Genomic DNA, 144179 nt, shown 5'->3' on the forward strand with positions numbered 1-144179 from the left:
TAATGACAGCAACCTTACATCTTGACCGAAAAAACGAGAACTCCACAGGACACCTGCAAGCGGTGGCCTTTCTCAAGCAAAAGAGAAGCCCTACCACACCAGCCAGCCCTGCTTTCTGTGGAATTATGAATATGAGAACAAAATGGGAAAAAGAAGAGGACATTCTTGTGCGATGAATTTCAATATGTTATCAGTCACTCCAAGCCAGTTGCCCAGAGTCCACAAGTCCCAAACCCAGAAACTCACACTCAGTTCAGAGCAACTTCCCCCCAGGTTTCTCACATTGAAAGGTGGGGTACAGAATACTCCTGCCTTCCTGCAAAAATTAGAATTTTCTATGGTGGCATCTCTAGCACTGTCTTTCCTGAGATACGCTTCCCCCTTTCCATCCTTAAAATCTCTTGATCCCCTCCCTTGTACTTCTGAAAAATTTACTAAGAAAATCTTAAACACACAAGAGTATAGTGTAACAAACTCTCAGGGTGTCCATCACCTAATTCAGTATCCTCCCCATCCTGTTTTCTCTATACACACATCAACCTGCCTGACCCCCATGAACCATTTTAAAGAGAACCCCAAATATATCATTGCATCAGTAAGTATTTATGAACTTCTAAAAGACACAGATCTTTTAGAAATATTTACAGATAAGAAATAGAATGAATGCATCTTATATAAAAATAAGAAATAGAAAACAAAAAAGGAAAATTATAGAGAGATTTAGGAACTTCCATGAAGTCATGAGTCAGGCAAGAATTAGTCTATCTCTAAACTGCACCTTCTGTTGCTTGGAATTCTGCCCTTTTGCAGTTATACTTTGTGACCTCTTAGGCAACCCTATCTCTGATGGCTCTGCCGAGTAAGGCTCTAAACTTAATGTTTAAGGGCAAAGCTCTCCCAAGTAAATAACCCACCCAAAGCCCTGAGAAAGGTCTCCTGGTGAATTGGAATGTTTCCTGGATGGAGTTTTGTTTCTGTGGCCCTCTCCAGCACCTTCATTCCAGGGTCCTGTTATTTCTCAGGGATCTGGGATCCAGGTTCTACGGGAAATAGTCATCGGCTAAAATAAAAACTTTTTTTTTAAAAGAGCTATAATACCATTATCACAGCTGGAAAAGAAATCAACAATATAGGAAGAAAATCTAAAAAAGAGAGGATATATGTATACATGTGGCTGATTCACTTTGCTGCTCAGCAGAAACTAATACAACATTGTAAAGCAACTGTACTCTAATAAAAAATTTTAAAAAGGAAAACAAAATTAACAATAATCCTTTAATATCAACTATCCAGGGGGTGTTCGATCCACTTCTCCTTTGATCTAGGTGGCCTTGGGCGGCTGTGATGGCCGAGTGGTTAAGGTGTAGGTGGCCTTGGTCTCTTGGGTGCTCTACTGGAAGTGGAGAGAGGAGGCCTCTTTGTTTCTCCGAGCCCAGTTCCCTCTACCCCCTCAAAACCAAACAGATGAATGGGGTACCAAACAATGTTCATAGGCTTCCCTTCACTCCAATCTGAACCAACACCCCCAACCCCAACCCCACTTCTCTGCTCTCACATTCCCAACAACTCTCCAAGGATTTTTAGCAGCTGCAAACGACCACTGCTCTGGAATTTCTTGTCATTAGGAATGATACACCCACTCAATTACCACATTTCTTTTCCATCAAATGGTGAAGATTGCATGCTCTGGAGCCAGGTGGTCCGGCCTTGCCACTTACTGTGTGATTCTGGGCAAGTTATTCATTTTTAAAAATTTTTATTTATTTATTTTTGGCTGTGCTGAGTCTTCACTGCTTGTCTCTAGTTGCCGTGAGCAAGGCAGTGCTTGGTCTCTTTGTTGCAGTGCTTGGTCTTCTCATGGCAGTGCCTTCTCTTATTGCAGAGCATGGATCAAACCCATGTCTTCTGCACTGGCAGGAAGATTCTTTATCACGGAGCCATCAGGGAAGCCCTGGGCAAGTTATTTAACTTTTACGTGTGGTGCTCAGTTTATAGTCTGACCGAGACAGAGAGGAACAGGACAAGGGGAGGCCAGTCTTCAGTACAGCCGAGGGACACCCCATACCCCCTACAGAGCTCCTCAGCACCTCTGGTAACATCCCTGCTTCTGCAGAACGAAGTTCCAACCTCCTGTCCCTGTTGAAACTTAGGATGGTGGGGAGGGAAGGTAAAGGCAGAGAGCAGAGAAAACTGACTGCAGAGACTGTGCCACCTGAGTGTGACTGAGGCCAGTGTGCCTGGGCCTAATCTTGGGATCTTTCCCACAAGGGCAGCTGCCTTAAGATCCCAAAGGGAGTCTCACCCTCAACCTTTTGTCCTCTGCCAAGTCCAGATCCAGCTTTGCTTGGGGCTTGCACCTGTGCTTGGGGTTTGAGAGCCCCCAAATAAATCATCTCCTCTTCCATCACCCCTTGCAATGGGACTTGTAAATATGAGAGGCCTCTGATACAGGAGCTTCCTTTGACCTTTGGCCCAGAGGTATCATAGAGCAAGCTCAAAAGTCTCAAGAGAGTTGACTGTTAAACGGCCAGGAATTTTGTGAGCTGGTGGTTAACCACAGACACTATTATAATAAAATTATTTAAGATAATTTAAAAGATTGTATTAAAAACACAGGTTACGGGACTTCCCTGTGGTCCAGTACTTAGGACTCCGTGTTCCCACTGCAGAGGGCATGGATTCAATCCCTGGTGGGGGAACTAAGGTGCCCTATGACCCCCCAAACCACAAAATTCATAGGTTAAAAAAAACACATAGGTAACAAATACTTAAACCACCCCACTTGCTAATTATTTTACTCTATGTCACTATTTGTTGTTGTTCAGTTGCTAAGTCATGTCCAACTCTGTGACCCCATGGACTGCAGCACGCCAGGCTTCTGGGTCCTTCATTCTCTCCCAGAGTTTGCTCAAACTCATGTCCCTTGACCCAGTAATGCCATCCAGCCCTCTCATCCTCTGTCGCCCCCTTCTCCTCCTCCTATCCTCAACCTTTCCCAGCATCAGGGTCTTTTCCAAGGAGTCGGCTCTTGGCATCAGGTGGCCAAAGTGGCCAGGTGGCTTCAGCTTCAGCATAATTTTACTATTATTATGTATTTTGGGTTAGTTACCCCTAATATATCTGTACAATAGAAATACCATAAAATGGTGTTACTATTGTACCTCTCTCTCCAAGTTTAGTGAGTTCATATTGCTGACTTGAAATCAGCCACGGTGGGGACAATTTACACGATGACCATTGGTAAGCAATACAAACCAAGGCTTATTCTCCCAGAAGGCAGACAGTTATACTTCTCAATGTCCCTTTCTGACTCATCTTCTCTACAGTTCTCCATCCATGGGCACATCCTCCTCCTCAGCCTGCTGAAACCATGCTGTCTGTTGTATTTGGAGAGAGCAAGGGGCAAATTAGATGGCACCACAACTAACAGAATCCAGGAATACTTCCATATCTTCTCAAATCCTGGCCAACCTTCCCTATGAGGCTCAAAAGAAAGACTGACTTCCTAAGACTTCCTTGTTGGCCCAGTGGTAGAGAATCCACTTTCCAATGTAGGGGACATGGATTCGATCCCTGGTCAGGGAACAAAGATCCCACATATTACAGGGTAACATGCCTGCCTGCTCCAACTACTGAGTCCATGCACTGCAACTAGAGAGCTTGCACACCACGACGAAGACCCAGTGCAGCCAAAAATACATAAATAAATAAATAAAAGACTAATTTTCTGAAGTCCACTGTGCATCTACAAACCACCTTCTTATTAGTTGGACTTCTGCTGGGAGCTTCTGGTGTAAGCCTCTCTCCAAACAGGGCTTCAATTTTCACTTTTCATTCACTCTCCTACTCTTCCCCCTCCTTTCTTTCTCATGCACACACACAAGCTCTAACCTTCATTCCTCGAGGACCCTATGCCAGGGGCTCAGAAACTCAAAGCCTGCAGGGCCCCCCATGGCTCTGAAGGGGCAGATGTTCTCTGCACCCTGGGCATAGCTTCTGCTCAGCCAGGCTGACTGAGCAATGGAGGGGCGAGGGCCTGCTGAGCTCTTATTTTTTTGAGTAATTAGAAATCTGAATTTTTTTTAAAAGAAAAATCTCCCTTATTGTAAATCCAAAGGTATTCCAAATTTCATAAACTGTAAGTAACTATGTAAGGTAACAGATGTGTTCACCAACCTTATTGTGGTCATCATTACACAATACATATTAAACTTACACCATGTAATGGGTCAGTTATTTTTCGTATATGTGCTGCTGAAGCGAGCACAAGGGTCAGTTATTTTTCAATGAAGCTGCGGAGAAAGAGAAAAAAGGAAAATAAAACATATTACAGGGACTTCCCTGTTGGCTCAGTGGCTAAGACTCCACGCTCCCAATGCAGGGGTCCTGGGTTTCCTGCTTGCCACACCTAAAACCTGGGGCCACCAAATAAATATTTTTTAAAAAACACATTACATCTCTCCACTTCGGGGGGGAAAAATGTTTTTCTTGTGTGCTTGGGCCAAATCAAATGATTTTTGTTGCTGTTCATTCTCTAAGTCATGTCCAACTAACTCTTTGTGACCCCATGAACTGCAGCACACCAGACTCCTCTGTTCTGTACTTCATTATCTCCTGGAATTTCCTCAAACTTATGTATACTGAGTCAGTGATGCCATCCAACCATATCATCCTCTGTCATTCCCCTTCTCCTCTTGCCTTCAATCTTTCCCAGCATCAGGGTCTTTTCCAATGAGTCTGCTTTTTGCATCAGGTGGCCAAAGTATTGGAGCTTCAGCTTCAGTATCAGTCCTTTCAATGAATATTCAGGACTGATTTCTTTTATGATTGACTGGTTTGATCTCCTTGCAGTCCAAGGGACTCTAAAGAGTCTTCTCTAGCACAATTCAAAAGCATCAGTTCTCCAGTGCTCAGCCTTCTTTATGGTCCAACTCTCACATCTGTGCATGACTACTGGAAAAACCATAGTTTTGACTATTTGGACCTTTGTCGGCAAAGTGATGTCTCTGCTTTTTAATACTCTGTCTAGGTTTGCCATAGCTTTCCTTCCAAGGGGTAAGCATCGTCTAATTTTGTGGCTACAGTCACTGTCCCCAGTGATTTTGGAGCCCAAGAAAATAAAATTGGTCACTGTTTTCACTTTTCCCCCATCTATTTGCCATGAAGTGGTGGGACCAGGTGGTTAGAGGTATTTAGCCCCCAGGCCACCTGTAGCAGACCTGATGCAATGCGTCACAATCCCTGGCCCACCTCATTTTACTGAGGTCCGCCACACATTTTTCCAGCACCCCTCATCAAACATGGGGTGGCCGTCATAGGGACACAAAACAGATCAGTAGCTGCCCAGTGGTGGTGGAAGGAGGTGACTAGATATAAAAGGGAAGAAGGAAACTTCCGGGTAGATCATGAAAATGATCTACTGATTAAAGAGAAAACTGCTGCTGGGTCTTGGGAGATGGTGTGAAGAGAGACAAAGGACATTCTAGGAAGGTTATTCCAACATAGATTACAGTTCTGTTGTCTTGAGAAATAGGGTCATCTGCTGAGGCTTTAGCACATGGCACAAATTTCATTCCTATGTTCTTTAGAACATCAGTGAGGAGCTGGAAACACAAGACTCTGTGGAAGACTGAAAATACCCTGTCAGCTGAACCCTAGTTTTATCTTCAAAAGGCCTTAAATGGATTAAATTATGGTTCAACTTTTTTTTTTCCCCTTTGACTGCACCATGCGGCATGCAGGATCTTAGTTTCCAGACCAGGGATTGAAACCCAGGCCCCCCTGCAGTGGAAGTGCAGAGCCCTAACCGCTGGACCACCAGAGAAGGACAGGAAAGCCTGGCATGCTACAGTCCCTGGGGTCACAAAGATTCGGACAGGACTGAGTGACTGAACAACTACAAGAATGAATGAAATACTAGAAACAGTTAAGAAGTGACAACATGAAGACTCATATTCTCCCAAGTTTTAACAATGTTCACTGGACCCCAACAATTTCATCTGTAACAGAGAACAAATCTGACTCTACATTGAGTCTATTCCTTTAGCTCAAACCCTTGGGCTCTGTTGCCTATGCTTACTCAAGCTGGTTCTCCATCTTCTGTAAAAATAATGTCATCTACAGCCTGAAATATATAGGAAAGCCCATTCTCAAGGCTCTGACCTTTAAAGGTATAACACTTTTCTCATCATATAGAGATAAAAAGTTGCAGAATAGAGAAGAATATTTGTGTTGTTGGAGGTTTACAGGAACAGAGTGACCTGACCTACATGGACAGCTACAAGAACAAAGGATTCTGACACCAAATAGTTTGCAACAACCAACCAACCCCCCTCCCCATATCCATCCCTTTCTATCTCGGGTAAAATGGTTGTTTGGGACATGAGTCCACCATCTTCTCAGTTTTCTGGCTTTCCAGATAAAGTCGCTGTTCCTTGCCCCAACACCTTGTCTCTTGATTCACTGGTAAGAAGTATGAGCTTGGGTTTGGTAATACATTCTCATTCTTATTTTACAGGTGAGGAAGCCAAAACCCAGAAAACTGAATTTAGACCAGATCTGAACTCACAGGACACTTTTTACTCCACCTAGCTATGGTAAATCTGAGGTTTCATGCCCAGCATTAAAGTGATGAACAGCAGTAGTCAGGTAGTTCCCAAGGTTAATAATTTCCCCAAAGCATTTAACCAGCACCCAGACAAAGCCATCCCAGGGGAGAGGGGTGGAAGAAAAGTAGGTTAACTGGACTTAACTTGAATTTCAGCAGTTGCCTCTCAAAGGAACATTTAAAGAGCACAAACACGACCCCACAAAAGAGTTAAGACAAGTTTTTGTTGCTTTACGTATTTCAGATACTGTATTTTTTTTCTCTAGAAGTTCAATTGGAATCTTTTTTATATGTTTCATTTTCTTCATCAGGCTCATGTAATCCTCCTTCCAGAACATGTGAAGAATGTTTATAATGGCTGTTTTCATTCACATCCTTGTCTACTAATTCTATCATCTGTTTCACTTCTGAGTCTGTTTTTTTCTTTCTTGATTTTTAATATGAAAAATCTTCAGATTAACGACTAAGATATCTTTTTGGGCTAATTGAAAGTGAGTCACTCAGTCATGTTCAACTCTTTGCAACCCCATGAATTATATAGTCCATGGCATTCTCCAGGTCAGAATACTGGAGTGGATAGCTGTTTCCTTTTCCAGGGGATCTTCCCAACTCAGGGATTGAACCCAGGTCTCCCTCATTGTAGGCAGATTCTTTACCAGCTGAGTCATTGGGGAAGCCCAAGAATACTGGAGTGGGTAGCCTATCCATTCTCCAGCGGATCTTCTAGACCCAGGAATCAAACCAGGGTCTCATGCATTGCAGGCAGATTCTTTACCGGTTGAGCTACTAGGGAATTCCTTAGGATAATTAGTAGTCTTTCAAAGTTGCACTCAATCATTAGTAGGGTATCAGAAAATAAGATCTTTAGAAAAACAGCTAAATACATTTAGTTCAAAAGAATTCAATGTAATATGGAATTAGGGTAGATATGAAAGACAGGTTAAGTTTTAAAGGACAGAAACTCAATGTTTCATGTTGACATAAACATTTGACACAAACCATACCTTCAGAGTCCTTTGGACAGCAAACTAGTCAATCGTAAAGGAAATCAGTCCTGAATATTCATTGGAAAGAGTGATGCTGAAGCTGACGCTCCAATACTTTGGCCACCTGATGTGAAGAGCCGACTCATTGGGAAAGACCCTAATGCTGGGAAACACTGAGGGCAGTAGGAGAAGGGAGTGGCAGAGGATGAGGTGGTTGGATGGTATCACCGACTCAACAGACATGAGTTTGAGCAAATTCCGGGAGAGTGTAGGACAGGGAAACCTGGTATGCTGCAGTCCACAGGGTCATGAACAGTCGGACACGACTTAGCCACTGAACAATAAATATTTACCAAGCTCTGACTTCTTCCTCTAGTTCTAAGGAAAATGTTTAAAAGTTTGGGTCTGAATTGTATTAATACATTAGTCACTGAAAACAACTGTATTTCCCCAAGTATTTTTTTTTTCTTTTAAAGCCATTCTATAATTTTTATTCATATATTTTTGTGGAGTTCACATATCTTTTTCTTACAGCAAACATAACACTGTAGGCCATGAGAAGCTGCAGTACTATTGTTTAATTAGCAGCAAATGAATATTTTATAACTGGGTAACTGGACAATAAATTATTTCCCCAAGTATTTTTTAATTCAAATAGCTTATACATTAAAGGGCCCAGATTTACCTATAGACTTTTACATAAACACCAAAAAAGTTTCTAAACCAACTATTTCGATTTTAGAAGCCCCATGTGAAAAAAAGAAGTGCACTTACAGCTTAAACTTTATAACTTACATGTTGTTAAAGTACTCTGCTTGAAATCCCATTTTCTTCAAATTCTGTCTGAAATAAGAATGGCTATTTCCAACATGCAGATTAGAAAACTGAAGCTGGCAATTGAAGCCAAGTCCTGAATTCAGAGGTCTTGAGTAATTTCTTGGTCAATATTTTCAAGTTACGACTAAAACTTCGCTTCCACAAGAAGATTTTTGTTAACTCATCAAATGACGAATCAAATAAAAAACTCTTATCATTTTTGCTTAGTCACTCAGTCGTGTCTTGACTCTTTGCAACCCCGTGGACTATAGGCCCCCAGGCAAGAATACTGGAGTGGGTAGCCATTTCCTTCTTTAGGGGATCTTCCCAACCCAGGGATTGAACTTGAGTCTCCTGTATTGCAGGCAGATTCTTTATCATCTGAGCCAGTGAAGGAACTGGTACTCAAACATAGAACTGATCCTAAAGTTATGCTTCCTACAACTAGGAAGAGAAAACCCTACAGATGGATTTAAGAATATATACCAAATGTATTTTCCCAATCCTGACTATATATGTGTGTGTACATGTATATGGGATTCCCAGGTGGTGCTAGTGGTAAAGAACCTGCCTGCTAACCTTATATGCAGATTTAAGAGACACGGGTTCAATCCCTGGATTGGGAAAATCCCCTGGAGGAGGGCATGGCAACCACTCCAGTATTCTTGCCAGGAAAATACTATGGACAGAGGAGACTGGAGGGCTATCGTCCACGGGGTTGCAAAGAGTTGGACACGACTGAAGGGACTGAGTACATATATTGTGTGTGTGTGTGTGTGTGTGTGTGTGTGTGTGTGTGTGTGTGTGTGTGTGTGCAGTGAAATTACAGAACGAGGTTATGTGCTCATAGTGCTGCAAAGGTTCCCTAACAGAGTAGACTGCTTGGACTCAGGACACCCATTTCTCCACTTACAATGCAGGGAGCCGAAAATGTAGATTCCTCATTCCTCACTCTTGCTGAGATCAGAAATTTTATCTTCCTGAGGAAGAGAAAGGTACTATGGAGCCACACCCACTCAAATCCTTGCTTGCAAGTATACTGATCACCTTTGTAGGCTATAGTCCATAGGGTCGAAAAGAGTCGGACACAACTGAAGCTACTTAGCACGTGTGTGTATATACATGTATCTAATTGTTTATAGGTAACATTTTGAGAATGAGTGTGGTTTTCCTTTCCTTTTCATAATCTCCAGGTTTATGGTTTTCAAGTGAAATACAACATGTATATGGTACAGTGCACAGATCATAAACTCACAGTTCAATGTACTTTCAAAACCGCAGTACATTCAGATAACCAGCCTCCTGATTAAGAAACAGAGTAGTACCAGTCTCTTTTGTTTCCTCTTCTTAAGCTCACTTTCTAAGGTAGCCTTCAGTATTCAGAATCCAAGACGAATGTCTATCAGGAGCCACAGGGAGACAATATTCATGTTCTGACTCAAAGACCAGAAAGAAAGAGATAGGGTATGAGGCTCAAGAGATTCATTTTAAAAAATTATCTTTATTTAGGTTTCTGATTCAGCACATGTATCAAAGGCTAATCAACATAAAGAAGTAAATAAGACATTAATTGGAAGTCTTACATCTCTCTAAATTCTGACCAAGAAATGTCAAGATTGCCACTATTAGCAGAACTCCAACCTAGTCAAGTTGTAGACAAGCTATTATGAACGACATACAGTGTGCACAGATACGCAGAGGCCAAAGACATGCTAGCACTTGGCTCTCTTCTCTTCCTTGTTGATGTCTTTCCTTAAGACAGTCCACTTTTGCTTTCCATGCCTAGTTCCAAATAAAGTCCAAAGAAGGCTCAGGGTCAACCTGATCCAACACTCTGCTGGAAGAATGCATTCTCAAACTGTTGTGCCTGCAACTTTGTTTTTGCCAGGATGAAGTTCAGATCGAGATGTACAATACAATCTAGATGACAGTGCAGACTAGGTCAAGAACTAAAGTTGAGCAGTAACCCGAATTAAGGCATGAATGCACACACACACGCTTGCACACACACATCATCCACACTATCATGAACAGAAGGTTCCTTCCATTGCCTAGCAAGAGGCAACCAGGGCTTGGCAGTTAACCACAACTGCTGAGCACTCTGGAACATGCTCCCTATAATTTTATACTAACAGCTGTGTGTGTTTTATCCAAAAAAGAAAAAAGAAAGAGAGAGAGAAAGAAAAAGGAAAGAAACTAAAAAAAAAAAAAAAAAAACACCTAACAACAACAAAAATGCAAAACCAAAACAAAACCCCAAAACCTAAAACCCCTTAATCTCTTACAATGGCTCTTGAGCATGGAACTCACATAGCAGCGTCAATGGCTGGCTCTTTTGTAATTTGGAAATAAAAGGTTGTTTTACTATGCATTTCTTTGGTAGTCATCACTACAAAGTTATCAGTGTTGGTTACCTATAATACAAGTACTAGATAGAAGAATCAAGTTATGCAGAAATTATTTCTTCTGTATTGATAAGATAAAAATAGTGAGCTCTCCAAGCACAAATTACTATGCTTTTTCTTGCCTTATTGTAAGGGCATCCTCTACAAGCAAGGCTTCGTGCAGGAAAAGTTCATGTCTACCTAACAAAGGGCGATAACATATTCTATCTTTCTACAATTGAACAGTTAACAAAAATTCACATTATCCATTATTTCTGGTCAAATCAGTGAGAAGCCAATCACAAAGGGGCAGCAGCAGCACTTGGTGTCAAAGCCACATTCTGGTCACACATTCATTCCATGGTTGTGGTCAGGCTCTCAGGAGCTCAAAATTTCAGACTCCTTTCAATGAACAAAGGAGTGAGTTAAATCAAATCTTAAATTACTTCCACCATCTGCCACATCACTATAAGTCTGTCTAGAATGCCAGCATGCTGGATGACAGAGAGCAGTTCAGAGCCCAGAGAGGCATCAGGTGTGAGGGAAAGTAATTTGGTTTTGTATAAAAGGCATGGTCATCTGGCGACAAGTACTTATTCTATTAGCAGCACAGTGATAGCCAAGGGTCTCTGTCAGTGAGACAGGAAAACGAAGCTATTGAACCTGCTGTGGCTCCCACCTGCCTTCCAAGGCTTCTGAGAGTCAGTCCAGGGTTGTGGGTGGGCAACAGGAATAGCAGAAACTGCATTCAGCCCCCAAAAGACATGCCCCAGGTATGTCAGCTTCCTGCGGGCAAGGAGGCTTTTGCCTCTGTGGGCTTGAGGTGGAAATCTTTGGGGTCCTTGGGGATTAAACAACTGCCAAGGAGCTGCCCTAGCAGGTACTGCCCAAGTGTGACAGGCTCCCCACAGGGTTATAAAACACTCAAACAGGACCCGAAACGGCATCAGTTCAAAAGAGTAGTGTTTGTTCTATCAATCCAGAATGTCCACTGGGAGAGGCAACAGATTCATAGTGAAAAAGTGCTGTTTGAAGGAGCTGTGTATTATTTTGCAATGAAATGACTAGTCTAGGGAAACTGGCATCACCTTCCTACAGAAATCTGAATGTTAAGAACCTGTCTCTAGAAGGCATTTATCAGGACTGTTTGCTCCTCCAAGTGCTTTTTCAGTCACCATAGGACAATGCTTTAACTTTTGTGCTTTCAGGAGATCACTAAATTGCTAGCAAGCAGAGGGAAGATCATTACAGTTTAGACTCTCTCTCTTGTTTGGGTGCAAGACCCTCTATCCAACAGCACTGAAACCTACAGTCTTGTAGGAAATTCTTGTAAACATAGACCATATTTCTCCTGTAAGAAAAACTGAGAACTGTACCACGCAGGCAACACCCGTTTGCCTGCTCTCAGAATTCCTCAAAATGGCCAGGTGTCAGGAGGGACAGTGAGCCATTGGTGAAATCCCCAGGTTAGACAGGACCCCAGCGGACTGAATTAAAAACCTCAAGCCTCAATAATCAAATGCCAAACTTCTTCCCCATATTTGAGAACTGTACTATGATTATGTATATTACACATTATAAATAAAATTTATATAGACTTATGATTTCTTTCAAACAATTGAGGAGCAATGCTCTCAGTTTGGGGGTGGAAACTGAAAGAGCTGAAAAAAAAAATCCTATTGTTGCTTTTACTCTCAAGTTCTTAAGATGCTAGTCAAACACTATTAGCCAACAAGACTTTTTCTCATTCTGTAACTCTTAAATATGCATTTGAAGGCAAAAAATGGACGTTTCTCTACTGTACAATATTAAGTATCTACAATGTTACGGTTCCTTATACTTAGGAGTGTGTTCAGTAAAGAGCTAGCTATGAGAGGTGGTAGTCACAAAACAGGGACTCTTAAAAATTACGGATAAATTAATTTTCAGTTCTCTGATTATATCCAACAGATACACATTCTCATCATAAAATATACATTCTCTAGTAAGTTATTTCCATCCACAGCATATATAAATATGCAAACACAGGTGGTAAAAATCACTTTACTACCAAAGTACAAAACAGTAACTGCTGAAAAGTCAAAATAAAGGTGTTCCAAGTGTTAAGAAAAGAGTGACTCACAGTGTTCCACTTTAAGTGAAACCAAACAATTTATTTGTGCTGAATGAATGAAAATAACGCATTCAGGATATACTTCTTTGAACACTGCACTTGTTTTTACTGGGTAAAATAAGCAGTCCTCAAGGCTAATGTGCTACTTGCCTCTACAGCTCTTTCCTGCTAAGAGATAAAGTATTTTGTGGCCATTATGCCAAGGTATTCCTATAATGTTCATTTCAAATAGTATTTTCTAATAGTATTTTTGCACCTTTAAAATATCTGTTCAAACTCTATTTTAGGGGAACACAAGTAAAGAATGGAAAGGCAAAATAGCTGTTTTTGTTACAGTCACACTGCCTTTGGCAGCAGAAATCACACGGCACGTTCTTATCAGCCATCGCAACCACTGGTGGGTAGTTAGCAACTCACAGGAGAGGGGGGCCAGTGTGGGTAGGTTAACATCAAGGATAAAGACAGAATCACACCTAGATACACAATAATTATCCATCCCATGTATATGGAAAAGATACAGCCATGTGAGCCAATACTTTAGGTGACCTTTTTTACAAGAGATGTGGGTGTTGAGATATACTGAACATACCCCATACAAAGTGTATCTGCTAGAAGGCTATATTAAACATGATCTTGGGCACTGATCCAGCTAACTTTCTGTTCTATACTGAGAGCTAGATTTTCAAAGGTCTGAACTGTAGTGCTGAATTATTGGTATGCTTGGTAAACACCATTATAGTTGGGGGTGGGGAAGAGTAACAACAGCTCAGTAATTTTCTGCAAATTCATGGAAAAAAATATAAAAAAGAGATCCCTTTTTATTTTACAAACCTAAAAGCCAGGAAAATGAAGCTCTGGGGGCCAAGCGAAAAATTGCACACTGCTGCTTAACTACCAAAGAGTCGAAAAGCCGAGGTCCCAGCCAGGGAATGGACGCACATGTAGATTCAAGTAGAACACCGATGGAAAAAAGTCGTCTGTTTAGTGTTGTAGACCCACAACACTGGCTGCGTTTCCGACACACGTTTACAACACAATGAATAGTGAAGCCTAGATAACCTCAGTGCAAATAAGTCAGATCCGAATATGCCAGGGAAGGAAGCCTTTGGCGGCGAGTCGACGGCTCCACTGTATGAACGAGTCCCCAGGTGGGGTCTGGACTAAGCACATGCGTTAAGGCTGGGAGGAGGGGTGCACCGAATGTTGCGAGGGGGCAGGCTGCGAGGTGGCTGCCGAGGGGACCGCGGGCTGCATGGGTGGCGGAGGTGGAGGTGGCGGCGGCTGGACGGGGGTCTGTGTGTTGGGAGACGGAGGCGGCGTGGGCCGTTTGAATTTGTCAGGACTGTTGCTTCTCCGCGGTGAAGGCCTCTGTAGAGAGGACAGGAACAGCAGGTCAGACCAGGCATACAGGCTCACCCCTAACCCAGCCTGACTTGGGGCTAAGGCTGTCCAGAAGCGGATCCATGGAGACAAAAACACTGGCCATGTCCTTGTCTGTCCCCAGTGGTTTTCAAACTCATCATGAAAACTTCAACAAGGTAGAGTGTGCATTGACACCTATGAAAAGGCTACACAGAATCACTATGAAATGTGCACTGACCAAACGACTGCACTTGGGTCCTTCAATGAGACTGTCCGAAAATGAAAAAAACAGCTGTCACATCCTTCTCTTAAATTTTTTCTCTCTGTTGTGTGTCTCCAGTTCCTTCCATCCCTCAAACAAGTTTTCGATATCCTGAAAGCTATGGCTCAACCAAATATGTTCCTGCTTTTATGTAAAGCTCATCAAACCAGCAAAACAGCTTCAGAAATATCTTACACACTTTTTTTTTGTAGAACAGGTTTCTTCTTTTCAAGATTCCCTCACTGGGAACATCCTCCATTCTACCCTGTTCTCAAACCTCTATTAGTGACATTTCCAACAAGCCTCTTATTCAACTACATAACCAGCTCTAAAGAAAACACTTGGCTGAGTAGGGCCCGAACCAGATACACATAAGGTTACTTCTAATTTCAGGAAAGAAAATTCTGGATGAAACTAGAAATGAATTTAATTTCAGGAAGAATATTGAGGGTCAGCGAACTGTGAAGATGCAGACAATAAATACTTTTAGTTGTGATGGCAACCAACAAAAATTCACTATGGCAAGGAGCTGGCTAGAGTTCAATCACAGCATTGGCCAGAGTGCAAACTACATTTCATGAAGGGCAATTCTTCAAAGAAAGTGAAGGTCAAGATTTTGCCTCCTGAGAAGGATTTTAGTTTCAACACCACAATGCGGCATTGAATTGTTGGGAGATATCTAGAAGTTTAAGATGAACTGAAAGAATAAGAAAGGTAAAGTTCCAAGGGCATCAATACCAGCTCCCATGTCGCTGTGTCAGTCGCTGCCACCATCAGACATAAAGTGCTGCTTCCTGCATGGATACTTACTGTGATACCATGGGATGCTCCCATATGCTGCACATGAAGACCTGGGGAATTGTAATAAGACATTCCGGCTCGTGTCAGTGAAGTTGGTGGCGTGAAACCAACTGTGTGACTTGCATATGACAGACCTGAAATATAACAACAACTTGTGAGTATTACTCTGGACTCAACTCTCTAGTGTCTTAAGCATCTAGGAGGCTTAAAAATAGGGAAGTTCCTGGTGGTCTAGTGGTCAAGACTCCATGCTGCTAATGCAGGGGGCACAGGTTCAATCCCTGGTTAGGGAACTAAGATCCCACATGCCTTGAGGCCAAAAAAAAAAAAAATGTAGAAGTTCTTATTCATCTACAAAAATGCAAACGAATAAGAGGAGTGATGGGCTCACCAAGTGGCCTGATGGATGGATAACAAAGGAAATAAAAGTGAAGCCCTATAACAGACAGGACAGTCCAGATATAAGTCCACGCATAAATGGTCAGATGATTTCAACAAAGGTGCCAGGAATATGCAACGGTAAAAGGGTGGTCTCTTCAACAAATGGTGCTGGGAAATTGGACATTCATGTGCAAAAAGAATGAAACTGGAGCCCTAACTTACATCACACACAGAAATCAACTCAAAATGAATGAAAGACTCACACATACAACCCGAAACCATAAAACTCCTATAAGGAAACACAGGGGAAAGCTTTATGACATTGGTCTTGGCAATGATTTCTTAGATATGACACCAAAAACACAGCCACAAAAGCAAAAATAGCCAAGTGGGACTAGAGCATACTAAAAAGCTTCTGCTCAGCAAAGGAAATAATCGACACAAAGGTAACCTATGGAATGGGAGAAAATATTTATAAATCATGTATCAGATAAGGGAATAATATCCAAAATATGTAAGGAACTCATCCAGTGCAAAAGCAAATAAACAAATAACCTGATAAAAAATGGGCAGAGAACCTCAGCGGACCCTTTTCCAAAAAAGGCAAACAGATGGCCAATAGACACATGAAAAGATGCTCAACATCATTAATCATCAGTGAAAAGCAAATCAAAACCACAACAGGACATGATCTTACATCTGTTAGGATAGCTATTATAAAAAATAAAAATAAACATTTCTAAAGGTTGGCAAGGATGTGGAGAAAAGGGAACCCCATGCACTGCTGATGGGAATGTAAATTGGTGCAAACGCTATGGAAAGCATTATGGAGCTTCCTCAAAAATTAGAAATAGAACTACCATAAATGATCTAGCAATCCCACTTCAGGGCATTTATCCAAAAGAATTGAAAACAGGATCTTGAAAAGAAATTTGCACCAACAGGTTCATTGCAACACTATTCACAGTAGCCAAGACATAGAAACAACCTAAAAGTTCATCAACAGATGAGTGGATAAAGAGAACATGGTATAAACATACAATGGAATATTATTCAGCCTTCAAAAAGAAGAAAATGCTTTTTTTTTTTTTTTAAAAGAACATGGATGAACCTGGAGGACATTATGTTAACTAATATAAGCCGGTCACAGAAGGATGGATACTGCATGACAACACATACATAAAGGATCTAGGTCAAACTCACAGAAGCAGAGAGCAGGATGGTGGTTGACAGTGGGTGGGGATAGAGGAAATGGGGAATTATTATTTGATGGGTAAAACGTTTCAATTTTATAAGAAGAGTAAGTTACAGAGATATGCTGTACAACATTGTACCTATTTAACAACACTGTACAGAACAGTTAGAAAGGTGTTAAGAGGGTAGATCTCATGCTAAGTGTTCTTATCTCCACTGGAAAAAAAAAAGTCAAGGCTTGAGAGGAGTACAACTGAGACAATACAAAAGTAGAAGACAGGAGAAGAAATAAGAGTAAAGTGGAAAAAATAGAATGAAGGGGTAAAGACCAGGTGCAAGAAAAGGGAAAGTGTCAAAAGATACACCAATAATAATGAGACAAAACCACCGTGTTTGTTGTAGCCACAAAGGCAAACAAAAAGCCATCACTGAAAACTTGGCAACTTCAGGATATTAAATGAAGAAAACAAAAAGCCCTATATATCCCAATGTTCCTCTCCAAAGAAATAGATATTTAACCATTTCCTGAATTGATGTTTTCAAACTGTGGTGCTGGAGAAGGCTCTTAAGAATCCCTGGGACAGCAAGGAGATCAAACTAGTCAATCCTAAAGGAAATCAATCCTGAATATTCATTGGAAGGACATATGCTGAAGCTCCAATACTTTGGTCACCTGCGATAAAGAGCCGACTCATTGGAAAAAACCCTGATGCTGGAAAAGATTGAAGACAGGAGAAGGGGATGACAGAGGACAAGATGGTTGGAGGGTATCACCAACTCAATGGACATGAGTTTGAGCAAACTCCGGGACATAGTGAAGGATAGGGAAGCCTGGGCTGCAGTCCACAGGGTCACAAAGAGTTGGGCACAACTTAGCAACTGAACAACAACCACCTCTCCTTCTAGGCTCATCTCAAAAGCTCTCTAAGCTGGTAGCTCTCTCTCCTTTGAAATTAGTTTATTTTATATTATACCTTCTAATTTTATCATAAATTCTTAGTTTGAAATAGTTTATGATTCACTAGAAGTTGCAAAAATACTACAGGATCTCTGTCTACACTTCACCCAGCTTCCCTCAATGATATCTTACATAACCACAGCACATTGTCAAAAACAGAAAATTGACATTGGCCCAAAACAAGTGACTAAGATACAAACTCACTGTGTGTGTGTGTGTACACATACAGGTGTAATTTTATCACTTGTGCTGATCCAAGTAATTATCACCACAATCAGCATACAGAATCATTGCAAAACCACAAGCAAACTTCTTTGTGTTGTCCCTTTAACTGTTATGCCCTCTCTCTAATCCTAACCCCTGGCAAGGACTGATCTGTTTTCCATCACTGTAATTTTCTCACTTTGAGCATGCTATATTAATAGATACAAAATTATACAGTATACAATCCTTTGAGATTAGTTTTTCATTCATCACAATGCCCCTATGATCCTTCCGAGTTATTGTGTATATCAAGTTAATTTCTTTTTAGTGCTGGGTAATATGTCATTGAGTATGGATGCACCACAGCTTAACATTTTAGGGGATATAAAATACATAAAACTCATTATATTTGGCCTTGCATTAATAGTATCTTATTTCTTATGTTTCCTTAGGCCCTGTTGTTCATAAGCATTAGAGGCCAGAGACCAAGTCTTACACATTTTCTTTTTCTCCTAAGTTATAATCATCATACATCTGACCCTCAGGCCCAGAAATACAATAAAGGATAAAAATCCCCCAAAAATCCTAAATAGAAAATGCCTCCTAAACAGAATACTGTGGCTTTATGAAGTTATTGTTGGAATAAATTGCTCTTGCTCTACTACAGAAATGCATTGCCTAGAGTAAAAATTTTAAGATTTATTTCATTGTCCACTAGCTCAAGATTGTGAATTTTAAAAAAATGATTCATTAAAAGCAATTCATGACAAAATACCACTAAGCAAAATCGACACTTGAAAACACTAAAATATTAACACTGACTTTGGATATAAGGATTCTGGATGGTTTTATGAACATTTCTGCTTCTTCCAACTGCCCCCAAATTCCCTCTAATACACCTCTGCTAAAGGAAAAAAAAAACAACAAAACCAGCCACCATAGAACCAAACAAAAGGCAGAAGTTTGAAGATTCTGTTCCTTTGGAGATTATTTTAGTTCTACAAGTCATTCATGAAAACACTGTCTCTGTGAACATTCAGGCACTAGAGATATGATTTCTTCTTCAGCTCTCCCTGACCTGGCTCTGTCCTCGTCACTCCATCAAGGCTGCTCTTGCCAAGGTAGGCAGCGTTTCTGTGCTGCCAGCTGCATTGCTCCTCTCTGCTCTTTATTGCAACTGACCCCGGGGCAATGAGGGACAGAGCTGACCCCTCCCTTCTTGCTGAAAGGCTTTTGTCTTCACCTCAGTGATATCAGATACTGGTTATCCTTCCTCTCCTCTGGGAGCAACTTCCCAATCTCCTTCGCCAAGTTTCCTTCTGCACATGACCTCTAAATATTACAGTCACTTCTGGATCAGAAGGGAGGCCTTTTCTCTTCTCCCTCTATCGTCCATGAGTAGGTGATCTTATCTATTTAGTAGCTTTAAAATAGAGTTCTTATTTTAGAATAGTTTTTGGTTTACAGAAGAGTGGCAAAAATAAGTATAGAGAGTTCCTGCACTTCACAGACTTGGATTCCGTATTATCATTATTTGATCACACCACATGATTTGTAGGATCTTAGCACCCCACTCCAGTACTCTTGCCTGGAAAATCCCATGGACGGAGGAGCCTGGTAGGCTATAGTCCATGGGGTCACTAAGAGTCGGACACGACTGAGCAACTTCACTTTCACTTTTCACTTTCGTGCATTGGAGAAGGAAATGGCAACCCACTCCAGTTTTCTTGCCTGGAAAATCCCAGGGATGGGGGAGGCCTGGTGGGCTGCCATCTATGGGGTCGCACAGATTCAGACACGACTGAAGCAACTTAGCAGCAGCAGCAGTTCCTCAACCAGGGACTGAACCCATGACCTTGGAATTGAAAGCGTGCAGTCGTAACCACTGGATTGCTGGGGAATTCCAACAGATTCCCTATTATTAACTTTTTATGCCACTGTGGTACTTTTGTCACAACTAATAAACCATCATTGATACATTACTACTAACTCAGGTTCATACATTATCTGGATTTCCTGAGGTTTTCCCTACTGTCCTCTTCCTGTTTCAGGAATCCATTTAGGATACCATGTTCTATGCATAGTTGTCATGTCTCATTAGGCACCTCTTGGCTGAGATAGTTCCTCAAATTTCCTTGTTTGTTATGACCTCATCAGTATTAAGGTGTACTGATCAGGTATTTTACAGACAGAGTGTCCCTCTACTGTCTGACATTTTCTACGTGGGGTGATGGGCTTTGGGGAGGAAGACCGCAGAGGTAAAGGGCTCTTCTCATCACATCATATCAAGGGTGTGTGTGTGCTAAGTCGCTTCAGTTGTGTCTGATTCTCTGCGACCCTATGGACTGTAGCCCACCAGACTCCTTTGTCCATGGGATTCTCCAGGCAAGAATACTGGAGTGGGTTGCCATGCCCTCCTCCAGGGGATCTTCCTGATCCAAGGATTGAACCTGCATCTCTTATGTTTCCTGCATTGGCAGCCGGGTTCTTTATCGCTAGTGCCATCTGGGAAGCCCTCATATCAAGGGTACATACTACAAACATGACTGACCACTGTTGATGTTGACCTTGATCTCCTGGCTGAGGCAGTACCTGTGAAGTTTCTCCATATAAAGGTACTCTTTCCCCTTCCTCTCACATCGTATTCTCTGCAAATCCTCATCTGCAGTCCACATTTAGAGATCAGGGAGCTATTTCCACTTCCATGAGGATAAAGTATCTACATCAATTATTTGGAATTCCTCTGTAATGAGAGATTTATCTCTTCTCCCTGTTTATTTACTTAGTTATTTATTTAGATCAGTGTGAGCTGATGATTATTTGTTTTCTGTTTGGGTTACAATCTACTATTACACTATTTATCGTTCAAATGTTCCAGCTTTGGGCTTTGGGAACCCTTTCAGCTAGCTCCTGCGTCTCTCGGAACTATCCTCATCTTTGTGTTTTTTGTGCTTCTCCTTACTTTGTTGGCATTACCAGAATGTCCACATTCATCTCATATATTCCCTACCCCAGGCTCCAGAAACATACATTTCTCCAAAGAGCCTCAGTTCTTTTAACTGGAGAATGGAATTAGAAACCAAGATAGGAGCAGCAGTTATGCTTGTTGCTAGTGTGGTATAGGTCCTTTAAAAAACTTCATTATTTCTCATGCCTGATGTAGGCACATGAAAACGTGCTAATTGGGAATGGCTTTTTCTTAGGCTATATAAAATAGTGAACAACTTCAAAAAATTTGCTGGAAAAAATAATACTCTGTATAATCCACATGTATAAGTCCACATATAAGCAAGAATTTTTTGTAAGTTCTGGGAAACGTTCCTTTCAATCAAGTTGTGAGACAGCCCTCAAAATATTCCAACAAGTTAGTGAAAATACAAGACTGCCAATGTTAACCAGAAATGGTAAGGGAAGAAGAGCCAAAATACTTAAAATGGAAATGAAAACTATACAAACAGCACAGTTCCACTAAAGAAGTGATTAGATATTCATAATATTGAGAATCACAAATTGTTTCAATAAAAAATAAAGTGAAAAGAAAACTCGAAAATTTAGATATTGCTCATATATTATGCATGCAATGGACTAGAGAGAATAGGAGTAATTCCACTGCCAAAAGGAGTTTATAATCTACTTTGATGATATTCTAGAATTTCAAAGATGGTACAAATGTTCTCACTAAAGCTGGCTGAAATTTAAAAAGAAAAAATCTCTAGTTGTTACTTACTATGATGTAGTATTAATGGATAACCAACTAGCTTGTCTATACAAGGAAGCCCCACATTATAGCAACAGGGGCAGCAAAAGCCAAAATTCTGTGCATGCAATAAATCTTCTTGCAGAGTATTTGTTACCATAGAAGTTAATATTCCCAACCAAGGTCTCACTCTTGTTTTTGATTTCTTCAGTGGCCACAAAACTACATTTAATGAATTAAAAATCACATGCATTTAGGTTTAAATCAATCAAAGAGAACATTAAATTATACTTAACATGAATCAGCATCACTATGAGATATAAGAGCCTTCCTCTTTCTTGCTTCTTCCTAACTCACGACTTTCTTCCCCATCAATAAATCAGAAAGCAAAGAAAACCTTTATCCTCCTGGTAGTGAAACCCAAATGCTCTTTGGGGAAACCTGAGAGGCAGCTCAGGAGAGAAGCTTCTGGAAAGATCTCAAGGCCACTGCAGAGCAGGAGAAACAGACTCAGGAACATCCTTTGGGGCAAGGACAAGTGATGATTGTGCTGAAGGTCCATAACAGAAAGTCCTTTTGATTTGCAAACAGCCCCTCTTCACCCTGTCAGATGCCGGAGAGAGCGTGCCAGCCCCAAGTGGACAAAAGCTGCCACACTTTGTGTTGGGCTTTTAAAAAATGACCCTTCTAGAGATGTCCTTGGTGGGCCAATGGTTAAGACTCTGCAGTTCCACTGCAGGCGACATGAGTTCAATCCCTAGTCAGAGAACTAAGATTCTGCATGCCACGTGGCTTGGGCAAAAACAGACAGACAAAAACCAAAAAGTGTGACCCGTCTTACAAAAAGTCATAGCAGCATAGTGCTGGGCTGGATCCTAAACTCACAGAACCAAGCCGTTTCTGCCTCCTGCTATCCTCAGCCACTTGCATGGCTGCGGCACTTCTCCTCTGTCAACCTGAAGGGCATCCATCCTTGGTGTCCCGTTATTACAGCAGACAAAATGAGATGACACCCTAACGTGAAGCTGTTTCACTGTCCCAGACCACAAAACCTTTCATGCTGCCACCCTTTTAAGCTATCACCATACTTTATTCTGCTGTGAAGCTGCCCCTCCAGCCCCCCACCCCCCCACTTTTCTCCCAGCTCTGTTGAAAACCTGTTTACCAGCGAGCACAGAAGAGCAGCCTGGCCACTTCAGTCATAAGACACAAGCCCTTGGCCGGCGACCTTCTCTTTCCTCCCTCCACTCATTGCCCTCCCTCCCACCTTCCTCTTTCTTCCCTGCTGGGTCATTAATTTGCCCTCCTGCCCTGAGAGTCCCATGCTGTGCGGGTGTGGAGCCAGGGACCCCGGGGAGAGAGGTTTTTGGGGTCAGATGAAGACAAATCTGCCTTTGAGGGGAAGGCTTCTGAGGAGCAAAGCCAGAGACAGGAGCAAAGCCAGAGACAGAAGCAAAGCCAGTTCCTTCTTGCCCGGTCTGTGTCTCAGGGCCGAGGCCCACTCACCACCACTGCAAAGAGCAGGAGGCAGCCTGTGCTCGGAAGGACACAGGCCTTGGAAATAAGATATGCCCTGCCTCGCCACTTCTTGGCCATCTGACCAGTAGCTACGGAACCTCCGCATCACTTCTCCCTCAATTTCAATATGACACCTGCATTAATTATTTTGAGGATAAAAAAGGAGACGGTGAATATAAAACATAACAAGAGAACCCATAATAAACTATGATGCATCTCAGAAAAATCTATCCAAGCTTCTTGTCAATTCATTGGCACCTAAAATCATAGTCAAAGGTAGTCTTTTCACAAAGGTTTTTTAGAGTTAAATTACATTTTTTAGTTCCAGAAAAACAAGAAAACCAGCAGCTGGTATTACAATATTTGTGCTTAAAAATCTGAAGCAAAGACTCTGTTGTGATGGTATTGATCATTTTTTTTTAATGTTTCTGGACAACACTTGACCCCTCTCTGTTTACAAGACTTTTTATATGCTGGGAGGGAACGTATTCAGGGGTACCTAATAAATACAGCAGAAATGAGTCGCAGAGGCAGCTGAGAACACACACTCACCGGGTGATATTGGCCGGCTTGAACTGGGAGAAGGTGTGTAAGGGATCGGGCTGGACACAGTGCGAGGTCTTAATCCTTGTGCAGACATCTCGTTAAAATACCTAAGAGGCAGGATGACATGGTTAGCACCGCCTGCATCCCAGCGGTTCCTCAGAAAGCTCCCCTGAGAAAATGTCAGATGTTCGCATTGTGAGGTAGAACTCCTGAATGTTCAGAAAGTGTCGCTGTAGCGATGCACGTGTATAATACAGCCGCCAGAGCCACGCTGCTGCACTGCCTGGCACAGCTCTCTCTGCAGGGGCATGGGTGAGGGAATCCAGGGTGTCTTTACTCAGGATGGAGGCCTGATGTCACCAGCATCACAGAGAGGACCAGGCTTTTCTCCATCACAGAACAGTTACGTAGGCGTTCACTCCCCCAGTCCCAAGAATGAGACACAACCATGTTGTAACTGTGTGCTGTGTGTGCGTACGTTAGCTGCTCAGTCATGTCGGACTCTTTGCGACTCCATGGACTTACAACACTCCATGTTGTAAGCGTGTGTTGTGTGTGTGTGTGTGGTTAGTTGCTCAGTTGTGTTGGACTCTTTGCGACTCCTGCCAGGCTCCTCTGTCCATGGGATTCTCCAGGCAAGAATACTAGAGTGAGTTGCCATTTCCTTCTCCAGGGGGACCTTCCCGATCCAGGGATCAAATCCAGGTCTCCCACATTGTAGGCAGATTCTTTAAGGTCTGAGCTACCAATGGGGCTCAGTGGCTACATGTAAATGCTATAATGGCTACATGTAAATTGTTACTTGAAAGACCAAGCCAAGCAAGCCCTCTGAGATGTATGTCATCAAATTAAAGGTACGTGGTTCCCTGAAGTGGATGTTAATTCTTTACAAGGCAGGCCTTGCTTAACAGTCACGTGTTTGAACGCGGGATGTAATAAAAAACACTCGGGTGAGCACCTCAGCAGGTCGCACAGTGCACGTCAGCCTTCTCCCTGGATTCAGAAATCACATTAGACCTCACTTGGTGAATGAGCACAGAGAGCTGACAAGGGCGAATTTCTGCTTGAGGAACTCTCTAATAAGTGACCCTTCCTAGGCTTTCCAGCCAAAGGAAGGAACACGTGCAGACATGTCTACCCTAGAGGCGATCTCAGCCCTGACGTTTAATCAGTTCACACAAGGAACTTGAACACAGTTACTTCTATGCAGGTTTAGTCAACTCGAAGAAAACAAGGCTCCCAAGTTTGGCGTGCACCTGTCAGTGAGCTACCCACCACCAGTTCTCCCTGCTCTCTTAGTGTAGCCCACCATGGCGCTGCTAGACCAGACACCTGTGATTCTGCAGCCAGCAAGGCTACTAAGACCACTTCTTGGTCTTTAAGGAATTCAACATATGTAAGTCTCAAGTGTCTATTTTCCTTCTCCCAAATGTGATACTATCCCCAGTAGGGACAGCAGACGTCTTTATTGGGCAGCTGTACTTGACTCCTGATAATCAACCTAAAAAAGGTAACAAGGACCTACTGCATAGCACAGGGAACTACATTCAATATTCTACATTAACCTATATGGGAAAAGAATATGGAAAAGAATAGATAGATGAATATGTGTTAGCCGCTCAATCATGCCTGACTCTGCAATCCCATGGACTGTAGCCCACCAGGCTCTGCTGTCCATGAAATTCTCCAGGTAAGAATACTGGAATGAGTAGCCATTCCCTTCTCCAGGAAAATCTTCCTAATCCAGGGACTGAACCCAGGTCTCCTGCATTGCAGGCAGATTCTTTAACATCTGAGTCACCAGGGAAGCCCAGATATCTGGATTTGTATAACTAAAGCACTTTGCTGTATACCTGAAACAAATACAACATTGTAAATCAACTATCCTCCAACATTAAATAAAAGAAGAGTGGGAGAGTGGGGCTAGGAGTCAAACCTTGTTCCTGATGCTACCATGTACACTGGAAAAGTCAAAATAAAAGAAAGTAAGCAAGGCAAACCTTCTGCAGTAAATACCAATTCTGGGGAAAAACGATTTTTGTCCAGAAGACTGAAGTATCCTTAGTGTTGTCACCGTAGTCAGAGAACTTGTCCTTCAGTGCGTCATATTCAAAATTCAAAAAAGAAGGGATATATGTATACAAACAGCTGATTCACTTAGCTGTACAGTAGAAACTAACAATATAAAGCAACTATACCCCAATTAAAAAAAACAATCAAGCACAGGGCCCTGTGTTGTGTATATTAACACACGCTCTGCTCCATTTCTTCAGGTAGTTGATAAAGTAGTAAGTTAACTAATATTCTAGCTGATGTTCTTGGTCAAAAAGGTTTTCAGAGGATAAGAATTTCAGGAAGAATGAGACACTGTCAGAAACAGATCAGTGAAATTCAGAGTTAAGGATGACAATTTTAGAATATAAACTTCTGAGGAAAAAAGACTCACTTTCATTCTTCTCAAACAAGGAAGATAGTTTTAAAAACAGATTTAAGTCTATTCTTATTAAAATGTTTTAAATGATAAAAGTAGATCTTCATTATAAAAAACCATACATTTTTTATGAAATGATAATACTATCACTGCCCACAGTGAATTAATCAGAAGGCCTGTTAGCTCTCTGGATCTGTTCAGTAAGAGAAGTGGAGTGCTGATCTGCTAGAACTGCCCACATGTGTTCAAACAACGTGCTGTTGTCAACAGCAACTGTAAGTCATCACAGCCATTGGCAGACCCTGGTCAGAGACTGGCCGCCCAGTCCTGTCAGATGGTGGTTGTCTTAACAATCACCTCTCTTCAAAGTACAGAACAGGAGGGCGGGTAGGGAAGGAAAGGAAAAATCTGTCTAGCTAACCAAAGCATGACTCTCTTATTCCAACCCATTTCTCAGTGGGACAATGAGGGTCTTGATATTGAGGCCTGGGCAGATAAATGTATTTGTTTTGTTTTTGAAAAGTAGCTGCAAAAAGGCTGAAAAGTCACCAAGTGTGTTAAAGCAAAACCTCTGGCTTTCAAAAACTTTCGCCTATCTCTGGCAGATTCTTTCACCTCCTGGACACATTTGCTTTCTCAGGCTGTACCATGCATGGCCTGCTCATCTTTTCTGTGAACTAAGATGTTCCCACCCATACTCTAAGGGCTTCCCCGGTGGCTCAGTAGTAGCAAAAGGAGACGCAGGTTCAATCCCTGGGTCAGGAAGGTTCCCAGGAGAAGGAAATGGCAACCCACTCCAGAATCCTTGCCTGGGAAATCCCATGAACAGAGAACCCTGGCAGGCTAGTCCATGGGGTCGCTAAAGAGTCAGACATGACTTAGCAACTAAATAACAATCACCCATGCTCTAAAGAGACATGACATAGGATCAGATGAATTCAACAACACATGTCGATGCTGCCTCTCTACACATGACCTGCCCCACTTCTCTCCTATCAGTAATTTGGCAGAGGTCATTTCCTTTATCTTTCTGTGTTTAAGGAGGATGGTCAATCTTCTTCATTTATCTCATTCTCGGCATCCACTTTGAGGTGACAACATTCATCATGACAATAAATAAACGTTCCAGCCATCTCCTACCACATCTCATAGGAGGTGAAGCGGGGCTGGAGGCTGGTTTTCGTTGCTGTTGTTCTCAGGAGGTTTGTGGGACACACACGCACCTTTCATCATCCATCTCTAAGCTCGACTCGCTCTCCGAGAGCTGTCGACAGAGGGCCTCTCTTCTCTCCATTTCCCTCTGCAGCTTCCTCTGCAGCCTCAGGTTCTCCTCTCTCATGTGACGTTCCTCCTCCAAATACTGCGCCATTTTCTCGGAATCTGAAAAGCCAGAGTTCTCGATTAAACCAAGATCCATGCAGTCATAGTCCACTCTTAAAAAGACAGGGCTGGTCCAGCCTCTGTGCCACAGACCAAGAACAAGACAGCCGTTCTCACTCCCCACACACAGATGACACCTGGATTTCAAGTTTATCCCAAGTACCAAGGTTGACCAATGATCTGCACTTAGGAAAAAAAACGTGAAAAGCAGTGAAGGATTAGGCAGCATCAATCCCACTTCCTCGCCTTCTAAAGTGCTCTATGCAGAGGAAGACACGCTGGAGCACGTCTGGCCTGAGTGGTTACCAGAGCGCTCACTACCTTGCTGGAGTGGAGAGGGGAAGGGGTCCAGATAGGGAAATAAATTCAGCCCATGGGCTCCCCGCAGGGCACCACTTCTGCTGCTTGTCAACACCAGACACAGTGGGGCAGGTCGTCTATGCGAACACACCCAGAGACCACACTTGTTAGCACACCCCCAGTGCAAGTGGTGGTGGTGGGGGTGGCGGGGAGGGGGTTGCACATGGAGAACCAGTGTACTCAATGAGCTAGGTGACAGTTATAAATCTTTTTACAAAACCAGAAACTGACGTAGTAAGCACTATGTGATCAACATTTCCAACATTAGATCAACATTTCCAATCAGTCTAATTTTTGGTGTATGTGTTACTGTCTCCTAACTGATGCACAGTGTTTTGGAGGCAGACAGCATATCAAGACCTACGTGCAGCCAGGTACTTGGGATGGCTCTTGCTTATGACAAGTACCCCCTTCCTCGGGAGCTGCTCCATATGTGGGGCAGTCAGAACTAATTGGCTGCAGGGCTAGACACTATAGACTCAGGCTGAACCAGCCAGATCATCTCTTGGAGGAATCTGAAATGTGGAACCAACATCTTCCTGGGGCTTTGGAATCCCCTTCTGCTGAGCTGTCTGCCCTCCGGAGTACCTCTGCAGGATTCTGTGACATCCCTGCAACCAAAGGTAAAACATGACCCTCTGCCCTTTCCTGGTTTACCCTAGACAGACCTCCCCCCTTTCCTGGTTTACCCCAGACAGAATATGTTGTTACTAAGTAACAAAAATAACCTTCATACAAACCTCAGTGTCTACCCATTTTCTTGGCTCCTTCATTTCCCCCTATCTCAGGCAAGGAACTTGGGAAAAGTACAATCTCCATCTACTTCTCTTTTCCGAAAAGTACTTACAAGTTTAGAGCGGCCGTGACCACATCTAAGAGATAGCCCGACAGGATACTACCCCATATTATCAGTCTGGTCCAAATTTAAGAAGGAAGGAAGGTGGTAACTGCTGCACTGACAATTTCTCTCCTATAAACTGACCCTATTTCGACTTCCAAGTCTACCAAATGAGTTCCAGTTTTATATAACTCAATGGAGGTCTGGCATTTTTAGCAAATAATGACTTTTGATGAGTACTCAATGACTTCCAAGAGACCACCATGACAGAATGCATCCAAGTTTTTGAAAATCCTTATTTTAGAAATTCAAATGAAAACACCCAAATTATTACACACTATTATGCACATTAAACGCTAAATCTCTCGGCTGTTTTCAATCTAACCAGAAACCCTGCTGTCTAATCCAGATGCAAAAATCTCCTTAATTGAAGGCATGCTGGGAAAATATTTACAAAGTACACTTTTAATATAAATGATTAAAGGTATTTCATCCCAAATATGTTTGGGGGCAGAATTTTTCACTTGCTCTACAAGAAGTACTCTATCAGCCTCTTGGAATCTTTAGTGTTTCTAGAAGGAGATGGGCAGCTGTCAGGGCAAGTTGCCTTTCTTTTCCATAAATAGGCGAGAACTGAGGATTCATGAGGCTTTGAGAATAATTATTTAAGAGGAAACCCTATCTTTCAAAGAAAAACGGCAATCCTTTAGCATCTGGGGAAACCAGCAGGGGGATCCTTAAACAATAAGCTATAGACAAGAACATCAGTCACCAGGAGCAATGGTTGAAAAGACTGCCTGGCAGTTTGGCAATTAACCCAGAAGCCAGAGGCACAGAGAAGGCAGAGGCCCAGAGCCTCCGGGTGTGACAGACCCAGGCACAGATGGCTGAGACCGTGGCATTGCTTGGCTGCCCTCTGCCGGCAGGTCACTACACCTGATTTCACAGGGCTGGATTTACTCTCGGGGCTTCCCTGGTGGCTCAGGTGGTAAAGAATCTACCTGCAATGTAGGAGATCTGGGTTCAGTCCCTGGGTCAGGAAGATCCCTTGGAGAAGGAAATGGCAACCCACTCCAGTATTCTTGCCTGGGAAATTCCATGGACAGAGGAGCCTGGCTGACTACAGTTCATGGGGTTGCAAAGAGTCAGACATGACTGAGCAACTAACACTTCGTTTACTCTCAGGAGTCATCCTCTTTCTCCTACACTGAGCTCCCTAAGGCTCTGAAGTCACAGCTTATACTTCCGCCATCTTCAGCCACCTCACAAATCCAGTCAAAAATAGTGTCAGCTGAAGGTGATTTCCAGTCTCCCAAAAGATGGTTCCTATATGATCCTAAGGTGGCTTGTACCTGGCTTTTTTTTTTTTTTTGGCTGGTGTGTGGGATCTTAATTCCTGGACGAGGGACTGAGCCCATGTCCCCAGTACTGGCAGCACCCTAAACACTGGACCACCAGGGAAGTCCCAAAGCCTGCACTTCTGCATTCCCTTTCAAGTTTACGGTAAGAAAATACTTCTGCCCAGATCTCATCCAAACCAGTGAAATTAAAATCCACAAGGATGAAGCTTCTCCACTGGTCTACGAAAACTCCCCCGAGGCTTCTAACATTCAACCAGAGTTGAGAGACATCTGGAGAGAGGTTCAAGCTCAGACTCAGCTTGACTTACGGGAAAAGGCCCAAGTGCCCGAGGAGCTTTCAAAGGGGACTAGATTATACAACCTAAGGAGGCAGATGCAGGTGGATGAGGAAAGTCTCATGAACTCATCCTCTAAACCCAACCTAAACCAACTGTGAGCAGCTAGGAGCCACACGCAGCTACTTCAGCTCAGTCTTCCCTGTCCTCACGAAATCCAAACAGCATTTACAGATGCCTCTGTTGATATCCACAGTGTCTCCAGGGACCAAACATTGCAGTAGGAAGGAAGTAGAGGAAATAAGATACCCTTCCCAAATTTCTTCCAAAAACATTGTCTGGGGAACAACAAGGCAAGTACACACAGGAAAGAAAACTAGCACTGGAAAGATTTCAGAAAGGGGACAGACCTTTGTCTGTTCAACACAGCAAAAACTCAAAAAACACCCAAACCTAAAACAACTAATACTTGAGAACTCTTTGACTTGTTTTCACGGAATACACATCCATGGTGATTCTCAAACTGGGATACATGATCAGAATGGCCTTTATTTAAAAAAAATACAGGGGACAAGGCTCCACCCCTAGCGTAAGCCCAGAAGCCTATATGGGGTTAGCCAGGATGGTGGCCTTCTACAGATGTCCACACCCTAATCTCTGAAGCCTGTGGCCATGGTGAGGTTAAGGACCCTGAAATGGGAACTCATCCTGGATTACCTGGGTGGGTCCGATGCAGCCCCAGGGTGCTTAAGGGGAAGGCAGGAGGGTCAGAGTGAAAAGATGTGACCTGGGTGGCAGAGGTGGGAGTGGTACCCATGCAGAGGAGGAGTCATGAGCCAAAGAATGCAGACGCCTTCAAAAGCTGAAGAAAGCAAGCAAACAGTTTCTCCTTTCAAGCCTCTTATGAGGGAACGACCCCTGTTGACACCTTGATTTTAGCCCAGTGAACCTATTTTGAACCCAGACCTCCAAAAACTGCAACATAATAAATTGGTATTGTTTTATTCTTTGTTCTCTTTTTAATATAATATATTGGTATTGTTTTAAATCAGTGAGTCTGTCTCTTTCTTTTTCTTCACCATCCTAAGTGTGGTTGAATTTGCTCCTTGCCACGTCTTTCTTCTCACAAGACTTTCTGGGTCAAGTGATTCCTGCCCCTCTCCCCAATGGATTTGAATGAAAACTGGTAATAAAACCAGGTACAATTCCAAGAGAAGACATACGAGAAGAAATCAGGTACAATTCTAAGAGAAGACATAGGAGAAGAACCAAGCTGGGTCTAAGGAGCCTCACACATGAATCGCACATATTTATACTGTGTCAAGGTCACTTTCATCCTACCACATCGCTTGCATCTTAACCACACAACTGCTGTCTGAACAGGCCACATGTGTTCTATAGAAGAGATGGAATGGCTGGTTCTCCTGTTGTGTTTCTCAGCTAGTACTTTATCTTACTAATAAATATGTGAGATCTTTTGTTGGAAATAAAATAAAATAAATGACTAAGTTTGTGCTCATTTGTTAACAGCACTGTATTTCTTAAAGGTTCCCAAGATGACCTTGATGTCCCATCCCAGACACAGTACTGAATTAGAGCTTGCAATACACTTCAGAGAAGAAAACATAAAGATAAGAATCACTGAAATTTTAAATGTGCATTTCATCTGACTCAGCAAATCCATGCCCTGGAGTTTACCCTGAAGGTATTCTTACACAGGTATCAAAATATGTGTATAGAGATGGTCTCTATGGTAGCGCATGGCAGCTCAAATGGGTCTGTTGATAAGGGATGAGTTAAATAAGCTACAGCATATCCATACAATCAAACCCTGCACAGACTTTAAAAGGGAGAGTAAGGCAGTTCTGTATGTATCGGCAGGGGAAAAATTGCAAGAGACAGTAAGTGAAAACAGAAAAATGCAAAAAAGGTATGTTCACTGTGCTACTATTTATATAAAAGAAGTCTACACACACACACATCTGAGGACTATATTAAAAATGTGCTAATTGTAAAAACTGGGGGGCTGGGGGTCAGGGGTGAAAGAGACTTATTTTTTCCCTGCATACTTTGTACTGCATTATCTATTCAAATAAATTTGAACAGTCTAAAAACTGAAATAGGAGAAATGCAAGCAAATACACCGTGACCAATCACGTATCCAGAAATTAGTTCCTTAGCTTTCCAAAAATAAAAAGAATATACTTCAAAAGCATTAATTCATCAAGTACCATGAACAACTATTAGCTGAGACCCAATTCTGGTAGTAAAGAAGATAAATACTCTTCTTTGCATTAATGCTCCCAAAGTACACTGAGGTCTCCAGCATCCCTTCTGTTAGCCCCATCTAAGAGATGACACCAGGGAGCTGGTGAGAAGTAGTCCTACCTCTGACATAAAATAGATAACTAATGGGGACCCACTGTATAGCACAGGAAACTCTCTATTCAATATTCTATAATGACCAATATGGGAAAAGAATCCAAAAACAGAGTGGATATAGATAACTGATAACGATATGAATAGATATCTGATAACTCATTCACTCTGCTTGCTGAATAACAGAAACTAACGTACTGTTCATCAACTATATTCCAATTAAAATTAATTAAAAGAAAATAAAATTAATTAAAAGAAAATAAAATTAATCAAAAGAAAAGAAATAGTGCCTCTGATCCTGGACCCTCCTGAAATTATGTGATTTTCTAGTATTCTTAACTATTTGCCCTGCCTTGTTATATTTTTTTTTAAATAAACTATTCCAGGATGACAGACAGATAATTATGTACTGGAAAGGAAACACAATATGAATTTAATTTATACAAATTCAGTGGGAAATACATGCATTTAATAAAGCTCTCTCCTTGGTAAGTGGATTACTTCTGTGGACAGATGGCCACATCTGTTCTTGCTAGGCTACGTACGCTGTAACTGGGCAGCTCTCAGTTGCTTCTTGAGCCTCTCCACTTCATTCTTTAAAAACCTGATGTGTCGCATCATGTTTTCTGGAGAGTCGATCTCCATGGAGATGTCTCTAGGCGATGGGGGAGCAGACACCGGCTGGTCTAATTTCTCCTGCAGGATTCTTCATTGAAAAGAAAAATCCAACAATGAAAAACAGTTTGTCTTTAAAAGATAAAACACTGATTTGATGCTCACCATAATTTATTTTAAAAATACACAAACAAATTCTTAGTAATTGAAAAATAAAGACAAAACAACACATTCTAGTTGGGAGGTTTGTTTTAAAAGCATGCTCATATTAATCACCAAAATTCACTAAATTGTTTAACTCCTCTGCCCATCTTCCAGCAATTTTTCAATCGCCCTTACTTGACAGCCAAGTCAAAGGACAAAGCTGAAGAATCCACCTTCCCTTTCTTCCTGTTAAATGGCCGCTGGCAATTAAGCTTTACATAAAAAATCTCTAACACTGGCTTCTGATTACCATGCCGGGCATACCCTGGGCAGTCAGGATGATTTGCTGACTAAATGGTCCACATGTTGGGCTTGAGGCAATGAGACCCTGGAGGAGTTTCCCCTCAGTGCTTTTAGTTGAAACTTAAGAACTATAGATCATGAATCTCTTTGGAGGGTTGTGTCAAATAGACAGATATATTTCTCAACTCCCCTCCTGAAAAACCAATCCTGAGATTTCCCTGGTACAGTGGCTAAGACTCTGCACTCCCAATGCAGGGGGCCCAGGTCCGATCCCTGGTCAGGGAACTAGATCCCACATGCAACTAAAGATCCTGCTTGCTGCAACTAAGACTTGGTACAGTCAAATAAATTAAAAAGTAAATATTTTGAAAAAGAAAAAACACTTTTGAGGGCAAGGCTAACTGGATGGAAGGCCCTTTGCTTCTGGCCACAGCAAAAGTAAAAAGAGTTAAAGACAAGACAAAAAAAAAATGTACTGGGTTAATAAGTGGTGGTGCCACCTTCTCTACCAATTATTTTTAGTCTGAAGTATGTAAAGCTCTAATATTTGACAAAATGACAATTTCATAAAGTTCCATGCAATAATCTGATATTTATATATATAAAACCTTCTACTGCTTTCTTCAAAGAAAGATTGACTGGCAATAGACTTCTCTGCCTCCTTTTTATAAACTGCTGGGAAGTTTTTGGTTTAGATTGGTTTTTACCTTTGGGTTTATCCCTTGCTGAGAAAACTAGTTGGTTAAATATTGTAATGGTCTCTCCATCTATTAGATGAAGTAACTTTTCATGATTCAATTTGTTAGTACTACTATAATAAGACAAAACATAACTGATTCAACTACTGCTTGAATAATTCCATATAGGTACACCTTGGATCTGCATTTTTTTAAAGCCTGTGGAAGATTCCCTGGAGAAGGGCATGGCAACTCACTCTAGTATTCTTGCCTAGAGAACTGGATGAACAGAGGAGCCTGGCGGGCTACAGTCCATGGGCCGCAAAGAGTCAGACACAACTGAGCGACTAACATACAACCCACACATGAATCTGTTTCGCAGATCTTGAGATGAATTCAATCTATGGTTATTCATCCGAACGAAATATTTATGGCAAATATTTCTGATCAGTAAACAAAAGTTCCTGGTGAAGTAGGTGAATGAATATTTTCAACAAGTTTCCTTTCTATACTCAAACATACATTGCATCTACAGAACTTCCCTGCCATTAGCCCTGTTCCACCCACCCCAAAGAAGACAGTGCTTAAATCTAAGGGCCCCACCAGACCTTTTTTTGGTGGGGGATTGTGTGGTACAACATGTAGGATCTTAGTTCCCCAACCAGGGATTGAACCCATGCATGCTGCATTGAGAGCTCAGAGTCTTAACCACTGGACCACCAGGGAAGCACTCCCACCCCAGTTCTTGCACAAAGAGATTCAAGATTACATGTGTTGCTGAGTTTTTCATATCCATGTACATACATTTAACAGTAAAAACACTAGCCTTAAATATGTACAAGTAAGTCTATTAAAAAACAAAGTTTTATACACTTTATCTATAGTAAGTCTTAAAACACAAAGATGATCACTTGCTATTAAAATCTCAGGCTTCCTAATGAAGTACGCTCTAGAGATATGTGATCAGTCATGGAACACAGCACACCTCCTAAGCACTTCAGAAAATAACTAGGGAAGACAGTTCAATAAGGTAAAAAGTTGCAACTGTAGTTATCCTTCAGAACAATTCAGGGGTGGACAATAGCTCCTTAACTAATTTCTTCATAGCCTCCAACATCAAATGAAAAGAAATTCTACCAGGACAGTAAGAGGGGAGTATAAAGATGGACCAACAGGAGGATAGTTCAGTTTTGTTGCTCAGTCATGTCCAACTCTTTGTGACCCCATGGACTGTGGCACACCAGGCTTCCCTGTCCATCACCAACTCCCAGTGCTTGTTCAAACTCATGTCCGTCGAGTTGGTGATGCCATCCAACAATCTCATCCTCTGTCACCCTCGTCTCCACCTGCCTTCAATCTTGCCCAGCATCAGGGTCTTTTCCAATCAGTCAGTTCTTCCCATCAGGTGGCCAAAGTACTGGAGTTTCAGCTTCAGCATCAGTCCTTTCAATGAATATTCAGGACTGACTTCCTTTACAATTGACTGGATTGATCTCCTTGCAGTCCAAGGGACTCTCAAGGATCTTCTCTAACACCACAGTTCAAAAGCATCAATTCTTTGGCCCTCAGTTTTCTTTATACTCCAACTCTCACATCCATCCATGACCACTGGAAAAACCAGAGCTTTGACTAGACAGACCTTTGTTGGCAAAGTAACGTCTCTGCTTTTTAATATGCTGTCTAGGTTGGTCATAGCTTTTCTTCCAATTCCAAGGAGTAAGCATCTTTTTAATTCCATGGCTGCAGTCACCATCTGCAGTGACTTTGGAGCTCCCAAAAATAAAGATTCTCACTGTTTCCATTGTTCCCCCATCTATTTGCCATGAAGTGGGACCCATGAAGATGGGACCAGATACCACGATCTTAGTTTTTTGAATGTTGACTTTTAAGCCAACTTTTCCACTCTCCTCTTTCACTTTCAATAAGAGGCTCTTTAGTTGTTCTTCACTTTCTGCCATAAGTGTAGTGTCATCTGTGTATCTGAGGTTATTGATATTTCTCCCAGCAATCTTGATTCCAGCTTGTGCTTCATCCAGCCCAGCATTTCGCATGATGTACTCTGCCTAGAAGTTAAATAAGCAGGGTGACAATATACAGCCTTGACATATTCCTTTCCCAATTTGGAACAAGTCTCTTGCCCCATGTCCAGTTCTAACTGCCGCCTCTTGACCTGCAAACAGATTTCTCAGGAGGCAGATCAGGTGGTCTTGTATTCCCATCTCTTTAAGAATTTTCCAGTTTGCTGTGATCCACACAGTCAAAGGCTTTGGCATAGTCAATAAAGCAGAAGTAGATGTTTTTCTGGGACTCTCTTGCTTTCTAATTTGATCTCTGGTTCCTCTGCCTTTTCCAAATCCAGCTTGAACATCTGGAAGTTCATGGTTCACGTACTGTTGAAGCCTCACTTGGAGAATTTTGAGCATTATTTTGCGTGTGAGATGAATGCAACTGCACAGCAGTTTGAACATTCTTTGGCATTGCCTTTCCTTGGGATTGGAATGAAAACTGACCTTTTCCAGTCCTTTGGACACTGCTGAGTTTTCCAAATTTGCTGGCATATTGAGTACAGCACTTTCACAGCATCATGTTTCAAGATTTGAAAGAGCTCAGTGGGAATTCCATTACCTCCAGTAGCTTTGTTCATAGTGATGCTTCCTAAGGCCCCCTTGACTTCACATTCTAGGATGTCTGGCTCAAGGTGAGTGATCACACCATTGTGGTTATCTGGGTCATGAAGATCTTTTTTGTACAGCTCTTCTGTGTATTCTTGCCACCTCTTCTTAATATCTTCTGCTTCTGTTAGGTTCATACCATTTCTATCTTTTATTGTGCCCATCTTTGCATGAAATGTTCCCTTGGTATCTCTAATTTTCTTGAAGAGATCTCTAGTCTTTCCCATTCTATTGTTTTCGTCTATTTCTTTGCATTGATCACTGAGGAAGGCTTTCTTATCTCTCCTTGCTATTCTTTGGAACTCTGCATTCTGATGGGTATATCTTTCCTTTTCTCCTTTGCCTTTCACTTCTCTTCTTTTCTCAGTTATTTGTAAGGCCTCCTCAGACAACCATTTTGCCTTTTTGCATTCCTTTTTCTTAGGGATGGTCTTGATCACTGCCTCCTGCACAACATCACAAACTTCTGTCCATAGTTCTTCAGGTACTCTGTCTATCAGATCTAATCCCTTGAATCTATTTGTCACTTCTACTGTATAATTGTAAGGGATTTTATTTAGGTCATACCTGAATGGTCTAATGGTTTCCCCTACTTACAGGAGGATAGGCTATCAACATTTTCCCCATTTGTCAAATTAAAACAGCGTGCATCCACCAAGGCATTAAAATGTCCCACTGTTACTCCCTGGTCACATTCAGCACGGTCCCCCAACCCCACTCCCAACACACACACATTTACATACACTACACTGAACAGCAAGACTCAACAAACCGCTTTTCAGCTTCAAGTTTATCCATCCTCTTCCAGAGACGGTTCACTAGTGCTTCCTGTTCTTGTTCCAAAGTATTTTCAAGGTCAATCTTCTCCCGTCTCAACTGAAGGAAAAGAAAGAAGTTTTACTGAGAATTGTAGGCCACTTAAACTTTGTTAATTAGATTTTTTTATTGGAACACTATGATCCCTTTCCATGGAGAAAACTGCAAAGAAATGGTCAATTTTCTGGCACAGACATGTTAAGTGCATTTAATTCTTAAACTTTAATTGAGAAAACTGAGATACGTTCATTCTTTGATGTTAAAGCTTAATTGTGGATCACAGTGGTTGCTTCAGCAGTTACTCCAGGCACATGGAAAGTTTTCCTTAAAGAGGGTTTGAGGAGAGTTTGTTGCCAGTTGTCCCAGGACATATGTGGGTTTGTCTCCCTAGTCCTGCATGCATCACAACATTAAACCAGAAAGGTTACACTTCCATTTACGGAAGTAACTCCCAACACTGAAGACCATTCTGCCAAGTGGTTAATGGGTACATAGAAATACGGCCTAAGATATAAAAACATGTGCGAAAAGGATAAACACCACATTCACAATACTGGTTACTTCTGGGGAGGTGGGGCAGAAGGTAAATGTGATTCAGGGGAAGGCAAATGATTGCAGAGGGAACCCAACATTGCATTCTACTTCATAAAAAGAAGCAATTGGGGAAGCAATTAATTTAATTTATTAACATAGAAAGTGAAAGTGTTAAGTCGTTCAGTCCTGTCTGACTCTTTGCGACCCCATGGACTACAGCCCGCCAGTCTGTCCATGGGACTCTCCAGGCAAGAATATTGGAATGGGTTGCCATTTCCTTCTACAGGGGATCTTCCTGACCTAGGGATCAAAACTGGGTCTCCCACATTGCAGGCGGATTCTATACTGTTTGAGCCAACACAGAGCAACATGCAAATACTGAGACCAACACCAGACACAGGTTAATAGGGATGTAGCAGAGAACTGAGGAATCAGAAAGGTCTGCCCTCTGGAGACCTTGTTCAGGTTTTTCCATTACAGCTTGTGGGAAACCCAAATGAACTTATTGGCCAGCCCAATACATTCTAGTAGTAGTGAAGACATTAAAAGGAACCATTTATATGTTTTAGTAGAGAGAGAGAGATGAAGAAAAAGAGGGCTGGTGATGGGGACAGAAAGTGCCATGATAAACAGAGTTCACAGCACCAGGAAGAAGGAAATGTATGGTATCATTTTTTGTATACTTGTCTATTTGCTTGGGATATTAACTAATTTTAACAGAAATCATTTTTTAAAAGGTGGGGAATATTATGTTACTGCCCCCATGCTGTCTCTTCACCCAACTGGAATTTACCTTTTTAACCACTGACTTAACAGATTATTTTTGATTGCACAGCTACACAGCTGTCCAGGTATTAATATCAGAGTTCACACTTCTTTAGCAGGTGAGAGGCAAGCTCCTCACTGAGCAAAGACCCCTATGTAGACATAAGGTGAGACCAATTCCATGGACAAAATGTAGCCTTTTACAGCAACCGAGGCAGACATACCTTACTTCACCAGTCAATAAGCCAAGATCACAGAGTCAACAGAAAACATAGCCTCACTGAATTTTCTTTGCATGGGCAAAGGGACAGGAATCAGACTATGCTGGAAGAATCCTGTGCAGTGAAGCCAGAGCTGACTAATGCACAAAAGCTCAAAATATTAAACAGCTCCTTTCCCTGCAAGGAGGAGAAACCCAGGAACACCTCACAGATCTCCTATGTGACCCTCTGACCACATTTTGGGCCAAGGTTTGAAGCAATGATACAATTCAGTTGTTTATTTAAAGAAACAAAATGCCAAGTCATTTACCCTTTAAGGACCCTATTGCCATGTTTAACTAAAACATGACAAGGGGTACTTGGTAGAGAAGAAAAAATTCAAGCAAGGCATCGTTTTGTAGTAGAGATGACTAGTAGAGAAAATAATGCCCAATGGCTTATTTTTAGAGTAATCATGCATCATGCAGATATATAACTCCAAAAAACGAAATCAAGACAAAGCTGTCTTTACCCACATATGACTGACTGGGCATGTGGTTTTGAGGAGGTACTAACCTGTCCTCAGGCTTCCCAGGTGGTGCTAGTGGTAAAGAACCCACCTGCCAATGCAGGAGACATAAGAGAGCCAGGTTTGATCCCTGGTTGGGGAAGATCCCCTGGAAGAGAGCACGGCAACCCACTCCAAGTATTCTTGCCTGGAGGATCCCATAGACAGAGGAGCCTGGAGGGCTATGGTCTATGGGATCACAGAGTTGGACACGACTGAAGCGACTTAGAATGCACGCACGCAACCTACCCTCATCTATGAAATGAGAAGGCTGGCCTTGAAGACATCTGAGGTCCCCTCCAGGGCCACCCATTCTATCATTCTCTGTCAATCTCAAGATGGCACTTGTCTCAGTCTGCACTAGTTCAGTTGAGATTTTTAGAAACAGAAGCAGCAAAAGAAATCATCTAAATCCACTCTTTCATTTGAGAGCTGAGGAACCACTGATTCAGGAAAAGTGATGCTGCCAGCATAGGAATGGGGATCAGTCACCATGGTGACCAAAGAAGCTGGGTCCCATCTAACCAGCAAGTTCAGAGAATCTGGAGGGGCAAATAGGATTTGGCGTAAATTATCCAGTGTATTCTTGGAAGTAGTGGAGCAGGGGGTACCTTAGTGAGTCCGAGAGTATGCAGGAACAGATAAGGAAGCAGGAAAAACAGAAGTTGAAACATGAATCTCAGCTTCTTTTTGGTACCAGTTAGTAGAGCTACGTGTGACTGTGTGTGTGTGTGAAGTCACTTCAGTTGTGTCCAACTCTTTGCGACCCTATGGACTATAGCCGGCCAGGCTCCTCTGTCCATGGGATTCTCCAGGCAAGAATACTGGAGTGGGTTGCTATGTCCTCCTCCAGGGGATCTTCCAGACCCAGAGACTGAATCCATGTCTCTTACATCTCCTCATTGGCAGGCAGGTTCCTTATCACTAGGGCCACCTGGGAAGCCTGTTAGTAGAAACCCAAGTTTCACCCTCTGGAGGCCTTGGTTCACTGAAGTGGGCAGTAAATTGATGGCTGGTAGTCACCTGAAGAACTTCAGAACCTCCCGAAGTCCTTTATCAGCACTGCCCTTCCATCTCCTGTCCATATAATCCCACAGCCTATTTATTTATAGCCAGAGAGTATAAACCAGTACTGCTGTTTCAGACCTAAGTAGATTTTCAGTGCTTGCATTGCCCTGATATCAAACAACCCTCAAATCTGACAGCGTGTGTTAAACTGACAGGGTACTGAGTCAGAAATTCTTGCTGGAATAGAAACAACAGCTCAGTGCTGCATTCATTGCTTTTGCAATGCTGATCCCATCTGTAATAGTCTTCCCTATCTCCTTTTAAATTCAGTGTTCCTGCCACAGGTACCCACTCTTCCATTACCAAACATCAAATTCTCAGGCAAACCCAAGCCCCTGCTGACTACACTGTCTATAAGCACTCAGCACCAGTGGATACAGCTTATTTGTAGAATATTCATTTGAAGAGTTGCTTTGTAATTAAGTCAAGTCAATGGACTGTCAGCCGAACTCCTTACTCGTTTCAGTAGCTCTTCCTCCCGTTGCAAGTTAATTAACATTGCACCAAGAGTTCTTATTGTGTTTCCCAAATAAATAACTTCTTTAATGGATAAACTTAGTGTATAAAAGTAGTGCTGGCTCATTTGAATTCACAGCCCATTCTGGCTGTGTCTTCTCAGTGGGCAGACACTCACTACCCAAAAAGCAGAGAAAGCAGGGGGCAGCCAAGAGACAGCTCCAACATTACCACACTTCTCTCTCAATGGAGCATTTTCTCACTTACAGGGAACCAGGATGCTCACAGAGGTCAGGGAAAGGGATACTTGACAAAAAAGCCTGATGAGAACTTTAGCATGACCATGTGCTCAACTACAGAATTTTGAAAGGTTTTAGTGTATCATTTCAATCTACTTTGAAAAGTTTTAGTCTGACCACCAAATTACCATCATTCCTATATGAAAATATATTTTGAGCTCCAAACATTTGTCTTAAAAACCCAATTTTGGAAGGCAGCCCATGACAGCTCTTCCCAGAACAGGCAGCCAATGACAACTGCCTGTTCTATGTGCACCAGAAATATACAGAGAAGGGAATTCCCTTGTGGTCCGGTGGTTAGGACTCCACTATGTTGCTGAGGGCCCAGGTATGGTCCCTGGTCAGGGGATCCTACATGTTGTGCAGTATGGCCAAAAAAATAAAGAACAGAAAAAATATACATACTGATAAAAAGACACACAAAAAAATCACAAAGAATAGCAAGATAAATAGGGTTGGCCCTTGGGTCAAAGTATTAATAATACTGGTGGTAATTTATCTTCATATGTTTTCCTGCTCCCACACAATTTTTAAAAATATTTATGTATTTTGGCTGTTTTGGGCTTCCTAGTTGCAACTCACAGGCTTGGCTGCCTTATGGCACGTTCCTTAGTTCCCCACCCAGGGATCAAATCCGCATCCCCTGTGTTGGCAGATAGATTCTTAACCACTGGACCACTAGGGAAGTCCGCCCCACACAATTTTTTAATGAACATTTACTATGCTTATAACAAAAAAACGGGAAGACAGTCCATCTTAAAAATTAACAATTTCCTAATTTTGGATATTAATTCACATACCTAAAACAGAATGAATTCATACACTCTAAGAGGAGAAATTATACTGAAGGCTCAACTAGTTATCTGGAAGACTGAGAATCTTCCAGAGAGCCTTGAGTTATTAACCTTCTTTACCTATAGCTTGTAAGTTTTTTCTTCTCAAAAACGGTATCTATACTTTTTGAAATGGGTAGAACTTCAGGACAGTAGTAATACCTTATTAATATTTAATGTATGAAAAGTGACACTTTCATAGTTTACCAGCTCAATAAATCTCGCTTTTGTTCAATGATATTGCAAAATGAAGGGCTTTTATGAAACAGATACACATATAATTAGTCATATTTATATGGTTTCCAGACTTAAGATTTCATCACTTTGACATCAGTGCAATATTATACAAATTTGCATAATGGGTTCATAATTCTAGGGGACTCTTTTACCAAATAATTACCATCAGTGGAAAGCAAGCAAGTTTCAAAGTCTTGGGTATACAGGTTTTTTTTCCTACATCAAGAGCACAGTGGAGGAATCTTTGGGAAAGAACACATACCACCATGCATGCTGCAAATACACTGTCACATCAGGGGCTACCTTCAGCTCATTGTCTAAAATAAGCCTCTGTGAGAGACAAATATCAAGTATCATGTGGAATTCAAAAAGGATACAAATCAACTTATTTATAAAAACAGACTCACAGACATAGAAAACTTATCCTTACTAAAGAGGGAAGGTGGGGGGAGGGATAAATTAGGAACTGGTGGGTAACATGCAGATACAGGATTTAGCCATTCACTCATTTGCCACATATGTTTAGCTAAGGAAAATACCTTTTCTAAGTTACCCACCAAATTCTTGTTGTTTTGTTTTTTTTTTTCAATGGACTTCATGAAATGAACTTATGGTTGCCGGAGGGAAGGAATAGTTAGGGACTTTGGGAAGGTCATGCACACACTGCTATATCTAAGATGGATAACCAACAAAGACCCATTGTATAGCTCTGCTCAATGTCATGTGCCATCCTGGATGGGAGGAGGGTTTGGGGGAGAATGAATATATGTATATATATGGTTGAATCCCTTCACTGTTCACCTGAAAGTACCACAACATTATTCATTGGCTATACCCCAATCAAAATAAAAAGTTTAAAGTTTAAAAGAACTGACTTTATACATTCTAATTACAAGCAACTAGAAAGTCTCAGTACAGTATCTCTGGATTCTGTTGCCCTTACTCTACGTAGCACACCCATGCCCTACAATTTCACAGGCAAAGTCTTCACCACCAGTGCGTGACCAGGAACATACATGGTTGGATCATGGTGAGGTACCTCTTTCTTCATAAAGAAAACTCATTTTTAATTTTGTCCCTGCCATCATCTGTTCAAACTGAGGCACAAGGCAAATGTTATCTTGGTGCTTCAAAATAATACCTGAGAAGATGGAACACAGTCTTGGTACTTAGTTGAAACAAGGCCTAACGAAGGACTTCTTTCATTTCATATCCTGCAGAGGGACTTAATCTGTGTTCCTGACAGAGCTCAGTGTCTGCTCTCACAGGTGTGGAGGGGAGGCCCCTCAGCTGGCTTCATCCCACTCTGACAGCTCCTCAATTACACATCAACTGAAAAGGGCCTGCTGAAGCTCCTTGAGTACCACCTACTACTGCCCCCGGTTTGTTTACTACCAAGGCACAAACTCTCACTTACATTCCAGTATGCTCTGAGGCTTTTCTCCACCTCTCCCTGAAAAGCAGTAGGTAGGGCTTCCCTGGTGGCTCAGACAGTAAAGAATCTGCCTGCAATGTGGGAGACCTGGGTTTGATCCCTGGGTTGGGAAGATCCCCTGGAGGAGGGCATGGCAATCCATTCCACTATACTTACCTGGAGAATCCCATGGACAGAAAGAAGAGCCTGGCAGGCTACAGTCCATAGGGTCACAAGAGTCTGACATGACTGAAATGACTAAGCAAAACACAGCAAAGGATGTCTGTACTTGAGCTTCAGGTGACCCACACATCTTCAAGGATTTGCTACAAATTCCCATCAAGCTGACTTCAGGGTTTACTGTGATTATGTCTGGCTGTGTACCTTGTCTAAAATGTGCAGACACAGGTTGTAACATTTTACTTTACAAAATTAAAAGAAGGGCAGCAAATTACAATACAGTATTATTCAGTTCAGTTGCTTAGTTATGTCGGACTCTTTGTCACCCCATGGACTCCACGCCAGGCCTCCCTGTCCATCACCAACTCTGGAGTTTGCTCAAATTCATGTCCATCTAGTTGGTGATGCCATCTCACCCTCTGTCGTCCCCTTCTCCTCCTGCCTTCAATCGTTCCCAGCATCAGGGTCTTTTCCAATCAGTCAGTTCTTCCCATCAGGTGGCCAAAGTATTGGAGCTTCAGCAGCAGTCCTTTCAATGAATATTCAGGACTGACTTCCTTTACGATTGACTGGATTGATCTCCTTGCAGTCTAAGGGACTCTCAAGGATCTTCTCCAACACCACAGTTCAAAAGCATCATTTCTTCAGTGCTCCACTTTCTTTATAGTTCAACTCTCACATCCATACATGACCACTGGAAAAACCATAGCTTTGACTAGATGGACCTTTGTTGGCAAAGTAATGTCTCTACTTTTTAATATGTTGTCTAGGTTGGTGATAGATTTTCTTCCAAAGAGCAAGCGTCTTTTAATTTCATGGCTGCAGTCACTAATGCAGTGATTCTGGATCCCCATAAATAAAATCTCTCACTGTTTCCATTGTTACCCCATCTATTTGCCATGAAGTGATGGGACCGGATGCCATGATCTTAGTTTTTTGAATGTTCACTTTTAAGCCAACTTTTTCATTCTCCTCTTTCACTTTCATCAAGAGGCTCTTCAGTTCCTCTTCGCTTTCTGCCGTAAGGGTGGAGTCATCTGCGTATCTGAAGTTGTTGATATTTCTCTCGGCGATCTTGATTCCTGCTTGTGCTTCATCCAGTCCAGCATTCCACATGATGCACTTTGCACAGAAGTTAAATAAGCAGGGTGAAAATACACAGCCTTGACATACTTCTTTCCCAATTTGGAGCCAGTATGTTGTTCCACATCCAGTTCTAACTGTTGCTTCTTGACCTGCATACAGATTTCTCAGGAGGCAGATCAGGTGGTCTGGTATTCCCATCTCTTTAAGAACTTTTCACAGTTTGCTGTGATCCACACAGTCCAAGCCTTTGGTGTAGTCAATAAAGCAGAAGCAGATGTTTTTCTGGAAATCTCCTGCTTTTTTGATGACCCAATGGATGTTGACAATTTGATCTCTGGTTCCTCTGCCTTTTTAAAATCCAGCTTGAACATCTGGAAAGTTCACGGTTCACATACTGTTGAAGCCTGGCTTGGAGAATTTTGAGCATAACTTTGCTAGTATGTGAGATGAGGGCAATTGTGCAGTAGTTTGATCATTCTTTGGCATTGCCTTTCTTTGGGATTGGAATGAAAACTGACCTTTTCCAGTCCTTTGGCCTCTGTTGAGTTTTCCAAATTTGCTGGCATGTTGCATGCAGCACTTTAACAGCATCATCTTTTAGGATTTGAAAGAGCTCAGCTGGAATTCCATCACCTCCACTAGCTTTGTTCATAGTGATGCTTCCTAAGGCCCACTTGACTTCACATTCCAGGATGTCTGGCTCTAGGTAAGTGATCACACCATCGTGACTATCTGGGTTGTGAAGATCTTTTTTATACAGTTCTTCTGTGTATCCTTGCCTTCTTAATATCTTCTGCTTCTGTTAGGTTCATACCACTTCTGTACTTTACTGTGCCCATCTTTGCATGAAATGTTTGTTCCCTTGGTATCTCTAATTTTCTTTACTATTGTTAGACAACACTTATTAGTGTTATTACTAGTGTTAGACAACACTATATATTGTTAACAACAGTATCCCTTGGTATCTCTAATTTTCTCTACTATTGTTAGACACATTATTATTAGTGTTATTACCAGTGTCAGACAACTGTATATATTGTTCACAACACTATTGTTGGAGCAAAAAGACAAAGGTCAGGAAGATGATGAAAAAATATGAAGAGCAGTTGTTGGAGTGGGGGACTGTAGTCTAGGTGATGTTTTTTCATGTTTGTACTTCCATGTTTAGGTTTTCCACATCTTCTTGAAAGCACAATGGATAAGTCTTATCATTAAAAAAGTTTAAGACTTCCATAATTTGAGATGAGTCTGTGAAATCAAACTTCAAATGATGCATAGGGGTCACTACATTTCCTCTGTGCACACACACGTGTGTGTGTGCTAAGTCGCTTCAGTTGTGTCCGACTCTGGGACCCCGTGGACCGTAGCCTGTCAGGTTTCTGTGTCCATGGGATTCTCCAGGCAAGAATACTGGAGTGGGTTGCCATTCCCTTCTGCAGGGGATTTTCCCCAACCAGGGATCGAACCTGCGTCTCCTGTATTGGTGGCAGAAGCCCCCGTTTCCTCTCCTTAATGCAAATGAAGGCTCATGGAACATGGCTGTTCTCTGAAGCCAGTCAGAGCTCCTCAGAGCTACTGCAACAGAGCCTTCCAGGGTAGCCGCCAGGATGCATGGAATTCTAACAAAAGCCAGTATGCCCACTTTACCCATGAACTGAGGAGCTATCTTATTCCAACGTAAAAAAAAAAAAAAATCAACCAATCAATAACGCAGACCTGAACACAAGCTACTAGCCACTCAATTAGCTGCTAAGTCACAAGGACAACAGATGATCTGTATAACTCACTAGAATTAGTCACTGCAGCTACTAAAAATAAGCATCAGAATTGTATGTGGACTGATTGTGACGTCAGTTGGCTTGTATTACCTGCTAGACAAGTAAGGCAGATAGGCCATCTTCTATTCTTAACCCAGAACCATTGTACTCAGAGCTAGAAAGCAACAATGTTCCTTTCCTCTTTGTAGAACTTCAAATACGCTAAATGTTTCCTTATAACCTTTTTTAAAAATTGAACAAAGAAAAACTGGACTTCCCTGATAGTCTAGTAATTAAGAATCCACCTGCCAATGCAGGGGACACAGGTTCAACCCATGGTTCGGGAAGATTCTACATGCTGTGAAGTAACTAATCCACAACTACTGAACCCAAGTGCTACAACAAGAAAAGCCACTGCAATGAGAAGCCTGCATACTGCTAGAGAAAGCCCACGCAGCAAGAAGACCCTCTGCAGCCATCAACAGATAAATAAATAGGACAACAAAAAATTTCGTGCTGAGGATTGAAATTTGTTCTAAAGCCTTGCTTCTAGGATAAAATTATATATGGTGTTGGACACTGGGAGAAGGGGGTGTTGGCCCTGGAAGCCGGGGTCTTCTCAAACCTCTGCAGTCACCTGATGTTGGCTAGTGGCTGAAGGAACCTCTGGGCACCTCCCAACACTGAGGCCTGCAAGAGTCGCAGTACGGCTACGTGGCTGCCTCTGCAAGACACGCACCTCAAAGACACCACACATGCAGACTGCCGAAACCATCTCTCCCCCTGCCCGGTAACTAAGAAGAGGGATTCAACTTTACGTCTTCACCATCTTTTCTGTATTCTCAGCACCCCTACCCCATGCAGAACCTCTATCCACTTTTTACTGCGTAGCTTTCCCATGTCTGTCTCCTCACACATCCTTGCTCCTGCAGCAAGGCTGGGCTTGGGTCTATCCAAGTCCATTACCCGTGCCCTGAACCAGCCCGACCCTATGCTGCCTTTTGAAGGACAAATGACAGCTCTCCAGTAACCTGTCCAAATCCACACTTTATTTAAACTCTTCCAACAAAGCAGTGCTAAGGCACCAGACCCAAAGGATAAATGCCTTCAAATAGCTTTCAGTTCTAAAAATGTGTTGTCAGAGAGAAGAGCAAAGGCATGTACCACATACATATCCTCAAAATGAGTAATATAATACCTGTGTTGGCTCTTCTTATAATAACTTTAATACAAGATATATTATATTATACAGATTATGACATATATAGTAAATATTATAATACAGATGACAATCCCAAAAGATGGCCACAAAAGAGGGTCAGAGCATATCCATGGAAACAGAGAAGAGGTTTGTTTCTACCGTAGAACATAATCATTCTCTCCAAACACAGACTAACATTACTTGTAGCTAAACAAAATATAGTGAAATCCCCAACATTTAATCATCCTAGACATACCCAGAAGAAAGGGGGCAATGTTTTATGATGATGTTACATTTCTCCATCTTAATTAAAACAAGGACTTGATGTAATGATCTCTATGGGAAAACAATCTAAAGAAGAGTGGATATATGTGTATGTATAACTTTGCTGTATACCTGAAACGCAACATTGTAAATCAACACTCCAATAAAAAAAAATTTTTAATTAAAAAAATAAAATGCAGACTTGATACCCCACAAACACTTTCACTTTTTTTCACTTCATCCCACATCTGAAGTTAAGTTTCCAGTTTAGGACTTTAATTGTAAAGTAAAGTTTTACTTTAAAGTTTACATGTAAGTACATGTAAACATGTACATTGCACATGTTCCATTGTGGAAATCCATTTCTTTAGTGTTGAGGTCTGACATAAGTCTTACAGTGGACTAAGTCATTAACTGGGGAGAAGGTATACCTCGTGCCTAGTTTTAAAAGCATTTAGTCAATAAAGTTTCCAATGAGCCTTAACACCGGGAAGCCATCCATCCTCTCTCCCTTCTCTTTCTGACTCTAGGCCACTACCTCCACCTTGTGGCCAGAGCTAAACTTTGGGGGTCACGGTTCCAAAGTCTCCTCTGGAATCTAATAGCAAATACAAGGTAGAAGCTGCTTCCATTACTGAGAGCCATCACAGAGAAGGTATTGACCAAGTAAAGTTCTCACAATACCAACCAGGGTGAGAATTCCACTTGGTCACTTGGTTACATCTTGATCAACAATTACCAATAACAAGTTTGTGGGATGTTAGGGGCTTACACAAGAATTTTCAAAACTAATGTGAATGGAACTGGCTACTGTCTATCCTGGAAATTAAACAGGAGAACTTTGGAACAAGATGTTTTTAAGCTGTGAGAGGTGGAGGAGTCTTCTAAATTTGGAAACTGCACCTGAATTCCAAAGAGGAACAGTAGGACTAGATTACTCTGGGTTTTTTTAAAATAGCCAGCCTGTGGAAATGGAACTTGTTTGTTCTTTAACCTAGAAGGAATTGAAAAAAAATTTCAAGGCCATTATTCAAAGTCTTGGAAAACACCATAACCCATCCTTTGATATAGGTAGATAGAAGAATAATAGAAAAAAATAAAAGTCAGTTCAATTAGTTTAAAATAAACCCTCACTTTCTCTTACACCTGATAATTCCACAACGATTCAGTCTCAAGTACAGTGATGAAATGAGAATGGTCCTGAGGGTGATTCAAAAACCAGTTAGCATGGACTAAGATCCACATATGAAAGACGTTAAAGTTGGGATAAATCAGACAACTTTGCACAGAAGCCTCGGCCAAATCATCAAAATGATGATTGGGATCAAAATCACGAACAGCTAGAAAATGTCAATATACTGAATTCTACATGGAAACCAGGTAGCAGTACACTATGGTTGGTCTCTTCCAACTTCAGGAAAATAAATTAGCATGGGAACAGCATCAGGAGCACTTAGGCCAGAGACAACAGGAACTTCTGTCTGACACACCCACCCATCAGGACAGATAACGGTGGGCAGATTCTGGGTTGGCAGATAAGGACCAGCCTGGCCTCCTAAGGCAAATACTAATGTCTACCAAGGGTGATGGACAAAGGGATTGTGACTGTTACCTTCCACCCTTCCTTTCTAAGCTTCCCACTCCTGATTGGAGCTTGTGCTTCTCTTGTTTACAAATGGAAAACTTGGACCCCGGTGAAGTTAATGAAATTAATGCAAGCTCACAAAACTAATTTAGTGACCAAACCAGGATGAGTGGCTGAGTCTAGGACTCCATACCTGTATCAACACATCTAGGTGGGAAAAGACAAGGTTCATACAAGGTTGCTAATAATTCAAAGACAAAAATGCTAATTGTTCTGAAGAATGCTTGAAAGAGAACTTTTTGCTCCACAGTCCCACTGTCTCAGGAACTTTCACAGAAGTGATCCTGTGGTTCAAAACATATTCTTCCCTCTTTTGCAAAAGGAACCTAACATTTCCTGCCTATAAATCAGTACATCACAACATATCTCTTGAAACCTTATTAGTTGTGGTTTAAAAGAACAAAACAGCATCAGAGAGTAAGGAGGTGCTATGCAGAACTGTCAATGCATACTTCAGATAGGAAGTCCCCACTGTGTGAAGAAAAAGTTGAAAAATGTTTTTCACTGATATTCCACAGGACCTTTTAAAATTTGAAAGAATAGTTGATGATATGAGAAAAAAAAAAAAAGAACTATCCTAATTAAGGATACAGAGAGAGAACCATATATTTTTACCTGTTCTAAGGTAAGCTGTTTAGAAATGGTATCATTCTCCAGTTTTTTAATTTTCTTCATCAGTTTGTTGACCTGGAATTCCTGCTCCTGCTCAAGATGCTGTTCTAGTTCAGCTTTCTCATGCTGCAACTGGAAAATGAAAAAAAAAAAAAAACACAGATGTAGAAATCAAGACACTCAAAAGCCATGACAATGCTGGCTCTAAAAGCTGGTTAAACCAAGTATAGGAGGTCATCATAAAAGTTACCTTACTCATTTCTGCTCGTATATCCAAATGTACACCTAGTAACCTGCTTCTGATTCCTCTAACTTATAACCAAAAATTATAGTGCATAATCAGAGGCACTTGTCTGTATGTATGTATACATATATATGTGTGTGTGCATATATAATGTGTATGTATATATATGTATATCAGAGCATCAAACCATGATTAAACACCAATTTCAATTTTGAAGAACATGTAAGTGGTTGTCTCTATAGGGAAGAACTGGGGATGAGGAAAGGAAGGAAACATACTTTTCAGAATATATATAACCCTTAGAGACTTGAAAATTTTTATACCTTGGCCACAGAAATTATTTAAAAAATAGAAATTTTGCAACTGTGTTTTTATTAAATGAATTACAGTTACTTGCATTCATATAATGTGTGTAGAGAGGGAAGAGAAGTTACAATCACAAAAAATACCAGGTAAAGTATTCTGAATGCTGTTTACAAGTGTACTAGTAAGCATACTTGGCAAAAAAAACAAACAAAAAATTAACTTCTTATAATGAGACCAACCTCACACCTTCTACACCTTTCCTGAAAACCAAGAGGGAAAGCCTCTTATTAATGCAATTAAAAGATAAGGTTATGGTGCCACTGCAAAAGAAATCTTAAAAAAATGTACTCCAAACTTCAAAACCAAAAGAGAATAAAAGAAATTCAGTGGACACACAACAACTGGGGTTCTCATCAATCACTGTGCCTTATTTCCAATGTTCTCAGCTGGGAGGGGCTATTGATTCATAGTAGGGGTTAACAGGAATGAGCCACAGGGCCTGATATTTTCAGAACCACAGGCAAATTAAGCAAAAGTTATTAAAAACAATGAAGCACACAGTTTGATTTTGAGGTCTAAGATGATCAATGCTCCCTAATTCTAGCTCCAAAACCATTTCTTCAGGCAGGCACTCCGTACCAGGCTCGTGTTAGGCGGGCATGACAACCCCCATATCTCATGTGATAAAACAGGTTACCAGACCAAGGTAATTCAGCTGGAACGTGGCAGAGCCTGGGGCCCAAACCATGCTCTAAACACTAAACCAGAGTTCTCCTACCAGAGCCTGAGCAAACCTCTGAGGGGCGGGCTAGACACTCTTCCATACACAAGTGCCTAGTGCTCGCCTGGCGTTCAGAAGGTTAAATGACTAAATACAGAGAACAGTGAGTCATGGATGCTTGCCCAGGAAAAGCTGTCTCTTTGTGAACCCACAGAGGGTGCACTGCACGAGAGAGCGCTCAGTGTGCCTAAAAACCTCAAAAGTTATACTTAATCATCTCCTCACTTGAAACGATTTCCATTGCTATGAAAGTACCATGCTTGGTGTTTAAGAAGAAAACAAAAATGTTCAAAACCTGACATCGTCTTTCAACACGGGAAATATTGACTAAACAGATGCTGGTTTTCCTCCAGCTGCTTTTTACATGCAACTCCTAAAAAGCTGGTCAACCTTGCAGGGACTCAGAAAGCAAGCAGATGTGAAGAGGTGCTTACAGTGACAAGTCTATTTTTAGCTAGCCCATTAAAATTCAGGTTCTGGAAGATCAAGCAGTAATTAAAAGAACTAAGAGGAATGGTCAGAGGCTGAGAACAGTTCTCAGCATTTCAGACACAAAGACCCCCAATGGAACAAGCATCAGTTATAAGGGAAAAAAATAGCACAAGTACATCTTCTTCTGACTCTTGCATTCTATAAAAATTACCTGTATGGTGTGTCTTCCACCCGCACAGTTGAGGCAGAAGGGAGTGAAATCTATAGTTAAGACATTATCTTTGCCCTAAAATAGTTTATGAATGCTAAGCTTAAATGATATCTACTGGTTTTAGAAAAATGAACTTTTGTCTTAAAACTTTTAAACCTTTTGCATCGTTTTCTTTAAATATTAGATGTGTTTTCTTCCAATATGTTTTTAAAAATATTTTATCCATTTACTTGGCTGCATCATTCTTACCTGTGGCACGCAGGATCTTTGCTGCATCATGCATGATTCTTCACTGCACAAGGATTCTCTAGTTGCGGCACATGGGCTTAGTAGCTCCACAGCTTGTGGAATCTTAGTCACCCTGACCATGGATCGAACCTGTGTCCCCTGCATTGCAGGGTGGATTTTTAACCACTGGACTACCAGGGAAGTCTCTCCAATATGTTTTCAACTGCTGCCACTTTTATTTCAAAGAGCCTCCTTCTTTCCTTTTTTTTAGTGTTATACTTGTGCTCTTAAGTAAATTAAAACAATAAAGAGAAAGTGTTCATTGCTTAGTTGTGTCTGACTCTTTGCGACCCCATGGACCACAGCCTGCCAGTCTCCTCTGTCCATGGAATTCTCCAGGCAAGAATACTGGCCAGGGGATCTTCCCAACCCAGGGATCAAGCCTGGGTCTCCTGCATTGCAGGTGGATTCTTTACCGTCTGAGCTGCCAGGGAAGCCCAAAACAACAAAGGATGCAATCTAATGTCAAAAATTCTCTCCCCCAGACCCAGGCAGCAATTTGTCACAGAATATTAATCTGAGCAAAGGTAAGATTCTCATTGTCCTAGAGGAAAAGACTCATATACGGACAGATGGTCTAACACCGTCAATAACTGATAAGGTATTTCCTTTAAGAATACTGATTCAGCTAGTAATAAAATCTATAAAAGCCCTCAATTTTAAAAGGCTTTTTCCTTTCAAGAGCTATACCCAAAGGAAAATGTGATGGTGAAGCTGTCGTTACCAGAACTCAAGCGAGGTCCCTGGGTTATACAAACCATTTGGAAAATATCAAGCCATCCTGAGATATAACTCAGCCAAAGACTCACAGTTTTCAACATCCCCCAAAGGCAGACCTGGAACAAACAGCTTTGCTGCCTGTTTTGTTCTGCCATCTCTCGGGTGACAGGCAATTTAAGGGCAGGGCACAGAGTTAGCGTTCCAAACAGAACACTAGAAACAGAAAATCTGGTTCTCCCTTGGAACCAAGAAACCACCAATAAAAAGAGAAATACAGCAAGAAATACACAAACAACTCCCCAGAACAATCATGAAGAGAGTTAAGATGGGCAAGAAGAGAGGGCAGAGAAAGAAATATTGAGCAATTAATAGCCACAGAGTTTTCCTCATAACAGTGCACCTGAGAAAATTTTAGAAATTATTTGTTTCAAACAGATACGAAGTTAAATTCAAGCTATTTGGCCCCAACAGGACTTGAACCAACACCCTGAATCCATCTATTTTTTTTTTAGTTTTTTTTATTTGGCTGCACCTCACAGCATACAGGATTTTAGTTCCCCAACCAAGGACAGAACCCATGCCCCATGCAGTGGAAGCATGAAGCCCTAACCACTGGACTGCTAGGGAATTCCCTCCACCTGCCTGTAGATGATTTCCTGGTGGCTCAGTGGTAAAGAATCTGCCTTCAGTGGAGGAGACCCAGGTTGGATCCTTTGGTTGGGAAGATTCCCTGGAGAAGGGAATGGCTACCCACTCCAGTATTCTTGCCTGAAGAATCCCATGGACAGAGGAGCCTGGTGGGCTATGGTCCATGGGCTCACAAAGAGTCAGACACGACTGAGCGACTAACACTTTCACTTTTACTTTTCAGGACCTATCAGAAAAACTAAACTCCAGTTTCATTTCTGAGTAGCATCTTCAACATGGGCGTAAAATTTAAGACATGATTTTAAATTTCTAATCAAAGGTCTTAACGTCTTAGGCATTTCTTAATCTTACTAATCAGATCAGAGATCCTGAAGTGGAACAAAAATCATTCAAACTGAGAAGTAAGTAGGCAAGTAAATTCTATTAATGTGTTTGAAAAAAAACTCATTTGTTTGCCTTTAATATATCTAAAGTAAAATGCTTAGGTAGATTAAAATTTGTTGTCAGAATCAGCATTTTCTGTAAATATACTTCTTACAAAGTCAATCTCACAGATTATGGAAGAGCTTTAGAACTCTTAACCGTGCAATATATTGTAACATTAACAACAAGAAACCTTGTACAATGGAAATTACATAACTGACGATCCACAAGCAGCACATTTACAATGGAATTAGGGTTATATAAATAAAGATTTGTTCCCTGGGATTCAGCATGAAAAGTATATTAACATAAGTGAAAAAGGCCATAAGCAAAAACACAACTACAAACCTGGAAAATTCTAAGCACTCAAATGTGAGCATTTTCTCATTGTATCCACTCACCTATGAAGTCCCAAAGCCAATTTCCAGCCCATTAAAAAACATGAGTATAGCTTTAAGTTGATCTAACATAGACTAGCCTTAAGCATCATTGAATTACCGATATTTGTTGTCTTTCTCATAATTTCCAAAGTTTTCTGGAGCCACTTCAGTGAACCAGGCTTCTTATATCAGAGATTCAAAAACTCTTCTTCACTGAATGGCTTTTATTCCGGGCAAAACCTTCTCCGGCAGGTACAGGCACCACTGCAGGTACACGTGGAGGTTGGCTGCTAAGCCAGCCCACCCACCCAGCATGCAGCAGGTTTGCCAAATCCCAGGCTTGGTGAAGCGTGTTTGCAAGTCTGGGCCTGTTGTTAGTCCACCCAGAGCCAAGGGAGGCACGCCGTCTTGCCACCAGCCCTGGACTTGGCTTTTTTGATTCAACTTGAGGAAAGATGCCCCCAGTTCTGTTTACACTAGTCAATGCTAACCATTCTCTGCATGACCTGAAGTTCTGCAACCAACATCCCTCATTTATTGACAACTACCAAGAACTAGAGTCATCTGCACTGAACCAAGTAAAGGCCACCATAGGATAGTGACTACATTAAGTCATTGGATTGCCAAAAATAATTATCATGTAATCAACACAGTAAGCCCTCTACATATGAACAAGTTTCGTTCCAAGAGCGTGTTCTTAAGTTCAATTTGACAAAGTAAGCCTAGGTACCTGACTAACACAATCAGCTATATAGTGCTGCTTTTAGCCTTGCTTCCAGACATCTTTGTCTTGAAATAAAGATATTGTACTCTATACAGAACTGTACAGCCAGTACACAAAAGCACAACCACTTGTGGAGGAAGCATGCGTGTGACAAAGTACGCTAGACATGTGAACTAACTTACACGAATGGACAAGGGAACAAACATTCACATCTTTTAAAGTTTGCAGCTTATAGGTTCATGTGTAGGGGACTTACTGTTCCAAGCAGTTAACATGGGCTTTGGAAAAACATTGAGTCTTTCACAACACTGAGTCTCTAAACCAATCTGAACAGCTCTGCTGAGCAGAAAGTCAACCTCCCACCTTCAATTCAGTGCGTCACCACTAAACGCCTCCTGGGCCCACACTTAAGCCCACCTCCTTCCCGCTTCTGTTACTGGTACTGTTATTCTCAGTCAATACCTCACATCTCATCAGTTACCAAATGGCACTAAGTCAGCCCCCAGAACAGCTGTCCAACGCACCCCGCGCTTTCTGTGCTCTGGTTCAAGTCTTTTACTCCTCTTCACTGGGCCACTGCCAAAGCTTCTAATCGATACCCCAGGTCCAGTGTAGATCCTGCTAAACTAAACTAGTAGAGTTTTCTATTCATACAACACCCTGCTCAAAACCTTAGAATGGCTCCCTCATTCCTGCAGAGTAAGCCCGAACTCACCGGTATGATGTTCAAGTCCACCTTCGATCCAGTCCCCATGCAAGCTCCCCATGCTTTCACACTCAGCCCAAGTGAGAGTCTAAGGTTTGCACACACAAATACCTTCAGGGTCCAGGCACCTAACAAACGATGATGAATCTCAGCACAGAGAGTGGTGGTAACTATGATTAAAGGCACAGCTTATGTCTTTTTCTAAAGACTCTTTTCCTGGAGGGGAAAAAAAAAAGAAAACCCCACATTTTAAAAACTGAAGGGACTGACCTGGCAGTCCAGCGGGTAAGGCTGCACCTTCCAACTCAGGGGGTGTAGGTTTGGTCCCTGGTTAGGGAGCTAAAGACCACATGCCTCATGACCAAAAAACCAAAACATAAACCAGAAGCAATATCGTAACAAATTCAACAAAGACTTAAAAAAAAAAAAACCATCCACATCAAAAAAAGAAAAAAGAAACCCATCATCCTGGGGAAACACGTCTGGAGACCACTCTGATCCAGGGGCTTCCAGACCCCAAGTCCTGCTGGTCACCACTGCACCCCAAGCCCACCGTCCTGACCACGCTGTATCCTCTGCCTAGAGTACCTGAAGCCTTTTCCTCCAAATTTCTGCAACTTTGGGAGGCCTCCCACAGAGCCTCCCACACATGCGCAGCATCATTTACACTCCCCCTTCAGGCTGGGATGAGCACAGTCTGCCTTAATCCAAAATCAAAGTTCTGTGTTCTCTGATTCATCCAAATGAAGCAAAAAAAAAAAAAAGGTTCACTCTTTTCTGATGGTATAGTTCTTCATGATTCCAGATTAAAGTGGGGGTGATTTATCTTTGTCCCCACCTTTGGCCAACCCTGGGCTCTGACTTCTAAAACCCCAGCTCTATACAACTGCCAAAAGCACAATTCAGCTTCTTAGCTGTTCTGTAACAAATAAATAGCAAATGTGCTCAGGAAAAGGGGAGCCTTGGGTGCTGGCTCTCCTCTCAATTTCCACCTTCCCCAGATCTCCCCTCAACAGTTCATCATGATCTTGTTAATTCTTCCACTTATCTTCAGTGAAGCTTGCCTGAATTATCTATTTGTGATTTTCAAAAAGGGGAAAAGGATACTTAACTTTTGCAAGGAAAATTGGTAGGCCCTTCCAGAAAATAAATTATTTTTTGGATGTTATTTTCTCGTCAGCATCCTCAACAGTGAGGACAACCTCTCACCTGAGTGGAGGACTCCAGTACATGAGGCTTCCTGCCCACTTAGAATACCTCAGGGGCTAAGTCTGACCTTCTTACATTCGATTCCTAATAGCATCATGCTGCTTAAAGGGTTAACACCTTTGAAAAAAATCTAGTTAGGAGGAAGGTTTAAAAAAGATGCTCCATGAATAAGATAAAGGAATTCTTGAGGCTCTGGAGTCAACTCGGCGCGGGGGCGGGGTGGGGGGGGGGGGATCCATTTTGTAAAAATTAACCCTTTCTTCTTTGAGGAGTAGAGAATATTTAACCCAAAGAAAGAATTTATTCTAAGCTGAGACCTTATCATAAATTAAAAGGAAAAAAAAAAGGAAAGTAAAGATAATTAGTAGTAGGATATATCTCTGTATTTTAAGGTAATTACTAACTGGGCTGACTGTAAACTTTTTAAAATGAAAAAAAAAAAAAACCCAAGAAATGCAAAACACTGCAACATTTATAACTGCAAAGTTTTAAAATCATTTGCACAGCATTTTCAGTGATAGTTCAAGTCCATCTACGGTGCAGCCAAGTATCTTTCAATCTCCAAGATTCACCTTTTCAACTAGAAATAACAGTGCTTACTTACCCCTACCCTAGTGAGTAAAAGCAACTTCTCACTCCAGCTTCATCTCATTATCTTTCATTTCCTTCTCCTACTTTTACTTTCTACCTGCATTTCTCCATATTTTGTCAAAGAAGTCAGTCTGAAAAGCTTCTAAGCCCTGACCCTTGCTCTTACAATTTGGGGAATCCAAGCTGGAACATTAACTCCAGCCATAATGGTAACATACTACAAACACTTTGGGAAAAAACTCAGTGATCTGTGAAGACTAAAAGAACTGCCTCAAGTTTATTGTATTTTCTAATCATAATGCAAATTACGTTGGACTGAGAGATTTCTGGCATGCTGCTAACAGGAAAATTCTGCCTTATAATTTGGCCTCTGGTGGTTGTGGCATTTAAAATGCAATAAACACATCCCAGAAGCCCTCTGCAGATGTATCGGGAACACAATGTATAAGCCCCCTGTTCCATGAAAAGAAACAAAGAACACACACAGCTGAGAGTCAGAGAATATGGAGTGAAAAACAACAACGAGAACAACAACAACAAAAGAGAAAACACAACTCAACTTTGTCCCAAATGTTCTGTTAGCTATTAGGTGGTAGCCCATTTTTCTGCTTGGCATTAATAGCCCGGAAAAACTAAAAGCCAAGAGGGCCACTGGTCGAGGCAGCTAATGAAGAACATATTTCAAGGTCTCTTCTCCCCCGCCACGGGAGAACAAGTCTTCACCTGAATGGATGTGACAGCAGCGTTCGCCTCGGTGCCTTTAAAATGAACTGAACAGGGTTTCATACATATTTATCACCCTGACATGTGATTCTGCTGCCTGAACAAACAAGATCACTACACTGCCATCTTAGTGACTTGGAGAACTTGGAGTAAAAGAAGGCAGCCTCAGATTCTGGCATATAGGCTTGAGAAGAGAATTGGGCATCTACGCTCACTTCTAGTGCCTGCGGACAAGCCTGCCCTCCACAGACAGAGCCTTGAAGGGACTACAGAAGGGCACGCTGCAGAAGAAAACCTGCCTCCGTTCAGATGGGAATGGAAGGAGAAACTACTACTCCAGGTTGAGGGGAGGGGGAGAGGAGGTACCTGGATGTAAGCCTTTGTCTAGGTCAACAGGCAGATTCAGGGACTTGTTGCAAGCCTTACTCTAAGTTTCATTCCTGTGCGAACACAGATGGAAGAATAATGCTATTACAGAACAGCCTTCTGAACGTCTCAGCTCTGTATCACTTGACAATGGCGGCTTCAGCAGTGGTTTTTGCCCACAACTTCCTTCCTTCCTTCCCTCCATATATCATCTTTCCACAGATGCTAGGAAATTGCAACTGCTTTAATTCCCAGAGGCGTTCTCACCTCAGGGACCAAGTCAATAATAGTAACAATAAGTCATGCCACTTAACAAGAGATCCAGAAAACTTTTGTTCTTAAGTGCTTTCCACCATTAATAAGAAAAATGTGTCTCCCCAGTAAGGGAATGAGTACAATCATTTCTATTATATTAATAGCTACAGTGGCATTGTTTTCTGAGGACCAGATCCAATTTCAAAAGTGACTCTACAGTACAAGACTACAAACTTATTTGTTATTTTAAGGTCTAAAATTTGAAAATTGGATTAGAGTGAAAACATTCACAGAGCTATATAATACTCGGTATTCCTATCTCAGTCCTGTTTCAGGCTTTAAAATAAAGAAACAAAAAATATTCATTAACTTTTGGCAGCAGTATTGGTGGAGAAAAGTGTAGGCAACAATTGAACAGGGCTTCCCAAGAGCAGGAAGTGAACCTGATGCCTTGGGCTTACATAAAAGCAAGTGAGAAAATCCACAGGGACTAAAATCGCTATCCATCTCAGCAACAACAGGTCTTCCATTTGGTACTGGTGACTGGTGCTTAACTGTTAGCCAGAGGAATTAGGGTTTTTTGTTTTTGGTTTTTTTTTTAAAGAGCAGCCAGTGGAATGAATCGTATCAGAGCTGACAAGACAGTTAAGCCAATCATAAGAGCATTTTGTTTATGCTAGCTCTAAATTAACAATCTGGGCAGTCCAGAATCTTCCTGACTTTGCAACGAGCCTGACTTTAGGGGCTCCAGGGCACTGCAGTCTATGCAGTACATGATAAACAGAAGCAATTATGATAGTGAAACTGAGTAAGACCCTGCAGGACCACCCCAAGGACAGATTCTCCATCTTACACCTGCCCCCGCCTTGGCCCCCGCCTCTTGTTTGTAGAAAAGCTTTAAATTTGCTCTTTGGTTACAGAGCAGATTTAATTAGAGAAGTGAGAAAATAGTCAAGCAAGACAAAATAATAATAGTTAAGCCATACAACAAGGACCTTTATTTTATTTCCTCCTCGGGGCTATAAATAATATCCTGAGCCGTGTCCTTGAGTTGTTGTGCAGATACTAAAACCCCTACTAGGTGGAAGAAGTTCGCTGCATGCTGACCACCAGCACACACAAACCCCAGACTGGTTGGAACCAGAAAACTGATGGCTGAGATTCCTGAAACATCACTATTTCCTCATCATCAACCCATCAGAGAATTGTGCATGAGCTGATCATGCACCCTGTGTCTCTCTCCCCTCAATGTCTTTCAAAACCCTTCCTGAAAAACCATCGAGGAGCTCATGTCTTTTGAGCACAAGCTGCCCATTCTCCTTGTTTGGCGCCCTGCAGTAAACACTGTATTTTCTTTTACCACAGCCCCGTAAGTGGACCAGCCTTGCTGCGTATCAGGTAAGCAGACCCCAGTCTAGTTTGGTTACAGCTGCAAGACTGTGAACTCTCAAGTTCAGTGATACAGCTGGAGGTTTCAAAACATAAGGACAAAATAGGTATTTTTAAAATTTTCTTCTTAGGAAGTAAGATATTTTCTAATTACAAAAGTAATGCATGTCGCTTCTACAAACTGAGAAGGAAAGGAGCACAAGAAAATTAACATCCCTAAGCTCAGCACCCAAGTATAATTACAGCCAACATTTCAGAGAACAGTCTTTTAGACTTTTTTTTCCTAGCATAGATATTAGGAATCAAATTCTGATGAAGAATTTGACCACAAAACATTCCTTACACATTTTAATTACAAATTATGATTAAGCAACAAACATCTCTTCAAGGCATTCCAGAGCTGAATTTAGTTCTAGCGTAGGCTTGGCATTAGACAAGAAGGCTCCTTTTTAGGACAGTTCTTACCAGTCAAGTCATTGATCCCATGGTCCAGGCTCAGAAAGAATCAGATTTTTCAGACAAGAGGTTTTGCAAAACAAAGGTATCTATCTAGCAGATATATACAAAAATAAAGGAGAAAAACTACATGCTGTTGTGTGCATGTGTCTTCGTTTGCTTCAGACAGGATTAACATACTTGGAGGTGTTCAACCTCTCTTCCAAACATGATCTTTTAACAGGGCAAAGAGGTTTCTATTTATCTACTTAAATACATTTGATTCAGTGTTTAAAGGTATTTGATACCATCTGCATCATAGCAGATGGGAAGGGAGGTATCTCCTTTATAGTAATAATCTCATTTTGTTCTCAAGACCAAAGAATTCCTTTGAAATGCACATAAAAGCAACACTCACTATCAAAGACAACAGCCACAGCACAAGCAACAAAACCAAAATTGCTCCATAAATAGCCTCTAAGTGGCCTCTGGGTGAAAAATGTTAAACACTTCCCTGGTGAACAGGTCAATTTACTCCTCTGTCCATCAGTGTCACCGGCAGCACGGTTTCTCTTAGTAGGCTATCATAACAAGTTCTTATCCAGAAGCAAGCATCTTCGAGAGTCATACTAAAGTAATTACACAGTTGGAAAAGTCTATTGGTACCAATTACTCTAAAAATCTTCCAGATGGGAGATTAGTTCTACCACACTGGGTGGCAGAAAATGTGAGACTGCAACAAAGGGCTGGCTGAAATCCTTCAGGAAAGCCTGGGGGATGGGTACAGTGGGCCTACAGCCCTTCTTTCCAGCGGTTATACAAGAGCCTTCCATCTGGCCAAAGGGACAGGGGTTTACCACAACGTGGCGTGCAGCAGATACCTGGTGTCTATAGTAAGGGATCACCTATCACGTCACAGTGGGCACAGCTCTGGAACTTGCCAGAGACCTCAACCTCACACTACCTGCCATTCGTGTCTTTTCAAAAGTCTTAGAAAGAACCAGGAGCGTGGAATAAGGGGTTATTTCTTATGGATTCAGCTTCAGTTTGAAAAAGTTCTTGGGGATGGGTGGTGGGGATGGTTGTACAACAATGTGAGTGTACTTATGGCCAGTGAATGATACACTCAAAAATGGCTGCAATGGCAAATTTTATGTCTATGTTATATATACTTTTGTGAAAGTTGCTCAGTCGTGTCCCACTCTTTGCGACCCCATGGACTGTAGAGTCCATGGAATTTTCCAGGCTATAATACTGGAGTAGGGAGCCATTCCCTTCCCCAGGGGATCTTCCCAACCCAGGGATCGAACCCAGGTCTCCCACATTACAGGCGGATTCTTTACCAGCTGAGCTACGAGGGAAGCCCAAGGGTACTGGAGTGGATAGCCTATCCCTTCTCCAGCGGATCTTCCCAACCCAGAACTCAAACCAGAGGCTCCTGCATTTTATTACTATATATACATATGGAATTCCCATATATAGGGCTTCCCTGATGACTCTGTGGGTAAAGATCTGCCTGCAATGCAGGAGACACAGGAGACATGGGTTCAATCCCTGGGTTGGGAAGATACCCTGGAGGAGAAAATGGTAACCCACTCCAGTATTCTTGCCTAAAAACTCCCAAGGACAGAGGAGCCTGGTGGGCTACAGTTCAAAGGGTCACAAAGAGTCGGACATGACTGAGAGACTAAGTGCGCACACACTCTCTCTCTCTCTCTCTATATATATATATATGTATATGTATATATATAATACATGAAAATAAAACCTAGGAACCAAGCTAGGATTTATGTCTCGGAGTGTTGACCATCCATTTGCCCAGGTTCTACAAGTGGGCTCACTAATGAGCTACAGACCCACCTAGAACTCCCCAAACAACAGACTTACATCCTCATACTGAACACTTTGTTTTGACTGAGGGTGAACATAAGACCCAGTCATGTGAAGACCAAGGCTCCACCTTACAAACTACTTTGGGTAACATTGTCTTGCATTGTCCAGTTTGTATTAATGTATTACCCAGTCTCTTTTAGAAAGATCCATGCCCCTCAAGAAATTTAAGTTTTTAATATATGAAAATTTTTCTCCTGACCAAGTAAAACTATTTCTTTTACTATAAGAATTCTGAAAAAATAATCTGGAAAAAATAATAATCTGAAAAAATAATTCTGAAAAAAAAAACAAAAACCAAAAAACTACATTTCTCCAAGTTACACCTTTACTTATAGGATGTTCAGAGCTTAAATTTTAAGTTCAAACCTTCTTATGTGAAGTATATTACTATAATTAACCTCTTTTTCTGTTGCACATGGCTCTTAGGCATTCATTCTATCCACTAGCTTGCTTTAAGGGACATCAATGTCCTTGGAAAGTAGGTGGGTCAGGATAATAAGCTAGTGAGAGGCTAGTTTAAACTACATATTACAGAACAACCCACAATGAAAATGAGTCTTTTTAGAGAAAAAAAAAGCATGATCTGGCTAGGATATTGACTGCTTTATAATGTACTTTAATCAAAGACTCCAAATACCAATGACTATGCAAGTTGAAAACAAAAAAATGTTTCTCAAAGTGTTAAAAATTAGGGCATCTGATTACACACTAAAATCAGAAAAGGAAGCCATAATCATATCCTTACAGTTCTGGAAGCAACATGCAGAATAATTAGTCTAATGCTGCCAAGGTGTGATAGAGTCAAAAGTCAAACTAATCTTCTACCTCATTTTTTTCTCTAAATCAGAAGGCACAGGAATAAAGAAAACATTTCAACACAGAAATTCCACCATAAATCTCTGCTAGATAATACTGACTGAGGATCTCTATCCTTCACATTCCAACAGCTACCATATAAATCAAATTTTGTACAAGATTATAGTGGTATCTTTATTCAGTAATTAGGTATGAAAATAAGAATAAAAAGATGGACCATTGCATGGTCTTAACACTAAAGTTTCTGATCTCTTCTTCCAACATTTGATATGTTAGAAGGTAAGAGAAGAATTTAGGAAGGTTTTTTAGGCTTCAAATATCCTTTTGCTATAATCTCATTAGAATACATATTTTGACCAAATTAATGCATAAAATTGTTAGTAATGCCAGTGAATAAAAAATACAAGGAAAGATTTCTATCTTTTACAGCCATCTGAAAAAAATACCAATAATGGTTCTCTTCGGATAATTTTATACCTATTCACTATTTTGGAAATGTTGTGCTAAACAATGAAAACTCCATGTCCCACCTGTTCTCAAGTTCATACTAAATAACCTGCATGATATTTGCCCTAAACAAATCTTACTTTTGTAATTTACTAGGAAACTTCAAGGAGAGGAAAACAAAACAAACAGGAGGGGAAGGTAGAACAATCTAACAAGAAAAATAAAAATTTCTGTATGTTTTGTGTGCTGTCTTCTATACACTATTAGTGATTAAATTTAAAACATTTGTTATTTGTTCAGTAACATATTACTCCCCCATCTGAACACAAATGATTGTGCATAATTTTAACTATCACAGATACATATATTTTTCTCCCCTCAAAGTCGCATTTCCCTTTGTATCTTCATATATTAGTACAAAAGACCCACTTCTGGTTGCCAAAAATGTCCACATATTCATTATAGATTCAACATAAAAGGAGAAAGAAATCTCACATTTGGCATTAACTCTCATAATCCCAAAATATTGCATACATCATTGACTCCTGTGCTAAGGCCTCAGGCTCATCAGCAATTTCTTGAAATGGTCAGGGTATAAAATCTTACCTCACCTAAGCAGATGAGCTGGGAACCACAGTCTTGATATTATACTGCTGACACCTTCACTTAGGTATTTTAATCTCAAAAGAATTTTAGCTACGACCTCATCAGCAAGTGTTTCAAGCAAAGTGCTAGATCAAAGTCATTTTTTTTTCCCCTAGAGAAGAAAACAGGCAGGGAAGATAAGAGGGGAGAAAAGGTAATTTACCTGCATCAATTTTCTGGAGAGCTCATTAGTGAGGAACTCTTCTTCCTTCTCATAATTTACAGCAAGGGTTTCTTTCTCCTTCTGCAAAGCTTGAATTTTCTTGAATAAAGTGTTACTTATGAATTCTTCTTCCTGCTCAGCCCGGGCTTGCTGTTAAAATTTTCAAAAAAAGAGAAAAACAAAAGAAAACAAAAATACGTTAAGCAAATAGGAATTTACTAATTGAAATATAGTTCTTATTTTCAGAGAGGGCGCCCATTTTAATTACAGCTCTATTTTTAACTGTGAACCAATATACCCCAAGATGACAAAAACAGAGGAATTGAGTAGCAACCATAAAAGTAAATCTGTTACCCCAAAGGGACTCCCGGTACTATTATCTTAAACGGATAGTTGTCAGTCATTCAGTTCTGTCTGACTCTTTGTGACCCCTTGGACTGTAGCCTGCTAGGCTCCTCTGTCCATCGGATTCTCCAGGCAAAAATACTGGAGTGGGTAGCCATTCCCTTTTCCAGGGGATCTTCCCAACCCATGGTCAAACCCAGGTCTCCTGCATTGCAGGCAGATTCTTTACTGTCTGAGCACCAGGCAAGCCCTATTAAAGGGATATTTCAAAGAAATTAATAAAGATGGTTTGCAGTCTTTAGAAGCTATCCCAAATCAATCACCAGAATACAGAAAGCTCCTTCTCATATGGCAGACGGGTCCAATGCTGGGGTATGCGTATCAATTCATGACAACTCTCAACAAGTCTCCTCATTCGAAGGGTTCAGAGTTAAAACACCTAGGTAACATCTTTTACTGAAGCAAAGAAGTACCGTTTACCAAAAGTAGAATCATGTCACCTCTTCAAGATGTTACTGAAAGGGTTTGGATATGCAATTTGAAAAGCAATACAGATAGACACAGATTAATTTACATGTTCATTAAATATTTATTGGAAGGAAATAATAGCAAACAGCTAAAAAATAGTTGTTGCAAAGAGTCCAGGGGATGAAAGATAAGGATGGATGAGAGGAGTGTCATTTTTCACTTATTAATTTCCCTACTGGGAATTTTTTGGAGGTGAGGGCAAGGACAGGCATTACTAAATGTTAAAAACAGAAGAAAAGGGAGTCAGGCATCATTCAGTGGAGATGAAAATATTCTCCCATAGATTCCTCCCTCCACTTGTGTTTTAACAGAATAAACAGAAAAACCTAGTCATCCTTGCAGGAAACTAATTTTTTCAGAAAACGGGGGCTTGTTCCAAATGGACTCAGCTCTCTTCAAAGTACCTTTTAAGCTGCAACATTTTGATGCATGAGTCCCCAGTAACGCAGTCCTATTTCATCTGCCAAGTCCAGGAAGGAAAGAACTGCACCAATTCCAAGCCTCCAACACCTGTCACTTATACAAGACAGCCAGAGGGCAAGAGAAGAAAGGGCACCTACCTGAAACAATCGCCACCTTTTATTGTAAAAGGTCCGACAGCCACTCCCAACTCGCCTGGCTGGGCTGGCTGGGATTGCCACCCCCACCTGGAGAGCCCTGGTTTCTGGGGAGTTCATCCTCCCTGCTCCCCATCACAGGCAGGAAGGACGCCAGTGCCTGGAACTGCCTGCCAAGCAAATCTACCGAAGAAAGTCACGTGTATGTAGTACTAAGACTGAAAAAAGAGCTACATAGAAAATGGAAGCTTGGGGAGGAGGTCTGGCTCTCCAGTTCTTTAAGACACCATCTGGCATAGGCCGGGAGAGGTAAGCAACAAAGAACACATCACTCAGCTAATAAGGTTTTATGAGCAGCCAAGCGCACCCGGGGAGCAGGCCGGAGGTTCCCAGGGTTCCCTTACACACTCTGTAATTCATCAGCGCTTCTCAAGGTCGTGCTCTTTACCCAGAGGTCAAGGGAGCACAGCCCAGGACTGGTACTTCCTCTCCCCTTTAAACTGACCCCCAACTCGGCTTCAAAACTCTCAGACTTCCAGATCTCATCCTAGCGCACTGGGCAGGAATCCAAAGCATTTCTTTCGGGCATATATGACACACACATCCAAGCCCGCAATCTGTTTGAGTTACCTGTTTTTCTGGTTTTGACTGACAAAGTTCTATATGATTTGAACTTTGATTATTCTAAAAGGAACAGGACAAAAAGGTAGAGAGGGGAACTGTAATGCCTTTGCAGGTGACTCTGCACTTAGATTTCAAAAGGATGTTTACCATAAACTCATTTCATTATCAGATCAGACTCAACTTCTTGTGTGTTACCTTGCATTCTCTGTTTAGGTGACTGGTAAATTTACCCCGAGTCCAGTAACAGAGAACTAGGCTCCAAGGCCCAGCAGACTACCACGCCCTTTGCACAGGGACCTAGAAGTGAGAAGCTGAAAATAAGAGGCCAGGCCCTAAAAGTTTAAAAAATAAAAAGGACTGGGGGCAAGCTAGGTCTGTTCTGTAAGTGCCTTCCAAAGTAAGTGATGGTTATGAGAGACCCAGGCTTCAGCCAACAAAACTTGTCACCATTTTAGAATAGCCACTTATTTCTAGGCAATAGAAACAGAATAATAGAAAAAGCCATTCCAAGGACCCACCCACAACATGAGGAACTGTTCTACAGAGGCTGGTTAAAGTCTACCTAACTTAACAAGGGATTAACCAGGCCTGACACAGACCTCCTTTCACTAAGTTTTTGCACTGGGGACTGTTACTCTGCTTCCCACAGCATCTAAACACACAGAGGAAAAACATCTATCTGGGGGATAAGAATCCAGGTCCCGCAAACATAAAACTAGTTCACCCTTTCTCCAACTGGCCACAGAGCATTTTTAGGAATTAACTCACAAATGAGCAGAAAAGACAGGGTGCTATATCCAATATGGCTCCAGAGAAAATTGTTTAAAAACTCAGCTCTAGTGTACTGATGACCATGGGTAAACATGATCATCACAGTAGGTGCCATGCATCACAGATAAGCAAGATGCATCGGATTTTCCCTGCAGCTTTCCCCCTATTTTAGGCATTATCTTCTCAATCTTCATCTCAAATCCTGGCTTTCTCTTCCCCTTAAGTCCAAAACAGGCTTCCCAGGTATCGTTAGTGGTAAAGAACCTGTTTGCCAATGCAGGAGATGTAAGAGAGAGATAGAGGTTCAATCTCTGGGTGGGGAAGATCCCCTGGAGGAGGAAATGGCAACCCACTCCAGTATTCTTGCCTGGAGAATCCAATGGAAAGAAGAGCCTGGCAGGTTACAGTGCACAGGGTCGCAAAGAGTTGAACATGCCTGAAGTGACTTAGCACGTACGCACGCACACACATTCCAAAACAGGTCTTTTCATTTAGGTTGTAAAAGCAATCACTTTTCCAATTTATCTCCCCCAAAGAAGCCAAGAGCTAGGTAGACCACAGCCTAGGAGCAAAACAGGGCATGTGCTATTTGCAAGGAACTTGGGGCTGGACAGGTGGACAGACAGAGATAAAACAGGCTGACATAAAACCTCAGTTTTATCAATCTATTTCCCTTTTATCTGAAATGCTTGAAAATCTCAGCATACCTAAACACATCCAAATTAAAAAATCAAACTCTATTCTCAAAACTAAAAAAAATCAATCAAGGTTACCTTATATCTCCCTAAACTCTCAAAAGAAAATATGAGCCAAACAATTACAAACTCTTTGTTTTGCATGTGTTTGTAGAGTTGAAGACTGCAAAAATCTGGGGGAAATAAAAAAATCTGTGATTACAGATATAGAGAAAAAACTAGTGGTTACCAGTGGAGAAAGCGACTACAGAGGGAAGGAAGGAAGAGGTACAATCAGGCATAAAATAAGCTACAAGGACATATTGTACAACATGGAGAATATAGCCAATACTTTATAATAACTATAAATAAACTTTTAAAAATTGTTAATCACAATATTGTACACTTTGTAATTTACATAATATTGTGCAGCAACTATACTTCTATTTTAAAAATGATTATATTTTCACATTTGATAAGGTTCTAACTGCTCTGTTCAGAAGCTGAGTGAATGCTAGCATTACCTTATTCACTTATTGGTGTCTGCTACTTTGCCCCCCACCCAGCAGGGTTCACTTGACTTCTGTGATGTGAGGAGTACGCAGAGTACAAAGCAAGTCTCAGTCTCCATCATTCTTTACTCATTCTACAAATTAAAAAAAAAAAAAGGAAAACAAGAAATGGACGGGCAGGGGAGACACAGGAGCAATTTACCAAGGTCTTTGGAAAAAAACGGCAACCCACTCCAGTATTCTTGCTTGGAGAATCCCATGGACAGAGGAACCTGGTGAGCTACAGTCCATGGGGTTGCAGAGTCAGACACGACTTAGCCAGTAAACAACAAACTGGGAAAAATAAACATCCATCAAAAAATTCTTAGAAAACAGTCATTTTCTCCTGAGTCACCACATATTTATTTAGGCAACCACACTCTAGATGAGCACAATTTTCTGCTGATAAGGAATCATTGTGACCCACTGTTATTAGGGCACAAATCTGACAGGAGATTCCCCTGTGATTGCTTAGTGCTTCTGTCCTCCATCAGTCATATTCTGGAGATCAAGGGTTAATACAGAAAGGAGAATTTGAAAACTCTCAACAAGAGCACTTACTGTTGGAAAGAAAGTCCAAGCACCAGGACCAAAATTATGTAAGATGATGCAGCTCATCATCTGTCAAGAGTAAGAAAAGGATGGTTCCCAAAGTAAAAAAAAAAAAAAAAAAAAAAATACAGGCATTTATCTATCTGACAGCAGGTGCAGGTAAAGGATATAATGAAGAGAAAGCTCAAGTGCCTACCAAGATTTTGCAACCGTTTTACAAAACTACCTTTAATTTGAATGTTGTTTACTTTAATAACAAAAAATCATAATGCTAAAATACCTTGGGGGTTGGGAGGGAGGGGGATACACACACACACACACATACTTATGGCTGATTCATGTTGTACTGCAGAAAAGAAGACATCATTATAAACCAGTTATCCTCCAATTTAAAAAAACACCTTGAAGCTCTAATTTTTAAGAATTCAAGCAGGCTGGTATTTATTATTTTAATTATTTAAATTCCTTAAATTTAGGAGCCTATTTACATATATTATTCTAATTATTTAAATTTATTATTCTGTTGCTTAGCAACTTACAATTCAAATTTTAACAGTCTTAACACCTCAGTTTGAAAAGGCATCTGAAACCAAATTGTCAGGATGGCAGAAACCAATACCAAGCCAGGAAACTGAGGAACACTATGTTCTCTCTCTGCTCTCATTTATGAGGTACACCATTGCCTGTATCAATTGTTCTGGGAGATGCTCGGCATTCAGTGGAGCTCATGACAGAGGGCTGGCACCTCTTACAAGATTAACCTGGACATCGGTCATACCCATGGGTTTATCAGAACAAACTACTATCCTGCCGTGGCCCTGCACTGGCTAATGTTGTAAGTGCCAGCAGATCCCCTGGAGAAGGGAATGGCAACCCATTACAGTATTCCTGCCTGGAGAATTCATGGACAGAGGGCCTGGCGGGCTACAGTCCGTGGGTCACAAAGAGTCAGACAAGCCTGAGCGACCCCCACACACACGGCAGCGGTGGGTGACAGGGAGGACGCGCGACAAGCCCAAGGACCTGTGATTCTTCCATTAGAAGAACTAAGGAAGTGATGTCAATTACATGCCTGAGAATTACAGTCCTCTATTTAGGCCACGGAAGCACCAGGTTATCTCGTGCTTCCTCCGCACACTGTGTACCAGCCCACAGTAAAAGCAATTAATAGCTGATCGATGAAAGCATTTATATTATTTATCCTCCCAGTACTGTCAGCAGATCAGTAAGTACACAAGGGCCAGAACGGAGTCATTATGAGCCCTCACAAGCGTGCTGTGCTGCCCGACACTGTGCCCAGGCCATTGTTCCAGGACTGCAGGCCAAGGGCGGAAACAGCAACAAAGGGGACTTTCAGGACAAGAACTCAGAGAATCTTGATGTTAAAAAGGACCTTAATGGTTAACCAGTTTCATCAAGCTGCAAGGCCTCTCAAACCAGCTTAGTGAAAGACCAGCCCTTCCACCAGTTCGCAGGGGACAACACATCCCTCCGTGCCTGTCCTACTGGACACAAGCAGAAACAGCTCTACAGACATGCTTTGCCCCATGAATTCAACAACACTCAAACTGGTCCATGCCCCGTTCAGGAAGATAAGCACCCTGGTCACCTGCTGGGATACAGAGCAATCAGAAATTGCTAGGGAAGTTACTAAATGTTTACAGTAGATTATGGGTTAAGAATTTATCTCCCCTTGGGCCAGTGACAAACAGAACACGTCCATAGGCCAAACTTTGAAGAGCATGGCTTGGGGTAGAAGAGGGGGAGAGTGCATACACACTATCAGACTCTGGAGTCAGGCTGCCTGGTTTATAAGGTGCCTATGCCCACCTCCAGCTGTGTAACCCCAGCTGAGTCACGGGACCTCTCTGCGCCATCATAATCTCCTCTAGAAAGTGAACATAATGGCACCTCCCTCCAGGTTGGTTATGAAGATAAATTCACATCAAGAGCTTATCATCTCATACCTTGCATGAGTAAGCACTCGAGAGACATTTAGCAGAAGAGCTTGAAGATGGAGTATGTATAGGATGATCAGGATGATTCATGAGAAAACAGTGAAGTCTTAGGGAATCTCACTTCATTTAGCTAAAAGGGGCGATGAACCTATTTGCAAAAGCACAAATAAAGACACAGACGTGGAGAACAAACACACAGACACCAAGGGGGAATGAAGGAGTAGGATGAATCGGCGGGTTGGGATTGACATATATACACACTATAAAACAGGTAACTAATGAGAACCTAAGGTACAGCACAGGGAACTCAACTCAACGTTTTGTGAGGACCTAAATGGGAAGGCAATTCAAAAAAAGAGGGCATGTAGGTATACATATAGCTGATTCACTTTGGTGTACAGAAGAAATTGGCAAAATATTGTCAAGCAACTATACTCCAATCAAAATTTTAAAAAGAAAAAAGGAGAAATGGACACAGTTGTGGCAGAGAAAAAAAATATATAGTGGAAGAATTGAAAAAACAAAACAAAACATGGTTTGTATGTATTGTCATAAAAAGATGTCTAGGGATTTCCCTGGTGGCCCATTGGTTAAGACTCCGTGCTCCTGATGCAGGGGGCCTGGATTTGATCCCTGGTCAAGGAACTAGATTCCACATACCACAACTAAAGATCCCAAGGGCTGTAACTAAGACCCAGTGCAGCCCAATAAAGAAATAAAATATTTAAAAAAAGATGTCTAGCAAAAAGTGGTTAAGTAAAATAGAGAAATAGAGAAGTAGAGAAAGTAAAGGTGGAAGCTCCCGAACAAAAACCACATACCAAGGACACAAACACTGGCAGTCAGTTAACAGAGACTGTTGACAATTCCATACAGACACTAACTGCCCTGCTGCCATGATAAGCAATGGCTTCAGACCTCCAAATTCTCATAAACCATAAAATAATTTTACCTAAAACATGCACAAACAAGAAGATCAAAAATGTGGAAGATATCAATAGATACAGGAAGGAAAATGAAAAGATTTCACGCACAGCTAATTATAAGACTAGGGAAAAAATAGGAAACAGAAAGAGAGTGAGAATATCTAAAAAGATGATGGCTTCTATACAACCTGAGAATATCCCATAACCAATCCAATGAAAGACTTGAGGGAACTGCTCGACTGTCCAATGGTTAGGACTCGGCACTTTCACTTCAGGTACTTGGGTTCAATCCCTGATCTGGGAACTAAGATCCTGCAGGCCAAGGGGTGTGACCAAAAATAAAAAAATAAATAAATCCTGTGTTTGTTTTTGCCAAATGTGGCCACCCTATCTGGTTTCCAAGTGGCTCTCTCTTAAAAGTTCAGGTTTAGGGGTACAACACCATACTCATCCTTGCCCCTTCTTTGGCAAAAAACTGCTGGTCAAGATAGTTTTCAAAAGTTTCTTTGGTATTATTTTCTCATGTTTTGTCTCTCAAATTTTTTATCTCCTACTGCAACATTTCCCAGATCTTGTAGTGTACAGGAACCCTGAGTTTCGAACCGTGTCCCCACTGTTGTGACACAAGCAGTGGTCAGCCACAACGCTACTTCTAGAAGCTCCTCTTCCCCCAATAATAAACTCCCAACCAGAACTGCTGACAAGTAAAAGCAAACTACAATCATCAGATTGTTAAAATGTAATCCAACACTCATGACATGGCGTCTCCTACACAGTAAGCTCTATGTGGCCATGGCAGTGAACACCACAGACATTGCCCCTGCCCTGAAGGGATACATAATCCTTCCAGCAATTAAAGAAAAGTAACATAGTTAATCCATACATTTAGCAGTTGGCTTTGGAATACTCTTAGCTCTATAAAATAGCCTGAAGAACCAAGGAATTTAAAATGAGATTGAGTGGTTCAGATGGTAAAGAGTTTGCGTACGATACATGAGACCTGGGTTCAATCCCTGGGTTGGCAAGTTCCCCTGGAGAAGGAAATGGCTTACCCACTCCAGTATTCTTGCCTGGAGAATTTAACAGACAGAGGAGCCTGGTGTGCTACAGTCCGTGGGGTTGCAAAGAGTTGAACACAACAGAGTGACTAATACACACACACAACATAATTAACCCATATATTTAGCAACTGGCCTCAGAATAATCTTGGTCATATAAAACAGGCTGCAAGAACCAAGGGATTTAAAATGAGATTGTATTTTATCCACTATGGTAACAGAAGAAATGGCCTGGTACATGAGCACCCATACACCTGTTGAATGAGGAGCATAATCATATATGATGATACAAATTTTATATTATATACATATATAAGTGTGTTTGTATATATATTTATAAATGAATACTTAACTCTATGGACTCTCTTTCAATAATAAATGATAACAGCACTCAATGGTGAAGCACTGATTATATTTCTGGCACTGCAGCAGGCTCTTTCCTATAGTCTCTCATTTCATCCACACCTTGGCCTCCACCATTTCAGCCCTACATCATACAAGTGGAAACAGGAGCTGAGAATGGTCAAGCAACTTGCCCAATGATCCAAACTGCTGAATATCAGGGTTACAATTCAATCCTCAATCCTGGACTAGTTCCAAAGCGCCTAGTCCTTCTATGGACCCTACTATCCAAGAACAATGTCTTTCACTGGTTCGAGAGATGTAGAAGCAACCAAGCTCCAGAAGCCAAACCCACTAACTACTAAAACCAACATCATCTGCACTGTCACACACTGCCTGAGCATCACAGAGCAGTTCACCTTTGGGAGGAGATACCCTGTAATCTCCTTGCCTGAACAAGGTTACAGAATGTTAGGTGAGTGACAGGTGATCTTTAAGAACCGCAAAAGAGCTACTCTTGGCTACTGCTGCCATTGCTGCTACAAGAAGGGGACCACATATAAACTGGGAGTACACGCGTCATATGTGTACGTTTATATATCGCTTCTGGGTGTTGACAGGAAGCTCTTCTCCCCTCCTCCTTCAGATAGTGAAAAAAGGGGTAGTTTTCAGGGCTATGGAAAGACATGTCAAGGAGACTAGGGGGGACAGGTCTGCCTTAAGCAGGTCAATGAGGATATGGATTCAAGTCTACAAGGAAGAATTGCAGGATAAGAAAAGTCACATGCTGTGTAGAAAAGAGTTAATGTGGCAGGCTGAACTTCTATCCTCTGGAAGACTGTTTGCAAAGGTAGCCCTGGGCTGGTGACTGAGAACTTGGATTTGGGGTGGGTTCCCATCAGGTTCATGAAAGTGGCTCTATGTGTCAAAATTCTTCAAACAAAATGGTCTGTGGGACTTTCCTGGTGGTCCAGTGGTTAAGAATCTGCCTGCTAATGCATGGGACAGAGATGCCATCCCTGGTCCAGAAAGATTCCACGCGCAGGGGAGCTTAAACTAAGCCCATGCATCACAACTCCTGAGATCACACGCTCTAGAGCCTGTGCTCCACAACAGGAGAAGCAATGATAATGAGAAACCTGTGTATTTTAACTAGAGAGTAGCTTCCGTGTGCTGCAACTAGAGAAAGCCCATGCACAGCAATGAAGACTCAGTGTGGCCATAAATAAATTAACAAATTTTAAAAAGAACTGGTTTGTGACGAACACCTGCTTTCCTTAAGGAGTCTAAAACTCTGGTGTATGTTAAGCAGAGGGTACCTATAGGACCAGTCCCCAGTAAAAAGCATCAGTGCTGTGTCTCTAATGAGTTTCCCTGGTAGACAGCATTTCACAGCATTTCCTTGCTGCTGGGGGATTAAGTACATCCCGATTAGCTCTCCCGGGAGAAAACTCCTAGAAACTCATGCCTGGTTTCCCCTGGACTTCACTCTGTATACTTTTCTCCTCTGCTGATTTTGCTTTAAGGCCTTGCACTGTAATATATCTTAGCCACAAGTATGACTAGATTTTGAGTCCTATGAGTTCTCCCATCAAACCAGAGGGTGGTGTTGGGGACCCTTGACAACCCTTTATTTAAAAGAATCCCCTGCTCTGTAGTGACCTAAATGGGAAGGAAATCTAAAAATGAGGGCTTATATATATATATATATATACATACAGCTGATTCATTTTGCTATATGGTAGAAACTAACACTATACTCCAATAAAAACTAATCAAAACAATTTTTAAATAAAGTAAAAAGAATGCCCTTTCATCTTTCTAAAGCCATAGGGAGCCATAGAACAGAGCACACCTCACACCTACTGTGCCCTAATGATCTCAGTGCAGTGGTATAAGCTATAACCCAAAGACCTGAATTTAAATGCAACCTAAGGTGGACCTGAGACCACTTAGCCAGAAAAATCTCCCCCTATCTCCAGACACTGGAGATCATTAAGACACCTCAAACAAACCAAACACGTCTCTTGAGTGGACCTTGGTTTTTCTGTTCTTCCCTGCTATGTGCCCATGCAATCTATCAGAAAGCCCCATTTCTAACTGAAACAGATCCAGAATGTTCCTTTCTCCTCTTCTCATTACCTAAGGGGCAGCCACCACCACTAGTTCTCTTCAAGGTTACAACAGCCACCTGGCTGGCCCTGCTGATTCTTCCACTCTTGTTCTCATACAATCTACACTCCAGCCAGCATCCATAGTGGTATCAGAGGCAGAAAACTAATCACTTCACTGCCCTGCTTCAAGCTCTCCAAAGGCTTCTCACCATCCTCAGAAATAGTGATTTCCTCCCATGATACACCAGTGCTCCCACCTGTGATGAAGCCCCTGCCTGCATCTTTTGCCCAAGCTCACAATACATGGGCCAACCAGCAAACCTATTCCCACCCAGGCCATGGTCACTATTCCTGTGGTGGGAGTTGGACGCTAGACCCTCTGACCCACGGCAGGTTGGCCACCTGTCATTTCCCATCTCCCAAAGAGGCTGGCTCTACACCAAACTTAGAGTCAGCCCTAAGCCGTCTGCCACCCCATGGCCTTGCTTTCTTTTCATCAGAGGATCCACGGGAACTTCTTTTTCTCTTCCCTTTCTTGTTTGCCATCCTGTCACTCCACACTAGAGTATGGGCGTATGAGGCAGGGCTGGGTCTGCTGGGGCCTGACGTGGGCTCAGAGACTAGAACCTCACCTGGCAGAGGGCAATGGCTCAGACGCTGGATCAACAGGCACACACACTTACAGGTAGGAAAATCCTCCTCTTCCCCTTCGGGCCTTTTCTCCCTCCCCTCCTCGGTTGGCTAGCTCATGGTCAAAGCATTAGGAAAGGTTCTCAGGACAGAACAAATGATGGAGGTACTATCACTGCTCTTGGAGGAGCTCACAGTCCAGTTTCTCCAGACCCTTCCCAGCCTTTCACGACCCAACGTCAGCTCTCACAGACACTGTCGTGCCAAACTGTAGCCTGTGCTTGGCAGCTCTGACTTCCACCCTGTCCCCCATCATCGGTGCTGACCACGCTCATGCTGCACCCGACAGTAAGTGATGGACCGCCCGTAGGCACTCCCCTTCCTCCTCATGCTAACAGCATCTCCCACATAAGAGCTGAACATGTGTCCACCCAGCTGGACTACACCTCCCAGCCTCCCCGCCAGGTAGGTGCTGCCATGAGACTCATTTCTGGCCAACGGGAGGCAAATGCAAGTGGTAGGCAATAACTCTGGCGGCACATCCTTAAAAAGGGAAGAGGTGTCATCCAGGCTCATGTCTGCTTCCCACAGGCTGGAACCAGGCCTGGCAGACAGGAGCCGGTTCCACCCCAGAGGCCAGGTTTACCACCCCCCCTCACCGTTCCCCACTGGCAAGGGAACCACCTCATGGAGCCCTGGGCTGTTAAGTGGGAGCAAAAGACACTCAGAGCCACCGACGTTGTGGGGCTGGGGGGTGTCTCCCTTTCAGCAGTTTAGCAGCTACTGTAACTAACACAATTTCTGAAATGAAAACTCATCAGTATGAGAGGAGAGGCAGGTCTAAAGTTTAGAAAATCTCCCCCAAAGCACTCATTTAATGAAAAGTATAAATTATAAAAGTGTATTATATAAACATATCTAAATATCACACATCCACATCACTGTAAATATTTTAAAAATTAATAAAACTGCACCCCAGAAATGTTAAAAGTGCCCCCAGAGTTGTTAGGTGACTAATTTGTCATAAAACATCCATTAGTCTGAGAGCATCGCCTTATACATACTATGAACTCAAGTACTATAAAAACAAATACTCGTCTTGCATTTGTATATGTGTATGTACACACACACACACACACACACACCCCTGGCAGGGACTGCCTTGCAGGCTAAGGAGTCCCAAAATCCAGTACCAAGACTGCATTGTGCTTAGTAGCTCAGTCGTGTCCAACTCTTTGCAAGCCCATGGACTGTACCCTGCCAGGCTCCTCTGTCCATGGGGATTCTTTAGGCAAGAATACAGGAGTGGGTTGCCCTCCCCCAGGGGATCTTCCCAACTCAGGAATCGAACACAGGTCTCCCACACTGCAGGCGGATTCTTTACCATATGAGTCACCGGGGAAGCCCAAGATCGCATTAGCATCACTGAAATCATCGGGGGCTCAGGATGGGGAACACATGTAAATCCATGGCTGATTCATGTCAATGTATGGCAAAAACCACCACAATACTGTAAAAGTAGTCAAAACTACTACTGTCCAGCCCCTTCCCCGGCACTCTGGGCCAGCTCTGAGAGGGGGGCCCAGAGGTTCTGGCCAGAAGTCCAGTTGGCAAACCAGGAGCAGAAGAATGGACACTGCGGCAGCCCTTGGAAGACCTCAGAACTGGTCCTGGCTTTGCTGTTAATGTCTAATGAACCTCAGCAAGCTTCCTTCTCCCCTAAGCCGACACTCCCCCTCTGTAAAATGCGAGATAATCCTTTATGACACAGCAGCGGAGACAAAACAGTCACCTACTCAAGAGGGACTCTAGGGAAAACCTGTTGTCATGGGAGGAACTGAGGCCACGCAATTGGGCTGCTCAGTAGGGAAGCAAGAACCAGAGCCAAATATCCCTCCTCCCCATCAGGTTCTCTTCCTCCATCACTATCCTGCCCTGGGGGTACCGGGCATTCTGCTTGGAACAGTAATTCCTATGACATCCCCCAAACTCAGCTGATACCTGGCCACAATGATGATAGTGCTGTGACGAATATAAGAGAATACAATTTTTCCTGCAAAGATAGCAGGCCCCTGGACCAAGGGACTTAGTTGGGAGGAGGGGAAAGAAAAGAGAAAGAACAGATTTATTACAGAGAAGCAGAAGACTCTGAAGTAAATAAGCAGTCTATTACAAAAAGCATTGTTATCCAACCCTGTTAAACCATATGCTTATACATTTGATAAAAATTGGTTCATGTTATAGGGCTTCCCTGATAGCTCAGTTGGTAAAGAATCCGCCTGCAATGCAGGAGACCCTGGTTTGATTCCTGGGTTGGGAAGATCCCCTGGAGAAGGGAAAGGCTACCCACTCCAGTATTCTGGCCTGGAGAATTCCATGGACTGTATAGTCCATGGGGTCACAAAGAGTTGGACATGACTGAGTGACTTTTACTTCACCACATAGGTATACTGTGTCCCTTCACCACACTTACTATATTGTAAGTATTCTTTGTGACTAAATGTTCCTCTGAAGATTTCTAATATCACGAATGTCCCATCTCACTGACAAGCATCTCCCTGACATTCCAGATGTTTTCAATACTTCTGCCCTAAGGACTGCTACAGTGAACATGTTTCAACAATGTCTAATACTGTTCGGGATGGATGTTCCTTCTAGCAGCTTTCAGTAAGCAGTTACGATATGGGGATGTAAGCAAACTGCTTCCTACTTTCACAGCTACAAAGCTGTTTCTGTTTCCTCTGCTGTCGCTGGCGGGGAGGTGGTAGCCAGCTGACTTCCCACTCATGCTCTGCTTGCTTCTTCTAAGGTAGCTAGGGGTTTGGCTTCTGTGTTGATGTTCTGTGGACACCGACCCCTCTGGAGAGGGGAGAGGCACCATGCTTTGGTTAAACAGAAGCCTGGCTTTGTGACTTGGGGGTTGTTGGTGTCTGGAAGAGTCTCTGCTTTGCTGTGAGAGAGACAGAAAGTTTAACATCGAGCAAGGGATTAATTTTCAGAATAAAGTTTCTATTCCGGTTGGACATGAGGACATGGTGGTCAAACTAAGTCAGCTTCTTGATACCTGGGGTTGAGTCACTTTCCAGATAGGGAAAGAGGAAAAAAAAAAAAAGAAAAGTTAGTCCATGTGTAGTAACTCTCCCTTGACAGAAGTGCCCAGAAAGCTCACTAACCTGCTGTTAGGAATCAAGGATCGATTGGGTAGTCGATCCAAATCCAAGAGATTTTGAAAATCAAAAGCTGTACCCATTGGGCAGGAAGTCAACCAGCCTGACCTGTGTTCATTTGGTGGTGAAGCCTGACCCAAAAGCACATGAGGCTGCTTGCCCCTTTATTATGAGCCCTCAAGTGGGCTGCTCTTGCCTGCTTGTGCGTTTGATGATGGACCATGTTCCAACCCAATGGAGGAGATGTGCTGTATGTGGCACATGCTCAGTGTGACTTTCCATAGCCCACCCAGTTATGAGTTGAAAAGTGTACCCCCCCACCACAAAAAGATACACTGAAGGCCTAACCCCATGGTACCTGTGAGTGTGGCCTTATTTGGAAATAGGGGCTTTGCAGATGTAATGAAATTAAGGTGAGGTCATTAGGATGGGCCCTCATCCAACATGACTGGTGTCCTTGCAAGAAGGGGAAACACAGACGCACAGGGACAATGCCATGTGACTGCGGAGGCAGAGACTGAAATGCTGCCAGCTGCAAGCCCAGGAACGCCTGGAACTACCAGAAGCTGGCAGAGGCAAGAAGGATCCTCCCTCAAGGCTTCCGGGGGAGCACAGCCCTGCCAGTGCTTTGATTTCAGACTGTTAGCCTCCAGAACAGTGAGAGAATACATTTCTGTCATTTTGTGTGTTGTTTTTTTTTTTTTTTCATTTTGGCTGCATTGGGTCTTCACTGCATACGGGCTTGTACCCTGTAGCATGTGGTAGTTCCCTGACCAGGGTTTGAACCTGTGTCCTCTGCACTGGAAGGTAGACTCTTAACCACTGGACCACCAGAGAAGTCCCAAATTTCTGCAGCTTTAGGCCACCAAGTTTGTGGTACTTTGTTATGGCAGTCCTGGGAAATGAAGACACATTCATTCCTCCCACCCAAAAGCCTTAATTCTCAAAGACATCTGGTCCCAAGGAAAAAGGGCTGTGTAAGGGTCATTTTAAGCATTGTTTTATTCTGACTATATCAAAGTAACACTTGGTGTCATTCGTTCTTTCTGACAACTGGTATTTAAATAAATTTGTGGAGTTCTTGTAATAAACTTTTTGTATTAAAAAAAGAAGAAAAAAGAAAGAGGGAATGAGAACACAGGACACATGCTTAGCCTTTAAAATGAGAAAAACAGGGGAATTGCCTGGCAGTCCAGTGGTTAGGACTCAGCGCTTCCACTACAGGGGGCACAGGTTTGATCCCTGGTCAGGGAACTAAGATTCTGGATTCTTCACAGTGTGGCAAAAAAAAATTGCAAAACAGAACAATTAAAATCATCCAAGTACACGCTTGGTATGAGAACCAACGTCCCCCATTTCCATGATGTTGAGACAGTACTACATTTAAACACAAAACAACTGGCAGTGTCCAAAACACTGAAGAATTAACTATGGTTAGTAAGTAATCAGATTATCTACTAAGATTTAATATTAGAAAAGAACGGAGTGAAAAAAAGGAATTTAATGGTGAAGTGTGTGTGTGTGTGCACATGCGTGTAACTTCCTTACGTGTTTATTTAGCAAATAGATACCAAATAAACGTGTCTAACATATGTCAGAAGCCACAGGGAATACAATAAAGCTCTAATGAGAAACAGAACCATACAACTCTAAGTGGGATGCAACAGAGGGACAAAATGATCTCCTCCCAGCTCTGAAAATTTCTCTTTAGCACTAAACTTGCCTCCTGTTCTCCTACCCAATCAAGACTGGAGTTTTAATACTTTGTTTTTTTTTTTTTTGGTCAAGAGTATGAAAATGATCACTTTGAAATATTCCATTTACAGGAAGGTGGCCCATGGATTAACCAGAGATACACAGAAATGGACATATGAAGGTGTTCACTGAGTTGTCATCCACACTAACACAAACAACCGATTCATCAACCACAGGAGACAAGCAAGGGCAGAATAATGCCTCCCACCCTGCCCCAAAGATACAGACATCCTAAATCCCAGAGCTGGTGAATATGTAACTTACATGGAAAAGGGGAATTAAGGGAAGAGATGGAATCCAGGTTGCTAATCATCTGACCTTAAAATAAGGAGGTTATCCTAGGATATCTGAGTGAGATCAGTGTAATCACAAGGGTCCTTTAAAATGGTAAATACAGGCAGAGAAGAGGTTAGGGTGTGGCCAAGTGAGAGGGACTTGTCCTGCCACTGCTGGCTTGGAACACGGAGGAGGAACCACCAGCCAAAGAACAGAGGCGGCCTCTACAAGTGGGACCAAGCAGAAATGGATTCTCTTGAACCTCCAGAAGTGAAGACAGCCCTGCCACACCTTGGTTTTAGCTCAGGAAGACCTGTGCTGTACTTCTACGGAACTGTAAGAAAATGCTTTTATGTTGTCCCAAACCACAAACATGGTGGGCTACAGTTCATGGGGTTGCAAAGAGTTGGACACGACTTTGCAACTAAACTACCACCAAACCACTACATGTGTGTGTGTAATCTGTTACTGCAGAAGCAGGAAATATAGGCACTGACAAATATTAGTTTATTCTAACAAAGGAATAATTACACTACCATAATTAAGAACAAGCGATGACTGTCACAGGCACTCAATAGCTTAAGAACAGGGTTCCCCATTTTGCTTGCTGAAAAGATCCACATCAATCCTTAGATGGACTAGAAATGATAGAAGCACACAACCCAGAGCAATAAAGGGGGTTCTGGGGGATGGCACTATGACACAGTCTTTGTACAGTGAATCTGTTTTTCAAAGTTTCTACAATAAGTAGTTGTTTATCCTCCAGAAAAAAAATACTAAAAATGTGAAAATACTGAAAATAGGCAGAGGTCTGCTCATCTAGGGTGACTGTAACAGGCCCCTTCACACCTGAACCAGGGAAGGCCTGAGACAGACAAATTCTAAGGGGTGACGAAGAAAGAACATGCGGAATAACTAAGAGGTCAGGAGACCATAGAAGTTCAAAGACTCTTGTCCAGGTGAACTTCAAGGACAAAGACCTTTTTTATCTTTCTGTCTCCAAAGGCTGAGTCCTGGGCACACAGCAGGCACTCCTAGCATTGGCAGTTCACTTGAAAGTTGCTGATCTATTGAAAACTACTGCACAAGTCCAAGTTACATTTCCCAAGTTACCAAAACTGTCTGGTTAGTTCTCTGGTTACATTACAAGTGACTGGTCTGTCTTAACACTATTGTCCCTGTAAGCCTTGATACCTTTAGTGTGTGATTTTGCAGAATCCAATATTTTTAAGGAACACATAGGTCATGTTAGTATGTCAGAACAGAAATCCTATACTCAGTTGGATGTTTTGAGACCTGCACAGGCACTGAACTGGCTGAAACTAACCAAGCTGAAAGCTCTGACCACCCCAAGTCTGCCAAATGGTATTCTGAATATGTCTGATGATAATTATGCAAAGAACCAATGTGGACATAATCTGGTACTATTTATTCCAACCAAAATACTAAGATAAATTCTGCAATCCTGAAAAAACAGTGGTTACTAAAAAGCCTTGAGGAGCATTTTCATGACCACAATCATGTGTGAGCAACACACACACATTCTTGTCTCAATTCAGACAAAAATGTGTGGACACACCTGTCATTTTTTAAAAGGCATCATCACTGATGTGTGACATGCCCACCTGTATCCCTAATAGGTTACTTGCCACAACTATTTTCCCACCATGAAATCATCTGATGTTTCTTAAGTCTCTCCTATCTAGAAAAGATACCATGCCAGATTTTTTTTTTTACATAAAGTTCCACCAAATATTTATGATAAAGATAACTGCCATGTTATACAAACTAAAAAAAAAAAGAAGGAAAGCTACCCAAAATGACCCTGCTTCCAAAACTGTACAACAAAGAAGCCAAAGGCCATTTCTGTGTATTATATGTAAGGGAATCTTGACTAAAATATTAGCAGAATGACTATGAATACAGCAATGCATTAAAATGAAAAATATTACCTAGTAAAGTTTATCTCAAGAACAAGTGGATAGTTCAATGTGAAGTGTTGTATTACTGTATTTCATTACATTAAGATTTTTAAGATATTAACAGACGGAAAACATTCACCAAAAATTCAGCTCACGCGAGATACCAAACAAAGCAAAATCCGACATCCAGGCTTCTACCCAAATGCTCTTGTCAGACAACGTATTCATCAATAAAGCACTAGAAGCACTCCCAATTGAAGCACCGAAGGTGGGAACAAGAGAAGGACACCCACTATCATCAGTGTTATTCAGCTCTGTACAGAACATCTTAACACAATTAAACCGGAAATACGGTGGGGGGAAGGGGGTTCCTACATTTAGGTTAGCTTCCAAAGTAGGCTTGTGAGTGGGAAATGACAGTCAGTTTTCCTTCGATTATGATATGGTTGGGATATGTTTGTTTCAAACAAACAAAAACACATGCACCTGTAGAAAGGTACAAGGAAATATCAGTAACCAACCAAGGGAAGGAGAGACTGACCCAGGGCCTAGAAATGTTCATGGAGTAAGAAAGAGGAGCCAATATTATTGAAATCTATACTCTTTTCTGTTTCAGCCAGTCAGTCAGTTCACTCAGTTGTGTCCGACTCTTTGCGACCCCATGAATCGCAGCATGCCAGGCCTCCCTGTCCATCACCAACTCCCGGAGTTTACTCAAACTCATGTCCATCAAGTCGGTGATGCCATCCAGCCATCTCATCCTCTGTCGTCCCCTTCTCCTCCTGCCCCCGATCCCTCCCAGCATCAGGGTCTTTCCCAATGAGTCAACTCTTCACATGAGGTGGCCAAACTATTGGAGTTTCAGCTTCAGCATCAGTCCTTCCAATGAACACCCAGGACTGATCTCCCTTAGGATGGACTGGTTGGATGTCCTTGCAGTCCAAGGGACTCTCAATAGTCTTCTCCAACACCACAGTTCAAAAGCATCAATTCTTCGGCGCTCAGCTTTCCTCACAGTCCAACTCTCATATCCATACATGACCACTGGAAAAACCATAGCCTTGACTAGACGGACCTTTGTTGGCAAAGTAATGTCTCTGCTTTTTAATATGGTATCTAGGTTGGTCATACTAGAGATCTCTTCAAGAAAATTAGAGATACCAAGGGAATATTTCATGCAAAGATGGGCTCAACAAAGGACAGAAATGGTATGGACCTAACAGAAGCAGAAGATATTAAGAAGAGGTGGCAAGAATACACAGAAGAACTGTACAAAAAAGATCTTTACAACCCAGATAATCACAATAGTGTGATCACTCACCTAGAGCCAGACATCCTGGAATGTGAAGTCAAGTGGGCCTTAGAAAGCATCACTATGAACAAAGCTAGTAGAGGTGATGGAATTCTAGTTGAGCTATTTCCAATCCTGAAAGATGATGTTGTGAAAGTGCTGCACTCTTCTGTTTACTAGGTGTAAATAGCTGAACATGCTAAGTCACTTCATTTGTGTCCAACTCTTTGCAACCCTATAGACCGTAGCCTGCCAGGCTCCTCTGTCCCTGGGATTCTTTAGGCAAGAATACTAGAGTGGGTTGCCATGCCCTCCTCCAGGGGATCTTCCTGACCCAGGGATTGAACCCATGTCTCTCATGTCTCCTGCATTGGCAGGCGGGCTCTTTACCACTAGCGCCACCTGGGGAGCCCCAAATAGCTGACATGTTCAGTTAAATGTATGGCCTAATTCTACAGTAAAAGATTAGAAGTTGCTAGACAGGAGTCATGTTCAGAGGTCATCCACCTAGAAACCAAGAGAGCCAACCAATAATTGTTGAGAAACACACTAAAAACATACATAAACAAAAATCATTCCTGACTATGACAAAGTAAAATAGAAAAATTTCTATTCATAATGGCAAGAACAAGGTACCTAAGAAAAAGATGATGAATTTGCAAAATCTACATGAAGGAAAACACTTCTGAAAGCCTCACTGGAGGGTTAAAGAAATAAGAACTTTGTGTGTGTGTGTGTTTGTGTGTATGTGCAAGCTGTGTCCAACTCTTTGCAACCCCATGGATTGTAACCCTCCAGGCTCCTCTCTCCATAGGATTTCCCAAGCAAGACTGCTGGAGTGGGTTGCCATTTCCTCCTCCAGGGGACCTTCCCGAAAAGGAAAATGATGGAGAGTCTGCAAAACCTAAATGAAGGAAAACAGTTTCAAAAACCTGACTAGCAGTTTAAAGAAATATGAACCTTAATCAATGGACAAATGGGAGATTTTTTAAGATGTTAATTCTCCTCAAACTAAAACTCCCACAGGATTTAAGGGCTGTGACACAGAGGGGGAAAGTCATAACAGCCATGACAGTACTGAAAATGATGTGTCAGGACTTGCCATAGGGCAGGGTGAAACCTACTATAAAAGTATAATAATCAGCATTATAATAAAAATCAGGAATAGAGAGATTGAAATATCAGAAAAGTATACATAACTAAATCTGGGTATTTGTGAATTTAGATGCCATTTCAAGGCATTTCAATGGGATGAAGAGCCATATATTTAGACAAAAATAAAATTAAGACAGTAAACCAAAACATGCCCACAAAGTGCCACACGACTCCCAAAATATCTACTTTCTAGCTTCCCTCTTGTTTCTTTCACCTCCTCGCATTGGTTTGAGGCTCTTACTCAATTGTTCCAAGTCTTCCTCTCTTTTCCCTCCCTTTTCTTGAATATGGTCCGGCTGGATGATGCAAGGTAAAACTCACCACTTGCCCTAGCCAGTCTCCCATACTGGTCCATGAAACCAGATGAGAAGTCACACATAGCTGCAGCTCACAGGTAAGGCTACATTTACAAGCACTGAAGCAGCAAAGGAGGGGCCAGGGATCAGGAAGCAAAATGCTCTGTCAGACAAGAAAATTAGAAAAGCACGTGCTCATCAAGCCCCATCCTTTGCCCCTGTGAAAGGGCAGGAGTCTAAGAGCATCCCATGTGACACAAGCCCCTAACGCTTCATGAACAACCAGAATGCAGGGTTCATCCAAGTAAGAGACTTCTGCTCACTCCCTACTTGCAAAGCCATCAGGGACTTCCCTGGCGGTCCAATGGCTAAGACTCCATGCTCCCAATGCAAGGGGCCTGGGTTTGATCCCTGGTCAGAGAACTAAGGTCCCACATGCCACAACTAAGAAATCCTTCGAGCTGCACTAAGACCCGGTACAGCCAAAAAAAAAAAAAAGTATTAAAAAAAAAAGAAAGAAAGAAAACAATCAAAACACATATGGAGAACTAGTGGCTGCCAGTGGGAAGAAGGAAGAGGTAAGGCCAAGGCAGGGGAAGTGGAGTAAGAGACACAAACTACTATGTATAAAAATAAATAAGCTACAAGGATACACTATACAGCACAGGGAACACAGCCAACACTTCATAATAGCTAAAAATGGAGTATACCTTTAAAAGTTGTGAACCTCTATGCTGTCTGTACACCTGAAACATGATATTGTACGTCAAAAGCACTTCAATTTTTCCGTAAGTTAAAAAACAATGAAAAAAATTTAAAAACATTTTAAAACAAAGACAATGAATTGTTTCAGTACTTCCATGGGGGTATCCTTAGATGTAGTTTTCTCAGATGAAGAACCACCCCCACTTCCAAAAAATTTTTTTCTTTGCAGGCAAAGAGCTGTCTCACAATCATGACTGTTTATTTAGGCCAGGCAGTAAGGGAAAGGAAAGAAAAAAAAAGGGAAAAGACGCGGTTGGAATGCTCAGGGGGAAGGAATATCACTTTGGCCACCTAGAATTCTTTCTGGAGGCAAGTACAGTATAAATTAACAGGTATCATCTAATCATGAGACCAGAACATGACATCACAGAGGACCATTAAGAAATTTGGGTCAGTGTTATAACTGTCCTCACTCAACAGGTAAGAAGAGAAGGGTCTAGTATGAGACAGCAACTGCCAGAGGCTCATGTGACTTCATGTGGATTACCTAAAACCACTAAAAACCAGTCTGCGTAGGGCAACCCAGTCACTTAAGAAGCCTGGAAACAAGGATCCAAAGGGCAATGTTCTAAATATACTTTCTGTTCAGAATTCTTATCCAGTATCTTAAGGCATCAGTATCTACCAGAGGTCAATCCTATGTTAAGAACACCCATATTGTAAAGTGTAGATTTATGGCAAACAAAAGCCTAGAACTTTTCCTTGAGAGAAAAACATAACAAAACGAAACAGCAGCCCCCGATATCTATGAGCTGATCTGAGGCTCACAGCCAAAGCTCAACATTACAAACCCATGCGACACAGCCAGGGCATAATGTTCTCCTGTAGGACGTGAACAATTTCATAGAACATCCACATCAAACAAGGTCACTCTGAGACCACGACAGAATGAGACGAAACAAGATCACCGTGAAACCCACAAAATACCTAACATCCCCTCTCTCGGCTGGAGTCAATGACTGCTGCTTCTTTACCAATTACAGCTTTCAACTGACTCGACTCTGCTCTCACTCGAGATGGTGGGTTCGATCCCTGGTCAAGGAACTAAGATCCCACAAGGAAGTGGAGCATCTAAAGCCCCCCAGCCACCACAACTGAGCCAGTGTGCCCTACAGCCTGTACGCCACAACTAGAGAAAGACTGCACGTGACAACAAAGACGCAGTGCGGTCAAAAGTTATACAAGCGCCTTCAATCTGTGAAAATTCATCAAGCTGTACATTTAGCGTATGTGTAAATTATTTAAGTTATACTTCAAAATAAGCTTTTTGTTTTTGTTTTTAAAGGGAAAGATGAAGCAGCATGTCACAGAGCAGCCTCCACTTAACTAGGACTCTGGAGGCAGCACAGGTCCACGTTTTAAGGCCAGTTTCTAAGCCTCCCTAAGCGTAAACTTTTCCATCCGTAAATACTTCATAGGGTTCCAGGGAGGGCTACACGAGATGATGCCTGCACACAGCTTGGTGCACAGAACACGGTGGATTCCGACTGGATGTCCTGCCATCCAGTCTCTGCCCAGGGTGCCCTCCCTACACTCAGGGAGGGTGGTCACTTCTGGCACGATCCGAGCAGATCAACCCCACGATCTGACTGACCCCACCTGCAATCCCTTTATCTCCTCTTCCCCCGACCTGGGTCTCTCGTCCTGCTCAGCAGGTCTCAGCAAGCTCCTCTAGCTGCTTGTACCTTCTGACCATCTCCACGATCTCTATTCATTCTGGTAATACCCATCCCCATTCTCAAAACCGCACAGTGACTGCTGTCTGCACCATAGTCAAGACACTTCTACTATCTTCACTTCTCACAGATGCAACCCCCAAAGGACGTGGACTCCAGGTCCCAGCAGGCAGAGCTCTCTCAAAGAGACCGTGAGGCCTGGGGATTTCTCTGAGAGGTGGGTGTGGGTGCATTGCAGTGTGACACGTCCTGTGAGATTTAAGGTGAGAATGTCTTTAAGATGAGCATCGAGGCAGTATATTCAAAAGAAAAAAAGAAAGTAGTGGGACTTTAGGTGGGGGAAATTCCACCCCCTTTGCCCTGAGGACCCAGAAGGAGCATGAGGAGGCTGGAAATGAGGACCTGTTCCTCTGGGAGGGACCAGCTGAGGGCACACTGCAATTTCAGATTCACACACTTAGTTAAGCTTTGCAGGGGTGGGGGCCCACGCTGAGCAGCTCACAGGATCTCAAGGTTTCCGGCCAGGGATTGAACCTGGGTCCTTAGCAGAGAAAGTGCTGAGTCCTAACCACTGGACGGCCAGGGGAAGTCCCAAGTTAATTTTTATTCACCAATTCATTCTCAGGTTCATGGGGTTTCTCTGCATAAATATGTCAGATTTTTAAAAGGAAAAGAGATATGAATGGTCATGGGGCGGCGGGGGAGAGTCTTAAGAGTCAAATAAAGTTAAAAGTTACACAGATGCTAATCTACAGGTCCTATGCATTTTGAAAATCTAGTTCTGACTGTCCTAGCAGCCTAGCAGTTGGTATGGCCTGAAAGCTGAAGAGCTTTACTTGGTATTAAGACCTAAGAAAACAGTGTCATCTTTGAGTCCCTAGAAAGGGGACACAGTGTGACAGGGTGGATCGCAGCCTCAAAAATATTCTCACTCTCATGTCCCTGCTCCTGGGAGATGCACACTGAATACTTAGGAAAGAAGCGGCCTGATATTTGAAACCTCCTTTCAGATGGTTGGGCAAAAGGAAACAGAGAGAGGAAGGGAGGAATGGAGAGGCTTGTGTGATAGAATCCTATGTTAAAAATTGGTGAGCAGTATAAAGGTGTTCGTTGCCCTGATCTATTTTTTTTTTTTTTTTTTGGACGCACAGCTCGTGGGACCAACCAGGGATTGATCCCGGGCCCACAGCAGTGAAAGCACAGAATCTTAACCACTGGACAGCCAGGGAATTCCCTGATCTGTCTACATTTTAATTTAAAAAAAAAAAAAAATTGTAACTCACCAGGAAAAAGAAAACAATGGGATATATTGTTATCCCCAGAGTACAGTGAGTAACAGGGATGCTAAAGGGTCACGTGAAGCTAGTTTACTACCCACAGTGCTCTCTCCATTTCTCTGTTCCAGCAATGCCCTCAGGATCCTAGGCTTGAGTTCAGACACTATGAGTCTTTGCAATATACAATACATCAGTTCTGGAAATGACTGAAGTTTAGCCATGAATGTAAACGTGATAGCAAAGCTGAGGGACTGGGAAGGGAGATAAATGCACCGTTTTATGACTGCCAAGTGAGCGGATAGCACTGACACCTTGCAAAGGGTCAAAAACAGACACACTTGGACGTAGCTGATGACCCGACTTGTCGTGAGCGATACCAGAAGCAGCGCTAGTACTTTCATGGGAACCTCCACTTCACGTGGCTCTGTTTTCACAAATCCAGGCTTCCCTTCTTCCACTCTTTGCATGTTCCTTTTCTGTCAACCGAACATATGTAAGCACAAGTTAATGATAGGAAACTACTATTAACTAATTAGAAAGTTTTACTGAGAGGTTGCTCGAATTATAAATCCTGTCCAACCAAACCGTAATATTAAAAGTGTTCCTTTTAACGGTTCGATGTATACAATTTGGAGTGAATTCAATTGATTATGTATTTAATGAGAAAGTCCACTTTAAAAATCCCTAAAATATATTTTTGAGAACCTGGAGCTAAGATTCCTATCATGATACTGAACTGATGGAGATCGAAATACAGCTGTTTTGTGAAACTGAACCTATATTGTAAATCAATTATATGCCAATACAAATTTTAAAAATGAAACTGAACCACTAACTCTGTACACACTGCACACCAGATAAAGTTTAATATGTCAATGTCAGAGTTCAAAACCTTCAAACTTCTGAAGAGAGCCTCAAACTCTGAACAAATTTCCTAATGTTTCCTAGCATTTTACAAAGACCATCACATCTTTCTGCCACTTGAAGCAGGAGGTCACACTAGTGACAAGTCTTGAGTGGCATTCCAAAAACAGTTTTGAACTTTCCATATCTACCAATTCACAGGTTCTTTGTAAAAGGAGAGTTTGGTCATAAAAGTCATGTGTTCAATTTATCTCTGTTCTCTCACTGACTTCTAAATTGTTGAGACAAAAGAAGAGTTTTCAGGGCTAAGTTTGGGGGTGAGGTAGGTAAGTAACATGCCAGTTATTTCGAAGGAAAACCAATCCCTTCAAAACTCGATAAAGAATAAAGGACAGAGATAAAGAAAAGGCCAAAACACACAAAGGAGAGAAAAGAAGAAACAAGTGCAGAGAGACGACAATCAGCAAAACGTGACTTAAAACTGCCCAAGTGAACACACAAGAGCATTTAACAACATGAACTCGGGCCTCCCTGGTGCTTCAGTGGTAAAGAATTTGCCTGCCAACGCAGAAGACACAGGTTTGATCCAGGAAGATCCCACATACTGTGAAGCCACTGCACCCTTGCACCATAACTACTGAGCCTGTGCTCCTTAACAGGAGAAACCACCAAAATGAGAAGCCCACACACTGCAGCTGTTACAGCAGCTTCTGCTCACTGCAACTAGAGAAAAGTCTGCACAGCAATGAAGACCCAGCACAGCCAAAAATAAATATATGAAATTACGAAATTACATACATACATACATACATATATATACATATATATACATATATATATATATATATATATATAAAGAACACATGCTCTTTCGGACTCCCTTGGTGGTCCAGGGGTTAAGAATTTGCCTTGATGTGCTGGGGAAGCGAGTTCAATCCCTGGCCGAGGAAGGATTCCACAGGCCACTGAGCAACTAAGCCTGTGTGCCACAACTACTGAGCCTGCGCGCTCTGGAGCCCATGTGCCACAACGAGACAGCTTGTGTGCTGCAACTACTGAGCCCTTGCCACAACGAGACAGAAGGCTCCCCATGCTGCAACTAAAGATTCCACGTGCCGAAACCAAGACCCAACATAGCCAAATAAATATTTTAAATAAATTTAAAAAATCAAACCTACTTAAAAAAAAAAAAAAAAAAGGACACATACTCCTTGAACCTATAATTCCAACCCCTAGATATTTATTCCATAAATACTCACCAACTATTGCTGAGATTTATGCAAATATATTTTTAAAATGTTTACTGTAGGGAATTTCCTGGCAGTCCAGTGGGTAAAACTCGGGCTTTCACTGCTACGGATCCAGGCTCAGTCCCTGGTAGAGGAACTAAGATCCCATAAGCTGAGCGTGCTAAAGCTGCCTCAGTCATGTCCGACTCTTTGCAACCCCATGGACTGTAGCCCTGCAGGCTCCTCGGTCCATGGGGTTCTCCAGGCAAGAATACTGGAGTGGGGTGCCACGCCCTCCTCCAGGGGATTGTCCCAACCCAGGGACTGAACCCATGTCTCTTGTGTCTCCTGCATTGGCAGGCAGGTTCTTTACCACTAGTGCCACCTGGGAAGCCCCATAAGCTGTGCAGTGTCGCCAAACAAACAAATATTATTACAGGTGCCAAAAAAAAAAAAAAGAAAGAAAAGAATGTTTACTGTGGTTTTGTTTGTAAAAAAGCAAACGACTGGAAACAATTGAAAGAGGAAGAGTTGCAGAAATACAGAGCTCCCATTTCATGGAACCCTTATGCATGAGTGTGTGCTCAGTCATTCAGTCATGTTGGACTCTGTGACCCCATGGACTGGAACTCTTTATAGGGAGGAGCCCTTTATAAGAATGAGGCTGCTCTATGGCCAATAGGGATGAACTCATGAGACATGCTGCTAAGTGAAAAAAGCTGTCTCTGTTGTGTCTCTGTTCCCAGAGACAGAACAGCATGTACAATGTGCTCCCATTTCTGTGTATGGTTTAAGGAGGACCACAGAGGCCCACAAGTGCATCTGTATAAAACACATCCAGAAAAATCCCTTAAGAAACTGCCTAAGAAACTAATGACAGCACTTACGTCTATGAGGACAAACTAGGGTCCACAACAGGGGGGACCTATGTTTCGTTTTTATGTGGCTTGATTTCTAAATGCACCAACTATGTAACTTTTTAAACCCATCTTTCTTAAAAAAATAATAAAACCATATATGTTTTTTTCAGTGTGAACTAGGAGCCTGTTCATTTTCTATCAGTGAAAGAGGGGCCTTAGATGACCTCCACAAAGTGAACAGCAGTAGAGAGCTCAGCCCTGGGGACAAAGCATGAACAGTTAGTAAGAGTTAATGACACAGGACTTCCCTGGTGGTCCAGGGGCTAAGACTCGGCACTCCCAAAGCAGGTGGCCTGGGTTCGATCCCCGGTCAGGGCACTAGATTCCACATGCCACAGCTGAAGATCCTGCATGCTGCAGTGAAGATCGAGGATCCCAAGTGACAGGTCCTAGTTGTGGCACTTAGGAGCCTCAATCTTCTCTGAGGCATGAGGGATCCAGTTTCCTGACCAGGGATCGAACTTGGGGCTCCTGCGTTCGGAGCATAGTCTTAGTTGCAACTAAGACCCAGCACAGCCAAAATGGATAATAATATTTAAAATAATAATATTTAATGATGGAAGGGAGAAAAGAAAGAACACAGAATACAAAATGGAAAAACGCCAGTAGGACGTTGCTGGTTGTCTTCATCTATACACTTAAGCAGAGATTTGACAACCTTGGGCAGAAAATACAAAAAACATCTTTCTACCTTCCTACCTTGATAAGCAAGTCATGTCCAGGCTCCTTGTGCCCTCTGCTGAGCAGACCACTTCCTAAATAACCTGACTCTTTTCCACTCACTTCCCCAGGCAGCTGATCCCAACAGGAAGGAACTTTCCTATGTCTGACCCCTGCCTATCTAAGACCCTAAAATTAATTGTCCCTCCCCACTCACCTTAACCTCCCCTCTGGTGCCAGCCTCTAGCCTACCTCATTGCTAACATCACTGAATCCACCTTTCTTCCAGACTTCCTTTCCATTCCCCACATAGCAGCCAAGATCTGAAACGTGCACATGAGACACTTCAGAGGTAAATACAGCACAAAAATGTGCGTGCTGAGTCACTTAATCATGTCTGACTCTTTGTGATCCCATGGACTGTAGCCTGCCAGGCTCCTCTGTCCATGGGATTCTCCAGGCAAGAATACTGGAGTGGGTTGCCATTTCCTCCTCCAGGGGATCTTCCCACCCAGGAATCGAACCTGTGTCTCCTGCGACTCCTGCATTACAGGTGGATAAATGTACAGGGTCCAATAAGGGAAGGTCTTGAGGCTTTGACTCACTCAAGGTGCAGGTTACAGGACTCAACACATTAATAAGATGTCAAGGAATCCCACCAAGGACAGGGAAGAGCCCTCCACCACCTAAGGACCTAAGACTCACAGATGTAAGAAGAATACACCCTTGACCATCTTCCCCTTTTTCCTTCCCTTGTACAAAAAAAGCACAGAGCGGGCTCACTCATCTTTTAACTTCAAAGGGGGACATAATAAAGGGTGAACCAGGGGGAGGAAGGACAAAACCCATTTTTGGACACATTTGCTACATATTGACGGTCCTCCCATCTTTATTCCCTCTTCAGTCCTCCAGTGAGGTGGAGGTTTGCTTAACTAGCAGTAAATCTTTTTGCCACATATGGGCTTTGAAACAAGAAAATGATTGGCAAAAACATGTCCTGAAGAAAAACTAAAAAAGGATGGATTAAAATGCCATTTTGGCAGGCCAAATTCATTCATCCAAAGAATGTTCTAGATTGGCACAGACCCTGGAATAAACACCTATTCCTGATTTAAAAGACACATATGCCAGCACTGCTACTTGAATTAGACGCTCTAGATACTAAAGCATATACAGAAGCTACAAGATTAGAGGCACGTACATAGTCTCAGCAGATCCCTCCATCTAGAAGGCAGTCTCCCCTTTTGCATGGTGTTTTTTTAATAATTGTCATTCAACGAACTTCTTAAAAGGATTTACTTTTCATACCTTCATAAGTGTTCTCATGAAAATCAGAAAAAAACTACACATCAAAACACATTTCCATTTTTAGACAGAACACATGTTCTCTAAGGGAAGAGGAAGTGCAGAGTACAAAGAACACCGTCTACAAACCAGGAGACCGAAGTTCAAGTTCTGACACTGGCTACCAGCGTGGACTCCTACCAGTCATTGGTTTTCCCTGGTCTGTCATCTGTAAAAGTAAGCATTAGATTAGCAATAAGCAACACTGAAGGTATTCTCCAGCTCAGAAATTTGAAGACAAAGCTAACGAGTAGGTCTCTTCTCTTCAAATGGACATCTTACAGATTTCACTAAGTGGTCAAGGTTTATTCAAAGGAAAACTCAGTAGCGTAGGAGGCAGACTGTTAACCTCGGCAACAATGGGCCCCACCTACTTCCAGATCCTTCCTCAGCCCACATCCAGATTGTGCTCTGATCACTCATCTTTCAGTTCCTCAAACTCGCCCTGTTGCTGTTGCTTTCAGGATTTTTGCATGGTTTGTTATCTGGGCCCAGAACACGTTTTACCAACCCTCTGTGTAGCTAACTTTTACTCATCTCTCAGAGGACGGCAGCCTACACATCGTCTCTGGGGAACTCTGCTGGGATGCCCCACACTAGTTCAGTTCCCCCATCATATCCTCTGAGAACCCACAAGCATATCTTTTAAAGCATCTATCACAATTTTAATTCTATAACTTAAAGTTAGATATCTGATGTCTATTCCCCCTAGAATATGAGCTCCAAGACTCAAGGACTGTCTCCTAAAACCCAGTACAGTAGCTGGCACATAGCCTATCCTCAAAAATATTTGTGAGACGAACAAAAATGACTTGCTAATTGGTCAATATGGAAGATGATTAAATTTAAGGTCCAGAGCTTCTAACCTCTCTTTAAAGCAGGGGAAATGGAAAATACAGCAGAGTAAAATAAAACCACCAGATAAACAGTCTGAAACTGAGCAGGAGAGAGAAATAATGCCAATTAGATGTAAAATCATTTAAGAAGGTTCTGGAGAAAGGAAACGGCTACAGTAATAATATCCAAAATGCACATAATTCAGGAATTGACCAGCTCCTCACAGAAGAGGATTTCTCCTAATTCAAGATCTTACATGAAATATAAAGTGATACTATAGAGGAAGATGTGGGGAATACTGCTAAGTCAACCACACTCCAATGAAAACTTTTTAAAAAAAGATGAGGCACACCAGTAGATGTGACTCTACTATTCAGCTATGAATTCAAGTTTAATGGAACTCAAGAGTATCTAGCATGTTTTCTTCTATGATGTCTTCTGAATCCCTTTTAAATGTACTGTTTACTATTGAAACAAAATCGCAATCATCTGTCCTACTTTTTTTCCAAAAGCATATATATACAGTAGTTTTACCGTAATATCATAACAGTAATTCCTGTAGATTAAAAATGGCATTAAGAAAGCATAAACATATTTCACTGTGGCTTAAAAAAAACCACCAAAGCCAAGTCAAAAGATAAATGACAAGTGGGAAATTTTTTTGCAACTGGAAATTAGAAAAAAAAAAAGGGCAATTCTCTGTAATATACAAAGTATTGAGAAAAATGGGTAAGAGGAAGACCAACATCCCCGAAGACAGATGAGAAAGATGAGTTGTATGTAACTAGGCATTTACAGGAAAGGAAGTCCAAATACTCTTCCATACATGTGAAAAGATGCTGACCCATTTCTCCTTGAGAGAAATGCCAGAGAGATTATGTCAACATCATATTTTTGATCTACCAGACTGGCAAGAATTCAAGTCTGATAAAAATGAGGTACAGGCCACATACACTCTCTCTCGTACCCCGCACGTGGAAGTGTAAATAAATTAGTACAAGACCTGTTGAAGGCAATTTGGCAACATCTATTCAAATTACACACGCATAGTGCATCTGACCCCACAATGTCACGTCTGGGAATTTACCCAGAAAGGCAGTATCTCAGACTGAAGGAACTCCTCTGCAATCAACTTGCCTAAGTGTGAATTTTGACTCTGCCACTCTCTGGGTTGTGACTTTGAGCAAATCACCCAACCCACTCTAAGACTCAGTTTCCTTATCTGTAAAATAGAGGTAATGATACTGGTTACCTCACAGACTAACATGAGGACTCAGCCAATACAAGAAAATGGGCTAAGAGAGTGGCCAGTGTGTACTATGTGTTATGTAAGCATTAACAAATGCAATGTATCCCCTTAATACTTACGCATGTAGAAAATGATCCAAGTTCAAGGTTATCATAACATTGTTTGTGAGACCAAAGACTGAAAACAAGTGAGATGCCCAAAAGTAAGAGCCAGTCATACAATGGATTACTATGCAACTGTAAAAAAGAATGAGGACGCAGTCAGTGGATTGTTACAAAAAATCTCCAAAATATAATTAAGTGGGAGAGGCACTGAACAAAGACTTAGTTAACCACCTTTTGTGTAAAAAAGGAGAAAGCATATAATGAGCTGCCTCTGCTATTCAAAAAAAGCAATTAAAAAAATCAAAGAACATTTTAGGTAATTACATGACTGACTCCATGCAGGTAGCTAGCTGATGCTATAGCAGTTAATCATTTTGCAGTATAAAAATCTCTCAAATCAACACCTTCAACCTACACAATGTTTTACGTCAACTCCATCTTCAATAAAGCTGAGAAAAAATAACCAATAGGGGAAAAAACCACAAAAGAACTGTTTAAAGGGGCAGTATTTTTTCTCAGGGCTTCCCAGGTGGTGCTAGTGGTAAAGAATCTGTCAGCCAGTGCCAGAGACACAAGAGATACAGGTTCAAACCCTGGGTCAGGAAGATCCCCTAAAGTAGGGAATGGCAACCCACTCCAGTATTCTTGCCTGGAGAATATTCTTGCCATGGACAGAGGAGCCTGGCAGGCCACAGTCCATAGGGCCAAGAAGAGTGGGACAAAACTGAGCACACACACACATTTTTTTTTTCCTCAAGCCTCAGATGAGATTAATATATACACACACATGTATACTTTTAGATTTTATTGCTGGGTCCAAAGCAACTTTGAACTCACCTAGGAACCTTAAACAACAATAACAACAACAAAAATAATGCCTGGCTCTGAGCCCCAGACTTTGAAGGATGTGACATCAGGTCTCAGGATGTGTGTTCTCCAGGTGACTTATCTGGAGAGAAAGTCTGGGGATCACACACTGAAAGGCTATTGCCTGCAGAGGTCAATTGATCCCCACAAAGGGCAATGGCTCTGAAAGTAACCAGAGGCCCAAGCCCCCCAAGTCAGTGGCCCACTTTAAGCACTAGCTGACATAGGAGCAGAGTCAAATAACCTGGACCATCCCTTGGATGTCAACAGCTGGGACCGCCCACCCTTTCTTTTCCAAGACTCACATAACTGAAGGGCCTGGCCATCCTGCCCCAACCCCCACTGAGGGTTCATTACCCACATGGACTGGCCCTAGCTGACAAGAGATCTGGCAAGTATTTGGGTAACTTTTGGTAAAGGAACACTTGCTACTGGTCACCTCACTCTCCTTCACAAATTACTGTCAAAGCTCCATTCAGTTTCCCTTGTTTCTAAGTGTTGAACGACCAGATCCCTTTTTTCCCTTTTCTGATGAAGAGCTGACCAAATGGAAAGCACCTCTGCCTGGGGGTCAGGCCGCTACCTTGCAATCCCACTGCTCCACTTACCAGCACTCCTCCCTGGCCAGGAATTTCCATTTCCCCTGAGCCCCCAGTCCTTTATTTTTCAGGTGAGACTCCCATCGAGGAGACTTTGCTGTGAGAGTCCGGAGAAATAACTGAGTTGGAACCATTCTGTGGATGCTGCATGAGCTGCAGATTCTGCACCAGGAGGCTTGTTTTTTACCTGTCCAGAAGCCCACGGCTTCCTGTCTGGTGCTCTTGAACCCTGTGTACCCTCACACCCGACACTGCGCCAGACTTTCTAGAAGCCCCCGATGCCAGCCCACCTTGCTGTGTACAGCATGATTCCTCCCAGGATGCTCGGCAGACGCTTCCCAGCTCAAAGCTTCCAGGGGAAGACTGCGAGATTTTCCTGCAGCAGAGCTGCAAATGCGTGCCATGATTCTCACCCTACATACACAAGGATGGTGGGTGACCTGAGACTCACACCCCTGTGTGGGAAGCCAGTCCACATACCTTCCTGAGGAGAGGCAGCGGCAGCATGACTGAGATGCTTGTACGGAGAAACAGGGCAGCAGGTAAAAGGTCCCAGAGCCTGCAGTCAGCATACTAAGGAGAAAGAGATTTCCATCTGGGGCCAGCAGCCTCGGGTCACAGGGGTAAAGCTTCAAAGCAGAGGGGAAGCGAGGATAACACATCTGATTCCAGAGAATTCTCTGCTGTTGACTTTTCAAACATAAATTTACTAGCAGAAATACTACTAATTTTTTTTTTTTTAATAAATGAGACAATGGTACGGAGGTTATGAAACCCTTATCAGAGATGCGAATGAAACTATTTCCGGGTGACACCACTTGAAGACTGACCGTGATGGTCACCAGTGAAGCTGGGTGGTTTGTACGTTCAGTCTACTTTTGTGCATGCTGGAAATTTTCCATAATAACGTTCCAATAATATCCTCTGTCATCATAAAAAACGAATTTCACAGCAGGGGGATGTGAGAAATGTATTCTAACAGCATGACTGAGTGCCAGCCATTCAGGGCTCGCAGACAAGTCTCTGAAAGTCACTAACAGGAACAGCTCTGTCTCCTCCCAAGCATCTGGATCTTCATCAGAGCCTTGGGGGCGCGATGGGTCCCAGGCAGCAGAGGTGACTCGCATCAGCCTTGAGCTGCTGCTGTCTGGGACTTGTGACGCACCCTAGGTGTGAGCACTGTGAAAGCATGTGTGTTCTGTGAAGGAGGCAGTGGGTCTTAAGGATATTTGGGGTGCAGAGCTGCCCACCCAGGCTGTCCCTGTGTCAAAATCATGTCAGTCATAAATGAGAACATGGATGGGAGAAAGCACTCTGGGAAAGTGGCTTCTGAGGCAGAAGAAAGAGGGACAGGAACAAGACCACAAGGCACCCCTGCAGCCTCTCGGAGCCGCCTGCGGTGCTACAAGTGAAGCCTGCGGTTCTGGCTGCCGGGCCTTCGTCCACGCAGGTCCTCCTCCCTGGAACACCCTTCGCTCCCTCACCTCCTCCAGAGGGAACGAGAACCTCCGAGTCCTCCAACATCCTGTCATCTGTGAAGCGTTCAGCAACCACCCCAATCGACCGTCATCACTGCACTTTCATTTCTGCTGAGCCAGTCCTGCATTGGTCTGGCCCAAGAGTCCCGCACTGCCCTTGTCCTGCTCCGCGAGGAAGGGGGGAAACCTCTGCAGGCTTTATCTCCCTGCTCCCTCAAGTCAGAGACTTCCAGGCTTCCAGCCAAATTCAGCCAATGAAAAGCACAGGCAAGAGGCTGGAGGCTGGAAGGAGGGAGGGTGGGGGCATTTCTCCCTTCCTCTCCCCACCTTGGGCAGCATTCTGGTCTCAAGGCCCTCGTGGTTCCAGCTCTCTCTGAGTGACCCCTGCCCTGGGCTCTGATAACACCACCTCCACCCTTTATCCTCCAGAGGAGTGGTGTCCTGCTGCTCCAATCCCCTGGGCTGTCTGACTGTACCTCCTGGTGAGTTCTATTCTCAGCGACTCTACCAGTGGGATAACCAACTCCCCAGATTGAATTCTCTCCCTCCTACTTTACAGGGTCTATTTTCTGTGTGAACCCTAAACGGGTTCCATCTTTCTTCAACCATGCTATGGTCATCACTTTCTCACCAGTCTCCTAGCAGCCTCTGAGCTCCTTCACAAAGTCTTCTTGGGCTTTGGATGTCCTCCACCCAGGGAAGGGCACTCATTCACTACTTATACCCTGCCTCGCTCCTCAAAGGACATCTCAAGCATATAGCTGGCACTTAGTAGGTGCCCCAAAACTAAACTTACTTAAATGAATGCCAAGGATACCTAATAATTTATAAAGAAGCCAGGCACTGGAAGAGAAAACTCTTGGAAACATCTTTACAGTGTATGCATATAAGAGTAGGGGGTTCCTGGAGAAACAGAACCAGCCATGGCTCTCTTGACATAAGAGAAGCCATTTTTGGCTTAAGCCGCTCTGTGATCTAAGCCTGGCCATACACAGTACCTTACTTGAACAGGTCTCAGTAATTAAAGATCTTAAGCGAAGTGAGGGAAGCAGGAACAAAGGGAAAGCAGTCAAGAAACAACAATCCAGCGATATACAGAATCCCAGTTCCTCCTCGAGGGATATCTATTACAATCTGATACTGATCTTTGAGTTTTGCAAGAACAAAGGCCTCAACCCAGTGGAAGATGGAATGATGAAGTTGATCTTTTCTGACCCTCACAACTTGAATCAACCAAAGCTTAGACTCTTGTTAAACTTTGCCCCAATTCTATACTGAATCCTCTGCCCCAGCCCCTTCACAAGTATAAATGTTGTTGTTTAGTCGCTAAGTTGTGTCTGGTTCTTTGCGGCCCCATGGACCATGGCCCGCCAGGCTGCACTGTCCATAGGATTTTTCAGGCAAGAATACTGGAGTCAGTTGCCATTTCCTCCTTCAGGGGATCTTCCTGACCCAGGGATGGAACCTGGGTCACCTGCATTGGCAGGCAGTTAAGATTCTTTACCTTCTGAGCCACCTGGGAAGCCCTGAATATGCATGTACTCTTAGCTTAAAACTTCCCCAGTTTTGCTATTGGGGAGTCGCTGCTTCGGGGAAGATCCCAGGTGTTCTCCTTACTTGCTGCAAATAAATCCTTCTTCTGTGGATCACTGACTTGGCTTTGTCTTGTGGCTCAACACCCACTAAGATGTGAACCCGGTTTTCAGGAAATGAAGAAAAAGAAGAATGATCCTTGAGAGGAAACAGAATCTAAGGATTCACTACCTAAGAATATAGAATCTAGGGCAAGGACTTGAGATTATGAATCTAAAAGACAAGCAAATTATGCTCTAGTCTACTCTGAACTCCTGCAAGGAATTTCATAGACCCTCACAGCTGCACCTTGTCACAGAAATACAACACAGTGGTTCAGAACAAGGGCTGAGGCACTGGGCTGCCAATCCAATGACTCTGGCAAGGTAACGTCTCTCCACCTCTGCTCTCCCAATCTGTAAATTTGCACCAGCTGTGCCCTGTGGCTTTGTTTCAAGAGCTCAACGAAGGACTGCACACTAGCTGCATCAGTCATTACCCGCAGCAGAGCTCAGCAGTGTCAAACCCAAGTGCCATCAGGGCACAAAATGAATCAGCCTGGGAAGCTGACAGGAGGTTTGCCCAAGGCAGGTGAGAGCATCCATGCCTTTCCTTCCCTAAGACCTCTCTTTCCAAGGGCTTTCCAAAATCTGAAGCCAAACCACTCACCTGCAGGCCAAAGGCAGCCTGCCAGCCTGCAACCCCTGAATTCTCAACAAGCCATCTCAGCAAACCAAGGAGAAAACCAAGGACCCAAAAGGATATGTGAGTGCTGCCTGGCCCCCCAGTGAGGCCAAAGGGTCCCATTCTCCTTGAGTCACTATAGGCTCAGAAGGAAAGGAGGGACTGAACAAGAGGGTTGGTAACACGCGGCCAAATAAAGGGAGCTACTTGAGACGTACGGTCAAAGTCGGCTTCCAGGAAAAAAGAAAAAAGGAAGCTGGTAGAGGAAGGACAGAAAAAGTGAAAGCGAATTCAGAGCAGCTTGAGGAAGGAGAGGAGGCGATACCCTGAGAAGACCCAAAAAGCCACACTAGTTAGTCCAGTGGTTCAGACCCTGCACTTCCACTGCAGGGAGCATGGGTTTCATCCCTGGTCGGAGAACTAGGATCCTGCATGCCAGCGGCGCAGTCAAAAAAAAAAAAAAAAAAAATGGTCACACTAAAGGAGAGGACAGTGGGCTGGCTTCACAAGGGAGGAGAGGAGGAAAAGAAGACAGGCAAGAAGCAAACCCACCGTCACTGCATAAAGGCAGAAAAGGAAGATACTGAAAATGTCCTGAGGGCTTTCATGAGCCTCATCAGTTATCCCTCAAACTTGAGTGCTAAGAGACCATGAGCCCTTCTAAGAGAAGATACGGTGGCTTAGGGGTCAGGTAAGATGCCATGTGATCACAGAGGGAGGGAGGGGCAGAACTGAGATTTTTTTTCTAAATCTTAGGGTTTCACCAGAATTCAGAGAGACACGTGTACCCCAGTGTTCACTGCAGCACTATTTATAATAGCCAGGACATGGAAGCAACCTAGATGTCCATCAGCAGACAAATGGATAAGAAAGCTGTGGTACATATACACAATGGAGTATTACTCAGCCATTAAAAAGAATACATTTGAATCAGTTCTAATGAGGTGGATGAAACTGAAACCTATATACAGAGTGAAGTAAGCCAGAAAGAAAAACACCAATACAGTATACTAATGCATATATATGGAGATTAGAAAGATGGTAACGATAACCCTATATGAGAGACAGCAAAAGAGACACAGATGTATAGAACAGACTTTTGGACTCTGTGGGAGAGGGCGAGGGTGGGAAGATTTGGGAGAAAGACACTGAAACAGGTATATTATCATATGTGAAACAAATCACCAGTCCAGGTTTGATGCATGAGACAGGGTGCTTGGGGCTGGTGCACTGGGATGACCCAGAGGGATGGAATGGGGAGGGAGGTGGGAGGGAGGTTCAGGATGGGGAACACAGGTACACCCACAGCGGATTCATGTCAATGTATGGCAAAACCACTTATAATACTGTAAAGTAATTAGCCTCCAATTAAAATAAATAAATTTATATTAAAAAATAAAGTCAAAACCTATTTAAGATTAAAAAATAAATAAAAATTAGGGGTTTCAGGATTTCCAGGTAAAATACAAGATGCCCAGGGACTTCCCTGGCAGTCTAGCGGTTAAGACTGTATCCTTCCAATGCAGGAGGGTCAGGCTCCATCCCAGGTTGGTAAACTAACATCTCCCATGCCAGGAGGCAGGGCAAAACAAAACAAAAAATCAAGACACCCAGTTAAGTCTGCATTTCAGATATACTACAAATGATTTTTTTAGTACATATATATTCCATTTAGTACATATATGTTCCACAGTGGGAACACATATACCCTAAAAAACTACTCATCATTTACCTGAAATTTAAACATGGCTCCTCATCTTATATTTTTGCTGAATGTGGCAACCCTATCTGGTTTCCTAGTCTTCATTATACCAAGCTGTCTCCAAGAATCCCGGTGTGGAAAAATAGAAAAGAGTTAATGAATAAAAGGAATAAAGGGATGATTCACACAGACAGACTTATGGAGGATGCTAAGCTACAACACATCAACTTAAAGCCCAAGAACAGAAAAGGGGGAGCAGTGGAACCATGGGAACTTGAGAACAAGAATGCACGGGACTTAGGAGAAGCAGCGCAGCCTACTGGCTTTCACGTGTGGGCTGGCAGGCGCATTCCAGGTGCCTCTTCACATCCCCCATTGGGTTCCAAGGACCCAGAGCTGCAAGGCACGGGGCCAAGAAAGAACGATACAAATCAGGGATTCAAAGTCATCAATGCCGATCTCCTTCAACCTGAAAGAATCTGACAGGCAGGCCCCCCAAGTAGCCTGGGAAGGAGGCAGGGAGAAACCAAGAGACCCCAGGAAGCCTTGGCTAGAGCAGACAGGTGAGAAGGGATGGGCACGCCTGGCTCCCAGAAGGCTTACTCCAACTCGTTCATGACTTGCTGAAATACACGGGCTGCCTTCCTGCCCCTTCATCACAACCAAAAGCCTTCACACCAGGGCACTAAAACCCCAACAGTGCCCTGGTGAAAAGCAGTTCCTTCAACCTTCGCAAAAGCCCTAGGCTGCCATTGCTACTGCTACAGAGATAGCCAGAGGCAACAGACAGAAAAACAGTCCCACCACAGACCTCCACAGACCACTGCAGACCTGGGAGCCCAGGGCGGTCCCTCCAGCACAAGGGCACTGCAAGCCTGCAAAGTCGGGCAGCTTCAAAGAGTCCTGTTGTGCTTTCTGTGCTTCAGAGCAGCCGCTAAGCAGGAGTGGAACGCATGTCTCAGCCATCAAAGTCCACCCTCTGGAACCCACACCCCCATGGAAAAGGGTCAAAAGTCACACAACAGAGAAGCAGGCTGTCTGCCTGCTGCCCACGGCGCTAAAGGCAGAAGCCTGGGCAAAGGTGTACATTGGCTCTTTTTTCATGAAATAATGGAAAGAGCCCGACAACTGGCCTACAAGAAAAAATGGATCTTTTAGGAAGCTGGATTGCCTCTCATTACTTATGCACAGCCACACAGGCGGGTTTTATCCTGACTCACCGAACCCCAGGAAATGAGCCCAGCTCCCAGGCATCCCCAAGCACCAGAAAAACACAGGCCCTGAGAAGTCAGACTGCAGAGCTCCCCAGCCTGAGGTCTCCAGAGAGATGGGCCCCTCTCAGCAATTCAGACAATTTTGCACCATCCTATTACGTATAAACAGGGTTATCAAGAACACCTTTGATTCTGAAGCACATTTTGGAGAACAAGAGAAAGTATGTATGTACATGTGTGGGGTGGGTGTTTACAAATCATCTTTAATATCATTTTCTACAAGAATAATTCACAAATTATCAAAACACTTTGACGTGCACTGTTTCATCTGATCCTCGTAATGACTGGTATTAACCCTAGAGACTGTGGTTTTACCAGGTAAGTCCATGGAGGCTCAAAGGCTCTGAGAGCAGCATAACGAACTAGCAATGTAGCTAGAACCTCAACTAACTGGAAGCCTCATTCTGTAGGGCCTGTGCTGCCTTGCAATGTCCAGTGATCAACACTAGGGAAGGAGATGGGGCTACGCAAGGGGCAAAGCTAAACTAAAGGCAATTCCACAGGGGAATACTGTGCAGCTGCAGCAAAGGACCACTGCCACAGGTAACACGGATGCCGTCTAATGTCAGTCACTGTGGGAACTAGGATGTGAAATCAGAGAATCTGCACGCATACAAAATACATTCTGTATAAAGCTACTTACAATATAAAGTTCAAAAAGAAGCAAAAAATTAATCCTCAGTGTTAGAGGTAAGAACAAGTCACTTTGGGGGTGTGGTGAGTGGAACAGAGAGTACAAGGGAACTTTGGGGGGTGTCGGGGGTGCTGATACTAGCATGCATCCTAAGTGGGGTAGTGATTTACACTGGTGAATTTACAGGTAAATTCACTGAGCACTTTTGCATCAGTTTGTGCTTTCAAAGCTTGGGGACTTTATTGCCGTGGTCCTCAACCTTTTTGGCACCAGGGACTGATTTCGTGGAGGGCAATTTTTCCAAAGCGCCAGGGGGGTGGGAGGTGGGGGGGAGGGGTTGGTCTGGGGATGATTCAAGCGCGTTACATTTACTGTGCGCTGTATTTCTAATCTAATGCTGCTGCTGTACTGGTCCAGGGCCGAGAAGTTGGGGACCCCTGCTTTACTGTATGTTGTACTCCACTAGCGAGTTTATCCAAAGTAAACTTGGACATCCCCCAAATAAATTCCATGAACTGGACTGAGCAGTGGCTGTGCTAAGACTGTGGAAAAAGGGAAATGAGGCTTCAAATGGCAGGGTTTTATGTGCTGGTCAAGCTACCATCACAGACTGACTACCTGGCTCAAATCACTGTCCCGCCGCTCACTGCATCCTAGGCCAGGACGCTGAGGCTGTTCCACCTTGCTTCTTCATCTGGGAATCAGAGGCAGCAAAGGGGTTGCAGTGAGAATCAAGTGAGGCCCTGAAATTCATCTTTCACAGTGCCTGGCACGGTGTTTTAGAACCGTGCCAGGCACAGAGCGAGACCAAAATACTTAACTGTTATTACCATGGGATAAGACGGGTCGTCTTATAGATGACAAATAACATAGTACCTGTCTCCCAGTAGTTTAGAAGGAAAACACAAATGTCTCCTCCACTAAGCAGCCAGAGCAGATTATGAACATCCAGAAACGTTCCAACTGTTTCCCCCTCCCTGCCCATTTCTGTCATCAGCCCCCAGACGGGACCCAAGAACAGAGCCAGCCAGGCCCTGCTCACCACCACCCCCCACACTTTCCTTTCTTTCCCCACATTCACGAAATGCCTCCTCCTTCCACCACTCCCGCCTGCGCCTAGATGAACTTCATCTTTCAGGTTCTCACTTCTATAACACCTCCTGAGAGAGACAGCCCTCCGTGACTGTGGTCCCTCTCCCGGCCTGAGTCGGGGGCCCTCCGGCAGCTCTCCTCGCAGATGCTATCTGTGGCGACTGCCTGGCATACAGGAGGTGATCAATACAGCGGCTGAAAAAAATCCACTTCTCTTGTGCTCGTCAGACTATTTTTAAGTAGAGGTTATAACTTAAGTATAAAGAGACTGGTTCCAGCCTGGGATGAGGCAGGAGAGTGGAGGAGGGGGGCCCCGATGGCAGAACTATCAGCAGAGGTGGCACACTCCGCAGTAACATGAGACAGGGTGAGGGGTGCAACAGACCCAGGCCCAACACTGGAGGCCAGTCAGTCAGAAAGTCTGCACACCCCACGCACAAGGCACCCTCTTTATCGTTGTTTCTCTTCCAAAGCAGAGAGTCTGCAACCCTGGAAACACTCCCTGAGGCCTGGGCTGGCATCCTGGGAATGTGCGGCAGGAACGGGGCAGCCCTGACTACTCTAAATGAAGGAACGCCACAGTGTGGGAACACAACTAAGAGGAAAACGCCCCCAGCAGGATAAAGACACAACTGTTCATAAATTTGTTTTTGTGCTTAAACTCTGAGGTCAGAGTTCCAGTTCTAGCCATAGGTCCTCAGGCAAGTTGCAGAACGTCTCTGGGTGTAAATTTGCAAATCTGTAAGACTACACATCAGTGGTGTGGATTAATTCAGGATATAAGTAAACCCCTCCCAACAGCACCCACGCCATAGTAAGCACTGGGTAAACATAAGCAGTTGTCATAGCAACACAAAACTACTTCCAAGTAGTTCAATGCTGATAAGGAAGAATTTCAAGCATTTTTTTTTTTTTTTTTGCTTTTTCAGACTTTCTTAAAGTATGGTTTATCTGAAATGCTATCAAGGAAATTAAACATAAGATTTTTTTTTTTCTTTAAATGGCAAACATCATCTACAAGGTGCTAGGGCTAAATCCTTTCTCTTTCCCAGAAGACAAGCCTTCCCTGTGCATTAGTCCCTCCCCAGTTCTCCACATCTGGGTGCCCACTCTGAGAGCAGATTCAGACCTATGGTGTGGAGCCTAGAGCTAGGGTGCCATATATTGGCTAAATGGACAAAAAGAACCAGAATACGGATTAGCCAAGAGGCAATAAAAATTGAAGCTGGAGCAAGATATCAACAGCATTTTAGTATATGTGCTGCCGAAGCGAGCACTATCAACAGCATTTTAATTAAAGCTGTTTAGGTCCTAATTAAAGAATTTAGGTCCTAATTCACAACTTCAACACCAAGACAAGAAAAAGAAGCTAGCTGCTTTTGCACACCAGACTCCAGTTTTTCTTTAAAAATTAAAAAGAAAAAAAAAACGTTTAAAGTAACTAGAAATAGAGGTTACCAAGGGCTGGAGGTAGGCGGGAAATGAAGAGTTACTGTTTAATGTAAACAGTTTCTGCTTGGGATGTTGAAAAAGTTCGGGAAATGGGTAGTGGTGATGGCGGCACAACACTGTAAATGTAACTAATGTCACTGAATCATACACTTAAAAATGGTTCAAGGGGCAACACTTATATTGTGTCTATATTACAACCAAAAAAAATGTCATTGTATCTTCAGTACTTCAAAATAATAAGCTACATGCACTCAAGGTTTAAAATGATGTGAAACAGTTAATAATGCTGTTCAAAAGACATGGCACCTTACCAGGTAGTTACTTGGACCGAAAGAAGTCCAAACTGCTACTTTATAGCATATACACTTAAAATTGTACTCTTTGGTTAACAAAGACATTAAAATCATCCAGCCAATTTTTTTTTCTCTCAAATTTTTGTGTTTCTATAATCAGAGGTTACTAAATGAAGCAGAGACACAATATTTTGACTTTTAGCAAATGTCTTTGTTTAGATAAATTAAGGCCTACCTAGTGAAGAACCAAAAAAAAAAAAAAAAACCCAAACAAAAAAATCTCAATAGAATGAAAGTTATTATACGAGTAATTACTTAAGATAACTGAAAAAAAAAAAAAACACATTGTTTACATGCAAATAATTTCATAAGTTGAGAAGCTCTTTCTATAATTAAAACACCAAATAATTTTTCTCTCAGGACTATTTTAGCTCTTCTAATTAAAAAACCTTGACTGCCCAAGACTCTGTTCACTAGTGAAATAAACACATGAAGGGTTTAATGCAGGTACTAGATTTCTAAGAACTTCCCTTACCTCACCCTTAGTCCATGCTGTTTTCATTCTTTCACTTTCCTCTTTCCTTCTATGGAAAACTTTTTTGAATTATGACCTACGTCTGTCTGGCTGAATATCCCAGCTCTGCTTCTCAGTACCGAATGGCCTCATCTGATCCCAAGTGGCCCGAGATGCCCTGGAGGGTGTTAACCCACTCACTCGGGACACACACCTGGCACCCATGGAGGCTGGTCTGATCTGGAACAGATGCGTGCAAGATTATCCCATCCATCAACACTGCTTTTTTACAAAACCGGAGTTTGCAACTGCCCATAAACTAGTATCTCTAATCCATTTTAACCTTAAGAAGTCTTTGTTTTCACAGTTTCCATTAAAGATTTAAGAAATTTGGTCCATGCAATAATGTCTGTGTAAGGAAAGTGGGTGGGCCCCAGAGTGTAATAGGAATAGATGAAAAAACCACCTAGATAATTTGTCTATGGGCAGATGTAAATTATGAAATTAAAAACATCACTGACATTTCTTTTCAATCATCACCATATTAAAAGAAAATTAAAAACAAACAAAAAGCCTTTCAGTGCCACCTGGACACAGACAAATTGAGCAACAGTTCTCTATCGCTGCCTTACAAAATAAACTCTCAGCTAATTAAACTGTGAGTGAATATGATACATTGTTTCCTTAAAGGTATTCACCAAAAGAGATGAACTTTATTTTGGAAGGTGGAAGGTAAGCCAGCCCTCGCTGGAACCTTGGCACCAGTCAGCCTGGACCGCCTTTCTGGCTTCCACTTGCATGTTGGTTATTTCCGCACCTCACAACTCTCTGGGCTGCAAAGTGATGGAGAGGGAAGGCCAGTTCTCTCTGCTCTGAATTCCCTGCCGCAACCAGCCAGGGCCAAGCTGAACACCAGTCAAGTGCAACCCTGCTGGAGAAGCCCTTACATTCCTTCTGGGTATTTTGGAGTACCTAACACCCAGTAGGCAGTTCCCAAGTACTTGGAGGTTGAATCCTGCCTGTTGTAGGCTGTATTTATGACACACCATTCTGTCCCTTACTGAAAAGGTGAAAATTTCCCAGCGTTAAACAAGTGAGTATGAAAATGAATTTTAAGCACTAATCTGCACTCCATGCCTCGGATCTAGGGACGAATAATAAGTAAGGGAGTGAATTCATTCTAAACAACCATCAAACTGTTAACCCTTTGTTAGTTCTCCCTAAAAGAGAACACCTACACAAAGTGACATTTGCAATTTATGAGCTGGAGCACTGGGATAAAATACACAGCTGTGGACTTGACAAGCATAAAAGGTAAGAAAATCTGATAGCCTTGGGGAGGTAGGAAGAGTCTGCAAGTTAATACCTCTCCAAGATCCTGACTATTAGAAATACTTTTCAGAGCATTCGTTTCCCTGTCAGGAAAATTTCAACCACCACTGAGCAGGAACACTCTGAACCCGTGATCACCAGCCCTGACGATCATTCAATCCATCTATTAATAAAAGCAACTAACTGCCTGTGATTGAAAACAAAAAGCAACACCTACCACTAAGAGACAAAGTACAAGAGGGAACAAAGAAGGTGACCTTACTCCTTACTCAACCTGGCTGTATGAACCTAAAGTCTCAGATTAGCATTTCTAGGAGTAAATGCTGCAATGCACGATTTGAGGAAGAAAACAAGAATGCAAGTACACACTGTGTGACACTATCAACCTCCCCAAATCCACTCTGCAAACCACACGTGGAAATCCACCAGGATTCAACAAATCTCCCCATCCGGTTTGCAGATACCGCCCCAATTGGAGCTTCAGGTGCCTGCTATTTGCACTGATACCTCCTCCCCATGATGGCCCACAGGTTGTTTTCCAGAAGCAGCCATGGGGCATTTCAACATTAAATAAGGTTATGAGGAATGCCTGGAGTGACCTGTCACCATCAACAAAATGGAAGGGGCAAATCTGAACCCCTCCGACAGAGTCACTTTCTCCTCTAAGCCTTGCTCAAACAACCCTTGGAAAGTGAACCCAACGAAACTATGTCCCCGTTTAGAGGTGAAAAGGTATCGCGAATGCCTAGGTATTGCTACAAGGTTGCCTACAGTATCACCCATAACAGGAAGGCAAAGCTTTGGGACATACACTAATTGAGGTGGTCCGCCAAAGTATACAGTGTATCCATTCATCCATACAAGGATGGTGAAGATGGTGTTTGCTGTTGTTGCTGACAGTTAGGAGAGCAGCTCTAGGAGCGTAAGCATTGGAGACAGTCTTGGCTCCCTCGCCCAGGACAAAACAAAACAAAAACACCTCATCACTTAATGCCTCTGAGGTCAGCCCAACATACCCTTGAGTGTCTACTGCATGCCAGGGACCGAAGAATGGAAGTGAACAAGGCAAATTCTGCTCCCAAAGGGGAGACCTACATGCTGGGGGCCTGGAGAGGAAGCGGTCTCATGAATGGGCAACTAACCCAGCATGTGGCTGGCAAAGAGGCAGTACTAGTGCACACGGAGGTCAGAAGGAAGTACAGCCTGCTTGGATTTATAGGGTGAAGGGTAGGGAAGGACATTTAAGGGCAGGAGGTACATCTTAGAGAAGCCAGAGAAACCTACTGAGATTCAGGAGCTGGCAGTTCAGTAGAGTGAGAGCTTTGAGAATGTGAGGGGTGTGTCTCTGAAGCAAGCAGGGGCCAGATCATAGAGAGCCTGGTAAACCACAAAAAGTTCACCTGGAGTCAGAGGGCAATGGAAGTCATTAAAAGTCTGTGAGCAAGCAACAGTTCCTTCAGATTTTTGCTCCAGACCAGTGTCTCTGGTCTTGAACAAGAGTCCCCACAAACCAGATATTGGTGATTCTCTGAACTATTCCCCATCCTCAGCAAAATAAATAAAAGCACTAGAAAAGACTGTCTGGACCTCCTCTACACTTTTGTAGGGCTTTTTAAAAAATCAAATACAAAGAGTTTATATGAAACACACAGAAGAAATCTAAGAATAGCCTCTATAAGAAGACTGGATTTGTGTATGATCAGACCTAACTGTGAGATCATACTTTTCTCTAAGTTGCGTCTAAAGTTGGGTACTTTCACTAGAATCTAAGGGGGAAAAAAAATTAAAGCAAGGAAAACAAAAGTCACACACTACACCTTTTTATAAGGGCAATGTTGATCTGACAGCTTCATAATCTGCCAAAACAAAATCTTAAGAAATGGAAAATAGTGTATTGGGCATCCAGAGTAAATAATCTGAAATCCACAACATTAACTATACGGTAGCTTTTATTGGTTAATGAAATTGTTACACTGTTGATATTTATTTTTTTTTTACACTGTTGATATTTAAAACAGCCAAGTTTTCTAATCTAAATACCATACCAACACGTTTTTCTTCTATAACTTCAAAAGATCTTTGTATTCCTGTTTCCCTCAACTTCTATAATGAAAGACTAATATTATAGATAGAAAAAGACGCTTAAACTCTAGTAATTTGTCATGGGCCTTTACTTCCAAACCAAACATATGGCAAAGGTCTGAGCTGGTCCAGAAAACACACCTTGGTGAACTAGCATCCAGGAATAAGACCCTGCTTATACTTTGAGAAACTAGTCCAGAACTTAGCAGCCATTCAATTACTGCCCACAATTACATTTCATCTTCTCAGAGACCACGATCCCTGGATTCCTCTCGCTACGTTGACTCAGATAATCTCCTATTACATTTTAACCCAAAGGACAAGTCAGAAAGATCAAGCCTAACATCTAAAAGCTACTCAACAGTGTAACTGAGCAATTTTTGTTTTGTTTTGTTTATTTTCTCCACTCCAAAGAAGAAGTTATGACTGATAATCAGCAGTCTGGCTCCACTGCTGATTTACTGGGAGAAATCGGATAATCACTCAAAACATTCCATTCCACCACTAACCCAAATAAAACACACCAGGGGAAAGCTGTGGCAGTGGACACTTGTAGACAGGGATGAAAGGCCTTGTACAGTTGATTCTTCCCCACAGATGATGTTTACCTCCATCATACAGATGTGGAGAACACAGACCATGAAGCCGGTCCTTTATTAAAAGGGTAGCTTAACTAGAATAAGCACCTACATACCAAAAGAGACAGAAATGACTGCCGGTTAAGAACTTCTATTGGCCTTTGGACTTGGCTTAAAAAATGAGGGCCCAATAATGAGATATCACTACACACCTACTAGGATGGACAAAATCCAAGACAGATAACACCCAAATGCTAGCAAGGATGTGGAGCAACAGGAACTCTCATCACTGCTGGTGGGCATGCAAAATGGTACAGTCACTCCAAAAAGTTTGGCAGTTTCTTTACAAAATGAAAATACTCTCACCATACTACCAGCAATTAGCTCCTCCCTACTTACCCAAATGAGCAGAAACCTTCTGTCTACCCCCAAAATGTGCACACAGAAGTGTACTGCAGGTTCATTCACAGCTGCCAAAACTTGGAAGCCACCAAGTCCTTCATTAGGTAAATGGTATAAGTAAGTAAGCTGTGGTATAGTCAAAGAAATATCATTCAATGTTAAAAAGAAAGGAGGGACTTCCCTGGTGGTCCAATGGTTCAGAGTCCCCTTCCAATGCACAGGACGTGGGTTCAATCCTTGGTCAGGGAACTAAGATCCCACATGCTGCAGGGCAACTAAGCCTGTACCTCAACTAGAGAAGCCTATGTGTTGCAACAAAGACTCAGTGCAGCCAAGAAAGAAAAAAGAAATGAGCTACCAAGCCAGGAAGAAACAGGGAGGAAACTTAGATGCATCTTACAAAGTGAAAGATGCCCATCTGAAAAGGCTACAGATTGAATGATTCCAACTATATGACTTTCCGGAAAAGGCAAAACTATGCTTTTGGCCACCTGATGTGAAGAAGTGACTCACTGGAAAAGACCCTGATGCTGGGAAAGATTGAAGGCAGGAGGAGAAGGGGACGACAGAGGACGAGGTGGTTGGATGGCATCACAGACTCCACGGACATGAGTTTGAGCAAGCTCCAGGAGTTGGTGATGGACAGGGAAGCCTGGCATGCTGCAGTTCATGGGGTTGCAGAGAGTCGGACACGACTGAGCAACTCAACTGATGGAAGACAGAAAAAAGATTGATGGTGGCCAGGGGTTAGTGAGGGATGAAAAGGCTGAGCACGGGGGATTTTTATGGCACTGGACCTGCTCTGTACACTATCATGGTGCTACAATTCATTGTACACTTGCCCAAACTGATAGAATGTACCACACCGAGAGTGAACCCTATAGACTTTGCGTGATTATGTTGTTTCAATGTTGGTTCATAGGTTGTAACAAACGCACCATTCAGGTGGCGGATGTTGATAATGGAGGAGGGGAGGAAGGGCAGGGAGTATTTTCCTGGTACCTTCTGCTTAAGTTTGCTGCTAAACTAAAACTACCCCCTCACCCCCCCCCCCAAAAAAGCAACCCCTCTCTCTTCCCAGGGTGTAGATGATCAGCAAGGAAAAGACATCTACAATCACCTTCTGTGCTCAAAAATATTAAAGTTAATATCATAATTAGAGTTACTAGTAAGAGCCATGAAGACAAATATAGGATTCTGGCACCATCTTCTCTTCAAATAAAATTAGTGAGAAATCTACCAAGGCCTTCACTTAATATTTAAGTCTTTTCACAAACTTCCTGGATTGCTAGCAGCAAGTTTCACGCAGCTTAACCTTGACATAGACACACAGTGTTGTTCAATGGAATCCTTACATCCACAGACTTACTTCATGTAGTCACACACATTTTTCCTCCCAAATTACAAACCCTAAAGGTCATACCCACTCACCACAATCTGTGTCCTAAGTCAGTCAACTCCAACAAAACGCTCAAAGGAATCTCTCCTCTGCATTTGCCTGAGTAACACCTGCCAAGTATTAGGGAACTCAATACACCACAAGCACTTTTTATTTATCCCCCTGAATATATTCATCAGAGATTAAAGAATGGAGAGTCTTCTGGTACCTATAGGCTGTCATCCAAAGCAATTTTAAAATTTGACTCCGTGAGGCCGCAGAACTTTTCACCAAGTGTATTTGGTGAGATGTCAGTTTTAGTTGAGGGAAGTTCCAGTGAAGCCACCACCTCACACAGCTCTTCACGCCAAGTGTTCAGTGGCCTGTGATCTTACACACCAGGAATGAATGTGTCTGTGTACAATTTACAGACCTACTTTTAATATGGTCAAGTGTCAAACAGCTAACCCTTTCATAGTCTCTCCACCCGGCCATCCTCCTTCCCAAACAAAAACAGCCTGAATTGCTCACAGTATGCAAGAAGTCAGAGATTCCATTTTATGCAAGTTTCACTACTTTCAGTGGTTCACATTCTCCAAGAGACCAGACTCACCCTCTCATTTACTAACTCCAATCTTAAATAAACTGCCTCCACCAACTTCCCCCTCTTCTCAAACCTCCACTCACCAAAGACATCTCTCTCAGCCAAGAAGGCTCCAGAAGAGGCTTGGAAGTGGCTGCCTCTGCAAATTCCTCCCCATCCTACCAAAAGGGCACTTCAAGAACTTGACAGTCTGAATATTGCTTCAATGCCATTCACCAGAGCTGGATCGGAGCATGCGGGGTGTCTTTCAGCAATCAATTTCTATTTAGGCTGCCTATCACAATGAAACTTTGGTGAAAACCTGCTTTCTAAGCAAATTCAGAATGCCATCCAGTCCCCAAGTGCGAGCCAGCACGGGGCGGGGGTGGGCGGGTGGGCAGCGTGGATACACACAGTCCGTCCTCCACTGACGACTTTCTGGTACAGGGGCATCCTAAACTTGCCGCATTTCCTTTGCAGAGTTGTGATCTTCCATCCATCCCCGAATTCACGATTTCTTCTCCATCTGAAGGTTCAACCTAATCAGCTATTGTGGAGTTAACTATGGCAATTCATCCCCTGGGTTTCTGGACATTTTCCTCTCTCCTCCGGGCTGGGAAACTGTTTTGATCTAACAGGGTTGCCTGTGTGGGGATTCTGCATGTTAATGATGTGGCTAGCCGGCAGGGATAGTAGGTGAGAGCACACACTGTACTTTTCCCAGTTATGTTTCGCCTCATCACAGCTAATCGTGGCCTTTCTAAAGGCCTGCTACACGAGAAGCGAGACCTACACACCTAATCTTATCCTCTTTGCGGGAGCCTCCGGGGACCAGGTGGAAACAGAACAGACAGCCCGTTCTCCCGTCAAGTATCTAGAAGCCGAACCAAAATATCCCCTAGACAGACACTCCACCGCCAAGGAAGCAAACACACGCCAAAACAACAACAACAACAACTCCCTTTTGCTCGGCGAGGGAGTCAGCCGATCTCCTTCACCCTGGTTTCAGCCGGTCCGGACTTCATACCCTTCGCTCTGTCCAAGCCGGTATAAGATGCTGCGTTCTCCCAGCAGTACACGGCCGCCACCACCCCCCACCCAGGGAAACGACTTCCAACGGAGGTGGGAGCATCAGCTCCGGTACCCGCCCTTCCCTCTCGATCCTGGCCAGAAAAACTGCACTTCCCGGATTCCCGGCCACTCTCTCCCGCCCCCTCCCCGGGCGATCCAGCTAGCGCTGTCCTAATGCCAACCAAGTGCCCAGCCCAGCTGCACACCCCCCGCACTCTCGGCCAGGTCCCCGGAACAGGCCCCGGCTTCCTGCCTCTCCCTCAGCCTAGGACTCCCCGATCTGGACGCACCCCTCAAGCAAACTAGGACTGAAAAAAGTCCCCCCCCCCCCCAGCCACGCCGCCAGCTTCCAGCTCCTCCCGGAGGAGCCTCCTCCCTAAGGGGCGACAAGGGAACGTGGTATATATGTGGGGGGGTGGGGGGGTGGGGGGGTGGGGGGGTGGGGGGGTGGGGTCCCAGCAGCCTCTTCCCGCACCCCGCGAGGGGCCTGGACCCCGGGGAGGGCAGACCAGCGCGGTCCCGAAGGGACACCTCCCACTCCCTCCACCCTCCGGGGCCGGGTCTTGGCAGCGAGTGTGCTCGCTGCTGGTCCTCGGAAGCCTAGAATAGCCCGGGGGCTGCCCCGGGTCGGGAGGCAGCATCTCCCAGGGGCGGGCGGAGGTCAGCACCGCGGCGCACCCCGGGGGGGCACTCACGATGGTCACGCTGGCTTTGCGCAGGTCGCGGTTCTCCTCCTGCAGCGCCTTGCACTTGAGTTTGTAGGTCTCCAGCTCGATCTTGAGCACCTTGTTCTCCTGCTGCAGCGAGGCCAGGCGGTTGGTGAGCTCCTCCAGGCGGAACGGGGAGATGACAATGCCCCCCGACTTCCCACCGCCGCCACCTCCCCCGCCGCCACCGCCGCCGCCGCCGCCCGAGGTCGACGAGCAAGACGACTGCATGGCGGCCGAGCCACCGCTGTTGCCCCCCGCCCCGTCCGTGTCGCTCTCGCTGGCGCTGTCCGCCATGGCCGCGGCGGGCTGGGGAGACGCGCAGGAGGAGGAGCAGGGAGGCGGCGGCGGCGAAGGCTGGGCTGCGAATGAGTGGGCGCCGGGGCGAGCACAGGGGAGCGCCGAGCTGGGCGCCTGGCACCAGGGCGCAGACTCGGAGCGGCGGCGAGAGAAAGAGAGGGAGCTTCCCGCTGCCAAGGGACCTCCTCTGCCAGAGAACAGAGACCCCGCCCGGGCTCGGGCAGTACTGCACTGGGGCTCGCTCCAGCCGGGCTTGGCGCGCTCGCTAGGCCGCTCGGCTAAGCCGGCGGAAAGCTCCGAGACTCACCCGCCGCCGCCCTCCTGGCGCCCGCCGGCTGGCTGGGGAGGCGCTGGCCGGGCCGGGGCGGGAAAGCCAGGCCAGCCTCCGCACCAGCCGCTCGCCAGCCGCACGTGTTCTGAGGGAGGGCCTCCCAGCCCCCTGACCTAAGCCCGCGGCCGCCCAGCCTCTTCCGGGCTCGCGCCCGCTCCTGGGAAAAAGAAACCTAATGCCCCACTCGCCTCGCAGGTGCTGGGTACACGTGGAAAGGTCAGCCCGGCGCGGGCATCCAGCCCCCGCCGACTCCGTGGCCCCATCTTCCGCTGACCGTGTGTGCTCCTGTCTCCCTCTGTCTGTTTCAAACAGACACGCAGCCCTTTTAGTTGGATCTCTCAGTGAGCTTGCCGGGGAAGCTTCGGATAGCGCTCACAGAACAGAAAGTTCCCCTGCAAGGAGCGGAGGAGGGCGACGAGACAGGAGCCACAGGTTAACCTCGTTAAGAAAAGATCTGCAGAAGAGACACACCGCCCTCTTTACTCCTCCTGATAACCCCATAAACCACCCTGCGCTCAATTGTCTAAACAAGGTGCAAGTTTTTTCTTTTCTCTCTGCATCTTGCAGACAATGCCAGGACCTGTTGGGCAATAGGATTAAGACAGTAACATTTATCTAATCCAAAAAGAAAAAAAAGACAATTTTTGTGGATTAAAACATCTCTTTTAAGGGCCAGTTTTCCAAAGCAACTGCAGGCAGAGCATTCTGCTGCACGAATAGTGATGATTAAGTGGGAATGCAACATAACCATCATTCTCTTTCCCATCATCTTGCCCACTCCTAGAAAACTTAAGTAGGTCAAAACTAAACACAGATTAATTATGCTAGTGTGGTCTAATTCGGGGTTCTAGTTTTAAAGCATAAGAAATTCAAAATCAAAACTTGCATTTCCCCTTCTCCCCTCCCAAACAAAGGCTTACAGGAAATTGGCCCAGCAGGTGAGATGATTCTTAACACTTCACACTGTTGACACAAAACAGCTTTCACTTATGTATGAAAATCAGAAAATGAAACCGACCAGACTCGTTTTATTACCCAAGCTTAGTCAACAGAAGAACAAACAGATGGAAACAAAATATAGGGGGAAAATGGGGTGAAGTTTTTTCTATTACTTTGAACTTTGGGGAAAGTTTATAATGTGTTAGTAAGGATAAAGAAGTGGCTTTAACGATTTTTATTTCAGCTCCTCCATTATCTTTAAAACTAAATTTAGCCTAATGATTACAGTTATTCAATGGCTAATGAAAACTGGTACCCAGGAATAAAGTGAAACCTCCAAGTGTTCCAAATGACATCATCCTTTACCAAGATGGCTGCTTTCTGGCAGCCAGCTCCAAAATGCCAACCGCAATTAAACCCCAAATTTCTCATTATTTTTTAGTTTAACAAAAAAGGACTTCTGAATTAGTCACTGCTGGTGTAGCAGGAACAACAACAAGAGTTACTGTGCTCCTCAGAAACGTTCAGCCAATGGAAATAACTCTGTTAGAAGTGACCAGTTTAATTTTCACTGAAACTTGCTCTTCTCCCTGACTTTTCCTTTTGGGAATCTGCTAGAGCAGACAAACAGCTCGTTAAACTGGAAACAGCTTCTGGAAAACTCACTTGCTGGGTGAAATGGAGGAATAAAGCTAGCGGGGAGCAGCACCACAGGGGGAAACCCAGACTTAACATTCTGAAACCCAGACTTAACATTCTTTCCACTTTATCCAGCACTGTGATAGAATCTTTTAAGAGCCAGTCTGGCTTCCATTCTTCACAAGTTTCCATTGTTCCATATCCCATAGTATCTTAAAGCTAGAGCTTACATAGAAACACTCAGGAGACAAGTTACCTTTCTCTTAGCTTTATCACCAACTATATTCGGAGAGAGAACTTAAACTGCTACCAGTCGGCAGAGGGGTGGGGTTTAAAGTGCTTGACTTTCTTAAAGGGCCCACGGTTACCGTAACTTAAAATGGATTGGTTTTGAATTGGATTTGGAGGAAAACTGCGTTTTGACTTGGTACTCATAGGCAGTAACTGTGTTTAGAAGGCCTTAGGGAGAAAGTCATCTTCTAAAGCTTCCCTGCTGATACAGATGGGAATAAGCTGGAGAACATTTTTTCACTGTGGTTTTTATTGTTATTGCAAAGCAGAAGCGTGTCTAATTTTCTACTTCTTGTAAAAGTGGTTCCCCTTATAAACAGACCATTTATCACAACATTGGTTCAGTAATAGGATTACAATGAAAACACTAGTTACAAAACCAATAATATCGTTATAAAACTTCTTTTCAGCTTTCCCGGAGAAATGAATCAGAAGAATAAATGGTAGTATGTATTGCCTGGAGGAAGAAGAAACAAATACAGACCATCAGTTCCATTGGAGAAATAACAAGATTTACCTTTGTCCAAAATGCAAGCTGCAAAAGTATAAAAATAAAGAAAAAGAATATGTATAGTCTAATTGCAAGGTACAACGTCTCTTTGTCCAGTGCCATTTATTCAGCTGATTTACTCTGTGGCCTTGGAATGTTCAATAATAAAATTAAGGGACTTCCCTGGTGGTCTAGTGGTTAAGAATCCACTTCCAGTGGGGGGGCTGCAGATTCCAGCCTTAGTCAGGGAACTGAGCCCCCACATGCAACTGAGTCCACACACTGCAATGAAGAATCTGCATGCTGCAGCAAAGACCCAGTCCAGCCTAAATAAATAAATAAAATTTTAAATTTTAAAAAATAATAATAAAGTTAAAATATAGACATAAATCACTGGTGATTTCTGTTTAATTTTTAGTGTCTAACAATAAATTGCTGTACATATTACATTAGCATTAGATACAAGTGATTTCACTCAAGCTCTGAATAGACTTAGTGGTTGCAGAACCTATCATTACAGTTGGGTTTTTTGTTTTTTTTTCCTAATTTATTTGGCTGCAGCAGGTCTGGGCGGCCTTTGAGATCTAGTTTCCCTACCAGGGATCAAACATGGAGTCCCAGCCACTGGACCACCAAACAAGTCCCCAGAACCTATCAATACAGTTTTTTAAAACAACTGGAGTGGCCTATTGCCTTCTGAGATAGCTTACAATCTGTCTGTAGATTTTCTGTCTGTAGAGATGTTTCTCTCAAAATAAATCTACCTCTTACATATCAAAAAATAATAATAATTAGAGTGAGCCACATATGACCTGGCTTTCACAGAGTGCCTGAATTTGGATAGAATCATAGACTGTGCCACTGTGGTGCTATTATTTCTTGAAAGGTAGCTGATAGTAGAGATAACTGGAGTAACAGGCGAGTTTGGCCTTGGAGTACAAGATGAAGCAGGGCAAAGGCTAACAAAGCTTTGCCAAGAGAACACACTGTTCATAGCAAAGACCCTCTTCCAACAACACAAGAGACAACTCTAACATGGACATCACCAAATGGTCAATACTGAAATTAGATTGATTATATTCTTTGCAGCCAAACATGGAGAAGCTCTATACAATAAGCAAAAAAAAAAAGACCGGGAGCTGACTGTGGCTCAGATCATGAACTTCTTACTGGAAAATTCAGATTTAAATTGAAGAAAGTAGGGAAAACCATGAGGCCATTCAAGTATGACCTAAATCAAATCCCTTACAGTTATACAGTGGAAGTGACAAATAGATTCAAGGGATTAGATCTGATAGATAGAGTACCTGAAGAACTATGGACAGAGGTTCGTAACACTGTATAGGATGCAGTGACCAAAAGGAAGAAATGACCGTCTTAAAGAAAAAGAAATGCAAAAAGGTGAAATGGTTGTCTGAGGAGGCCTTACAAATAGCTGAGAAAAGAAGGGAAGCAAAAGGGAAAGATATACCCATTTGAATGCAGAGTTCCAAAGAATAGCAAGGAGAGATAAGAAAACCTTTTTAGGTGAAGAAGAGGTGGCAAGAATAAACAGATGAACTGTACAAAAAGTGTCTTAATGACCCAGATAACTACAGTGGTGTGGTCACTCACCTAGACCCAGACATCCTAGAGTATGAAGTCAAGTGGGCCTTAGGAAGCATTACTACCAACAAAACTAGTGGAGGTGATGGAATTCCAGTTGAGCTATTTCAAATCCTAAAAGATGATACAGTTGCACTCAATATGCCAGCAAATTTGGAAAACTCAGAGGTGGCCACAGGACTGGAAAAGGTCAGTTTTCATTCCAATCCCAAAGAAGGGCAGTGCTAAAGAATGTTCAAACTACTGTACAGTTACACTGATTTCACATGCTAGCAATACAATGCTCAAACTCCTTCAAGCTAAGCTTCAACTGTATGTGAAACAAGAACTTCCAGATGTTCAAGACAGATTTAGAAAAGGCAGAGAAACCAGAGATCAAATTGCCAACATGTGTTAGATCATAGAAAAAGCAATAGAATTCTAGAAAAACAACTACTTCTGCTTCATTGTCTACACCAAAGCCTTTGACTGTGTGGACCACAGCAAACTGTGGTAAATTCTTAAAGAGATGAGAATACCAGATCACCTTACCTGCCTCCTGAGAAAACTGTATGCAGGTCAAGAAGCAACAGTTAGAATCAACATGGAACACTGAACTGATTCCAAAATGGGAAAGGAGTCCTTAAGGCTGTATATTGTCACCCTCCTTATTTAACTTATATGCAGAGTACTTCATTTGAAATGTGGACTGGATGAATCACAAGCTGGAATCAAGATTTCTGGGAGAAATATCAACAACCTCAGATATGCAGATGATATTGTTAGGGGAAGCACACTGATTGAAACCACCCACCCTGGCCAGGCACTATAGTAACCATTTGCATGAGTTGTTTTATGACAGGAGATCCTGATAAGGAATACGGAACCAATAAGCCACCACCAGCCCGAAGAGTTTGGGAAAGGTCGAGAGGAGACACCGCGTGTCCATCCACTTCCCAGAATCCCTCTCGCTGGCATCCATCTTGGCTGAGCGATGTGTGCGCCACCAGGAAAGACTCTGAATTAGAATGATTGGCCAAAGACTACCCGGAAACTAATCCCATCACCATAAAACCCGAGACTGGGGCAGAGCAGCTCTCCTGGGTTCCCTTACCCTCCTGCTCTCCACCTGAGTGCCCTTCCCAATAAAATCTCTTGCTTTGTCAGCACATGTGTCTCCTCGGACAATTCATTTCCAAGTGTTAGACAAGAGCCCAGTTTTGGGCCCTGGAAGGGGTCCCCCTTCCTGCAACAATACCATCATAATGGCAGAAAGCAAAAAGGAACAAAAGAGCCTCTTGATGAAGATGAGAGAGGAGCGTGAAAAAGCTGGCTTAAAATTCAGCATTCAAAAAATGAAGATCATGGCTGTGAGGCTGCGCCATGACAGGCAGTCTAGATTAGGAGTAGGCCTGGTTTTCCAGGGTAACATGATTATCAGGCCACCTGGAGCCAGCCAATCAATATGCGCCCAGTAAGGAAAAGGGAACCTATCAGGGGAAAGCTGAAAAGCCCGAGAATGCCCAAGTTTAAAAAAAAGTCTGCTAAGGTTTGAGCCAATAAGATTACTTTGCAAACATGTAACCAATCCGCTTAAGCCAGCTACCAACTGCTTATGCACACCTTATAAATTGGGTAACAGCTCGGGCTCAGCGCTTTCTGACCCTGCACCACTGCGTTGGTTGCGGCAGTGAGCCCTGACTTGAGTCAGCAATAAACTTCCCTTTTTTGCGAGTTACATTGTCTTGGAAGCCTTCTCTCTTCCCGCTCGGGGATTCGGACATCGGGCATAACAATGGCATCTGGTCCCATCACTTCGTGGCAAATAGATGGGGGGGGGGGGGAAATGGGAACAGTGGCAGATTTTATTTTCTTGGGTTCCAAAATCACTGCAGAATGGTGACTCCAGCCATGGAATTAAAAGACACTGGCTCCTTGGAAGAAAAGCTACAACACACCTAGACAGCATATTAAAAAGCAGAGATCACTTTGCCAGTAAATGTCCGTATAGTCAAAGCTATTGTTTTTCCAGTAGTCATGTATGGATGTGAAAGTTGGACCATAAAGAAGGCTGAGCACCGAAGAATTGATGCTTTTGAACTGTGGTGCTAGGGAAGACTCTTGAGAGTCCCTTGGACAGCAAGGAGATCAAATGAGTCCATCCTAAAGGAAATCAACCTTGAATATTCATCGGGAGGCCTGATGCTGAAACTGAAGCTCCAATACTTTGTCTACCTCTTTCGAAGACCCTGATGCTGGGAAGATTGAGGGCAGGAGAAGGCAGCGACAGAGGATGAGATTGTTGAATGGCATTATCGACCTAATGGACATGGATCTGAGCAGACTCCAGGAGATGGTGAAGGACAGGGAAGCCTGGCATGCTGCAGTCCATGGGGTTGCAAAGAGTCAGATATGACTTTGTGACTGAACAACAACTAGTTCCTAGGTCTGGAACAGAGTTTCTCACCCTTGGCACTATTTACTCTGTGAGCTGAAAAATTCTTTTGGTTTGTTTGCTTTATTGAAGTATAGTTGATTTACAGTATCATGTTAGTTTCAGATGTATAACAGAGATTTAGTTATAATTAGATGTGTTATAACTATATATGTGTGTGTGCATTCTTTTTCAGGTTCTTTTCCCTTATGCATTATTACAAAAGATTGAGTATAGTTCCCTGTGCTATACAATAGGTCCTTGATTATATAGTAGTATGTATATGTTAATCCTGTTCTCCTAATTTTTCCCTCCCCCCATTTTTATCTTTTTTTTTTTTTTCAGGTTCCATATAAGTAAAATCATACGTTATTTGTCTTTCTCTGTCTGGTTTACTTCACTTAGTATGATAATCTCTATGTCCATTGGAAAATTCTTCATTGGGGGCGTGGGGAGAGGGGCTGTCCTGTGAATTAATTGTAAGACGTTTAGCAGCATTCCCAGCTTCTACCCACTAGATACAAGTACTGTGCCACCCAAGCATCTCCAGACATTTCAAAATATTCCCTGAGCGGGGAAAAATGCCCACAGTTGATAAACACTAATCTAGTGAAAAATCACTTTTGGAGGGCAAAAGCATGCCCAGTTTGGAGTGGCTCTTCTGGCAACATATTGATAACATAGCACTGAGCCATTAAGAGAGGTTCCCTCTCATTTCAAATTCCCAGTGTCAACTAGCCAAGAGATTCTGTACCAAAATAGCTACATCCACACTTCTTACTCTTTTTTGCCTTCAACCACCCATTTCTTTAACATGCCTTTTCAATATTTTATACTTAGTAATATTTATCTAGCCTTACATATGTAGTAATCCACCCAAGCAAGAGATCAAACCTACAAAATTAATTATATATCTCATCTGTATCCTGCTATTTCTGTTCATTCATTATTTGTCACAAGAATAAAGACTATTTCTTCCAACAGCAATCTAAAGAAGTGAGTCATCAGCCTAGGTAAATCAGGTGAGAATCAAGGATTTCAACAGTAAAAAATGAAATATATGACTTATATGTCTGAAGATTTGGCAATCTACAAAACCTAAAACATGTCTTGACACAGATCATACCAGACTACTGAGCAGGAAATGCTTTTTAAATCCTACTAAATACACAGCAGAGCTTGAAAGAAAGAAAGGGAAATCCCAGGCTCCAAAAGCAAAGAGGAAAACTGGAAACAAACCAAATGTCCACCTACAATATAAATCCTGTTGTATTCATGCAATGAAATAACATACAGCAATGAAAATAAACAAACTACAAGTATATGAAACAACATGAGTGAACTTCAGAAATACAATGATAAGTAATGGAAACCAGACACAAAAGAATATATGCTATATGATTGCATTTATATAACATTCAAAAGTAGACAAAATTGATCTGTGACGTCAGAAGTCAGAATAATGATTCTTCTTGGGAGGAGATACTGGTTGGAAAGAATATTAGGAAATTCCTGGTAACCTTCTTTTTCTTTATCTGGGTACTTGTTACCTAGGTATATTCACTTGTGATATTGAGCTATGTATTTATAATCTGTATGCTTTTCTATATGTATGTTATACTTCACTAAAATGTATAAATCAAAGGAAGGGCAGAGTACTATAAGCCAGAGTAGTGACCTAGTAGCTGAAACAGGAGTAGTAGCACTGTGAGTCTTTCTAACCACAATATTTGAGTTTAATGTCCATCAGGGATAGGCTTGGGCCTTATAAGGCAGGAAGATGTAAATAAGATACCTATAAAGTGGCAGCCTGTCAAAGAGCTACACCACACTGAAAGGCTGGATTGCAGGGATGGCAGTGGGGTGGGGGTGGGGAGGAGTCTTCCTACCAGCAAACACGAAGATAACAAGGAAGGCTGCCTTAAACTGAGTTCAGAGTTTACAAGAAAATCTCTTTGGAAAATTTATAATCTAGACCCAAGCCTCACGGAGTTAAGGACTTCACATATATACCTCATACTACTACATGGTCCAGAAATACCCCAAATATCTTGAAAGTTGGGCTGGCATGGAAACTTGCTGGGTGATGGAGAGGTTCTATATCTTGACTGTGGTGATAGTTATGCAAATGTATACATTTGTCAAATGTTATCAAATACACTTCAAAAAGGTATTTGTATTCTGTGTAAAATCCTACCAAAAAAAAACTAAACTGACAAAAAAATAGTTGGCATAGAGATAGTAATATTCCTAGAGCAACCTGGCAGAAACAAACTCAAATTCACTCTGGAAGCAGTTTCAAAATGAAGATGGGGTTACAGTGAAAATTACAAAACACATAGAGAAATAATCCACTTTGAGCAAAAATTAGCATATAATAAACAACAGGATGGTATTACTATCCCTACAACTTCCATTAAGACTAGTATGATATAGTGGACTTCCCTCATGGTCCAGTGTCTAAGACTCCAAGCTTCCAATGCAGTCATCCCAGGTTCGGTCCCTGGTTAGGGAACTAGATCCCACCTGCTGCAACTAAAGTTCTCGTGTGCCATAATGAAGATCAAAGATCCCACGCACCACAACAAAGACCTGGTATAGCCAAATAAATAAACAAATATTTAAAAAGACAAGTGTTGGATAGAGTTGAATTGGATAAAATTAAGTATGTTTAAAATAACTAGCCCCATAAAAGAAGGAATAGAAAGCATAAGACAGAAAAGACATAATCAAAATTGAAGACAGAACAGTCAGAATCACAAAATAATTAACTAGAACATTTAGAGCTTAAAAACATAGTAAGGGAAAACGCATTAACCAGGAACACACCTGTAGTCAAAAACAATCGCTTTGTCTAGCTTGTTGGGGCAAAGGAGAAGGTACACCAGAACATTTGTGAGAGGGATTTACCATAGAACTTATGCTTGAACTAAGAGAAACATGTAGGGTTTACGAGAGCAGAGGTTGGTTCTGAATCAGATGTTGTCAAGAAGTGGAGGAAATTTGGTGATTGAGTATCTTGATAATTTTAATCTGAAAAGCCAGAGTATTAAAGCATGACTGGAATTATCATTGACAAAGAAGCACTAGTCACTCATATTAGTCAAGGATACTATGTTATTTCTGTGGCTGCAGAGGATCCTTCTTTTGGTCTAGTTCCAAAAACTTAGATGGAGGGATTTATCTGGTCTTTGTTTTTACTCTGTTAACATTATCTTCTTTCAGTTAGGAACACCTGAACTGCCACTTGGTCAGTTTTTCAATGATTAAATTTTAAAACCCTCAAGGAATTAAATTATCAATATTTAGCAGATTGACATAGCTGAAGAGAGAATTGCCAAAGCAGAATAAGACTCAGGACTTCCATGGTGGTCCGGTGGTTAAGACTTCATGCTCCCAGTACATGACGTCTGGCTTTGATCCCTGGTCAGGGAACTAGATCCCACATGCTGCAACTAAGAGCTCCTGCAGCCAAAAAAAAAAAAAAAAAGACTCAACTAAAGACACTTTAAAATAAAAACAGACTACTAACAAAGTCCAGGTGAAGAATTTCTAGATGTTCTTCTGAAAGGATCAAGATACAAGAAAGAACCATGAGCAAAGGAACTGGGAAGTTTAAGTGAATAACTGCCTATATAAATGTATAATAATAATGATAATGAATAATGGGAGTAAAAACCAATGTAACAATAGTTACTATTAAAGGGAGAACTAAAATCCTGGAAAGCAATAACAAATTAGTAGAGAGGGATTAGAGCTAAGGCAATCTAAAATCTTTATGTTCAATAGGAGAGTAGACATAATGACTCACTTGTGTTTCTGTTAAATTCATGTTAAAAATTTAAGATAAACTACTAAAGGAATAGAAATGGAATTTTAAACTTTCAGATCAGTCAAGGGAAATAGAAGAGAACAGCAAAGCTTGATCACTTCATGAGGAGATTTTTAAAAATAAAAGGAGAAAAGAGAACAGAGAAAATCAGAATAGAAATCACATACATAAACAAAAAAATTAGAGAAATTTGTGCAAAAATATGAGAAGCATAATAACTGTAACTGATTCTACCTATAAAAAGACAGAGATAATCACACTGGGGAAAAAAAAACAAACAAAGGAAAAGTCAGCCACTTAAAAATAAAACTATAAAACATTAAAACTAAAGACTTAAAAAAAAACTGAAAAAATGAAAAAAATATATATTATATTAAAACCTACTAAAAGAAAACTGACCATCCCTGGGAAAAAAAGGCAAAATGGTTGTCTGAGGAGGCCTTACAAATAGCTAAGGAAAGAACAGAAGTGAAAGGCAAAGGAGGAAAGGAAAGATATACCCATCTGAATGCAGAGTCTAAAGAATAGCAAGGAGAGATAAGAAAACCTTTCTCAGTGATCAATGCAAAGAAATAGAGGAAACAAAAGAATGGGAAAGACTAGAGATCTCCTCAAGAAAATTAGAGATACCAAGGGAACATTTCATGCAAAAATGGGCACAATAAAGGACAGAAAAGTTATGGACCTAACAGAAGCAGATGTTAAGAAGAGGTGGCAAGAATACACAGAAGAACTGTACAAAAAAGATCTTCATGACCCAGATAACCATAGTGGTGTGATCACCATTTGGAAATGGTGGAATTTGGAAAACTAAGCAGTGGCCACAGGAACGGTTAAAGTCAGTTTTCATTCCAATCCCAAAGAAAGGCAATGCAAAGAATGTTCAAACTACCACACAACTGCACTCATCTCACATGCCAGCACTAAAAGAGCCTCTTGTTCAAACAGGAGAGTGAAAAAGTTGGCTTAAAACTCAACATTCAGAAAACTAAGATCATAGCATCTGGTCCCATCTCTTCATGGCAAATAGATGGAGAAACAACGGAAACAGTGACAGACTTTATTTTCTCAGGCTCCAAAATCACTGCAGGTGGTGACTGTAGCCATGAAGTTAAAAGACGCTTACTCCTTGGAAGGAAAGTTATGACCAACCTAGACCTTATTAAAAACCAGAGACGTTACTTTGCCAACAAAGATCCATTTAGTCAAAGCTATGGGTTTTAAAGTAGTCATGTATGGATGTGAGTTGGACTATAAAGAAAGCTGAGCACCAAAGAATTGATGCTTTTGAACTGTGGTTTTGGAGAAGACTCTTGAGAGTCCCTTGGACTGCAAGGAGATTCAACCAGTCGATCCTAAAGGAAATCAGTCCTGAATATTCATTGGAAGGACTGATGCTGAAGCTGAAGCTCCAATACTTTGGCCACCTGGGGTTTCCCTGGTGGCTGAGATGGTAAAGAGTCTGCCTGCAGTGCGAGAGACCCGAGTTTGATCCCTGGGTCAGGAAGGTACACTGGAGAAGGAAATGGCAACCCACTCCAGTATTCGTGCCTGGAAAATCCCATGGATGGAGGAGCCTGGCAGGCTATAGTCTATGAATCTATAGCAAAGAGTCAGACACGGCTGAGCGACTTCACTTTCTTTCTTGGCCACCAGATGCGAAGAACCAACTCAATGGAAAAGACCCTGATGCTGGGAAAGATTGAAGGCAGGAAGAGAAGAGGATGAGAGGATAAGATGTTTGGATGGCATCACCAACTCAAAGAACATGAGTTTGAGGAAGCTGAGGGAGTTGGAACAGGGAAGCCTGGCGTGCTGCAGTCCATGGGGTCGAAAAGAGTTGGACAAGACTGAGTGACTGAACTGACTGAAAAAAAAATTGAAGAAGCCATGTTAAAATAAGCCCCTCAAAGAAACCAAAAAGGCAGTTAGTGCTATAAACTATAACAGAAAGCAGACACCTAATAACCAAAGAAACAAATAGCAGGGAAAATTTAACAATTACAACGTTTTTGTACCTACTAATAAAGCCTCAAATATATGTATTAAAAATTAAGAGAATTATGGGGAATACATGTAAATCCATGGCTGATTCATGTCAATGTATGACAAAAACCACTACAATATTGTAAAGTAATTAGCCTCCAACTAATAAAAATAAATGAAAAAAATAAAAAATTTTAAAAAAAATTTTTAAATAAATAAAAATAAAAAGTTAAAGAGAATTATAAATAATTAAGAATTATTAATATAAGTATAAGTGGACAAATCCACAATCATTTGTGATGTGTGATCACAGCACATCTCTCTGTTGAAAGATTAAGCAAATGAAAAATTGAAAAGAATATGGAAGATGTGAACACAATTGACAAACTTGATCAAGTGTGTGTGTATACACCTGCACCTAGAACAAATAGAACAAGCATTCCTTTCAAGCTCACAATTAATCAAAACTGACAATGAGCTAGGTCACAGAGCATGTCTCAACACATAATATCTCATATTTATTAGGTGCTTATTCTGTGTCAGGCACTGGCTAAATACTTTGGTGGTTCACACATATTACCTTGTTTAATCCTCACAATAACCCTACTGGAGTAGATACTATTATTATCCCCATGTTAAAGATGAGGAAACTCAGGCTAAAAAGAAATGAAGAAAATTGCCTGAATTTATCAACTGATAATTGGACTGTGGTTCAAACTAATGTGGTCTGCAGATACGCAAATTTTTTTAAAAAGAGAAAATTTTAAAAGATACATGCAAGTACACATCCTAAGCACCCTGAATTGATCAAAGCTTTACCATTTGGTCATTTTTCTTCTAGTATTCTCCTTTTTTTAAAAAAAGATACAGAAACCTTACAGTTAAGTCCTCTTTAACAACCACTCACAGTTTGATTTCCCACCTCTTCCCGATGATATATATGAATCCTTCTGGCTTTATGTGTTTTATAAATTTATAATGGCCAATATGTGACACCATTAAAATGTTTAATATTGGTTTTGGTGACCATGTATTTATGTGCAAATGTACACATATACATGGACATCAATTTTAATAGTTACATGGAGAAGGTAAAGAAGGGCAACTTGCATAGAAAAAAAATGACTTGTGGTATAGGCAAAAAAACTGAGAGATGTAGTGACTTCAAAACATAAGCTATGTGAGAGCAAGTGACTAGAGATGTAAACTGAGATCAGAGTTTGAGCATTTTTCTGTGCTACAGGAAGGGGTTTGAAATTTATCCTGTAGGAAATAAATCAGTACTGTTGATATTTTTCTTTCTAAGGAGGAAAGTGATTTGTTGATCATAAAATAAAATAGAGATATCATAATGCTTCACCCCAAATAATTTTCCTACATAACCACAATACAATTATTATCCTAATAAAATTAACTGCAATTCCCTTAATATCATAGAATATTTTATTGATATCAAAAATTTTCCAGTTGTCCTCAGCATGCCATTTACTGCTGGCTTAATCAAAGTAAGATTTAATTTTAAAAACCACTCATTGCTTTGCATTTGAGTTTTAATTTTGTCTCTTTAGTCTCTTTTATCTTAATAAAGCCCTCCTAACACTTTTTCGTGTCACTAAAACATTAACGATGATTGTAGAACAACTCACTTCTAGATTTGCCCAATTTTTTCTTTAGATACTGTTTTAACATTTTTTTCTACTTTTTGTGTATGCTGCAAACCAGAATTTAGGTCTAAAGCTAGTTTAGATTCAGGTCTATAGCTTGTTTATATTCAGGTGAAATATTTTTAGCAAGAACACTTCATAAATAATTCTATGTGCTTCACATTCCAATACATTAGGAAACACATCATGTCTGATTGTTGACTGAAAAAGAATGCTAAGATGAATCACTGAGTTAAAGTGGTGACACCCAGGTTCCATTATTGCAATGCTACGGTTTATCTTTTTCTTTATTCCAGAAAATAGTTGGTGGGGTGGTAATTTGGCAACGGATATGTTGTCATCCTTTCTTCTATCATCATTTGACCTAATGGTTTCAACATTCATGAATGACCCAGTTTCAAGTAGTCTTTTCTTTAAGGGTTCCAAAATGGTTATTGTCTAGCTCTGTCATTTCTTCTACATCTGTATTAGCGGTGATTCTTTTGTAAAGATGAGACTTTTCTCATTAGCTGAGATTATTTGGTTGCCCTGAGATGATTTAGTTTCCCTGATAACACAATTCCTACTGGAAATGGGGGATAAATTCTTCAATATATGGCATATACTCTTTTTAAGTATTTTTATTTATTTATTTCCATGTGCAGTTGTAATTGTTGCTTCCTGATGTGCATGCATATTTCTCAAAAGGCAGGTCAGGTGGTCTAGTGTTCCCATCTCTTTCAGAATTTTCCACAATTTGTTGTGATCCACACAGTCAAAGGCTTTGGCATACTCAATAAAACAGAAATAGATGTTTTTCTGGAACTCTCTTGCTTTTTTGATGAGCTGACAGATGTTGGCAATTTGATCTATGGTTCCTCTGCCTTTTCTAAAACCAGCTTGAACATCTGGAAGTTCACAGCTCACGTATTGTTGAAGCCTGGCTTGGAGAATTTTGAGCATTACTTTACTAGCGTGTGAGATGAGTGCAATTGTGTGGTAGTTTGATCATTCTTTGGGATTGCCTTTCTTTGGGATTGGAATGAAAACTGACCTATTCTAGTCCTGTGGCCACTGCTAAGTTTTCCAAATTTGCTGGCATATTGAGCATAGCACTTTCACAGCATCATCTTTAAGGATTTGAAATAGCTCAACTGGAATTCCATCACCTCCACTAGCTTTGTTCATAGTGATGCTTCCTAGGGCCCACTTGACTTCACATTCCAGGATGTCTGGCTCTAGGTGAGTGATCACACCATTGTGACTATCTGGGTCGTGAAGATCTTTTTTGTACAGCTCTTCTGTGTATTCTTGCCACCTCTTCTTATTATCTTCTGCTTCTGTTAGCCCCATACCATTTCTGTCATTTATTGTGCCCATCTTTGCATGAAATATTCCCTTGGTATCTCTAATCTTGAAGAGATCTCTAGTCTTTCCCATTCTATTGTTTTCCTCTATTTCTTTGCATTGAGCATTGAGGAAGGCTTTCTTATCACTCCTCGATATTCCTTGGAACTCTGCATTCAAATGGGTATATCTTTCCTTTTCTCCTTTGCCTTTCACTTCTCTTCTTTTCTCAGCTATTTCTAAGGTCTCTTCAGACAATCATTTTGCCTTTTTGCATTTCTTTTTCTTGGGAATAGTTTTGATCCCTGCCTCCTGTATAATGTCACAAACTTCCATCCATAGTTCTTCAGGCACTCTATCTGATCTAAACCCTTGAATCTATTTCTCACTTCACTGTATAATCATAAGGGATTTGATTTAGGTCATACGTGAATGGTCTAGTGGTTTTCCCTACTTTCTTCAATTTAAGTCTGAATTTGGCAATAAGGAGTCATGATCTGAGACACAGTAAGCTCCTGGTCTTGTTTTTGCTGACTATAAAGATCTTCCCCATCTTTGGCTGCAAAGAATATAATCAATCTGATTTCAGTATTGACCATCTGGTGATGTCCATGGGTAGAGTCTTCTCTTTTGTTGTTGGAAGAGGGTGTTCACTCTGACAGTGTGTTCTCTTGGCAAAGCTCTGCTAGCCTTTGCCTTCTTCACTCTGTACTCCAAGGCCAAATTTGCCTGTTACTCCAGGTATTTCTTGACTTCCTACTTTTGCATTCCAGTCCCTTGTAATGAAAAGAACATCTTATTTGGTACTAGTTCTAGAAGGTCTTGTAGGTCTTCATAGAACCGTTCACCTTCAACTTGTTCAGCATTGTTGGTTGGGGCATAGACTTGGATTACTGTGATATTGAATGGTTTGCCTTGGAAACAAACAGAGATCATTCTGTCATTTATGAGATTGCATGCAAATAGATTTAAGGGACTAGATCTGATAGAGTGCCTGATGAACTATGGATGGAGGTTCATGACATTGTACAAGAGACAGGAATCAAGACCATCCCCAAGAAAAGGAAATGCAAAAAAAAAAGCAAAATGGCTGTCTGAGGAGGCCTTACAAATAGCTGTGAAAAGAAGAGAAGTGAAAAGCAAAGGAGAAAAGGAAAGATATTCCCATTTGAATGCAGAGTTCCAAAGAATAGCAAGAAGAGATAAGAAAGCCTTCCTCAGTGATCAATGCAAAGAAATAGACGAAAACAATAGAATGGGAAAGACTAGGGATCTCTTCAAGAAAATTAGAGATACCAAGGGAACATTCCATGCAAAGATGGGCTCAATAAAGGACAGAAATGGTATGGGGCTAACAGAAGCAGAAGATATTAAGAAGAGGTGGCAAGAATACACAGATGAACTGTACAAAAAAGATCTTCACGACCCAGATAATCAGAATGGTGTGATCACTCACCTAGAGCCAGACATCCTGGAATGTGAAGTCAAGTGGGCCCTAGGAAGCATCACTATGAACAAAGCTAGTGGAGGTGATGGAATTCTAGTTGAGCTATTTCAAATCCTTAAAGATGATGCTGTGAAAGTGCTATGCTCAATATGCCAGCAAATTTGGAAAACTTAGCAGTGGCCACAGGACTAGAATAGGTCAGTTTTCATTCCAATCCCAAAGAAAGGCAATCCCAAAGAATGATCAAACTACCACACAATTGCACTCATCTCACACGCTAGTAAAGTAATGCTCAAAATTCTCCAAGCCAGGCTTCAACAATACGTGAGCTGCGAACTTCCAGATGTTCAAGCTGGTTTTAGAAAAGGCAGAGGAACCATAGATCAAATTGCCAACATCTGCCGGCTCATCAAAAAAGCAAGAGAGTTCCAGAAAAACATCTATTTCTGTTTTATTGAGTATGCCAAAGTCTTTGACTGTGTGGATCACAGTAAACTGTGGGAAATTCTTAAAGAGATGGGAGTGCCAGCCTGCCTGACCTGCCTCTTGAGAAACCTGTATGCAGGTCAGGAAGCAACAGTTAGAACTGGACATGGAACAACAGACTGGTTCTAAATAGGAAAAGGAGTACGTCAAGGCTGTATATTGTCATCCTGCTTATTTAACTTATACGCAGAGTACCTCATGAGAAATTCATTCAGAAAACATTCAAAAACATTCAAAAAACTAAGATCATGGCATCTGGTCCCATCACTTCATGGCAAATAGATGGGGAAACAGTGGAAACACTGGCTGACTTTATTTTTCTGGGCTCCAAAATCACTGCAGATGGTGATTGCAGCCATGAAATTAAAAGACTCTTCCTCCTTGGAAGGAAAGCTATGACCAGCCTAGATAGCATATTAAAAAGCAAAGGTCCATCTAGTCAAGGATATGGTTTTTCCACTGGTCATGTATGGATGTGAGATTTGGACTGTGAAGAAAGCTGAGTGCTGAAGAATTGATGCTTTTGAATCGTGGTGTTGGAGAAGACTCTTGAGAGTCCTTTGGACTGCAAGGAGATCCAACCAGTCCATTCTAAAGGAGATCAGTCGTGTGGGTTCATTGGAAGGACTGACGCTGAAGCTGAAACTCCAGTATTTTGACCACTCATTTGAAAAGACCCTGATGCTGGGAAAGATTGAAGGCAGGAGGAGAAGGGGATGATAGAGAATGAGATGGTTAGATGGCATCACTGACTCAATTGACATGGGTTTGGGTGGACTCCGGGAGTTTGTGATGGACAGGGAGGTCTGGCGTGCTGTGGTTCGCAAAGAGTCAGACACGACTGAGTGACTGAACTGAACTGAAGTGCATTTCAGACTCTTTTGTTGACTATGATGGCTACTCCATTTCTTCTATGGGATTCTTGCACACAGTAGTAGATCATCTGAGTTAAATTCACCCATTCCAGTCCATTTTAGTTCGCTGACTCCTAAAACGTCGATGTTCATTCTTGCCATCTCCTGTTTGACCACATCCAATTTGCATTGTTTCATGGAGCTAACATTCCAGTTTACTATGCAATATTGCTCTTTACAGCATCGGACTTTACTTGTATCACCAGTCACATCCACAACTGTGTTGAGAAATCTGTATGCAGTTCTGGAAGCAACAGTTAGAACCGGACGTGAAACAACGGACTGGTTCCAAACAGGGAAAGGAGTACACCAAGACTGTATATTGTCACCCTGTTTATTTAACTTATATGCAAGTACCTCATGAGAAATGCTGGGATGGATGAAGCAGTAGCTGGAACAAGATTACTGGGAGAAATATCAATAATCTCAGATATGCAGATGACACCACACTTATGGCGGAAAGTGAAGAAGAACTAAAGAGACTCTTGATGAAAGTGAAAGAGGAGAGTGAAAAAGTTGGCTTAAAAGTCAACATTCAAAAAACTAAGATTGTGGCATCTGGTCCCATCACTTCATGTCAAATAGATGGGGAAACAATGGAAACAGTGACAAAGTCTATTTCCTTGGGCTCCAAAATCACTGTGGCCAGTGACTGCAGCCATGAAATTAAAAGATGTTTGCTCCTTGGAAGAAAAGCTATGACAAACCTAGACAGCATATTAAAAAGCAAAGACAGTACTTTGTTGACAAAGGTCCATATAGTCAAAGCTATGGTTTTTCCAGTAGTCATGTATGGATATAAGAGCTGGACTATAAAGAAAACTGAGTGCCGAAGATTTGATGCTTTTGAACTGTGGTACTGGAGAAGACTCTTGAGAGTCCCTTGTACTTCAAGAAGATCTAACCAGTCCATCCTAAAGGAAATCAGTCCTGAATATTCATTAGAAGGACTGATGCTGAAGCTGAAACTCCAATACTTTGGCCACCTGATTCTAGGAACTAACTCATTTGAAAAGACTCTGATGCTGGGAATGATTGAAGGTAGGAAGAGAAAGGGATGACAGAGGATGAGATGGTTGGATGGCATCACTGACTTGATAAACATGAGTTTGAGTGAACTCTGGGAGTTGGTGAAGGACAGGGAGGCCTGGCGTGCTACAGTCCACGGGGTCGAAAAGTGTCAGACACAACTGAGCGACTGAACTGAACTGAACTGAATTTATTTATTTGGCTGCGCTGGGTCTAGTTTGGCACAGATGAACTTTGATCTTAGTTGTGGCATGTGGGATCTTTAGTTGTAGCATGTGGGATCTTGTTCCCTGACCAGGGATGGAACCTGGGCCACCTGCACTGGGAGCACAGAGTCTTAACCTCTGGACCACCAGTGAAGACCCTAGGGCATAAACTCATAAGCAGTAACAAGATTTCTAATCATAGTGCAATTAGATGAGAATTATTAATAAAATATGTATATTATAAATTTAAAACAGCTTCTAAATAAATTGTGGGTCAGAAGTTAATTAAATGTAAAAATCAACAAATATTTATAACAATGATAACTTAAAAATCTACCTATCAAACATGTGGGATGGTACTAAAGTAAATAGCAAAATACCAGAGGAATAGATAATAAGATTCAGCAAGGAAAGAAAGATAAGGGGCAAACACCTTAAAGCAATTTTATGGCAAAAAAAATTCAGACAAAATGCACAGTTTTTTGTAGGAAAAAAAATAGCTTGCCAAGAACAAGTAGAAAACCTGAATTCAACCATTTAACAAATTGAGTCAGAAGTTTAAAATGTTCCCCCCTAAAAACTCTCCCATGTGGTCTGAAAGATTTATAAATGCTACCAAACAATCAATGAACAAATAAGGCTTGTCTTATACAACTGTTTCAGAAAATAGAAAAACAAAGAAATAACCCACAACTATTTTATGAGAATAATAAACCTGACACTAAAATCAGAGAAAGGACATACAAAAAAAGAGAGAGAGAAAGAAAGTTAAAAGCTATTAGAGTGCTAACTATTCATCAAAATTGCTCATATCAACCTCCCTTGTAGTTAGGTGTGGGCATATAACAATGTTCTCCAGAGAGGAATGTATGAGAAAGTGATAAATGCCACCACCACACATCGAGAATTTAAAATTTCAAGCACCATCTTTCATGCTTTTTCCTTTATGACTAACTGTAATGATGACCCCCAGGGCAACCATAAAGAAGTCAAATTCAAGATGGCAGAGATCCTGTCAGACTTGATCCATGAAAGACTACATGTAGCAGATAGGATATTTGTATCTCATAAAACCGACAAAGAATTAGTATTGGAATATATAAACAAATCTGACAAATGGATAAGGGAAAAGCTATTTTAAAAATGGCAAAAGCTATTTATTTATTTTTGGCCATGCTATGAGGCTTGTGTGATCTTAGTGAACCCACACCCTCAGTTGTGAAAGCATGAAGTTCTAACCACTGGACCTCCAGGGAATTCCTGGCAAAAGCTATTGATCGGACAGTTGAACGGTAATAAAAAAATCAAATTGCCAATAAATAGATGACAACATGCTCAATCTTACTAGTAATAAGTGAAATCCAAAATAATAACACACTGAGATATACTTGCATAATCTTCAAACTGGCAACAAAATTTAAATCTAACAATAGCAAGTGTTGGTGAGAACAGGAAGCAATGAGATCTCTCTTCTCTCATTTGCTGCTGACAGAAATGTAATAACAAATAAACCTGAAAAGGCACATTTCTTATAATCCTGCAATTCCATTCTTTAGTATACATTCTAGAAAACAATTGCATGCAGACACACGGAGACATCCGGGCTTCCCAGGTGGAACAGTGGTTAAGAACCCGACTGCCAATACAGAAGACACAGGAGATTTTGGGTTCTATCCCTAGGCCAGGAAGATCCCCTGTAGTAGGAAATGGCAACCCATTTCAGTTTTCTTGCCTAAAAAATTCCATGAACAGAGGAGACTGGTGGGCCACAGTCTATGGGGTCATAAAGAGTCGGACACGACTGAGCAGGCATGCACACACAAAGAGACATTGACAGAATCTTCGCAAGATGTGTGAAAGAACAAAGCATAGGAAATAAAGCTTCATCAGCACAAAGGTAGATAAACTCATTCCATGCAGCAAGAAAAATAAATTCTCTAGAACAATATGTATCAACATGGATAATTCTCAAAAACATGTTAAGGGGAAAGAAAACAAGTAGCAGAGACTTAATACATATTTTATGATTTACATAAAGTTCAAAAGTAGGCAAAACAATGACCACTTGTGAATACTTCCATATGTAGTAAGTAGATGCAGTAAACATATAAAAGTTATATATAATGATAAACACTAAAGTTCAGGATAGTGGTTGCCTCTAGGAAGGAAGAGAAGATAACAGAGGGCTTCAACTCTGGCTGTAATGTTTTATTTTCTTAAAAAATATAAGCATAAAAAGGATTAGATATATATGCAACAAAATGTGAAGATTTGATAAGGCTAGATCCTGCATGCCAGAATGCTCAATATTTTTCTGTATATTTAAATAGAGTTGACCAGGGACTTCCCTGGTGATCCAGTGGATAAGAATCCACCCGCCAAAGAAGGGGACATAGGTTTGATCCCTAATCTGGGAAGATTCCACATGCTGCAGGGCAACTAAGCCCCTCATCTCATCACAGCTTCTGAGCCCATATGCTTTAGAGCCTGTGTTCCACAATAAGAGAAGGCAATGCAAATAAGAAGCCCGCAACAGTTAGAACTGGACATGGAACAACAGACTGGTTCCAAATAGGAAAAGGAGTACGTCAAGGCTGTATGTTGTCACCCTGTTTATTTAACTTATATGCAGAGTACATCATGAGAAATGCTGGGCTGGAAGAAGCACAAGCTGGAATCAAGATTGCCGGGAGAAATATTAATAACCTCATATATGCAGATGACACCACCCTTATGGCAGAAAGTGAAGAACTAAAGAGCCTTTATATGAAAGTGAAAGAGGAGAGTGAAAAAGTTGGCTTAAAGCTCAACATTCAAAAAACTAAGATCATGGCATCTGGTCCTATCACTTCATGGCAAATAGATGGGGAAACAGTGGAAACAGTGGCTGACTTTATTTTTCTGGGCTCCAAAATCACTGCAGATGGTGATTGCAGCCATGAAATTAAAAGATGCTTACTCCTTGGAAGGAAAGTTATGACCATCCTAGACAGCATATTAAAAAGCAGAGACATTACTTTGTCAGCAAAGGTCCATCTAGTCAAGGCTATGGTTTTTCCAGTGGTCTTGTATGGATGTGAGAGTTGGACTATAAAGAAAGCTGAGCGCTGAAGAATTGATGCTTTTGAACCGTGGTGTTGGAGAAGACTCTTGAGAATCCCTTGGACTGCAAGGAGATCCAACCAGTCCATCCTAAAGGAGATCCATCCTGGGTGTTCATTGGAAGGACTGATGTTGAAGGTGAAACTCCAATACTTTGGCCATCTGATGCAAAGAGTTGACTCATTGGAAAAGACCCTGATGCTGGGAGGGATTGAGGGCAGGAGGAGAAGGGGACGACAGAGGATGAGATGGTTGGATGGCATCACTGACTTGATGGACATGAGTTTGGGTAAACTCTGGGAGTTGATGATGGACAGGGAGGCCTGGCGTGCTGCGGTTCATGGGGTCACAAAGAGCCGGACACGACTGAGCGACTGAACTGAACTGAACTGAACCACAGCTAGAGAAAAACCACACACAGTAATGAAAACCTAGTACAGCCCCAAGTTAAATAAATAAGAGAGATCTCATTTCACAAAAATAAAATAAAATACAATTGACCATATTTGTGACTTTGCCTACTTCCTAAAATTTATTTGTAATCAAGACATGTGGTACTATTTTGATCCTTGGCTGATATGCACAGTGTCAAAAAGTTGAGTCATTTGATATCCATATTTCTAGCTGAGACAGAATAAGGCAACATTCTACCTTTTTGTTTCAGCTTCTATACTGGAAAACATGTCCTTTTCATGGTTTAGTGCCTCACGTTTTGCTTTTTTGTATTTTTTTTTTTTGTGGATGATTTCACTGTTTTAAATGGCCCCCAAGTGCCTAAGAAGGCTGTGATGCCTTAGGGAGGAAATAATGTGTGTTAGATTTGCTGTCTTCAGCCATGAGTTATATAGAAGGCTGTTGGCCATGAGTTCAGTGTTAATGAATAAACCATATATATTAAACTAGGTGTCTTTAAAGAGAAACACAGTAGAGGAAGCTTATGATAGACTGATGAAAAATTTTGATCAGAAGCTCACAAGAAGCTAACTCTGTATTTCCCCTAGAAACGATGGCCCCTAATTCAACATTTGCTAATACGCTATGCTGGAGACAGGGAAAAATTTCCCTTACGTCCCTTGAGTTCATTTGACTGATCTAATAATTAAATTGGCACGTGCATGTGTGCTAAGTAGCTTCAGTCATGCCTGACAATTTGCAACCCTATTAACTGTAGCCCGCCAGGCTCCTCTGTCCATGAGATTCTCCATGTAAGAATACTGTAGTGGGTTCCCGTGTCTTCCTCCAGCGGATATTCATGATCCAGGGATTAACTTGCATCTCCTTTATTTCCTGCACGAGCAGGTGGACTCTTTACTACTTGTGCCACTTGGGAAGCCCCAAGTTGACAAAATACAGATTAACAGGTGAAAAAAAAATTAATTTGTACCCACAGAGATCTCATAGAAATGGGACCCACGAACTGACCAAAGCAGGCTGTTTACATGTAATTTTTAGACAAATTATAATTTGTGAGGATTTAATAAAGGTGCTTGTGCTTAGGGTAGTAGACTAATGAAGAAGTAACAAAGTTTGTATATACATCTTTCTTAGTATTGAATTCCCTAACTCTGGAGATAAGGATGTGTTCTATTGTCCTGGTATAGAGAGGATATTTTCACATGGCAGATTTATTTCCTGCTTCCATGGGCAAAGAGTGGGGTCAGAAAATTTTTTCTTTATTAATTTTTTTCCACCAGCTGTTTCTCAGTTCAGTTTAGTTGCTCAGTCGTGTCCGACTCTTTGAGACCCCATGGACTGCAGCACGCAAGGCCTCCCTGTCCATCTCCAACTCCCAGAGCTTGCTCAAACTCATGTCCATGGAGTCGGTGATGCCATCCAACCATCTCATCCTCTGTTGTCCCCTTTTCCTCCTGCCCTCAATCTTTCCCAGCATCAGGGTCTTTTCAAATGAGTCAGTTCTTCGCATCAGGTGGCCAAAGTATTGGAGCTTTAGCTTTAGCATCAGTCCTTCCAATGAATAGTCAGGACTGATTTCCTTTAGGATGGACTGGTTGTATCTCCTTGCAGTCCAAGGGACTCTCAAGAGTCTTCTCCAACACCATAGTTCAAAAGCAACAATTCTTTGGTGCTCAGCTTTCTTTATGGTCCAACTCTCACATCCAAACATGACTATTGGAAAAACTATAAATTTGACTAGACAGATCTTTGTTGGCAAAGTAGTATCTCTGGTTTTTAATAAGCTGTCTAGGTTGGTCATAGCTTTCCTTCCAAGGAGGAAGCGTCTTTTAATTTCATGGCTGCAGTCACCATCTGCAGTGATTTTGGAGCCCAAGAAAATAAAGTCTGTCACTCTTTCCATTGTTTCCCCATCTATTTGCCATGAAATGATGGGACCAGATGCCATGATCTTAGTTTTTTGAATGTTGAGCTTTAAGCCAACTTTTTCACTCTCCTGTTTTACTTTCATCAAGAGGCTCTTTAGTTCTTCTTCACTTTCTGCCATAAGGGTGGTGTCA

The 144179-nt window shown here is 42.3% G+C and overlaps 1 protein-coding gene across 1 annotated transcript; it reads right to left on the minus strand.

The window, feature by feature from the left end:
• Positions 1-9890: 9890 nt before the first annotated feature.
• On the minus strand, positions 9891-119414 carry CCDC6 (coiled-coil domain containing 6). The gene is made up of 9 exons (XM_043925017.1): positions 118694-119414; positions 65995-66144; positions 51203-51331; positions 38037-38140; positions 33399-33559; positions 27484-27640; positions 23836-23936; positions 15341-15465; positions 9891-14274 (listed from the first exon to the last, which is right to left on the minus strand). The coding sequence occupies exons 1-9, from the start codon at positions 119000-119002 to the stop codon at positions 14080-14082; spliced, it is 1431 nt and encodes a 476-aa protein (XP_043780952.1). The 5' UTR covers positions 119003-119414; the 3' UTR covers positions 9891-14079.
• Positions 119415-144179: the final 24765 nt, after the last annotated feature.

The sequence above is a fragment of the Cervus elaphus genome, chromosome 15 (assembly GCF_910594005.1).
Source record: "Cervus elaphus chromosome 15, mCerEla1.1, whole genome shotgun sequence".
NCBI lineage: Eukaryota > Metazoa > Chordata > Mammalia > Artiodactyla > Cervidae > Cervus > Cervus elaphus.

Excerpts from the sequence above, each read along its gene's own strand:
- CCDC6 (XM_043925017.1), bottom strand. The coding sequence starts at position 119,002 with ATGGCGGACAGCGCCAGCGAGAGCGACACGGACGGGGCGGGGGGCAAC. Across the intron at positions 15,466-23,835 it reads AAGCCGGCCAATATCACCCG|GTCTGTCATATGCAAGTCAC; the intron begins GTGAGTGTGTGT and ends GTTATATTTCAG. Across the intron at positions 14,275-15,340 it reads GAGCATCCCATGGTATCACA|AGGCCTTCACCGCGGAGAAG; the intron begins GTAAGTATCCAT and ends TCCTCTCTACAG.